Source organism: Cinclus cinclus, chromosome 5 (assembly GCF_963662255.1).
Source record: "Cinclus cinclus chromosome 5, bCinCin1.1, whole genome shotgun sequence".
Lineage (NCBI taxonomy): Eukaryota > Metazoa > Chordata > Aves > Passeriformes > Cinclidae > Cinclus > Cinclus cinclus.
The window spans coordinates 43,149,902-43,294,080 of NC_085050.1; the positions used below are offsets into that span (position 1 = coordinate 43,149,902).

Sequence of the window (144,179 nt, forward strand, 5' to 3'; positions counted from 1 at the left end):
CCAGCCAGGTCTGCTAATTCAGGCTCCACTCCTGTGCATTGCAGAGGATTTCCTCCAGCTGTGCCTGGGGCTGTTTGCCAGGTAGTTTTAAGACAGATGTGCAACCCTTCTCAACCAATGTCCTGTACCCTAGAGCTTGACAGAAGAGCCAGTGATCCAAGGATACCAAACAACTCCACATCTTGCATTCCAGAAACTCAAAATGAAAAGTATTGAATATGTGCTAGAACAATATAACAAATCACACACTTCTGCACTGCATAAAGGCACCCTGGCTTCTTGCAAGCTGGAAAATATGAATACCAGTCTGGATGTTCAGGACATTGGATTCAGCTTTACAATAACTTCAAATAGTCCAAGTATTTTAAGTAATTTGAAACTGCTTGGTTATAAAACCAGGCAGTATCCACACTCAGTCATTAAAATTATCTGCTGATGGTTTGACCAGGTTTTCAGATGTAAGCACTGAGTGCTTTTTGCATTTGAAAGATTCTTCAAAATTACACCTGATACTGGGTTTCATGAATCCTGTGTCCACAGCTGGTGTATTGTTGGCAAGAACCAAACTTGCCCAGATGGCCCTGAGAAAGCCGATTTGAAGGGGTTGTTAAGCAACCCATACCCTCTCTGTAACAAGTGTGCTTTTCATTTGGATTTTCTAAACCATAGCCTGATTACTTACTAATTCTTGGTTTTATCTGCAGTGGAAGGATGAGATGGCCACATTAAATGAATGGAAACCTGTTATTGTTAAGGAAAAATCATATTTAGGGAAGATGATACTTCTGTTTGCCTTTACCTTATCTGAGACCCCAAGCTAAGAAAAGTACAAATATATATGTTTTCCTTCTCATTGAGAACTGAGAGAGAGATGGGGACTACTGACTGGTGATCAGAATCTAAATTTACTGTGAGCTTATATAAGTTCACAGTAAATTTAAACATATAAGCATACGCTTATATACCACTTTAGGAAGGTTAGTAATTTTTTACTACATTGATTGGGTTAAATATCACACAGACAAACTTACACATTTTGCAAAATTTCTACTTGATTAAATCTTTTTCCCTGATGCCAGTCTTGATCCAATATTCTTGCTCTGTTTGTTCTTGCCAAGGCATCTTGGTTATCAAACTGCTTGTGCTAATGAAATCCACAGTACTCTCTGTCCTATCTCCCACATGTCCCCCATTTCTTTCAACTAAAAATATATTCTTAAGTGACTTGTCTATTAATTTTTCTTCACACACTGTGGAATACAAGGAATAATTATGAAAATACATAATATAATGCTTAACACATATAAGCTTATTTTAACTAAATTTCTTATCTATTTACATAGTCCATAAGTCTGTTAGAGGTCAAACAGGTGCTGGTGAGGCTCTTCTTACAGGCATCCCCAGAGGGTGAAATCATGAATCTTCAGTGGTCAATGTCAGGGCTGGATGACAATTAAGTAATTTTTCTTTTCTCTGGGCCTCATTCTTTTGAAGGTGATCAGATGAGCAGGTAACTACTTTGATGACCTGATGGTGATAGAACACATGCATTCCTTCTCCCTAAGTTAGTAAATCAGCTAGGCATTATCATAGGTATCAGCTAGGGATCTTTACGTAGAAACTTAGAAATTGCCTCTACACATGTAAATCTGCAAAGCAGTATCACTTTGCCAGGGATTAAACTTGATTTCATTTAATTTCAAAATTTTTACTATAACTATTGCACTATTTAAATATACTTGAGGGGCCATATTCCCCCTTCTTTTGTTTTTTAACAATATGCATGTCTCTCATTATTGAACAGGAAGGCAACAGAAAAAGCAAAAAAAAAATGTGACAAAACAATAAATTCACACCAAGCAAAAATAAATTAGATAATACATGTGATTAGTAATACACGAAAAAATAGAATAGTGATTTAAAATAAAGCATTATCATTTCCCTAAATACTGTACCATCACCCAGAGTCTGCAGTATCTGGCAAACCTCATTTCAGAGTGAGGGATTGCAAAACCACTCCCAGGGAAGATTTTCCAAGTTCAATCCAAAAAGGGTTCCAGCTATTATAGGTCCAAATTCAGCAAGTCAAAATGACTTAAGTATAATTTTGATGCAGAAAACACCTAGGTTGTTGGCATGCCTCCTGATCAGGTAATGAGTTTTACACAAGTAAGTTTGTTCGGTTAGCGTGTGTTAGTTAAGGTGTTAAGTTAGGGTGTGTAAGACTGATCCTTACATACAGTTACAAAATTAAGGGTTCAGTTTATTCTAAAGAGTAAGCTACTGTTTATTGTATTTGTGGTCCTTCGATATACTTAAAGTGGCAAGGAAGAATAATTACATTTGAATTAATATATAGCTGTACCGAAAGTTTCACAATAAAAAACTTGTTAAAACTATGGAGTCAAAGGCAAGCAACTGGTAATACAAACGGTTTGACTGAGGTGAGGTGTTCCTTGGGGCCATTGATCTGTGTCAAGTGGCTTCTTTGACAGCTAAGGCTGCTTCCCCCAGTGCCTGGGGCACTTCAGTAAGGGCCCATTGTGGGGGCCATTTAGCTTGAGAGATAATGGTAACTCAGCTCTATGTGTCTATGAGACAAGTGGTATCTTTTGTCCTTTCAATGTCAAGGTACATTGGCATGTGGGGCGTTGTTCTGATATGTACCCAGCATATTTGGGGTGTTACGAATACGCTGCCCCGGTGGTTCGAAAACTCCTGTGGGTAGCAAATGAACAGATGAATCAAGTAAGGTTACTGTGTTTGAGGTTGCCAGGTCCAGACCAGCGCTCCCTGGTGTGGTGGGTTGTAAATCTGCAATGGTCCAGCGAAGGCTGCTTGTGGCAGCTGGGCTGGGGCTTGCTCGGTCCACTCTGGTTTGCAAGCCCCACAACTTTCTCAAGCAAACCTTCTAACCCCTTTTTCCACTGAGAATCAAAAATGAGTTTGAGTAAATAGTAATGTGAGATGTTACACAGCGACTCGTGTCATTATGGAAACACATGATGGGATCAATATTAACAAGAATATTGATTCCAAAGTAAACCATGGATGTAAGACATAGGAAAATCTAATAATTTCATTGCATTTGTTTAAATCACTTTGTTGTAAATCATAAACGTTTTTATTATTACTATAATAATGAATTGTATCCACTTTTATGTATAAGGAAAATGTAAATTTGTTTGAACATGAGCAGACATGTCACTACTGTTACCTGCTTGCTAGGAGTGTAACCTGAGAACATGTTTGAGCCTTGTCCAGACTTGGTGGGGGCTTGTAGCCACTGCTGCTTGGGCCCTAGCCAACATGTTCAGGCTTGCTTGGACTTGTACCTCAGCACGGTGGGCATGCTACAGTCCACCAGAGATTGCCTATAAAACGGGCAGTGACCAAAGGTGAGATGGACGTGTTGGTGGAGCGCAGACTCCCCGCATCCCCAGCTGCCTGTTCCTTATCAACGAACTAAAAAATTGCCTTATTGATTGACCTACCCGATTTTGGTGAGTAATTTATAAGATAATTCTCCAGTCCCTTTAAATCATGAGGGGTAATAAGATGAGTTGACAACATAGACCATAAAAAATTAGTAAAGTAGGGAGATCCCAGCCTGTGTTCTGTAGCATGCAGCATGGTTCCTTAATTTCCAAATAAGTGTGGGGCTCCCACTATGGGGTATTTCCCCCGGCGCTGCGAAACATGACTGGTGCAACTATTTTTGCTGCAATATCAAAATCCCTCTCCTTCAGAGCCTTTTTCTTTATTCACACACAGTTTTCATGGAGGCAGGAGGGAATAGGTCAGGCTCAGCAGCTGGATCTATTAGTCCCAGATTGAAGGGGACCTCCTCCTCCTCAGTGCTAGAGCTACATTCAGCAACACAGGCTGCTGAGGACTGTGAGACAGGATACCTTCCCCTCCTTGACTGGGCAGAGAAGGGGTTGATGGCTGTGGCCGCTCTCCAGTATCAGGGGTACCAGTTTCAAGCAGGCAGGGAGAGTCAGAGTGGGGCAGGGGGCCAGTGGCATCCACAGAGGATACAGCCTGAGACTGCTCTTGCTTTTTCAATGTTTCAGAAATTACCCTCCGGGCCGGAAGCATACACACTGCCTGCTCCTGTCCTCTAGTAGCCAGATCATAGAGCTTAACACCAATTTTGTCCCAGTAGTGGAGGGTAAAAATAGAAGAAGGGATGATATTGGGAAACTTGTGAGACACCCAGTGTAAAAGTAACTTGAGGTTGTGCTTTAGGATGGGGGAGCCATGCTTGGCTAGAAAAGCAAGCATGGTTTTATAGTCATCTCTCTCCTCAGACATGTCCTGTCCCATAGTTCTGTTCCCCCAGCTCGCCTGTCACATTGCAGCAAGAGAGGTGGTTGTGGGCCCATATGCAGTTCTTTCCCCAACGTGATCAGTTCCAGGGGCTCACTAATTGCTGCCAGGTAGGCGGGTCCTTCTCCTCACACATGGCACCAATTATCAACAATTGCGAGAGAGGTGGGGATTACTGACTGGTGATCAGAATCTAAATTTACTGTGAGCTTCATACGCTTATACACCACTTTAGGAAGGTCAGTAATTTTTTACTACGTTGATTAGGTTAAACATCACACAGACAAACTTACACATTTTGCAAAATTTCTATTTGATTCAATCTTCTTCCCTGTCACGAGTCCTGATCCAATATTCTTGCTCTGTTTGTTCTTGCCAAGGCATCTTGGTTATCAAACTGCTTATGCTAATTAAGTCCACAGTACTCTCAGTCTTAGCTCCCACACTTCTTGATTTCAAGACATCCAGAATTAATTTTTATGAGGGGAACGCTTTAAAGAATAAAAATCACAATTTTATAAAGATCAGGCAGTGGATTTTGTTCTTTAATAAATTTTTTTTAAATGAACTTTCAGAACAAGCAGTGCCTTCCCTTTCAGTAGTTAGTAAACAAAATTTTTCCGTTAACCAAGTTAAAAAATAGTTGAAGATCTGCTGCTGTGTCTGTAGAAAATTGAGTGAAAGCAACGTTTAGCTTACTTTCTTGGAGCCTATTTTAACCATACGATACTCAATTTTAACCTTACCTCTTTTAAAACAAAGAAAGTAAATTACAGGCATAAAGGAAGTAAATAATGAGCACAAAATAAAAAGATATTTCAAAAATTTTACCCAATGCCGTATCTTTTATTCTGACAAAGAAAAATACTAAGATCTACCTACTGTTGCATTTTCTCTCCTGTTTCCTTATGAACTGACTGTGTGGGAACACCCAAATATTTTATGGACAGCTACTGGACTGCCTCTGCTATCTGGTGGTTTGGCAGTCAGTTGTTACAAACATCATCCAAGGTACTACTTACTCACTGCTTCTAGAATAAGATGCAGATTATTGGTGAGAATTCAAAGTGTTGGACATTTACCTGCCTACAATAATATGCAATTCTGTATTTAATTTTAAAATACTACAGAAAATAACAATTAGTGGAATTCTGGTATGCTAGGAACAATTTTGACTCTTTTTGCACTACAGCAAGGCTTTAAAAACATATTTTATTTTCTCACAGTAAGAATTAGAAGAGATTGATTAATTTAATGGACAGCTCATGCTAGAAAAAACAATCGATATCCTAGAATGATGTTGGGGGTTGGTTCTTTCCCTTTTCCCTCTGTGGAATTTTCCCCATTGTCATGCTATGATACCTGTTGACTGGGCCCTGGTGACAAGGGGGAGGGGAGGGGAGGGAAGAGGGAAACCCCACGAGATTGAGATTCAAACATCCAGAAGAGGAAGCGGAAGGCTGGGCCCATTGCGCCCCGCAGAGTTTGGATGAGAATGACAATCGCCGCCTCTGTTCCACCCCTGCCATCCCAGCACCGGGAGCCATCCTCACTGCTGTCGGACCCTGCCCTGCTGTCTTCTCTCTGTGAACTACCATCATCCAGCACTCTGCTGATCATCAGGACCCACACCGTGAGCGGAGGGGTCTCTCTCCATCTCTCTCTCCCCCTGGAACAGCTCTGCCATCACCCCCAGCCCTCCTGCAGCTCTGCAGGACCTGCCCGCCCCCAGCACCAGGAACTGCAGCTCAGGGAAAAGGTGCCTGCAGCCAGAAAGGACTGGGACTGTTTGTTGTTAATTTCATAGCTGTTGTTGTTTTCGTTTGTATTGTTAGATATATTAGTAAAGAACTGTTATTCCTATCCCCCTATCTTTGCCTGAGAGCTCCCTTAATTCCAAAATTATAGTAATTTGTAGGGAGAAGGGATCACATTTTTCAATTCAAAGGGAGGCTTCTGCCTTTCTTAGCAAATACCTGTCTTTCAAACTAGGACAAAGACATATAAACTACATAGCTGTATATCTAAACAACTGTTCATCATTAAATATTTAAATGAAACAGCTTTTGCTCATACTGCTGATTAACATGTGTAGATAACTATTGTTGTTTAACTTCAGAAACCAGAAAAACTGAAGGGTAAAAGTGAGAAAACTTGGGAGTTCAGATTAAGGCAGCTGAACAGATAAAGTAAAAACTGCTCACAAGCAAAGCAGAAGAAGGAATTAATTCACTGCTTCCCATCAACAAGCAAATGTTTAGCCATTGTCAGGAAACCAGACTCCATGACACAGAACTTTTTACTTGGGAAGGCAAACCTGGTAACATCCTCCTTTGCTCTTTCTTTCCCACAACTTTTAGTGCTGATTAAGTTTTCATGGGTCATGACATTATGTGAGGGACATCCTTTTGGTCAGGTGGGATCAAATGGCCTAGCTGTGTCCCCTCCCAAATTATGATGCACCCCTGCCTGCTCACTGGCAGGACAGCACAAGAAATAGAAAATACTTTGATGCTGTGTTAGCACTGTTGAGCAATAACTAAAAAGCCCATGTTATGGGGACTGTATTGGACGCAAATAAAAACCACTGCACTACAGAAGGAGCTATGAAGAAAATTAGCATTACTATAGCCCAAACTTGTACAACTATTCAGAACAACAGCACAAAAAGTAATTATTGCATAGCAAGTGTTAGAATTTGTAGCAGCCCAGCTCCCTGTTATTGAGACACAGATAAGTGATAGGACAAAGAGGCAAGTGAAACAAATCCAGAAGAGATTCATTGCATATTTATTCCTTAATGTCCCTGTCTAGGACCTTAGAGCTATTTTCAAATTAAACCAAAACATCTGCTGCTGCTCTTCACCAGCAGGCCACTCCAGGTAGGTCTTTGTGTTCATGATCTTCCGCAGCTTGCAGAACCTCTTGGGAATCACATTGCTCTGGATGGGCTCCAGGAGGATGAGAATTGCTGCATCATTGTTCTCATCAAAGAGGCGGAAATGCGAGAAGTCCAGTTCGTATTTGCACCACTCGCTCTGCACAAAGTGCTTGGACAGCACAAAGAGCGTTTTGTGGCTCTTCTCAATGGAATCGATGATGTTGTCCACAATCCACTTCCCAGGCACAAAGTCCCGCTTGTGCAGGCAGAGCCGGAAGGGAGGGCAGGCCTGCTCCAGCTCCCGCACCATAGTGTTCTCCACCCAGTCAGAGTCGTTCTCGCTGTAGGAGACAAAAGCATCGTAGCAGACGTCCTTTGGCGGAGCTCGCCTGGGCTTCCGCTTGGCTTGCAGCCATGCCCACGTCATCCGCAGGTACCAGACCATGTGATACTTGTAGCCAATGGCCACCAGCAGCAGGATGACCAGGAACACCAGGACACAGATCAATGACACCACCAGGGATCTGTGGCACTCCATCATGGAGAGGTGCACAGTGCCAACCTGTGCCCCTCTCACCGCCAGTGGAGAGTCACACACGTACTTGTCTGGCCACCCCGCCAGCACCTGGGCTATCCCAGCCTCATGATGGATGAAGGAGAGGAACTCACAGGAGCAGATGAAGTTGTTGTCACTGGCATCCAGAAGCTCCAATCTCCTGAAGGACTCAAATGCCTCCTTGGAGAAACTGTTCAGCTTGTTTCTTCGGACAGACAAGGCCACTAAGTTTGGAATGGGTGAGGCACCTGGCAGGGTCTTCAGCTGGTTTCTTGCGAGGTACAGCTCTTTCAGAAATGGGAGCTGCAGTCCAAACTCCTTCAGGTTGTTTGCACTAACATCCAAAACTTCCAGTGTTGGAGGAATGCAGGTGGTTACTTTAGGAATCTGAGTGCTGGACAGGTTTAAGTATTTCAGACTTTCTGGCCATTCACACACACTGGGAATCTCACCAAAATTGTTTTGGCTAATGTCTAAAACAATTAGGTTTCCTAGATGAGACAAACTTCTACTTGTCATTTCTAAGTCACTCAGTGAATTCTGACTTAAATTTAGAGTTTGTAGTGACGGCCAACCACCCTGACAGGCTGAATGTTCTAAACTCAGGTCTCCAAGCAAATTTGCACTAAGGTCAAGATATTCTAATAACCGAAGGTTTTGGGAAATTCTGCATGGTACCAAAAAAACCTTGGTGTTTTGAACTGTCACTCTCATAAAAAGAGATAGTAGACCTTCCACAGCCTGAAGATCTGTAAACAAGTAAAATTCTTCTATAGATAATTTCTTTATTGTGAAAACTCTGAGTGTCTTTGATTGCTTTGCTTGAATTTGCATTTTCCATTGTCCAGTTCCCAATAGTCTACAGTCTACCAGCTCTAGCTCCACTAATTTTGGCATGTCTTCTAAAATGCTGGCAATCTCAGGCACGGTAGCATCTGTTAGTAAGGTCTGTCTCAAAGAAATTTTCTTTGCAAAAGATGAAGACATGACTCTCAATACTTGCATTTCTGCAGCAATACTGAATGCTATTCTTCTCACTTCCAGCCAAGTGACAGAGTGCAGAAGGTCCCTAACAATTTCTGAGAATACATTAATATCTCTTATGTTTATGATCATGTGATTTATCTCCTTAATTGATTTCAAACTTCCCTGCTCGTACTGACTGAGATTGCTACCATCAATCCACAATTTGTGCAGAAGCTCAATGCCCTCAAAGTTCCCTTGCCTTATCACAGAGAACCATGGGTTGCCCAGGTGGAGAGAGCTCAGGTTCCTCAGGCTAGAAAAGGGGGAGCTCTTCCCCAGGTCTCTGTAGGAATTGCCTTGAAGATAGAGGTGCTGGAGTGAAAAAAGGTGCTCAAACCACAGAGGGGACAACTGAGCCAAGCTGTTATTTGATAAGTCCAAGAGTTCCAGTTTTGCCAGGGACTTAAATGAGTCCTCGTCTATGGAGCTGATTTTGTTGGACTGCAGCAGCAGGGCTCTCAGGTTCACAGCCTGCTGCAAGTCCTGGGATTGGATGCGCCTTATCCTGTTATGGGCCAGGTTTAACACTGTGATTTTGGCCGTGAGCTCAGGGAGAATGAAGTCCAAGCCCATGGAGGAGCAGTTGCAAAGCTGACTGGCATAGCATGAAGGACAAGCCTGCTTCAGTGCTTGCTGTTTGGAGAGGTTTGCAGCTAAGACCATGTAGATACCCAACATTTGCCAGGTGTGTGTAGTCATCATAATGCCTAAAATATGAAATACAGTCAGAGCAAATATAAGATGCATAGCTTGTTTTGGAGAATATATGTTTTTGGTAAATCTAAAATGTAAGTTTTACTGTTCTGTTTTCTTGAAGGCACTGTTAAAATATTTGGTTTAAACACAGTTCAGAATTTAAACAGATTAGTTACTACTTTGATCCTCCTCCTGTTTAGTAAGTAACCTTTACACTTCAATCTCACCTCAGGTCTTTTTCTTCTGAATCTGTGAATATTATTTTGTATATTCATTTTCTTACTACAGGGAGTCACCTGTATGTGTTTCAAATCCTTTTTACATCAAGAAGAGCCAGCATCTTACAGTAGATAATAACATTCACATTTAGTATTTACTTCAAGCGTATGTCTTATCTCTGTTATGACAATAGGGAGAAAAGGAATGCATTTGTTTCAGTCCATTCTTCATTTTATCTGCCTTTTCCTACTCTGATTTTAAGTGTCCTGTAAGCAGGTGTTGAGGGTTAGTCCTTTCTTTTTTTTTTTTTCCCTCTGTGGAATTTTCCCCATTGTTATGCTAAGATACCTGTTGACTGGGCCCTGGTGACAAGGGAGAGGGGACAGGAGGGAAGAAGCAAGCCCCGCGAAATTCAAACAGCCAGAAGAGGAAGCAGAAGGCTCTGGCTCGGCCCATTTCCCCCACGGAGTTCGGACGAGAAGGACGATCGCCGTCTGTGTCCCATCCCTGCCATCCCAGCCTCGGGAAACCACCATCGGACCCTGCCCGGCTGTCTTCTCGCTGTGAACTACCACCATCCAGCACTCTGCTGAGCACCAGGACCCACACCATGAGCGGAGGGCTCTCTCCATCTCTCTCTCCCCCTGGGACAGCTCTGCCATCACCCCCAGCCCTCCTGCGGCTCTGCGGGACCTGCCCGCCCCCAGCACCGGGAACTGCAGCTCAGGGAAAAGGTGCCTGCAGCCAAAAAACACTGGGACTGAGTTACTGTTCTGTTTGTGAGTAATTTCATAGCTGTTGTTGTTCTTGTTTGTCTTGTTAAATATACTAGTAAAGAACTGTTATTCCTACCCCCATATCTTTGCCTAAAAGCTCTCTTAATTCCAAAATTATAATAATCAAAAGAATCACATTTTCTTTCAATCCAAGGGAAAGCTTCTGCTTTCTTTGGCAAACACCTGTCCTTCAAACCAGGACAGCAGGGAAACAAACACTTGCCTGGATGACTCTCATGTTGCCATCAGTCTGATACTTGCTAATGAAATTTAAGCTTGTAAAACTGACCATTGTTGCCTACTGCCTCAGCTCTTCATTTTTACTGCCACATCATTCTTCTCTGCAAGTTCCTTTTTCTGTTTTGGGAACCTGTGGCAGACAGAAGATCAGGCCAAGCCAGAAGAAGAGCCAGGGGTTCAGATCAGATCAGCTGACAGGACTAGATAGCTTTTTCCAGCTCCACAGTCTCTTTCTGGTCTTCTGGATTGAAATTATTCAAGAGAACCCACACAGATGTGGATCCTGTGTCACTCCACTTTCCTCTCACAGTTATCATAATGATGATTTGTCATGGCTTTTTTTTTGTTGCAGAGCTTCCTGCAATATCCAGCTTGTCTTTGCTCCCAACAGGATGCCTTTAGTTCCTCTATCCTTCTGAGGAGCTGGAAAAACAATTTTTGAAGCCTAAGAGAGGTCTTTTCCCTTTAAAAACTTGACTGCATATTGATCAAAGAGAATATTTAAAATCTAACTTTTCCCAGCATGCCACAAAACCTACCTACCTCAGTAGATATCTTACTGAAGGTGGAAAGAGTGAACAATTCCCAGAGGCCAATCAATGAGTTCACAAAATCATTGTGGGCTCTCTATCAGGTTAATCAGGTTAGATTGGCTCCTTGAGAACTGCTTTCTCCCTCAGTCATCCACCTGAGACTCTGCACAGAAGACCTACTTTAGTCTTAATTCATATTCTGATTTGTTTTACAGTATCTGACCCATGTATACAAGTTAATAGAGAAGTCCCACCCTTCCAGTTGTATTATTTTAAGTCATAACTGCTTAAGATTATCCAGAATTTACAGAGACGGTTTGGGCATATGGGGAGGGGAGGAAAAAGTAATGGATAATTTTTTCCCTCATTCCATCTCTTCCCCCCTGCAGGACTATGAGCATTTTGACCCCTTGTGTTACTTTCACGTCTGTCTCTGATGTAGAGCTTTGGATCTTGAAGGACAAGGCTCTCTTCCCTGTCTTTAGAAGCCCACAGCTGAACTGGTCATACACCATGTCCTCCAAAGTTGACGGAGAGAAAGAACATCTTTTAGGAGCAATTAATATAGCGTGTCTTGGACACCCAGATTAAGATGGGATGACTCCAATAAAAATTATCCCATTGCCTTAAAATGGGGTATCACAGTTTAGATACCTAGATATTTGTCCACATGAATCCCAAGCAAAAAATTGCAGTCTGTAGTTAGACTCACCTGCTATCCAGATGAGACTTTTTTGCAGGGCTTTTTGGTCTCCCAAGAGTAACTGGATAATGCAGTGCTGTAGGCTAAAGGAGTAAATCTAGGAGTAGTGTGAGTTCACTAGCAACAGATTTAGGTGGTATTTTTAAAGTTGTCATCAAAATACTTAATTATAGAAAATGAAACAACCAGGCAACCTGATCAATCAAAAACTGTCCATAGGCAGGTTATTTATAGGTGGAAAATTGGCAGCATACCAGGGAACTGGGCAGGTACTGCACAGGAAAAAAACAGCAGAACCTAATGGCTCTCCATCTTACCAGCCTGAAACCATCCAGGGACTGCAGGACTGAACTGCATTTGGTGATTCAGGATGCTTACTTTCCAGCTTTTTGTTCATCTGTAATCTGAGCAGACACTCAGAGTAATCCCATTCCCACTCTCACTCACTTTCCACCATTTTCTTCCCCTTCCAATTCCTGTCTAATGATTCTGCTTGAGACTCTGACTTTAAAGGCCATTTCAGGCCTCTCCACACCCACCCAGACATATAGCCTCAGTCCATGATATCATTGCCCTACCAAGAAATCACTTCTCCCTTTTGCGCAGGGAACTAAAAAGCCACAGTAGGAAAATTAAACTGAAATACAACTAAAATACATAAACTTGCACAGATGCCCTTATACCATAAGGTGCTGTGATGAACCAGGCATTCAAAATGTTTGTGAGTTATGGAAAAAGGGTACAAGCCATCAGACATGCTCAAGATTATTTTCCCTGTCCCACATGAGTAGAAGTATTTGAGTAAATATGCACACATTCTTAAACAAAACCATGATTGACAACAGAATGAGGTTCTATAAATGCTCACAAATGGGGAAGGTTGGTATAATACCTAAAATAAAGCATGCCAATAGTGTGCAAATTGATTCTAGCCTGAGGAGCACTACCCAGCTATATGCGGGCTGGTAAATTTGAGCAGTGGAGCCTGCAGAGGGAGAGACACTGGTTGGTGAAAAGGTCAAACCGCAAACAGACTGGGGAAAGCTGCTGCTCTCCACCTGGCAGTGTGTGGGTTACTCACGTCCCAGTTCTTACCTCCCAGCACCACCCTAACAGCACATATGCACAGCCACACACGGTCATATGCCTCTGCTTGTTGCCAACACAGAGGATGTACAGTGAGTCAGAGTTAGGTGAGGAGGCAGCTGATGTCCAGAAGCCATTGTTCAGTGAGATCTTTCCTGGTTGAATTCCTGAAACCAAGGCACCCCACCTTCAGCCCCACTTCCCTGGGCAGTCGGTATCTATGGCGTTGTCTAGGGATGTGCTGGAGACAAACACCATGACCCTCTGCGATCCATGTGACCAAAGCTCCCGTACTGTTCTGAACGCTCCTTAAACAGAGGGTTTGGATTTCCTAGGTATACACATGTGATTGGTTACAGTCCCAGTCACTCATTTCCTTGGCCAATGATACATCTACACTTAGGGTTCAATGGATTGGCTGGGATTTTCTGTATTTGTTCAAATCCATACTATCATCATTCATCCAGGTACCTGCCCTTCTCCAGGCTGGTTGAGTTTTAGGTTACAGCTTTTAGACCGGCTGCAATGTGACAGAGATGAACACTCAGGCAAGTCAACATAGAAAGAGGACAAAGCACATACATACAAGGCACACTCCCATGAGGAAATTGAGCAGAAATGGCAGAGTCTGACCCAGTTTGTCTAGTTTTCATGTGCTGCTTTCCTCTCTCCCATTTCCCAGAGGGCATTTGTCTCATCAACATCACAGTTTTCCAGGATAACTTTTTTGCTGCCTGCCTGCTCTGCATCCCTGCTAGATGCCTGTGATTGCACCTTCCTGCTCTACTTCTGCTAGCAGCCAGAAATCCCTGCCCACCCCACACTCCTGCTCAGCAGTCTTCAGCACTCTGAATCCCCCGTGCAGAGGAGGATTGGTGGCAGAGAAGGATTGGTGGCAGAGAATAGGTTGCCTCTTCCCAGGGCTCCCTGTTTGCTTCTTGCTGTGACATTGCAACTCCACTGCATCTCCAGCCTTCACCTACCTCAAAACTCACCTCTGTGCCAAAAAGATTCCCAGAAATGCCACTTGCAGCTCCAGTGCTTGCATGCCAGTTAACCTGTGTTGTGTTTTGTCTCTCTCTTTCTGACCATTCTCTACCCAGCTTCCTCTCCTGCTGCTGTTTCATTTCCACTTCACCTCTCAACCTTGACAATATAAGCAGGGGAATTCCCACCTGAGTGATCTGATTGGCATAAGAGCAGTAGCACTATCAGTCCTTTTAAATGTGCCAACACACAAAAGTCTGGGTCTATGGTAAGAGTGTACTGTGTGAAAACAAGACTTCTCCTACATCTCTCTTTGACCCTCTCTTTGTAATGACTGGCAAGATTTATTTCCCTTCTTACCTCTAGGCACACATTCCTCCTAATTTGTTTTATCAGCACTCAGTGTTTGCTCTTGGATGATTCACTCATCACCTACCTGGAGTTTGGTCTTGATTAAAACATGAGCTATATTTCTCCAAGACAGTTAACAGAAAAATTGCTTTGTAGCAGACTTTGGACTAGCCCTGGAGATAACACTGTAACAGGAAAACAGAACTGAAACTGGTGTTTGCAGGCTGAACCTACAGAAATTATCTCATGTAGACACACGCACACATACACAGGAGTGTATCTAGATACTCATTTATAAAAGCACATACACACATATATATGTAAATAAAGATGTATAAATATAGCACCTGACAATATGCACAAATTTTCCTATTTTTCAAATACTCAGCCCATATGCCAAGGCTTTAGTATTTCAAGACAAAATAATTGCATGTCTAAAATTTAATCAAGATCTAGACTCTCCTGTAATTAAACTCCAGCAAAACAAGCAAAGAGGAACATGAAAACATTGAGTTAGAGAAACAACACATAACTTAGTCGTCTCAGACACAATTTCAGGTTTCCATAAGAATCTCTAAAACACAATAAATCCAAGCACTAACTACCTTAATATAAACATCTGTATCTACCTGCTTGTCTAGACTCCCTTGGTAATCAGTGGAGACCAATATGGTAATTCCAGGAGATACCACACACTGAACTAGAGAGATGAACTGCCTCTTATCCCTGTGATTTTCACTGACTGCAAAGGAAGATAAGTAGAGCTGTAAGAGTTGCATGGCTCAGTGATTATATAAATATGTTTTGCAAAGAAGAGCAAAACTAAGAAATGAGCCAGTCTGCAACATCATCTAGCCCAAACATTAGTCTCACACTGAAAAATAGAAGGTTTCAGCTGTTTCTGCGGGTAGATAGAAAGGAAAGTGGTAGTGATCATTACAAGAAAAACAAGCATTCCCAGGAAGAAATGGACACAGGGGAATACTGACTGAAGTCCATGGCTTTTAATTTCATTTGCAAATTACAATTGCATTGTTAGAAAGAAACTAGTTGAGGAAAGTGGTAACAGGACTAAAAAGTACAGAAATACCCTACACCAGACAAATGTATTTAGAAAAGCATATCCAGTCCAACACAGTTCCCAAATATCATAGTTATTGGGAGGGACTTTTAAAGACCAGAATATCAAATCACTAAAGCAAGACTTTTCCCATTGGTAAAATGACAGTTATCTCTATACACAACAAAGCCAATTGCAGTTACAAAGAACAATAAAAAAGAAAATATTCTTAGCAGTAAGAAATAGTGATAAACAGCCTTTGTGAAGATACGTTGAAATGACTGACTTCTGACTTCTATGACTTCAAGGCTCCTTTCAGGTTTTCCCAAAACATCTGCTGCTGCTCTTCACCAGCAGGCCACTCCAGGTAGGTCTTTGTGTTCATGATCTTCCGCAGCTTGCAGAACCTCTTGGGAATCACATTGCTCTGGATGGGCTCCAGGAGGATGAGAATTGCTGCATCATTGTTCTCATCAAAGAGGCGGAAATGCGAGAAGTCCAGTTCGTATTTGCACCACTCGCTCTGCACAAAGTGCTTGGACAGCACAAAGAGCGTTTTGTGGCTCTTCTCAATGGAATCGATGATGTTGTCCACAATCCACTTCCCAGGCACAAAGTCCCGCTTGTGCAGGCAGAGCCGGAAGGGAGGGCAGGCCTGCTCCAGCTCCCGCACCATAGTGTTCTCCACCCAGTCAGAGTCGTTCTCGCTGTAGGAGACAAAAGCATCGTAGCAGACGTCCTTTGGCGGAGCTCGCCTGGGCTTCCGCTTGGCTTGCAGCCATGCCCACGTCATCCGCAGGTACCAGACCATGTGATACTTGTAGCCAATGGCCACCAGCAGCAGGATGACCAGGAACACCAGGACACAGATCAATGACACCACCAGGGATCTGTGGCACTCCATCATGGAGAGGTGCACAGTGCCAACCTGTGCCCCTCTCACCGCCAGTGGAGAGTCACACACGTACTTGTCTGGCCACCCCGCCAGCACCTGGGCTATCCCAGCCTCATGATGGATGAAGGAGAGGAACTCACAGGAGCAGATGAAGTTGTTGTCACTGGCATCCAGAAGCTCCAATCTCCTGAAGGACTCAAATGCCTCCTTGGAGAAACTGTTCAGCTTGTTTCTTCGGACAGACAAGGCCACTAAGTTTGGAATGGGTGAGGCACCTGGCAGGGTCTTCAGCTGGTTTCTTGCGAGGTACAGCTCTTTCAGAAATGGGAGCTGCAGTCCAAACTCCTTCAGGTTGTTTGCACTAACATCCAAAACTTCCAGTGTTGGAGGAATGCAGGTGGTTACTTTAGGAATCTGAGTGCTGGACAGGTTTAAGTATTTCAGACTTTCTGGCCATTCACACACACTGGGAATCTCACCAAAATTGTTTTGGCTAATGTCAAGATTATTCAGTTTGGGTAGACGAGATGTATACCTTGCAGTCTGTTCCAGAGATTTTAGAGAGTTCTGACTCAGATTTAAAGTTTGCAGTGAAGGCCAGGAACCTTTACAGATTGTCTCATCTAAACGCTTATTTACAAGCAAATTATCATGGAAGTCCAAATACAGAAGTGAGGAAAAATGTCTTGCAAGGTTGCATGGTACCATGAAAACATTAGAACTTGCAATAGTGAGTCTTTTTAATTTGTTTATTTGTGATTCCATACCTTCCAGATCAAAAAACAAATGAAAATTCTGAATAATTATCTGTATTATCTTTACAGTTTCAACAAAACTTTGCCCACTCTTTGCAATTTCTTCAGTGTTCCATATTCCCTTCCCCTCAAGCACACAGTTGATTGCTTCTAACTCTTTTAAGGATGTGATTTCCTTCAGTAACACTATTGCTTGGCTAATAGTTTGATCTGTGAAGAAAGCTTCCTTAAATGTAAGTTTTTGCATCCTAAAAGGATGTGTAGAATTTTGCACCAAGCTTTTTTTTTCAACTGGTAATTTGATTTCTGTCACTTCCAGCCAAGTGACAGAGTGCAGAAGGTCCCTAACAATTTCTGAGAATACATTACTATCTCTTATGTTTATGATCATGTGATTTATCTCCTTAATTGATTTCAAACTTCCCTGCTCGTACTGACTGAGATTGCTACCATCAATCCACAATTTGTGCAGAAGCTCAATGCCCTCAAAGTTCCCTTGCCTTATCACAGAGAACCATGGGTTGCCCAGGTGGAGAGAGCTCAGGTTCCTCAGGCTAGAAAAGGGGGAGCTCTTCCCCAGGTCTCTGTAGGAATTGCCTTGAAGATAGAGGTGCTGGAGTGAAAAAAGGTGCTCAAACCACAGAGGGGACAACTGAGCCAAGCTGTTATTTGATAAGTCCAAGAGTTCCAGTTTTGCCAGGGACTTAAATGAGTCCTCGTCTATGGAGCTGATTTTGTTGGACTGCAGCAGCAGGGCTCTCAGGTTCACAGCCTGCTGCAAGTCCTGGGATTGGATGCGCCTTATCCTGTTATGGGCCAGGTTTAACACTGTGATTTTGGCCGTGAGCTCAGGGAGAATGAAGTCCAAGCCCATGGAGGAGCAGTTGCAAAGCTGACTGGCATAGCATGAAGGACAAGCCTGCTTCAGTGCTTGCTGTTTGGAGAGGTTTGCAGCTAAGACCATGTAGATAGCCAACATTTGCCAGGTGTGTGTAGTTCTTGATTTGTGTTTTGGTTTGATGGACATTTTGCTGTAGGAAACAGGAAGAAGAGAAGGTTAGATGAAATCTTAATTTTGAACAGCAGCTGAAAACTCTTGAAAACCTGTTCCATTTTATTAGCAATCTCAGATTAATTTTTTTAAGTGTTATCCTGTGATGTCAGTCTTCCTCTCCTACTTGAGCTTCTCAGCCTTGCAACCATGGTGTGCTGTACATCCCTGGTGTAGAACCATATCACTCATCAAGAGGCATAAAGGTCCATTCTTAGTGTCCCATGTTTTTATATGCACATTATCTATGGCTCTCACCTCTTTCATCTCTCACATTATGCCTCCTCTCAGCAAAGAAGCTACAGCTGGATGTTTTGGCCTCACATAGGGGAAGATGGTGAGATCATCAATAATTTGGATGAGGGGATTGAGTGCACACTCAGTTTGCAGGCAACACCGAGCTGGGTGGGAGTGTTGATCTGCTGCAGGGTAAGGAGGCTCTACAGAGGGATCTGGATTAGATGGATCCATGGCCTGAGGCCAACTGTATGAGACTCAACAAAATGATGCACCAAGTGCATGTACTGCACTTGGGTTACAACAATCCCATGCAGCTGGGGATCAGAGTGGCTGGAAAGCTGCCCAGCAGAAAAGGATCTGGAGGTCCTGGTGAACAGGCAGCTGAATATGATCTAGCATATGCCAAGGTGGCCAAAAAGGCTGATGGCATCCTGGCCTGTATCAGGAATAGTGTGACCAACAGGGTAAGGGTAGTGATTGTCCCCATGTATTTGGCATTGCTGAAGTCACACCTCAAATCCTGTATTCAGTTTTGGGCCTCTCACTTCAAGAAGGACATTGAGGTGCTGGAGTGCGTGCAGAGCAGGATAACAGAGCTGGGGAAGGGTCTAGAATGTAAGTCTTGAAAGAACCAGCTGAGGGAGCTCAAGGTTTTTAGCCTGGAGAAAAAGGAGGCTCAGACTTTATCACTCTCTACAACTGCTGAAATGAGGCTGTAGTCAGGTGCGGGTCAGTCTCTTCTTCCAGGTAACAAGTGATAGGAAAAGAGAAACTGGCCTCAAGTTGCATCAAGGGAAGTTTAGATTGGATATTAGGAAAAAAAAATCACAGAAAGAGGGGTCAAGCGCTGGCACAGACTGCCCAGGGAAGTGGTGGAGTCACCATCCCTGGATGTATTTAAAAGACACGAAGACATAATGCTTAGGGACATTGTTTAGTGGTAGGCTTGGCAGTATTTGGTTAATGGTTTGGCTCAATGGTCTTTAGTGTCTTTTTAAACGGACGTGATTCTGTGATTTTATGATTACGACCTCTCACAGCCCTTGCAGTGTCAGCCTGCCCATTCTGTATGGCTACATGGCAGGCAGAAGCCTAAAGGGAGCCTGCTCCCCCTTCCAGCCCGGCCACAAACTTTCCCGGAAGAGATCTGGGTGTCCCCTGCACGGAGTCTCACCAGCCTCAAGGCTTCTAAAAGCAGTGCTCCTGCCACACCCTTTTGCACACTGTGTAAGCAATTCACATTCTTTACTGGAAAGGCAGAACAAGCTGATATGCAATGAAGTCTATCAGACTTCTCTGTAAAACAACACCAGTAATAGATGAGAATTGGATGTTACTGTCACCCTATAAACAGTGGATGTAATTAGAGCCATACTGATTTTAATGTAAAGAAGGACTGTGTTTCCTGCCACAGGTGCCAAAGAACACTTCATCAGGTTTGAAGTAAACAGTTCCAGTACTGCAGCTGAACAGCACTCATAGACCCTGAATAAACAGAGATTAAGTACTTACCTTGTGTACTGCATGCTGTGTTTCAGTCCTTGTGTGCTGGTCATGGTCTGAATGGTCACCTCATCCCTGCAAACACAGCAAAAGCTGGAAATTTTTGGCAGGTCTGTTGAGGTGACACTCCCGAAGTGAGAAAATATTTCAACATCAAAATATTGTTCTCTTCAAGCAAAACTTCATGTTCCCAGTTTCCCAGTGTCCTTTAACTACACAGCCAGTGAATCATATCAGTTTGTATTTCTTTTCTCCAGTGGTGGCTCCCCTGAGGAAACCATGGCTTCTGAAGAGTCCAGAACTGTCCCGCATATAAGGCTCACCCTTCAAACTCACATTTCAACCAATTCTACCATTGCAGCTGAGCGGGGACACAAAAATAAGAACAGACTATGGGTGAACTCTCTTCTTTGAAAGACAAAATTTAGTGTCGGTCTCTTCTTTTTGTCAGTCAACTTCCACTGCTGGAAAGGCTGATGCAAGTCATTTTGCGCAAGTCATTCTTGCATAACCACTTCCTCCACTATTAAGTAAAGAAATAGTTCCCAGGCAGAACTGCATTCACATCCCTGTATCACCACTTTTGATAATTTTTGTCTGGTAGGTACTGGGAATTGTTCACTGTGCTGAGAAACAGAACATCTCAGCACAATCAAGTTATGTAAGTTCTGTAAAATATTATCAATATATTGAGTGATGCATATATTAAGTGTTGGAATCAGATTGTTTAGTCAAGGACAGTACTATAGAAACACTCAGCATCCTTTAATTTCCTAGGACACTACCGTCCTATGTTGTCAACAGGAAATTAATAAGAACAGGAATGATATTCTGTCTGAAGCACAAGACACAGTCCTGAAGCAAAGTATCTCTCTGTAAACATCAAAGGCAATTTTGAGAAAGGAGGTTTGATAGTGTTCATTTTAACTTGACTGAAGTAATACAGGTTTGCTCAAAGAGCCAAATATGCTGTTTGCATAAAGGGCCAGGGAGTTGTCCTACCACCTCTGAAAGGGAAGTCCATTAAATTGAAACATTAACATTCCTATTGCAGTTACCATTTTCCTTTGGTGTTCAGAAATTGTCACATTTTGCTGCCCTGTTGCACCAAGAAGTGCCTGCCTGAGAGCAGACAGATGGACTGAATCTGGTCACATCAGAGGGATCACAGCAACATCTGTATGATCAAAGGTGGCAAAGCCCACAGAGAGCCCAAATGCACCTCATAGCAACATTCAGTCCCACTGTACTGACATTAGCATTGTATATTAGGTTAAGAGAAAAAGAAACTGAAATAATGAGATACCCTTGTATTTTCTGTCTACTACAGAGGATAGCTGATAAGCATAACACTGTAAAATAGAGGCAAAGCAGCTGTGGAACAGAGAGAACGGAAATAGTCTTTTAATGAAAAGATGTCATTAACTTTCCCAAACCCACCTCTTCCCTCTAGCACCTCTCAGCTGAAATGGTTCTTGTTCTTCAATAGGCAAGATTTCAGTTTTCAAAATATTAACTCTTGGGTTCAATGAGACTTGTTATTGTATATTTTTGTCTTCAAAAATGCACTTCCCTGGTACAGTAAAAATGTTTAGTTAATTTGTGAAGAGTTTTGGAGTAGAGGACCATGTTCATAATTCAGTGTGAAATGGGCACACTCTTCTATGTGTTACAAGCTTCATCACCATGCATTTGTGGAGCACTGAGGTAGGCACCAGCTGTTTTTTCAGAAGAAACCACTTTGTCCTAACATCCAGGCTCAGCAAGCTCTCATCATGGATGGATCTACACTGGGTCAGGTTTCTTATTTCTCTCAGAAAGAGAAGACTGGTGTGACCATGCCACAGTTCACAAAAGAAACAGTCCATTTCAGCAAGCTGCTTCAAATGCCAAAAAATGGGGGTGATTGTCTGGGTTTATCACGTTATCCAGAGTCAGGAAGGTTTGAGGATGTGTAAAAATGCTCTCCCCAAGCTGCCCCACACACAGACAAGGTACCAGCTGCCTGCCTCCCAGAGCATTAGCTTTTAAATTGAGCTACAGCATGGCTCAAAACAACTTCTTTTGAAATCAAAGACTTCAAAGTAGGAGAAAGCTGCTCTCTTTTAAGATGAGAATACTCTTCAACTGCTGTTTCTCCAGAGTAACTGCATGTGTAGCCTTGAGCAAAGGTGCACCTTGTTGATGCTTTCTCTCCTCTTCGAAATTTAAACTATTATTAACCTTCCTCTTTTATACTGTTTAAAACAAGTCATATGCCTTCAACTACACTACATTTTCCTAAGAGAAGCACATGGATCTGCAGCAAGCCTGTGCTTTTGTAACTGCAGATATTCCAAGCAGACACCACATGAGCCTTTACCAGCAGGTAGATGGGGATAATATAGAGACATGGTCATTAATTTTTAAGTGGTCTTGCTTTAAATGTCCCCCTTTATCCAACAGCAGCAAAAGCAGTACCCAAACTGGGCACGAGGCACTCTTTAAGCACTTCCCGTTCCCAGTCTCACACGGAAGGAGCCTGCAGCCCATCCTCCCACCCCCCAACCCTCCCTCCTTCCCCCCACCACCCCCTCCCGCCCGCCTTCCTCCTCTATGTCAGTGTCACTGAGAACTGCTTGTTGCTTTTCTGCTGAGAAGGGACAAGTGAGCAGTGCAGAAGGTTCCCAACTCGGGCAATACCCTGCCCTAGATCTCTGCCTCAGAGAAAAAGCAGAAGTAGTAGAAAAGGGAGGGAGGCATGAATCCATTAGACCAGCCTGGGATACAAGCAGAAAGCGCACTTTCCAAATCTTTGTAAACAACACAAAACTGCTTCCTCATTACTTACCACTGGTAACCAGGATGTGACAGCATGTCAGCTTGGTCGCAGCAGTGCCAGAAGACTGAACCCGGGATGCCGTTACTCTAAATGCCCCCAGAAAAGGATGGCAAGGAAAAGCCAAAAGTCAAATGTGTCCTTGCAGTCTTTGGAGCAGGAGGTATAATACTCATGTAGTTGAAAGCAGGATGGCTTGGCATCCTTTCATGGTCCTGGGAACAGATTCTTTGCGTGCACTGCTGGTGCCTGTGCTTTAACGTGTCTTGCAGGGCTTCTGATATTCATCTTCAAGATACAACAAAAAAGTACATGATAACAAAAAGTAAACCATCTTAACTTTGTTGTGTGCCATATCAGGCTTACCCTCCCAGCTACTCAATCCCTTGGTTAGATCTTCAGACTGGAAGTATAAATGCAAAGGACCTGATAACCTTTGTTTTCCTTCTGGGCAATCCTCATCCCTGCAGTTGTGGCAGAGCACCATAATGATTTATAACTGGTTAGTCATTCAGCAGCCAGCCTATAGCACTGCCTCTCCCGAGAGTTGTGTACTTAGCTTTGTCATATCCTTTCTGAAATCATTCAGTCAGAAAAACACAACACTGATTTGCTACCTTAACTGAGGAGCATCTTGCAGGAAAGTTCACAGGCTAATACACCAATGCTTATCTTAATGATATCAAAGTTTCATTTTTCTAAAACAGTTGTATAAGCATAACTCAAGAAGAGAAAACATGTATTTTCTGCCAAAGTATTTCTGATGAGTTCTTCACTCCCAAGGAAACTGCATCAACAGGAAATGGCCTACATGCAAGGCAAAGCTGGATAACACAGTTCCTTTCCTTCTTTGCCCTTTAGGTACAGTGAAAACCTTGTATCTTACAGGAATACTAGGATACACAGTAAATACATATTTTCCAGTAGTATGAAGTGGGAAAAAAGGCAAGTTTTGACACCCTATTCTGACATTGTGACAAACACAAAATCCTGCTAGCACCACACTGATTTGTTACTCCAAAATGAGAACTCTGAGACAACTCACATAGTACTAGGAACTCTGAGTTCAGCCCAAATGTACTTGGGCAGATAGGCCCTCAGCTTGCTTCTGCTGGGGATCCATCCCCTAAAAACAGACAATCTGGAAATCTTATTTTATTTTAAAATATTTTCTGCAGTTTTCATACTGTTGATTGGTACAACATTATCAATGTACAAAGCTGGTTCTTAGGTTTTTTTAGAGTTCTTCAGGAAATACTTCTGTGTAGCTTTCTCAAGTACCACTCACACAGTATTTTGAACTACTTTTTTTCTTTGCTCTACATGTATCTCACTCTTTTGTGTTGTTCAGTTTGCTTTGCTGTCTCCTAGACTGTATGACAAAGGTTATCTAATATGGGCTGCCCAGAATGGTACTTGGACACCTAAGCCATATACCTAGCTTTTTTTAAAAAAGAAGAGATGCCTTTTTTTTTTTTTTTCCAAAGAGATGCAAAATCTTCCAAATAAAGATTTTGCAGGATTTTAGACAAAACCACAAACACTTATGGCTATGGGCTCCCAACACAGGCTCCCAACACAGGCTGCACTTCTGGGAGGAAGGGTTGGGAAGAGAGAGGAATGGGATCTCTTATGCTTGCTGTTTGGGTAACTTTTGCTTAATTTCATATCACCAGAAGAGAAAATACCCTGTCACAGCCCACCAGGTGCAAGTCATCACTGGCAGGCTGTTGTGAGGAAGTTAGGGTTCAACATCCTGGCACCAGAATTTCCCATAGGGAGGAAGAAAACTTCACTCAGCTCCAAGTAAAAGCTCTTTCAAGAGATGCTGTGCAAAGGGACATGCATGTTGGTGCATTCCTGTATGGGAAGGTCCAGCAAACCTTGTCTTGCCTCATTCAGAGGAATGCATGGACATATTTTGTGCTTAATCCAATCTAGTGCCAATAGGCTGAAAAAGTGGGAGTTTTTATTGGTTTGTTTTCGGGTTTTTGTTTCATGGTTTTGTTTGTTTGTTTGTTTGTTTTTTGTTGTTTTGTTTTGTTTTGTTTTTTTATTGGAAGGGAAACATTCCTGGGAATAGGACCAAGTCATTGCAGAAACAGCTAGAATTTGTTTTCTGTAGCGAGGTAGAAAGTACTTTACTGGGATGCAGAGATACATATTTAACTGTTTGCTATACAATAGAAAAACAATTATGCTTAAAGTTGGGCAAGAATCTGAGCAGGAAATGAAGCAGATCATTATCATGTACCATAAAAATGTAAATAGTTTTGTATTTTTTCCAAAAAGATAATGTATTTTGCACAGATAGTTCAGGCATGACAGTGCATTTCAGAAAGAGAAAACTAGTCAGATCTTTTTATCTCAGCTATTCAAGACCTCAGAAGTTCTTTCTTCAGTGTAGTTACTCTTCTGGATTTCTAGCCTATCAATACACCACAATATATTTTTTAAAAATACAAAAATATCTAAGGTACTAGGGTTTCCTAGGGTTTTTTTTGATTCACTGGAAAAACAAAATATTTTGTGAGTCTCTTGCAGGGATGCTTCTATTGACTTCTTTTGCAATTGTATAATTTAAAAAAAAACTTTTTAGAAGCTTGACTTCAATCAAGTTGTAAACATGCATGAAAACATAATTTTTACTGAAAATTAAAAGCCTGATCATAAAAAGATTTCAGTAAGTATTTTAAATGTGTGTGTAGTTTCTGATAGGGCCACCAAACTGATGACTGGAAAGGCTGACCTGGAACAGAGTATAGACAGAGCAAAAGGAATAAAATAGGTGTTTATTGAAAGGATACACTTTGGGCAGTGCAAGAGCCCAGCTGGGGCTACACCTAAGTCAAATCCAAACTAGAACCCGGCCACGAGATTTTACTTACAAAATTTTATAAGTTTCGGTTCATCATTGGGGTCAATTGTCCAACCACAGTCTCAGCCCCCAGCTTGCCCCTTTCCCTTTGCTGTTGTTTGTGCTTTTTGGGTACCAGTTGCCCTTGATTCTCTAGCTAGAAAAGGATTGTTTTGTCTAACTACCCTGTGAAGAAGTACACCTAATATGAAGTTTCAGAATTACACAGCAAGCAGCAGATTCTGGAAAATATAAAAGCTAAAACCCAAGGCATCAAAACCATCTTCAAATAGTAAGTTATTTCCAATATTGGACCATTCTCTGACTTTCTGAATTTGAACATGATTGAAAACAGACAGTCCAAGCTGATTTTCAAGCACACACTCAGCTGTTTTAATAATTCCCTCTAAATTATCCTCAGATTGTATTTCTTGCTTTTCTTGAGATGTTTTCTTGACTGTAATAGGTCCAGCTTAGTAATGACTGATTCAGAAAAGACCATGTAACTTGTGACTGTGCTGACAGATGCCTTTTTGTCTTTATCACAGTATGTATAGAAAGAAACACCATACCAGATGATCAGCCTCAAAACCAAGGCATTTTCTACCTATATTTACAAACTTTGAGCTGAATATCTCTCTAACATCCCAAGTAAGTTACATTGATATGACAGGAAGAGCAGGACAGCGCCTTGGCAATGCAAGAGAGGGTGGTAGCAATGCCGAAAAGACTTGTGTATATCTCAGCAAGTACAGAAAGCATGGTAATTCATGCTTTCAAGTAATTTGCTCTACATTTCACAGCTTGTGGACAGCAAAGTTGTCAAAGGAACAGGAATCAAACAAAAAAACAGCAAACAACAACGAAATTCCATCTCCATAGCTGAAACTACATAGCTCCATAGCTAGATCTCCACAGCTCCAAACTACAGAACCAGAATAAGTTGGTTGAGAGATATTCATAAGGTAATAGAATTTGTCTGCCTTACATCTGCTCTACCATGGGAAAGAACATCAAATTAGATGCACTGTCCTACCTTGTATCAATTCCAGTGATAGTCCTTTAACACTTAACTCACTGTGGAGTTCACACATGTGGGCACAAGATCTTTTTTGCTTTGGGTCTTATTATTCAATGTCTAGCCAAGAGACTGGCCACCTGGTTTGTTTTCATCTTATAATTTATACTAGTGTCAGCATAAATATTATTTTCTATTTATAGAAATTATGTTACATTTACACTTCTTTCATGTGCTATTTTTATGACATCATTTAAAATTTGAAATTAATTTCCTGAATGTTCCATGATTAGTAGTGTCAACAAATTTCTCTAAAATCTGTTCTTTGGAGTACTTTATTTCTCTGGGGTTCATTCCTCAAACTCTTTGTTCCCAGCTCACATCTGGAACCAAAAGGCCAGGCAGAACATACTGACATGTACAACCCTCTGCTGACAGGCATCTTTCTTGGTGATGTCTCTGGTGTCTCCATGTTTGCCTGTCAGTGTCCTTTCTGATATTTGTAAAGCCTACCAGCTGAACAGAATTTTTCAAGAGTAACTAATAAAAATGCAATGAGTAATGGGTGAAGGGATGTATAAAGTACAGGTTGGCTGGATGCTTCTCCCTACTGTTCAGTTGTCTAAACTTTTCTGTAAAATAAGTATTTCTCACACTTCTCATGATGAAGCAGAGCCTGTGAATGAGTTTGGCTTGTTCCCTGTTTCTGCAGGTGGAGAAATCTTACCTCCAGGCTGGGCTGCCTTTTCCTTTTCAGGGGGAACTCAGCAAGGAGCTGGCAAGCTGGTTTGCTGGACAAGAAATCTGTGAGCTCATAACTTCTCACTGAGTAACAGGACAACATTGATACCAGTAACTCAGTCAGGGTAAATCAACTGCAACTGGATTAAGGGAGAAGGGAATATTTCCATCCATTTTGACAAAACAGCCTGCCATCTGTGAAGGAATGGCTTTGTGCTCCCCTCTGCTGTTTTCTCCTTGCAGGAAGACTCTAAAACTATAAATGCCCCATCCCCCAGGAATGCCACCAATCATAAAACAATCCCTCTCCAATTGCTCTCCCTAACTCTGCTGGCACAATGACAACTGCACACTCTGCCAGAGTTAACAAACAGGCACGTTAATCCTCCCTCCTGCTAGAGAGTCTTTCCAGACCTGCTTCAGCTTTCTGTCAGTCACTGTGCATGGAGGCGCATTTGTTCCAGGATGATTCCTTGCAAGCGTATTTGCAGGAGAATGCCAAATGTGCACCTAATCTGAAACGACTGAAGCCCTTGGAGGCATGGGACCAGCTCTGCTGTGTGGCTGGTTCTTTCATTTGCAATTTTTCATTTGTGTGGTTTACTTTTGCTGCTTGTCTTTGATAAACATAGTACAACACCGAAACCAGGAAATACCCAAAATACAAAAAGATAAATAGACAATGATTAATAGATCTAGTTTTGTCTTACCAAGGATCTGCCTTATTAAGGGCCAGACTCTTGCCATCCAAAGAGGAGTAAAACCTCCCTAGGAACCTATGAGGAGTGAAGGACACCTCTAGCAGGGAAGGAAGGGATGGGAAGCTACTGTTCTCATGCAACCATGCTAGGACTGGCTCAGCAAGCCTTTGGAAATCACAGGCAGAACAAGAGCCTGACCCAGCTGCCCAGGAGGCTGGGGAAGTGGGAAGCCCACCATGGTGCCTCAGAGCTGTTTTTTCCTAAAAAGCTTGTGCTTCCTACTCCAGAGGTCAGTCAGGGGTTTTCGTTCCCCTCCAACCTTTGCTTTTCCCCTATGACTTCTGGTGTGCAAGAAAGCAACTTTGTAGATAAAGCCACACCTTTAGCAGTGCAGGTACTATGCAATTAGATTAACCTCTAATGCATTTTAAAGGGAAAATCAGATAATGAATGTACTGAGGCACTGCAGGGCCGCCTGACTGGGAGCACAGCTTAATTGCTCCCTCTCTTCCAGGGTGGAAAGTCAGAAGAGCAACAATATCCTCTAACTTCCAGTCCCCACCAGTGGGGAAGCAGCTGAGGGCTGGGTCCCCACAATTGCATATTTCCAGTCTATCTTATACATTTGCAGGCAGCAGGACAAGACTGCTCCTGCACACAGTGGGACTGGCTTTGCCTGTCTCTGGGAAGCCATAACCTTCTGTTCAAGAGGCCTGTGGCAGGAGGAAATCACTGAGACAAGCTGTCACCACTGCTCCTTTTCCTGCAATAAGCAGGACAATAAGGAAATTCAGGGAAGGTATACCATGAATGCTCCAGTTTCAGAGCAGAGAGAGGGAATTTTATAGGCTCCCTAAACCTCTGCAAATGTTGCCAGAACTGAAACACAGAACAAAATGAGGTGCTTCTTCTGGACAAGCTTTCTGAAGAATCCAGGTGATTAGGACCTGGATTAAGCCTTGCAGAAAATGTGGGTGAAGAAGATACGAATGAGCGCTTAACCACAGGATACTGTCAGAGATGGATGATACTGTAAGAGCACCAGCTGTGCTGAGACATCCTGAGCATACTCAGAAGCAGACACAGAAATCCAACAGGATTAGGGTATCCAAATTCCAGGGTGTCCAGATACAAGTGTCAGTTGAATATGGGACATCCAAGAACTAAATGCTAAACACTTACGCGTCTAAAGAGGCAGCAGGATCCCAAATTTTGCCCAAGTCTCTCTCTTGCTTTCCACTGTGGTAGGACTGTTTTTTTAATTCTAAAATCTCTGCACAAATGCCACTAACTGTGACTTGCTACTTGATAGCTACTCTACCTACCAAAAGAGAGCTGAAATTCTTTCCTTCTCTCTTTATTTCATGAGTTAAAGCCTAATGGGTAAGATGAAATTCAAGGAAAAAAAATCCCTCCTACACACTTTTTGCATAATTTTTTAGGTGACATTGATATTCAGCTTCATACCTAGAGTTTCAAAAAACTCAACTCCAGGCTGTTTTGATGGGGAATGCAGGAGACAGGTACCATTATCAGATCCAGAGATTTCTCAAGTGTGCTTATATTTCCATCTCCACTGCCAAAACCATGCTTTTCAATCAAGCTAAGTAAAAGGTTAGATTTTTTAAAAACACCCATTCATGTAACACACAAATCAGGGAAACAAAAGAGAAGCCTATGTCCAGGGAAGACAAGTTTCAGTAAAGTAAAAGGGACCAAGAATCCTGGCACACACAGCAGCGTTTTCCTCCCCTGGCATGGGGTTTGGTTCTCAGACCACAGCAGCAAGGCACCAGGGAGAGAGAGAGAGACTGTAAAACAGTGTGCAGTGTTTGTAGAAAGCAGAAGCAGCTGTTGTGCAGATAAATTAATCAAAGTCAGCATCTTGCACAAGGGCAAGCATTAACTCAACTGCAACTCCACACTGTGGATTCCAAAACGTTTATTCCAGCTTGTGATAGATGGCCTCCTCTGCCATCAAAATAAATTGTACAACTGGAAAACAGTTTTCAGAAGAAATTGTACTGCCGAGACCAGTTTTTGGAGTTTGCAGCAGCTGGCACACAGTGTTTCCACCTGCTGCTAAGCAGTGTTGCAGTTCCAGTGGGCTCAGTCATCTTAGACATCATACATACAACATGTCTGAGAGACTGTGCTGCAGTGCAGAACCTGCTTGTGCAAATCTATGTTGGGTGGGCATGCTATGGACTGTCTTCTCCCTGTATTTTTCCAGGAATTAATACAGATACTCATGAGTAAGCAGACTGATCTAAACAGCAGTAGATGCTGACACTTAAGGGGACCTGGGAGGCTCTAGAGGCTTCCTACTCCTTCCTCTCAGGAAATGCTTCCTTACCAGGCTCTCTCAGATCCCAGATTTGCAGACTTCTCTTAAAACCTGCAGCATGTTTGAGGCAACACTGGGTCCACAGTAGTAGTAATAAAAATAATAATAAAATAACCTCAACCAGAGGAGTCATTAGGCCTTATTCACTGCAGAAGTACAGGGGGGAATTTGAAATTGGCAAGTCAGCCTGATTACAGTAAGGATACATTTGGTCTGTCATCTATTAGAACACATGGCTGTGTATAACTGGTGAGTGCTTTAAAGATGTTGTTTTGATCTTTGCTAAGATCAAACTGTAGGCATTTGAGAACATTAGTTACTGGACTAGTTAAAAACCACTTAACCACTTGGAATTGATGACATCTGTTTCCTATTTTTATTCATAGAAATCAATGCTCATTTTTTTTGAGGATTTCTCTAACAAACTCTCTATATGAAACATGAGTGATGCTGTGGCCAAGACAGCTGAACTTCTGCTTGACAGGTACACTGATGGGGCTGTTCAACTGACATAGGACTGCTCAGCCAAGAGGAAGCAAGAAGGACAGAACAAAGGCCATGTCCTTTAACTCATCCCACAGATCAGCTCTTCAGAAAGAGTAATACTGTCTTGGCTAGATTTCAGGTTTCTCTATTACAGGAAATGGCATTTGCAACCAAAATCAAATGTGCAGTTTACTGAGCATCGGTCATGTCAGCCATTCTGGAAGATGCACCTAAGCTTACATTTTACTAAGGAAACTAACAAAAAATATTTTATATTCACTTAAGGATTGTGAAGCAGTTGTATAAGCCATTATTTGATCCTCAACTAATTGTAATTTATCAATACTTCAACAGAATTGATATTAAAAACTTTTCAAGTAAATAGAATGGTTACTTTCTTTAAAAAAATCCATACAAACCCTCCACCAAACAGTGAATATGCAGGTCACCTATAAAAGGTACAAAGATATCTCTCCTTAATGCTACTGTGAATTGAATGCAATCACAAGTTGCACATTGCTGTAGGGTATCAAATTGGGTCATGAAGTTCAGCTCCCACAAGAGAAACTCATAATCTCACCAGTGAACTTCATTTGGAAGGCAGAAGTACTTACAGACAGGAAAAGTTTGTGTCACTGTGAGCTCATCAGGCTGTCCACCCCTGGGCATTTCCATCAGGCCTCTGTGTCCCGAGTTTCTACTCGCCATCAGGAGCATCCCACCCTGCAAGCCACAGATGGCTCAGGCCAGGCCACGCTGAGCTGTGATGTTCCAGACTGCAATCAAAAGCAAAAGCAAACCCTGCAAGCAGGAAGAGGGAGACCAGCTGCACTTGCTGTGATCTGTGTGTGGTAAAAGTGACAGCAAAGTGTCAGGAGAAAATTGCTCAGCCACATCTGTGATCACCAGAGGGCCAGTGTGGGAAAATTAGACAACTGAACTTTGATGAAGCAAAAGACACCTATGGTCTGATTTCTAGCAGCCCTGGAAAGTGCAGTGCATGCCAAGGATATACAGATGGGAAAAGGTGAAACTTGGTATGATAAGTCATTTGGCGAATGCACAAACAGTGCTAACAGGGAGAGCCTGAAATCAAACACAGTGAATGTGCCATGTCCTTAGCCAAGACAAGGGAATGGAAGGTGCCTAACTGAAGGCTAATAACCGACCAAGGAAGACAATCTGGGATTAAGCAGATGCTTTTACCAACAGAAGTAGACCTGGCATCTCCTCTGGTTAACAGCTGCTTGCTTGTCTGCCGAGGGACTGATCAGCCTGCAGGCAGCTCTGGAAAGTGCTGATCAATACAAAACTGCCACTGAGCTGCAGATGCCATCCACGCCATAGACTGTGGGTTGCATGGCTGAGAAGCATGAGGGAAGAGGAGGAGCAAGGGCTTCCCAATCTGGTTTGGAAACAGGGCAGCAATGAGGTGTTGGGGGTTGGTTCTTTTCCTTTTCCCTCTGTGGAATTTTCCCCATTGTCATGCTAAGATACCTGTTGACTGGGCCCTGGTGAAAAGGGGGAAGAGAGAGAGAGAGGAGGGAAACCCCACGAGATTCAAACAGCCAGAAGAGGAAGCGGAAGGCTGGGCCTTGGCCCATTTCCCCCACGGAGTTCAGAGGAGAAGGACGATCGCTGCCTCAGCCACATCCCTGCCATCCCAGTGCTGGCAGCCATCCTCACTGCTGTCGGACCCTGCCCTGCTGCCTTCTCATTGTTACCTGCCCTCATCCAGCACTCTGCTGAGCATTAGAACCGACACCGTGAGCGGAGGGCTCTCTCCATCTCTCTCTCTCTCCCACCTGGGACAGCGCTTCCATCACCCCCAGCCCTCCTGAAGCTCTGCGGGACCTGCCCACCCCCAGAACCAGGAACTGCAGCACAGGGAAAAGGTGCCTGCAGCCAGAAAGGACTGGGACTGAGTTACTGTTCTGTTTGTGGGTAATTTCATAGCTGTTGTTGTTCTTGTTTGTCTTGTTAGATATACTAGTAAGGAACTGTTATTCCTATCCCCCATATCTTTGCCTGAGAGCTCCCTTAATTTCAAAATCATAATAATCTGCAGGAAGGAAGGATCACATTTTTTCAGTTCAAAGGGAGGCTTCTGCTTTCCTCAGCAAACACCTGTCTTTCAAACCAGGACAGATTTTGGCCGCCCAACGTGAGGCCTGAGGGCATTGAGAGAAAGGGTGAAAAAGGAATAATAGTTCTTAAGTTACCTCAGTTTTGTGTTAGGTGGCATCAGGTTGTCCAGCTTATCGTGGTTTGGGCTCCATGTGGCCACAGCTTTATCTCTCCCATTTGCAATCCCTTACTTGAACATGGGTCCTATAACTCAGGCTGCTTTAACTATTATCCAGTTCCTTTTGTGGGCTGATAACGTGAGAAATTCATGGATTTTTAACTTCCTCTGGAAGGTGGGCACATGGACCCAGAGCTATCACACTCTAACTGTATGTTTTTGGGGTTACTTTAATAATGGTACATACTGTGAGGATATGACACCAGGAAAAATTTTGTCCCAACCCCTTACACAGTTTTTTGGGTCTGCTCCACCAGCTTTTGAGGGGTTCAAATCTCTTCTAAGTAGTAATGATATCATACAGTGGCTGACATTGCTAATAGGCCTTGTAAACCTGTTCTATTTAACATTCCGAGATGAGGGGAGATTGACTTGGATGACAACCCTGATACGTCCCCCAAGAAATAGGGATTCTGCCCCAGAGCCTGACCCTGCCCCAGAGACTAAGGATTCTGCCCCAGAGGTTAAGGATGTCGCCCCTGAGCCTGACTCTGCCCCAGAGCTCACCTCAGAAAGGAACCATCCAGAGTGGGTGGAGTTTCTAGTGAAGGAGATGGGCCAAATGCTGAAGGACTACCTTTCCCCAGCTCTTGAGAAACTCTCCCCCTGCCTTAAAGAGGGAGAACCTGATGGTGCAGCAGTGGAACCCACAAATGTTACATCTCTCCAGGCTCCAGCTGAACTGCAAGGGCACTCACAGCCAGTAGCAGTTGCCCCCGTGGAAACTAGAAAGTCTAAGGTGAAAACAAAGCACCTAGATAATAATGATCAGAAAGCAGGGCCCTCACAACCAGCAGGGGAGCCAGAGGTTGAGATCGTCACAGAGTCCCTGTCGTACGAGAGTCTCCGTAATCTGTGTAAAGATGTTGTACGAAGGGGCCGTGAGGCTTTTACAACGTGGTTACTGCGGGTCTGGGACCTTATGGGTACAGGTGTGCAGCTGGATGGTACTGAGGCAAGGAATTTGGGACCCCTGACCCAGGACTCAGGTGTGGATCACATATTCGTAAGGGAACCAGGCCCCCTTTCCCTCTGGGAGCGGCTTTTAATGAGTGTAAGAGAGAGGTTTGTCCATAGAGAGAGAATGCAGGAGCACCACCATAGAATGTGCTGGAAGACCACTGAGGAGGGGATCCAACAGCTGAGAGAAGTAGCAATACTGGAAGTATTTTTGGGAGGAGTAGACAACATGACAATGACCCCGACAAGATCAGGTGCACAGGGCAGATGTTGTGGAACCTGGCACACCTGGGGCCATCTCAATACACCACATTCATTGCAGCCATTAATGCTGACACCAACCACGAGACAGTGGGTTCTGTTACCAATAAGCTCAGAAATTTTGAGAGTATGATCAATGGACCAATGCAGGCTCAGGTCTCTGCCGTGATTAGGGAACTCAAAGAGGAGTTTAAGGAGGAGATAAGAGGGCTGAGGGAGGAGATGAGGAAGGTCAATGCAGCACCAGTGCGAGTCACAGATCCCAGAGTTCGAGCCCAGCGTCCCACAGCTAGGGATAGAGGATACACCCCACGAGCTGACCTGTGGTTCTTTCTGCGTGACCATGGGGAAGACATGAGGAGGTGGGATGGGAAACCCACTTCTGCCCTGGCAGCGCGGGTACGTCAACTCAGGGAGGGAAACACTAACCAAAAGAGCTCCACTAAAGTGAAGGTAGCCTCAACTTCCCATAACCAAGGTGCAGGGTATTACAAAAGGGAGGATGATTTGTCAGATCCCCTTGAGGGAACCTCCAACATGTATGCCCAGGAAGGAAATAATAACCAGGGCTAGAGGAGCCCTGCCTCCAGACAGGGAGAGGCACGGGAAAACCGGATCTTTTGGATGGTGTGGATCCAATGGCCTGGCACATCAGAGCCACAGAAACATAGGGCATTAGTTGACACTGGTTCACAGGTCACCCTAATACCATCAGAACATGTGGGGGAGGAGCCTGTTTCTATTGCTGTGGTGACAGGGGGATCACAGGAATTGACTTTGCTGGAGGCTGAGGTGAGCCTGACTGGGAAGGAGTGGCAGAAGCATCCAATTGTGACTGGCCCAGAGGCACCGTGTATTCTAGGCATAGACTTCCTCAGGAATGGCTATTACAAAGACCCAAAGGGACTCAGGTGGGCTTTTGGAATAGCTGCTGTAGAGGCAGAAGGCATTAAGCAATTGAACACCTTGCTTGGACTGTCAGAGAACCCATCTGTAGTGGGACTCCTGAAGGTGAAGGAGCAGCAAGTGCCAATTGCCACCTCGACAGTGCACCACCGGCAGTACAGGACAAATCAAGATGCCGTGATCCCCATCCACAAGATGATCCGTGAGCTGGAGGGCCAAGGGGTGGTCAGCAAAACCCACTCACCCTTCAACAGCCCCATCTGGCCTGTGCGCAAGTCTGATGGAGAATGGAGATTGACTGTGGACTATCGTGCATTGAATGAAGTGACTCCACCGCTGAGCGCTGCCGTGCCGGACATGCTGGAACTCCAGTACAAGCTGGAGTCCAAGGCAGCAAAGTGGTACGCCACCCCTGACATTGCCAATGCATTTTTCTCCATTCCTCTGGCAGCAGAGTGCAGGCCTCAGTTTGCTTTCACTTGGAGGGGCATGCAGTACACCTGGAACCGACTGCCCCAGGGGTGGAAACACAGCCCCACCATCTGCCATGGACTGATCCAGGCTGCACTGGAAAAGGGTGAAGCTCCAGAACATCTGCAATATATTGATGACACCATTGTGTGGGGAACACGGCAATGGAAGTATTTGAGAAAGGAGACAAGATCATCCAGATTCTGCTGGGAGCTGGTTTTGCCATCAAGAGGAGCAAAGTCAAAGGTCCTGCCCGAGAGATCCAGTTCCTGGGAGTAAAGTGGCAAGACGGGCGGCACCAAATCCCCACTGAGGTCATCAATAAGATCACCGTGATGTGTCCACCAACCAACAAGAAGGAAACACAAGCTTTCCTAGGTGCCATAGGCTTTTGGAGAATGCACATTCCTGAGTACAGCCAGATCGTGAGCCCTCTCTACCTGGTCACCCGCAAGAAGAACAAATTCCACTGGGGCCCTGAGCAGCAGCAAGCCTTTGCCCAGATCAAGCAGGAGATTGCTCATGCTGTAGCCCTCGGCCCAGTCAGGACGGGACCAGAGGTGAAGAATGTGCTCTACTCTGCAGCCGGGAACAAGGGCTTGTCCTGGAGCCTTTGGCAGAAGGTACCTGGTGAGACCCGAAGCCAACCTCTGGGATTCTGGAGCCCAAGTTACAGAGGGTCTGAAGCCAATTACACCCCAACAGAGAAGGAGATCTTGGCTGCTTATGAAGGAGTTCAAGCTGCCTCAGAGGTGATTGGCACAGAAGCACAGCTCCTCCTGGCACCCCGACTACCAGTGCTGGGGTGGATGTTTAAAGGGAAGGTCCCCTCTACCCACCATGCCCCCGATGCCACATGGAGCAAGTGGATAGCCCTCATCACACAGCACGCCCGTATCAGAAACCCTAATCACCCTGGGATTTTGGAAATAATTACAAACGGGCAGAAGGTGAAAATTTTGATCTTGCCAATGAAGAGGAGCAAGAACAAATGACCCGGGCTGATGAAGCCCCGCCATACAACCAACTGCCAGCAGATGAAACTCGCTACGCTCTTTTCACTGACGGTTCCTGTCGCATCGTGGGAATGAACCGGAAGTGGAAAGCAGCCGTATGGAGCCCCACACGACAAGTTGCACAAGCTACTGAAGGAGAAGGTGGAGCAAGTCAACTTGCTGAACTCAAAGCCGTTCAGCTGGCCCTGGACATTGCTGAAAGAGAGAAGTGGCCAAAGCTTTACCTTTACACTGATTCATGGATGGTAGCCAATGCTCTGTGGGGCTGGCTGGAAAGATGGAAAAAAGCTAACTGGCAACGTTGGGGAAAACCAATCTGGGCTGCTGATGAGTGGAAAGACATTGCCAGTCAGGTAGAGAATCTACCCGTAAAAGTCCATCAAGTAGATGCCCATGTTCCCAAGAGTCAGGCTAATGAGGAACACCGACACAATGAGCAAGTAGATCAGGTTGCAAGGATAGATGTGTCACAGATAGAATTAGACTGGCAACACAAGGGAGAGTTGTTCCTGGCTCGATGGGCCCACGATGCCTCAGGTCATCAAGGCAGAGATACTACCTATAAGTGGGCACGAGACCGAGGGGTGGATCTCACCATGGACAGCATTTCCCAGGTTATCCATGACTGTGAGACGTGTGCTGCCATCAAGCAAGCCAAGCGAGTGAAGCCCCTCTGGTATGGGGGGCAGTTGTCCAAATATAACTACGGGGAGGCCTGGCAGATTGACTACATCACACTGCCTCAGACACGCCAAGGCAAGCGCTACGTGCTGACCATGGTGGAAGCCACCACTGGATGGTTGGAGACCTACCCTGTGCCTCATGCCACTGCCCGCAACACCATCCTGGGCCTGGAAAAGCAAGTCCTTTGGAGACATGGTACCCCTGAGAGAATTGAGGCAGACAATGGGACTCATTTCAAGAACAGCTTCATAAGCACCTGGGCCAGAGAACACGGCATCGAGTGGGTGTACCACTTTCCTCATCAAGCACCAGCAGCTGGGAAAGTGGAACGGTGCAATGGACTGCTTAAAACCACCTTGAAGGCACTGGGTGGGGGGACTTTCAAGAACTGGGAGATTAATCTACCAAAGGCCACATGGTTAGTGAACACCCGAGGTTCCACTAATCGAGCAGGCCCTGCCCAGTCTGAGCCCTTGAGAACACCAGATGGGGACAAGGTTCCAGTGGTGCATATGAGAGGTATGCTAGGAAAAACTGTTAGGGTGAACTCTGCCTCCAGCAAAGACAATCCAATTCATGGGGTGGTTTTCGCTCAAGGACCAGGTTGTACCTGATAGGTGATGCAAAGGGATGGAGAGACCCGATGCATACCCCAAGGAGACCTTGTTTTAGGGTGAACTACCTATGATACTGTGCCTGTATCTGTAACTGTATGGATGTCTATAATTTGAAGATTTTAATTTGATGTAGCATGATGGTGGGGGAAAATTCGGGGTGGATAATGTTGGGGGTTGGTTTCTTTCCCTTTTCCCTCTGTGGAATTTTCCCCATTGTCATGCTAAGATACCTGTTGACTGGGCCCTGGTGACAAGGGGGAAGAGAGAGAGAGAGGAGGGAAACCCCACGAGATTCAAACAGCCAGAAGAGGAAGCAGAAGGCTGGGCCTTGGCCCATTTCCCCCGTGGAGTTCAGAGGAGAAGCACGATGGCCGCCTCTGCCGCATCCCTGCCATCCAGCACCAGGAGCCATCCTCACTGCTGTCGGACCCTGCCCTGCTGCCTTCTCGCTTTAACCTGCCACCATCCAGCACTCTGCTGAGCACTGGAACCCACACCGTGAGCGGAGGGGTGTCCCCATCTCTCTCTCTCTCCCCCTGGGACAGCTCTGCCATCACCCCCAGCCCTCCTGCAGCTCTGTGGGACCTGCCCACCCCCAGCACCGGGAACTGCAGCTCAGGGAAAAGGTGCCTGCAGCCAAAAAACACTGGGACTGAGTTACTGTTCTGTTTGTGGGTAATTTCATAGCTGTTGTTGTTCTTGTTTGTCTTGTTAGATATACTAGTAAAGAACTGTTATTCCTATCCCCATATCTTTGCCTGAGAGCTCCCTTAATTTCAGAATCATAATAATCTGTAGGAAGGAAGGATCACATTTTTCAGTTCAAAGGGAGGCTTCTGCTTTCCTCAGCAAACACCTGTCTTTGAAACCAGGACATGAGGTAATTTTCATTCCCTCACAAGTGCCATGTGCCCTGTCCAGGACATACATGTGCTGTTGTAAGATGGGCTGGAGGCAGAAGGACCCAGCCTAGGTGCAAGTAGCTGGAGGAACACTGCTGGTATGCTGCCTTTCTCATACAAGTGCAGCTGATAAGATAACAATATGCTCCACTGTCTCACAGGTCTGAGGAGTGTGATAGGAATGGTACAGCCTTAACTGGCATTTCTGCAAGCTTCCCCTATCATCTTCAACATCTGGTTTGCATTGTCCAACATTTCCTGCACCACATTGCAAATCACCTTTCATCTAACAAGTCTGTGTTCAGCGAATGAAGTGAAACATTTTTCTCACTACATCAGAACTAGCCATGGTAGCAAGTTCTTGTAAGGCACTGATGGACAAGTACACTGGTGCAGCATCCCAGCATTGCATGAGAAGGAGGTAATTTCCAATTTTGAAATAGCCCTGCACTGTTATTGAATATTATTCTTAATACTGAAATAGCACCTGCTGACGTCTGGCCTAGGGAAGGCAACCCACCTTCCATGTTGCTGTCTCTGAGAGCTGAAGTAAGGTCCAGACATAGGCTCCCCACACATCTGTGCTAACAATGATGTGTGAAAGCATTAGCTTCCCTTCAAAAATTGTACATCGAGTCAAAATTAAAACCAAATGGCTCCTAGCAAACAGAGCATTTTCCCAGAGTGGTTGGAGAAGAGGTCTGGCACAGCCTGTCAGCCCATGGGTACAGCAGTCATAACCAAGAGCATGGCAGGGATAGTCATGGCTATCATCTGTTGCCTTCTCAAACTCCATGCACAAGAGCTCATTTTGAGCTGATTTGAAGAGGATGGAGCCTTTTTGGTCACTCATGAGGGTGACATTGTCCTTTTAAGAGATGTGTACACTTGCACTCAGTTGCAAGCCAAGCCTGGCTGCTGGCAATTTAGCTGACAGTGACTAAATCACCATCTCATGCTAGAGAAGCTAGTCCACAACAGCCAGAGAAGTTAATCTGGCACTAGTTTGTACACTGAGCAGATCCTGCATTCCAAGTCAGCATGGTCCCTGTGTGTTCAGGTTGCTGGGAGCCTCCAAGCAATAAAATCTGCAGAGAGATGCAGGGGGTCGTGTGGAATCATGCTAAAACCCCAAACAGCTCAGGGAGTAACTCCCACATACACCCAGGGGAAAAATCCTTCAGAGCAACCCCAGGGGTAGAAGAGGTTTGAGGGATTGTGCTGCTGTTGTTGCTGAAGAACTCAGTAGGCAATTAAATACAGCAGAGAAGAAAAAGCGAGCTGCACAGTGTGTGGCCCACAATTACAAAGGAGGTGTTTTTGTCAAGCTGGCATAGACAGACATTTGCAGGGAAACCCGCTCTAGAGATGGAGGGAGGAACAGCAAGATTCAGCTTGCAGCAGGCTGGGAGTGCCTATGTCCACACATGAGTAATGAGCTGCAGAGGTGGGTGCAAGCCCCCAGGATCTCAGTTGCAATACCACCTTGTAGGACTGGGACAACAAATCCTTTCTCCCTGCTCTGTTCTGTCACTTGCTCACAAAGGGGCAGAGCACAGCTCACCCACTGTCTTCCATTCCTTTACATCCCTCTTTGTTTGCATCCTTCCACTCCTTACATCCCTCTACATTGCAGAGACAGGAAGCATTGCTGGAACTTGGCCAGCAAAGCCTCTTCCAGGGCAGGACGAGGCAGCTGCCCCAAAGAAACACCAGGGACCTCCTTCTCCCACTGGGACAACCTCTGTCAGAAAGGCAGGGTGAGTGTTGCATGCCCATAAGGACAGAGTAGAGCCAGACAGAACATCAGTCCGGGGGAAACAGTGAGCCTTCAATCCACCCAAGCGTGTTGCAGAAGAGGATGTGATAAGCCCTGCCCTGAACCTTTTTCTCCACAGTAGTCAGAGAGACGGCACAACAGGGGGCAACTAAAGGCAGAAGTAAAACACGCCCACGGCGACAGGGAAGTGCCACTTTGCACTTTTTCCAGTAATTGCTGAAAACAAAGCAAGTATGTGAAAAGGGCATAAACCTATGGACCTGACTCAGTGACTCAGAAAAATAAACAATGGGTGTTTCACAAGGATGAAAGGGAAGAAAACAAATGCCATAAAGCAACACCCAACCTACCACTGTAAATACCAGCCAGGAGTTCACCTGGCAGGACGGCTCTGAAGGAACTGTGGTGCTGCAAAGGCCATGACTTCCCAAAAATCACTGAAGCTTCTCCAGAGCAAGAAAGAAGTAGAGTGGTGGAGCTGCAGGCACTGCCAATCCTAGTGTAGGTGGCAGAAACCTCCCTTGCTTCCTCCCCTTCTGCTCTCTTCAGAATACTAAGTTAAGTCTCCAATGAACTCATCTGCCCCCCAGGCAATCAGATCTCTCACCTGCCCTCAGAGCTTTTAGGCTCATTCTGCTTCTGCCAGCTTATTGCTTGCTGGTCATTGCTTCTTCGAGCAGCTGCAACAGTCGTGCATGCCCAGGTCCAGCTGCAGGAGCTGTAGGACAGATCTGCCAATTGCCACCATACTTGGGACAAAACACAGGTGAGCAAGTAATGACAGCGCTCCCCATCTGAGCCTGCCTTGGGGACAGCACTGTCCTCGCAGCTCTGACCCCCGCAGTTGGTACTTGCAGCTTGGCCTAGCCCATCTGCTGCTCCCATGGAATTCAAACCAGGCTCCCAGGCCAGACTGGTGGCAGTCAGGCTGCTGGGCTCTCCAAATTCCTCCCTGCAGCAGCAAACTCAACCCTGTACCAGCTCCACTTATCAACAAACAGGGCTCCAACACAGCATTACCCCTCTCCTACAGGGAAGCTGTGTTGGATCTCCCCTTCCCGTAGTACTACAGTGTATTGCTGTGAGGGGCTTGCTGCAGCCTGGCAAGGCTAGGGCAGCATACCCTGCCACATATTCTGGCTTTGTCCAAGTGTTGTCTCCCAGTATCAACAAACCTCCAGGAAATGTGCCAGGAATATTCTCTGGCTCCATATAATGGAAATACTGGCTCAACCACGCAGGCTTGGCCAGTTATACCCTGTGAAAATCAAGGACAGTGATAATGTCGTATCCCCAGTTCTCAGTACACATGTAAGAAGCCATAAACCTGCTGGGAGCAGAAAACAGTTCTCTTCTTGGGAAAACAGTCAATGCCTGGAGACTATGTAGTGCTTACAGTGACAGGAGTTAATGCTGAATGCTTGGAACTGCACCCACAAGGATTTCCCCCCCCCACTCTGTCATCAGCCCTACTAGTGAATTGTGCAAGCTACTGCTCTTTTATACTCCTATTTTCGGTCTTCCCTTTCAAATTTTAAGCATTTCTTTGGTTAAACAATAACTTTTGCTTTAGTCTCTTAAAATGGTACCAGTTTCAGAGAGATCAATGAAGCTCTCAATGCTGCTACAGGCACAAGGCAAGAAGTTAGAAATTACTTCGCTCATGACAATAAGAGGTCTTCAGAGCAGCCTCTCCAGTTCACTCCAGCAGAATTATAATCACTTCGGTACAAAGCAATTATTTATTTCATCTTTCCCTTTACTGTAGGAGGAATGATTTTTAACTGAGCCCAAACCCACTTGCATTCAAGAGGATTGCTAATTAAGCTACAAATGTCTCCTGATGGCAGAAATCATATCTAGTAACCTTAACGAGCTTGTTACATTCTTTCATAATTGTTATGAAAAGTTACATGGAAAACTTTGCCGAATACGCTCCGGGGGAAATGACTTCTTAATCTGTTCTGGTTTGATTAAAGGGAATGATTATTTCCTTTCTTAGCAGTCTTTCTCAAGCTCTTTGTGGCTCATTCCCCTTGTCTTTCCTTAGCACTTTTAACAAGTCTGACAGATTTTTTCACACAGGTCTTCTTTTCCAAACATTTCTATCTGGTTTTGCTCTCCCTGAATTCTCCAGTGCCTTTTCTTGGTTTATTGCATACTTTTCCCTCTCTTTTCCAGTGACTGACTGTTTAAAATACACTTGACTTACAACAGGAACTCAGTGCCCATCAGAACTCCTCAGGGTTTTGAGGTTGTTGTTACAATTTGTTGCAGATATAAGAAATCCATGTCCTTACACAGAAATTTGAGGAAAAGCCTCCCTTCAGTGCACAGAAAATAAGGATCTCCTTGAAATACTGAATGGAATTAACAGAATAAACTCAGTAGGACAGCTAAACCCAGCTTTCCATGTCCTCTCCTCCCTCCTGTGCCTTTTTATCTAAAATCCATGCATGCAATGTTATCCAGGGAATAAAGAACTTCATTCCATTTCAAACCAAAGGATCACTTTTTAAAAAAATCTGTATTTATTCTGTTTATACTCCCACTCTATTCCTCCTGAAGTCTCCTACCAATAGGCAAGAGGTGCACAGAAAGCATGTCAGCAGTTACGACTACTTCTCATGGCTCAGTATCATTTTCAGGAGCATCAAAGCTTATAGGAATATGTGAACTTTGCTTCAGAATCTCAAGCATGTACGATTAAACTTGAGTCAAACAGACTCCTTCCCAGCACAACACATCATGGAAAGCAGCTGTAGACTCCAGGTGCTAATTCCTGGTTAAGCAATTACAACACCACAGTTCAGAGAAGCATTCAGTGGCAATCCCATTTTTCTGACATTGAAACCAAAGGAAGGCTTTGGAGCACCTTCCACATGAGCAATTAGAGAAGGTAAATGTAGCAGCTTTTGAGTTTCCCAACCAGTCCCTGACCACCTTCTGAGCTAACCCAAACACACGTGGAACCATAGCTGTACAGGTTCATGGATGCTCTTAAGAACTAATACTGTCCTTAATCATGATAAAACATTTTAATTTTAAATTTAGAGCCTTCACCTGACAATAACAGCATCCTGAATATGCTGTGCTTTTTAAAATGCACTGAATGCTCAGACTTCAGTAAAAAAGCTTTATTTTCAATACAAAAGTGCCAAAATATTCACCAACATTGTAATCTATTCAGAAACCAGCTTACTCTAGTAATCAAAACTGCAAGTATCTTTATTCACATTTTTAAATCAAATTCCTTTCACACGTTTCCACAATAACCCGAGTCCCTTGAAAGTGGGAAATTTGCATTTCGATTGGCTGCTGTAGTCCATATGTCCAAGTTCATGTAGGCACGGAAAGGGTTAAACCTCGGATAGTATTCCTGCTTACACATAACTGCCTGGTTCTCCACATGGGTTGAATGTTGAGTCGTGGCACTGACGGGGCAACAGCTTTCATAAGCATCACTCTGAGGTGCCCAGATGGAACCAAAAAGTCCAGACATTGGAGACAAGCTTCGGGTGCTTGAGAGGTAGGGCTGCAGAGCAAGATAAAACCAGCATGGGAAACTGCAACATGGACCATTTGCCAAAGAAAATCTGGAAAAGCTAAGTACTAAATGGGAAGGAGGAAGCAGCATTTATGCAGAAACTTAAGAAATGCACACGTAGAAAATTACACAGGAGTTTACAAAGAAATATGTCTGCCAAAAATATTACATCAGCATTAATTAGTGTGTGTGTGTGTGTGTTTAAAGGCCCTTCACTGAATGAAGCCACATGAGCTCCTGCCTGCATGGCACAGATAATTCTCTAACAACAATATACTACTCAGTTCTGGTTGGACTGTTGAGGAAAATAGAGGAGAAATAGAAGACACATAAAGATCACCATGCATACTTTGAGAGTTAAAATTAAAACAGAAGGACACCTAGAAATTACAAGGAAAGGGCTGAAGCATGTCTCAGTCCAGAAAGACTGGACTTTCTGCTGGGAGCAGAAAGGGATATTCAGTGTGAAAAATAAGACTATAATTGGGAGCTAGGGAATTTAGTTAGAAAATTCTGAAAGCTTATAAAGCACCTCCTGGAGGGCAAGATGTGTTAGTGTGCAAGGAAGTCTCTCAGCGAAGGTCATGGAAGTCTTGGGACTTTTAAAACTGAACGAAACATTGAAATGTATTGTGGAGAGAAGTTCACCAGGGAAATGAACTGAATTATCTAATGCATTTCCCAATCTCTACCTCCTGTATTTTCTGGCATTCCTGAATAAAATATGAAATAAAGCTATGTTTATTTTAGGAAAAAGTCTTCTACCAGTTTTGCCACTTTTTAGCACATAAGAATTTTCGTTTTTACAGTTGAAAATGTTTCTTGCTTCATTTGTTTAGTTTTATTCAAAATGAACCTACAGTAAATGAAAAAAAAAATCAAAATTCTAAAATAGAGGATTTTGAAACAGGAGCAGAAGAGAACACAGTTAAAATTAAACACCACCTTGAACTGAAGTTACTACACTGCACTATAGGATGACAAAAACATGGCTAGTCTGCAGTATAACAGGTAAAATTCAGGATTCTGCAATCTGCACAAATCCATCTTAAATCACTCGGATTTCCTACAAAAAAAACCAAAACTCTGTCAAAATCACTGAGAGCAGCTGTCCATTCAGCTCTTCAATTTTCAAATCTCTCTGGGTTTTGCTGTCAGCACTTTTTGGGTTTTACCCTCAACTGGACACACTGATTTTGATAGAAAAAACATCTCAGTAGACTACATAAGCCCAAAATATGTTTCCGTATGTAAAATGATTTTAGTCAATTTTCAGGCAAAAGAATCATCTTAAAACTTTGCAGACAAGGTCAGTAACATCCCTGTCAAACAGCTGGGAAAATCCTGGGCTACCAATGGCAGCATTAAACACATACATCAGGCTACTTAGAAGATTCATGAAGAATATGCAAGCAACAGGTAGGGAAAAGACAGGAACACAGTAGGAAGGCTTTCAAGGAGCATGCAAAACCAGTGCCTCACAGTGATAATACTCACTGTAGAGTTGACATAACTGGTAGGCTCCCAGGCAGGTGGCATATTGGGAGGAACATTCCAGGTGGAGGGACAGTTCTGGTCAATGAAGGCTGTATTCTGCAATGCTGCTGGGAAGCCACTGGGGTAGTTCATGTTTTCTGCAATTTATAAAATCAGGAAGACAAACTGAGGCTTTTGCAACATAAAACACTACAACATTTCAGGGAGGAATGCTGAATCTTCTTGAGAGTGAGCCAGTCTGGGACTGACCTAGTCCTTCAATGACTTCATGGAGCATCAGGGTAGCACAGCATCGAAGTGTATAAATTTCTGTCAACAGGACTACCACTCTGTATTAGAGACCCTCTAACAAACTGTTATCAGGAAGACAGAATAAAAGCTTGGCAATCCGTCTGCTGGAGAGCAGAGTCTTTATTAGACAGAATGAGCATGGTAGAACCTCCCCAGGACTCACCGCCAACATGTCTCAGCTCTAAGCACTCAAGGGATCAGCCTGGGATACTACAGTCTGACCTTTCATTATTACTTAGGTAGGTAATGCTACAGAATTCTAGAATGCTGCCAGTGTGCTTCCTTAGCCAAGAAACTAGCCTGGAAAGATTGGTCACAAGAGGCTTTGTATTTCACACACTGTAAGACAGAAGCCTGCCAGAGGGGAAACAAATAAGATTGTGCAAAAAGACGTGTAATACTGTAGGAACAAGCATTTCTCTCTATTCCCTCTGAGAGTACTGCATACTGCCTTTTCAGGCTTAATAACTCTTTACAAAGGCCAATCTTGTCATCCACCACATGCAGTCATTGTTTATTACTACAGAGCACTCAGCTGGAAAACATAAAGTCCACTTAAGTAATGAACACCTGTGTGTGTGTGTAGACCAGCTCAGCCCTTTGTTCCATAAAAGGAGAGAGGAAAATAACCATACTCTGTGATAATTAAGCTTTATTCTATCTTACCTTCTGGGAAAGCACCATATTCATTCATCTCTAGTGGACAATACATATTGGAAAACTGGCTGTCACAAGCTGCATTCCAGTCAATGAAGCTGTCTCAAGAAAAATCTTTAGTCAGAAACAATTTGCAGAATTTCTGAAAGTTATTTAGAAATACTTATTTAATGTAAAGCTGTTGGATGAAAAATGCCTGTAACTGATCATGAGGCTTTTCACATTCCACTTGTCAATTTTGCCAGTATCTACTCTGTGCCACTACATAATCACAGCAATTTCTCTCACAGAGCTCTTTTCCCTCTGAGAAAATGAACTTGTAATAATGCTACCAGGATCCTACAATGCCTAGCAGGGTTCAGCTTTCTTCCCTATAACAAGAAAATAACTGTACTTCTTCCCCACAATCATGGATAACGTGATTTGAGGTAGCAGAAGACACAATACATTTGAATACTTGAGAATAGCAATTAAAACAGAGACTTCTATTTTCCCAACCAAATGTGCTGAAGTCCTGTGAAACAGTGCATTTTCTAAGCTACATTAGATTTCTAGGGGTAATACTTCTTTAATTGAAATTATTTCAGAATTTCAAGATTTTTTCAGAAGTAATTCCTGAAGACATGTCAGTAGTAAAACAAGCCTGCTATGCAGCAAGTTCGAAGTAGTCTGACTCTTAATCCAGTCTGCACAAGAAGGGCATATAAAAAGATCTCACATGAAGCTGCCCTACTTTAATTTTACTACTCACACAAGCAGCTATATTAAGTACTAAACATCAATAAATAATTGTATGGATGTGCAGGCATTTTTGCATGTGAAGTCCAAATCAAGATAGGTGTATGAAAGCAGTCACAGAATGGGCAAGGCTGGAAGGGACCACAGCGGGTCATCTGGTCCAGCCCCCCCCGCTTAAGGAGGGCCATCCCAGAGTACGTGGCACAGGATTGTGTCCAGACAGTTCTTGAATATCTTCAGTGAGTGAGACTCCACAACCTCTCTGGACCATCTATTCTGGTGCATTGTCACCTGCATAGTAAAGAAGTTCTTCCTCATATTCAGGTACAATTCCCTGTGCATCAGTTTCTGCCTACTGCCTCTTGTCCTATTGCTTAGCACCACTGAGCAGAGCCTGGCTCCATCCTCTTGACACCCTCCCTGCAGATACTGACAGACATTGATGAAGTCGCCTCTCAGCCTTTTCTTCTTGAGGCTGAACAGGCCCAGCTCCTTCAGCCTTTCCTTGTAAGAGATGTTCCAAACCGTTAAACAACTTTGTAGCTCTTTGCTGGAAGTGCTCCAGGAGCTCCCTATCTCTGTTGCACTGACTGTGGAGTCCAGAACTGGACACAGCGCTCCAGACGTGTCTCACCAGGGCGAAGCAGAGGAACAGCATCACCTCCCTTGCCATGCTGGCATTGTGGTACCCCAGGATACCACAGACCTTCGTGGCCACGAGGACACTGCTGGCTCAGAGACACCTTGTTGTGCACCAGGACGCCCAGGTCTTTCTCCCATTATTTTGGATGATAGGATACAACTTGAAGAACTGGCCATATTTCACTGCTATGTGGTGGCAGAGTATTTCTGCTCACTAGTTTGTGCACATCTTTCATTACTAAAATTTGCTGTGTGAGCAGTGTAAAATACAAGAATGAATCAAGTTCATTACTACAGGAAGATCAACCCAAATATACACAGAGCTTGAAACATACCAACTTGTATCCCTAAACCACCTTTATACTGGAGTATTTGTCTTTATAAAAATGTCTGTTCTTGCCATTTAACACAAGTACACACTGCATAACACACCATGTGGCATACACAAGCTATGCATTTAGCAAGAGGGCAACAGATTTCAAAGCCAGGCCCTCTGCCTGCAAAAGAAGTAAAAGGAATTAATAGCTTTCCAAAAAGTATTTAAATAAACTTGAAAAAAGTTCTAGAATATCTATACATGAACAGAGACAGCAGTGCATTTGTCTTAGCAAAATTAATCATGATATACTCATGGAAGAGTATTAACAACTAGAACTAAGATTCAAGTGGCAGAAAGACTTATTTTAACTATCATCTGCCTTTACAAGTATTCTGAGCCAAGTACAGTCCTCTGCATTATAGAAGCCTGAACAAAGCATTGTCTGTACTTTTTACACAAAACATAACTTGCCTGTTGTGGACAGAGGGGGTTTCTTGGATCATGCATGGTATATTATTCTCAAGATTGTAGTTCAAACTGTTTGTCATGCAGACTGGCTGGGCAGGCCACACGTCTCCTGCTGGGTAAAGACCTAAAAAAAGGAAAGGGGAGTGAAATGCAAACAGCAAGGAGACTGCAGATTCTGTCACACTGACACTTTATTCTCAAATCCCAAATAAGGACTGTCTACTAGAGGAAAACAAAATCAAAGTTACTAAGCAAGTTTTTTTGTGATGAGGGCCTGTCTTTAAAATGCATCTCAACATTTCTATTTTTTAAAAAGGATATATATATAAGACTTGAACTGAGAAACTGGAATTCAACAAAAAGGGGCAAGAAATTCCTACTGAGGGTCCTTAAGTGTTCAGCTGCCAGTGCCAAGGTGGCACACTTCCACAGAGCAGGACAGATAGCAGGGATGCAATCCCCACTGGCCTCCTTGTCCCCACCCCTCAGTCAGTAACCATCTCTGAAATCCAACTATACAAATACAGCAGGAACAGGATCAGGTTTCTAACAGACTGGAGCCATTCCCAACCAGACAATTTGTGAACTCATTAAATACTGTATTTAGCCTCTAGGCCAGATACTCATTGTGCTGCTCTTCATGGACTGATTGTCCTCACTGCCCACAGATACTTGGTTCCTATCAACTATATGAGAACTGGCCGCTGGAGAAAAGAAAAAGTTCAAATTATCAATGTCCATGAGAGAATAGTTGCAAAGTTAGCTCTATTTCATAATTTCACATGATACATATTAATACCATGTAAGAAGGTTAATCAGCATTTGTATCCTATCAGCAGAAGGGAAGGGAATGCCGCTGCCCAAAGAACCATGTGTTCTGACCAGCTTTCAAACTCCACCTCACTATGCAGTATGATGACTTTTATGAATTCCACTCAAAAACCTACTATTACTTCCCTCTGAGATACAAACAACGAAAGAAAAAATTTAACAGTGCTATTTGTTGGGTTCCTGGGGTAATTTTTTTCTCATACCTTATATTTACATATATACGTACACAAACAATGGGATGGGACTGCTGGAGCAGCTGTCTCAAAGCTTTATTCCATCACAACCATCAGCCTCATTTTACAGAGCCAATCAAGGGAGAGGGAAACAGCTTCAGCTGCTTACAACAGCAGACGAAGTTCTCTTTGTTACAAAGTCTTTTAACAACTTTCTAGCCAACAGCATAATATTAAAAACTGACAAGCATTTGCATAGGCCAATTAATAAAGCTGCACATACATCTTGCTTTGAAAAATGCTTGCTTGTAATAGCTTAAATAAATTGTTAAGCTTAAATACTTCTACTATCTTACTTATTTTCCTAACGCCTATCTCTACACAGCTCATAGTCCTATTGTTTCTTGTCCTTGCATCGTCAGCATTCTTGCATTTCTCCATCCTGAGATTTGCTTTCACAGAGTTTTCTGAGAATCTTGTACCTTTTATATTTCCCACAGCTACACAACCTCACTCGTTACTTTCAAAGAGAGCAAGTCCCAACTGTAGAAATTTAGAGAGAAAAACAGTTATGTTTGATTTGATGTCAAGCTTCACTTTAACACAGCAAGCAGTGCTCTTGATCTCCTCAGCTGCATTGCTTCTGGACATTAATCTGCGCAAAGCATGAAGATGAAAAAAAGAAAGAATACCTAGAACATGAGTTTAAAGCTAAATGTTACCTTTACACAGAGAAGGTGCAGCAAAAATCATCAAGGTTATAAGCAAAAACTGTCAAGGTTTTAAGCCTTCATTTGCTAACTTTGCATCTAACTTGCTTAGAATCAAGTTAAGTTTTAGTAATAATGTGTCTATCAAGTTGGCACATGCACATTATTAGGAACATCACTAAAACTGCTTGACAAAGTGTGAAGAAAAACAGCTTCAGTTGTTAATACTGACCTTTATTTTTGTCAGGATCTGCAGTTATGTCAGTGAAATTGGGACATAAGGTTTCAGGATACTGGGGGATGCTGTTTATGTCTCTGCTGAATGAAAAGAAATTTTAATTTATTAAGTCTCGTAATCCAAGCTATTTCAAAGGAAATATATAGGGATGGAAAAAATATTCTATTGACTATCATGATTGCTATTGCTTTCCCACTGTCTTGGTTTTTCCTATTTCTGAATTATCACTGTGCATTTTTTTAAAGTTTTTTTTTCCAAATAAAAGCCAGCTAATTATCACACATGCAAAATGAATAAAATTAATACATCTTAATTAGCCCATTTTTATTATCCAAGTATCAACCTATTGCAAATCAATTCAACAGCTCTTCTCTAAAACTGGAAAACAAGCTATAGTTCATGAAGATCAGTAGGACATCTTATTACGTTTAAACAACTTTCAGGTAAATTTACTTTTATGTCTAGAAGACACAGACCCACATAAGCATGAATCTGATATTCATCAAAACTCATTCAAGAAACTAGTCAAAATTAATAAAAGGAAACATTTTCAAGCATCAGAATCCCAAAGGAAAATGATTGGATTATTTCTCCTAGTGAAACAGAGTGATGAATGAGAACTGAAATGAGGATTCATAGTAATAAAAATGGTAGATGCTATCTCTACTGCAATAAAGAGGGAGAAAAGAATGTGGGGGAGGGAGGAATCAATTTTCATGCCATATATACTAGGAGAACACTATTCCCATCAAAAGAATAACATCAACTTGAAAGTCTTATTCCCACCTTTTTCAAAAACCACAACTACTTCAACACAACTAAGCAGGAATGGAAATGTAGTAAGTTGCTGGGATCTGGAAGAAGTGAAAATGGAAAACCAATTTCCATTTTTTTTTTCCATTTGGAAGCTTTTGTTCTGCTTCTGCAGCACAATCAATTTTGCTTATATCTTTTTATGTACTGAAGAACATTCTTCTTCCAACTAGTAAGTACAATGAGGTGATCATAAAAAATTACAAGATAACAGGTAGGTATTATTTATCAAACTGAGACAAGACTTCAAGTTGGTGTTTTCTTTAATGACTTATGGCTGTAAATTCAAATGTTACCTGGTATTGCAGATGTTATGAGACAGATTTAGAGTGACAGGAGTTTCAGATGGAAAATCATTTTGTGAAACGTTCTCTCCTAAAGAAAAGAGTGACTGTGAAAATCAAAGATCCTTAAAAAAAGAAGACTGTACAGAATATACATACACATGAATAGAATCATCAGTGGTGTTTTCTCTCACAATGGATTGTCACTAACTGCATCAATTTCAAGGCATGCTACCTAGGTCCACCGTCTTAACATGTATTTTATGATTTAGAAGCGATTACCACAGTCTTAATGGAGAGTTTACTACCAAATTAAGTCTGAATTTAAAATTACTCATTTTGTGTTTTGTAAGAGGCATTATAATTTGAACAAACAGGAAAGCCATATACACATGATTTGTTATCTATTAGATCACAGGTTCAGACAGATCACACACTATCTTCCAGTAATGTAAAGTTTTATACATACACAAATACACATGGAAGTTTCTGCATATTTTTAAGTAATTCAAAACATCTTTTTGCAGGTACCCAAAGCTGGTTTTGCTGGGGTCACTTCAGCACTTTCAAATTTACTTCTTGGGCTACATCACTCTAGATAATTATGGCAGTGACTTTCAACTGCTTCAGTGATATTCAGGTATTCAAGAATTGCAGTAATGAACCACAGCTCCCATTTCTCATATTAGTCAAGTGGCTCAGGTGTTCTGGCTACTTATGCCTCAAATACACCTATCCGAACCCAGCATCCTGAGATCTGAACTGCTTTCACACATTCCTCATTTGTGCACTACTTAGTTTTAATGTTTAAAAACAACAAATAATGTAATGAAACAAATTCAAAGGCAGAAATTGCTTTGTCGACTGACTCTCAGTTTTCCCATCTTTCCATGACAACTAACTGTGCATATTGCTCATTGAGGAGCCCGAAAGTCATCTTCATCTCCACGAAACGTGTGGTATTTCTTGTCAAATACAAAGTTCCTTACATCTCTCCTTGTGTATCTAAAAGGTGCTCTAAAAAAGACAAGTTACGTGTCCCACAACTTGGCAGGCCTTTCCATTCAGCAGGAAGGCTAAAACTCTGTCCACTGCTGTGAAGAGGTGCTGTTTGCAAAACTTACTGGATGGAAGAAAATGCCTGGTAGTTATCATTGGCTTTTTATCTCCATCTGAACTGCTGGTACTGCTCCAGCTACCCCAGCTCCCACGACTTGCACGAACACTTCCTGACGAACTTCCACAATCTGAGCTTGAATCAGAACAAAACTTCTCCAAACACTTCTTTCTGGACCGCTGATAAAAGTTCTCTAAAGAAGCTGGGAAAAACAAAAAAACAACACAACATTTAAGAAAGTTTTGTCAGGGAAAAGTAATCTAAATCACGAATTTATATGGATTGTCTGAATTTACTGATGAGTGAGACAATAATATTTACTGATAGCTTCAGTAACTAAATCAGCCCCTAACACAAGGAGCTTCCAACCCACATGATATCCCAGTAAAATGAATGCAAGTGAGGATACAGTGCTGCTACAGGTAATAGGTTGAAAGAGGAAGTGCACACTGTCCTTTGAAATACATACTTACTACTCCAAACACATCCTGTCTGTAGGCCAGGATACAACATGCATATTAAGAGAAAGGAGAAAATGTTGCAAGTAATTAATTCGTAAGTGATAGATTCTCTTTTCTTATTATCTCATGAGAGATACAAAGGACAATCCTATAGAGATTGATATACTTCTTCAAATCTCCTCTTCCCTGAAGTCAGGGAGAACAGATGATTAAAATCCTGATGGAAAGGAAGGAAACAGGTACCCAAGCTAGTGGTGTTTTTTAAAAGTCATACAGTTGCTTTAGTTAATACTGACTTTCTTTTATAAACAAAAGCAGACTATCAGTCTGTCTTTTCTTCACCAAGAACTGATGGATCATTGTTTCAGACTGATTAATTTTCTGGTTTGCACCACCAGCCAACCCAATAGAGAAATATGCAGAGCCCTTCAGAAGTGAGCAGCTATTATTTCAGGCACTGCATCATACAAGTCCTGTCACCTTTGCATCACGGTTCAAAATGGAGAAAAGTGCAGATCTCTCAAGTAAGGAGTACTCTACTGCCACAAAATCCACATTGTGTTTCTTTCCCTATTTTAAGACAATTAAGATTGCATACCTGTTTCTCCCTGTATGGACAAGCTCCCAGCTTTTTGGTCTGCTTTACAATTTTCCCCGTTACTTTGCGCACACCAGGCTCTCATTCCAATACTCGCTCTCAGATCCGGCCTTTCAAATTCACTGCTCATGTGCTTCAACTCACTCTGCTCAGGGACCCTAACAGAACCACACCCCAAAAAACATGTTTGCATTTTACATTTCATCTGCGTTTTTCCTTTTCAGGCATCAAACACTTCAACTCACACAGCTATTGAGGAAAACTGCAGGGGAAGCAACAGGTTTGGGAATCTTATTCCCCAACTTTACAGAAACCTAAAAAAACCTTCCCCAGAATGCAATATCCTACCACACAGACTACTAATTCTTAGGGGGAGAGGCAAAATGACATGCATATTTAACTCCATTCTCTAATGCACTTGGCAGAAGGCAATCAGATGTTACAGTGATAAGCACAGTCAAGCAGTATACAAAGATCTAGATATACAGAAAAAGGTGCCCTGGGTTCATTTCACTGGCATAAATATAACTACAGTAAAATCACATCCAAAGCAATCTTAAATTTTTGCTAGTAAAAGTGAAATTAATGTCTGCATCCAATATCATAATCAGAGTATTAAGGAAAAATTATTAAAAGTCAGCTATCAAATTTCTGCAGAAACGGAATGATTCCGTCTTAACTCAGAAAGTAGCAACTGTTGAATTGGTTCAAGGAACAGACACTGAATTTCAGTACTTCACTGCTTGTTTTTTATCCTTCCTACCTACAAAGGTGGGCATCCAGCGAAGATTTGCACATGTACTGACTTCCCACAAAATGAACAGAAATTTGTGTACAATGAGTTGTAACAGCCCTTTGGGATTTACAATCTCCTTTTAAAATCCACTGACCTCAACAGAAGCACTTGCAATAAAAATTAAGTCTGTGAACTCTTTGCAGGATTGTGACCTTATTTCAAAGGGCTGGAGAAGGAGTAGGATTCTCTCCTCAGAAGTGTTTCTATTCTAATAGCAGTTTGTAACTAGTATTTTTCAATAATCCAAACAACTTAAATCTAAAATGTATCAAAAATATTTAAAAGTAATTTACAACTGACTTTAAAATGCATTAAAACAATTCTCAGGGGAAAAAAAGTAACTTTCCAGAGTGCTCACTCAATAATCTTTTTGAATCTAATGCTGCTCTAGTTTTTTTAATCATTACAGCAAAAATGCAAGCTGCTCATTTCTACACAAGTAGGCTGCAAGTCTCATTTCTACACATTTCTCTTCCAAAATTAGTAGAGCACAACATTTCCCCAGTTACTCAATATAGCAGATGACTCTCCTGAAGGTGGAATCAATTCAAGAATTTAATTTTCCTTTTTTCATTGAAGAGAATATACGACTAGAACTTCTCCACACAACAGACAAGGGGAAGGAAGCTAGCCATCTGAACTTCAGAGACAGCACAATCCAGTCTCTAACAGAGTTACCACTGCTATGCATAATAGGCTACATCTATATACATGCAGATTTCAAATGGAATATTTTAAAATTTTTTGCTTTGCTGGTGACACTTAGTACTGCACATTCCTAAAAATAAATGCTCGGGCCAGAATTAAAGTGTGTTTATTTAAATAGATAAAGCAATCCTGCCTAATGTACTACGTAAAACCTGCAGAAACATTACAGCAACTCCGGGTTTCTTCATGATTTGGTGAGGTAATACATACCTTGTAGATATATTTACATTCTTCTTCTTATTTTTTCTAGATGTTCTATTTCTATTCCAATTCGTATTTGGCACATTTCCTTCCTTTTGCTCCTGAGGTTTCTTCTTCCTATATGCATCTTCTTGCTAAAGGCAAAAATACAAGCTGAGACAATATATACATTATAAAATGAACTTAACTTAGTCAATGAACTCCATTAGATTTTTCTAATTAAATTTCTCTGGACAAAATTACCTGACTCAAATGCATAGTTACTTCATGATTTTTGTCCTTTCCACAGCACATCCTCTTTCCAGCACCATCAATTAAACCAGCCTTTCCAAGACTCTGTCCACAATGACAGCAAGAGATGGTGAGAGAGAACTTTTTGAATTCCCCAACTTAGCATTTTCCCTGTCCAGCATCTAGCTGTTGACTTTCAGGGAAATTAAAAAATGGAGGGAGAAAAAGTTAAAGCAGTCAATTAGATTCCCAGTGTGCTAAAAACAAAAAACATCTGCCAGATTTATGATCATGTGGTGTGCAAGCTCAGTCCAATAAATCCACCCTTTCCTCAGCAGCTGGAGAGTGTGGGAGAAGGAATTAATTTGAATTACAGCTGAGGAAATTATGGAGTAAGTTACCAACAAATACTAGTCATTTCCAAAACTGCAAGAAAAAAACTGAGCACCATAAGCCACACATGGAAAGAAGTTTTTAACAGTTCCCAGAGCACAGACCATGTATTTTCTGACATATTCTCCAAGCAATGTAAGCAATTCTTATTACATCATTTTGCCATGGGATTTCTATCCAGTAGACAGAATACAAACACAATCCAGATTCTTAGGTTTACTAATTGTCTGATTAAGTTCTTTTAGTGTTTTATGCTGCCTGCAACAAATGTACAGTCTGATGTGTTTATCATACTCAGAAACCAGGGGTGAAGAATGATCCTTCTCAGCAACTTCACAATCTGCTGAAGCACTTCTGACCTGCTGTACTCTCAAATACAAGTTTCTGATGCAAAGCCCCAGGAGATCAGGCCTGCAAACGAAGGCTGATATGCCCACCTCCCCTCCAGAGAATATTCCCACATCATTAGTGTGGCTGACAGTTGGCATTAGATTCCACTACACTTGTGCCTGCTCTGACAGTAACAATCTCTGGCTGTGATACAGCTGATTTGATTTTTACCAAAACTGTTCACCATTTCAAAAAGCAGCATTAATACACAACGGATGTGGGACAGCACATCTGCATACCTCCTCATTCACTCATACTGTACTGATTTACAGTATTTCAGATCTGTGACTCTACATAGCACTCCCTACATGGGTATATATACATACATAAACTATAAAAATATAATTTTAAATTCAAAAAGCAGAAAGATCACAATACAAACCTCAGAAGAAATAATCTCTTTTGCACAGCATGGAGTCTCCTCCTTAGGTCCCATATTAATCTTTTTCTCTGTGGAAGGCTTTAAGTTGATCTGCTTTTTTAAAGTCTCACAGTTTTCTGTTTCATTCCCGAGAGGCACTTGCTGGCTATTCCCTACAATTAAACAATAACACTACTTTGCATGGGAAGAGAAGAGGCTCCCAGTCATAACCATATAACTTTCTTTAAAAACAGCCTTGTGCTGCTTTCCAAAACACTAGAAGACTAACATCTAGGCTCATGATACTGAAAATTTCAAAATCAAAAGCTAATACTGTGTAAAAATTCTTACAGCAGTTACAAAAAGTAGCTTTGTGTTGGTTCATGGTCATGAGCACACCACACTCCGTGCATGCACAGATTACCCAAGTCCTGCTCATCTCATCTGAATTTGAGCTACATGGGGTTCAGCCATGGGTCTGTAAGGTAGAGTCTGAAGCTAGAGAATACTGGGCTAAAAAACAGAAAAAACCCCTGCAAGCTGAGTGGGGAGAAAAAAACCAGCCTTTACTTGGTGCTTGACACCTATGTTCTCTGCATTCACTATGAAGACAAAGGGAAGTCATCCTTTCTTTAGCATGGGTTCCACATTAAAAATGCTTTTACTTGAGAGGTATCTAAGGAAGAATTATTTTGCTATAAGAGTCCAAAAGATGAAAGCTTCAAGAAGAAGCCTGCCTCAACAACTAGCTGAGTTCCTCAGCTGAGTCACATTCCTCTGTCTGGGCCAGGACCGGACACCACAGAATTAACTTTGCCTCTGATGGGTTCCAGGTATCTTGGAGATCTGCACTATATCCACAGTGATCCGTTGCCGAGGCTCTCAGCTGCTCTGCATGAGAAATGTCATCACTTACTGAACTGAACTGGCCTTAACAACTGGGAAGGGCACACCCAAACACTTTTACAGTTACCTACCAACCAACTACAATATCCCAGCTCTGAGACAGACACAATCTCCCCTCTGGATCAGGCAGCCATAAGGACTGCAAAAGGAGCACGTGTGAATGAAACAGAGCTCTCAAGAATGATCTGTAGCTCTCCAGCATGCAAACATGTGAGTACCCAAGGTTGTGAACTCCGTTTGCACAAAACCAGGCCTGTAACTATAATCAATATACAAACACTGCAACATGGTACTTTTTAGACTTAATAAATTCTACTAAACGTCTTGAAACACAGAAATACTCACATGCCTGATAGTGCAGAAAACTACAACTGCTAATAGACAACAAGGGAGAGATTACCTTTAGTGCTTTACCACTGAGTTTACTGAATGATCTAATTCAAAGCAAAGAATAAGGAACAGTGCATTTTAGGAGCATATGAAGAACTCAAAATACCTTGTAAGAATGAGTAAAACCATCTTGCCTTCACCTGACATAGCACACTTGTACCTGATATAGCTCACTGATAATAAAACAAGAAGCAACGAACCCGTGGTAACAACTCCACAAGACAGCAAGGCCTGAAATCCCTCTCTGATGACGCACTCCCTAAATAAACTGCCACAGCTACAGCAAATACCAGTTTTCACCATTCAATTACTTTGCCTAGTGTCTCAGTAAAGCCAAGCTTCCAGAGGGATACATTCTCCTACCCTGCATTTGATTTCTCCCAGGTGTTCTTCTGCTGTTCTTAAAATTTTGAATTGTGAAGCTAAGAGGTAAGACCTCCCAGGCAGCTTAGCCCCACAGTTTCAAAAGAAGATAAAAAATACAGCTATGCAATTACTAAGGAAACAACTGATTTGCAGATTCCTACACAATAAAAGTTCACATTATCCTGATGTTAAGTTTTTGTTATTTTGTGTGGCTTTATCAAAGGAGTTCTGAATGTCTGCTTCTGAATGTGCTTGCTTAGTAATTCAAGCAAGTGATGTACCATATTTTCAGTGGACATGAAAACAGCAAACTGGGATCCTTCTGAATATCTGACAAGTGTAATTTGTGTCTTATTAAGCAGATCTATGACATCAATTATTTTAACAGTTAAAATGCTACGGTACCAAGCTTGAAGTCAAGCAAATTTATGATTTATGAAACAACTTCAAATGTAAGCTGCTACCTCAGGAATGTAAACAGACAAATCACAGTGAATGCATAAGAAATACCACACTCCTTTGTCCCATGCAAACGACAAAATCCCAATCACAGTGAACTCATCAGAAGATTTCTCTTAGTAATTCAGACTGATAGAATTTGAGAAAAAATTACCACAAATTTTCCTAGAAACTCCTTGAAGTTCTGGCTTTTGTTGGAGTGAATTTCTGGACAAGTGACTTTCAGGTAGCTTCTTGGACATCTTCACAGAACAGAACTCTTGTTCTTTGAGCTCAGCTAGATTTTCTGAAGCTTTAAGGTTAGTTTCCTTAGGAAACATACATGTTTGAAGATTTTCCTTCAGATCACATTCTGAAGAAGTATTTTTAATGAGAACTGCATTTTTCAGTGTACTTTCTTCCTTACCCACAAAGTCTTCTGGAAGAGTTAAATTACTGTTAACATGTATGCCATTTGCATATTTCAGAGTTACCCAGTTCTCACTGACATTATCAGTGCAAATGTCCTCCTTTGGTGCTGAGATCTGGTTCTCTGCAACCTGATTCTGTTTCTCATCAGCAGCTACAGTGGCACTGCCAGATGCTGTGCTTGGTTTCTGCTTACTGTAGTAAACAGAACATTTGTGTTTCTTCTGAGAGTGGCTGTAGGTCGCAGGACTTCTCTTTGCCGCACTCTGACTTCGGCTGGAAGAAGTGCCTACAGACAGGAAGCCCTTCCCTTTACCTTTATCTGAGGAACTATAGGAATCTATAAATGTCTTGCAGCTTCCCCTGGAGGAAAAAAAAAAGGGATTTTTTTTTCTTTACAAAGCCATTATGAATTGTTTTTTGAGGTACTGTTGTAAGAAAAGAAAGAGGGGCATATTCACAAGCCATGAAATTGCTTTAAGTCATCATCTCATCATACCAGCTAAGCACATTCTGATTTCAGTGAGAACTGAGCAAGACTTCTTAAGTACTTGCTCAGACTTCCCAACACACTTACATGTTCCAGTAAGTGCCTAACTGACCACTCAAGAGGGTCAGATTGAGAACCATCAATGTATTTTTCATTCTTTCCATGGCTGACATACGTCATGTATCCTTTATTTTCATCACACAATTTTTATCTTATGCATTACTGGCAATATTCAAGATTAATAAACCCATGAGTTCCTCCTTTCCTCCTGGACTGAGGTGGAAGTTTTCTAAAAGAGGCTGCTTAGAACACTGTCTCCTTTAAATCAACCCACAGCAATATCAGAATACAGACAGAAAGCATCATTCCACAATAAACAGGGCAGAAAAGAAGAAGAAAAAAAGTATTTTTACTTGTAGGAATCAGAGCTGATTATGTCAACGGAGTTGCTGTTCTGCTGCAGTGAAGCACTAGGATTTGGTCTCTGTCTTGATTTCATGAACTCTGCTAGAATATACTGGGCTTGCTGGAAGGCTATAAGAATCACTCCAAGCAGGGACAAACTGCCAAAGAAAACAACAGATACCAGTGTCTACAACTTTCAGGAATATTCAGTGAGTTTAAAAAGAGTTAAAAAGCTTCTAACAAGATACACTTTTCAAATATTTTGTTAGTAAATTCTAAGTAAAAAGACAAGAAATTAAAATACAGTTTTAAAAGTGATATTTGTAATAGTATTTTCTTTTGCTTTTGTTCGTTATAGCCCTTACTAGTTATTAGCTCCAGAAAATAATTCAGTCATGAACTTTACTAAGAAAAAAAAATAGAAAAAGTTCATTCTGAAAGAGATAATCCTCAATTTGAAGATAATTTAGAAGTAACTGTGTTGTAGTGAGTCTTACCTCATATCATAATATGATACCTATCAGCCTGCCATTCATTCATGATAGTCACTGTCATTAATTTGGTATGGATTAAATACTGTCTCTTTCTTTTCCTAGAGAAAATGCTGGCATAAAATGAACTACAAATGCCATCACACTTCTGAACTAAAAATGTAGATGCAAAATATCCTGTCTCCATAGTGTATTAATTGCATCAAACATACATGGATCAAAGCAAAAATCTTTCTAATTCATCAAACCACCTTCTCAATAATACAGCGTAAATTTTGTTAACAGGACAATAGAATGAAAAATTCCTGTCTTTTCAGATACCTGTAGTCTTTTTCTGTTGTATCGAGAACCAGGCAAAGTGGTCACCACTGCTGCTTCATTTGTGCCCTGTTTTCACGTGTCCAAACCACGCAAGCAGCAGCACAGTGTACATGGAGATTTCAGTCAGGGATGCATCAACACATGTGTGTTTTCACCATGACATTTACATACACTGCATCTTGCAGAAACTCTGGGGTGCTGTGAGGAAAGTCTTACCTTACAAAGAGGACAGTGAGCCTCCAGAAAGACACTTCCCAGCTGGGTCCTGGCAGCACATCTGCACACAGTGGTAACAGATGGTGAGGGAGAGTCACGTTGAGCGTGAAGTGGAACTCCAAATCGGCAGCAGTCACTAGTGTGAGCTCACGAATTACCCATGAAGATGTAAAGTCAGGAGTGAATCTGTCACAAAAAACATAGATGGTGTTACTTTTTCACTGTTGGGCTGAATTTTATTTTCCGAAGTCACACTGGTACAAAAAATACAAATATTATGATGACAACAACAATAATAAGTATGAAAACTAATTTAATAATATTTACCAATAATTTAACAGTATTATTAAAATTACTAAAATATTGCAACATTATTAGTATGAATAATTAATTTATTCATCTAATAATAGCACTTCAGTTACATGAAATAATATGATTAATATTTTTTAAACCACAGTAAAATAAAGTGTCTGCTGTCTGCTTACACTGTGCAGGTGGCACTGTTAGGTCATCCTAAATTGGCCAAGTGTGTGGGTTTGTTGTGACTCTTCACAATACTTTTATTACTGTACATTTTCCTTTTATCAAGGAAATGGCACATGATCAACTCAGGTTAATCAACAAAAGCACAGCTGTCCAGCATGATTTCAGAAAGTGACAGGTACTAAGGCACAAAGCTGGAAATATGCAGAAAGCAGAAGAAACACCTGATCTGTCTTTTCTTCCACTTCCCTGACCCATCTCATTATTCTACTTGATTTCTATAAGGTATATCTTGCCTTTCCAATCAGGAGAGGTGAAATTTATTGTATGGGAAAACACAGTTACTTTAATACAGTAACATTAGCTTTACTTTGTTTAAGTCACAGTATCTTTCACTCAATAAGAGTGTAAAAAGAATCCGTTTTAGACAATGTGCAATGTTGGGAAAACATGGCTAGATTGTGATCAGGCTACTTGAAACAAGCTTAGAGAATAACAAGCAAATAAAAAATTGTGGCAAGTCTTTTGTTTTAATTTATTACTTCCTTACGCACTAATACAATCATGTATGCTGCTTTTAAAAATAACGGGTCATATAAAGAATCAGTATTATATTATCTGTTTATTAATGTTATCCTGAGGGAAACACTTAACTAAATTTCTAGTCAAAATTTTGTGTGTAGTATGCTATTGGAGTGCCTGTTTCTGAAATTAATTATTTCAAATTTCCACTTCAGTTATTTTGTCAACAAATTTGTCAGTGCTTACACAATGCTGATTTCTCGTGATGAATTCTGAGCCAGGAAAAATTCCTGACAGTCTAACACTTCAAATCCATATCCTTGGCAACTGTAACCATTGATTTTCATTGATGAAATTGTTATAGGAAGAGGCCCAATATTCTCTACTTTGAAGTTCTTCGTAATGGATAGAATTTTCTTGCTGTCTTTAAGTTCTTAAAAGAAAAAAAAAAAGAGAGCAATTATTTTACAGTTCATAAAATTATTTTATTACATTAAAAAATAAATTGCAATTTTTACTTACAATTGAATTTTTAAAAAAAGTGACCAAGATTTAATACAGATTGTGCTGCAGTAGCGTATTTGTAAAACTTTTAACTATTTTCAGTCAGAATTTTGACAAAACAGAATCTACACTTCACATGGCCACGCTCTTCAGCTTCTACCATTCTGTTTATGTAACATTATTGTTCTGTACCAGTACCAGTGCAGAGCAAAGCAGCCAGCTGCACAATGAGAGACCTGCATCTCCTTACTCACGTCGTCTGCAGTCCATTAATGTAGCTTCTGGCACCTTAAATCGAAGGGATCCTCCTGCACCAGGAAGTCTTCCCCCTACTTTCAGCAATTCTTTGGCTCCAAAGCCTTCTACATTGACTGCATCCAGGATGGTTAGGTTGTTTCTGCCATAATATAGAAATCAAGCAATCAGCCACTAGAGCATAAACTAAGTTTGCAAAATTATGGCTTTGCTCTCCAGGTGCTAAACCAAGACAAGTGTTTCAGTAACAGAATCAGTGGCCAAACCTGGACAGGTTTCCCCTAAACAGAAACAAGGTAATTCCAGAACCAGCCACTAGTGAATTTCACACAGTGAAGAAGCAAGTTTAATGACTAGTTCCACTAGGTAACAACTGTGCCACCTAGTCAAAATGGTTGCTTCTTCAATAAACTCCCTTTTCCTACACAGGTAACCAATGTTTGGCTGCATAAAAGACTCATTGGATCCATAACTCCTACCATTATGAAGTCAGGCTGAAAATAGCAAAGCCACGCAATGTGTTTCTCTCTTAACTCAATACTGCCTCAGTACAGTCACATGTATTTTATACCACTCTGACCACTTATCAAGAAAATTAATGACTGAGACATAGGCACAAACACACTTTAAGCAATTTGTATTAAACCAGAGGTATTCTGATTTTCAAATTTTGACCATTTGTCCATGGGCCAGGACTTCGCATATTCATTTTTACATTGAGTTGCTTGATTCTCAGTTACAACTAAAACTTGGATTACCTGATTAAAATAAGAGAAGAAACTCTTTTGTAGTCAAGAGGTGTAAAAATTACACCAACTTTTCTAGTTTCCAGGGGCTGTAAACTTAACCAAAGCATCTCAGAACTGCATTTCTTGCTGATGAGGTCCTCTTGATGTGCATTCTGCTAAACAAAAAATGCACTTCTTAATCACAGAAAAGATGTGTTTAAAGATGTAAATAAAGAATGCACTGTATCACTACTTAGCAACACCTAGAATATTTTTGGCAAGGTGAAGAAACTGCTAACTAACTTGTTATACCAAAGTCTTTCCCTTTGACAACATAAAACATCTAATAAGATTGTTTATTTGAGCAAAAGTTCATTACTACTGCACTTATTATGAGGAATGTATTACTTCATTATTTAAAACAGCTTTTATTTGCTCCGATGGTAAAGAAATAGTTTCTTTCATATTCAAGGAATCCTGAAACACTTCACAACACAAGAACTGACAATGTACTGCTTGCATAGGGAAATGTGGCAATCATTATACCCTCAGCATATGACGTACAACTTCATTGAAGTGAGAAAGGGACTGCTGGAAAATATGCTGATCATTTGAGTCACTGGAAAGAAGCCAAAGAGCATTCTCTACTATATTAACTGAAAACCAGAATTACCAGAAGTTCACTTGGTCTGGAAATAACATTTAAAAAAAAATACTGTTGCTTATTCTTCCTGCCTTTGAAAAATGAAAATAGCCCCATAACTTGCTCTTCCAGAACTGAGGGTCCCCTCTTAGAAAGGGATGATCAGATACCTATAGCAGTCAAAAAGCCCATGAATATTCCAAAATAGGCTCTCACTTGGTTGTTTCTCAGCTTATGGGTGTTATACTAACAGCTTTTCTCATCTTTTTCAGTTCAAAATGCTTTTATTTTTAGTCTATTTTATGAAAAACAGTACAGAAAAACTACAAGAACTTGCACAAAACTTGCATTTAATAGTCAGTATTTATTAAAAGCAAGCCATGAATGACATTTGAAAACTTCCCCACGTCATTCCCTACAAAGATGAGCCCAACAATTCACATATAAACTGGCTAGAGAAATTATGACAAAAATTTATGCAAAAATTTAAATATTAACAACTATTGTTATTAACAATTATTGTTAACAACTAATATTAACAACTACTGATTTGGTTAACAAGGCAAGATCCCTCTCATATGTGCTGAAAATCTATCTAACCATACACATTCCCCATATCTCTTCAAATCTAATGAAAAACATGTATTGCACACACTGATGTGAAGATCTACAGCTATTTTTTCATTTGGCCAAGAGTATGGTGTGTGGGAGTGTGGAAGCTCACTCCTATCCCTATGCTACCTTTTTCAAAGTGCCTACAGGCTAGGATTTATGAACTGCTGTCTTGTCTCTTTTGCAACAACTCTTACAACTGTTGCCAGAAAGGAAAGGTCAGCTTTGATTAGCACAGCAAACATACTATTTTCTTTTTAAAAGGTACAAATATTTCATTAAGGTCTTAAAGCATATGTGCAGAAATATGTATCTACACAAGACATCTAAGATTAAGCTGCAGCATGACCAAAGAGCAAGGTAAATACATTAACTCTGGGCTTTTCCACAAACAAGAAGTCGTAAGAAGAAATTCTCTGGGTATTCTGGATAGTACTCTGGTCACAAGAATATGCCAGCATCCCAGATACAGCATTTTCTCTGTCATCCACGACGCAACACCTCAGGGTTTAAGCACAGCTCAGCACTGGTGTGCCGCAGTCAAGTGTTACCATACTCATGCAAAAATTAGGCAATGGGAACTGGAGAGAACCATGACATTCCAAACCCGAATCCAGAAGTTGCAATGTCTGAAGCTGAGATGTAGAAATCCTGGCTCCTCCTCCCTTGAGCTACCCAACACTACTTCCCTCTACTGAGAAGATAACCAGCCAGCTCCTGGCATCATCAACTCCACAGCCTAACATTTCGTTGTCAGTCTGGAGCCAAGGGTGAAGTCACAACAACACGTCCACATGCTTGCAGGAAGGCATGCATGCACTTCCTCTCTACAACTGTATTCAAAACTGACCCAAAGCCTAAAAATATTTAACTGCAAAGATACAAACCTGATGAAGAATCAAGAAAACACTGTGAAAATGCTTTAAAATGCACTTGTGAGGAACCCAGAAGTAGCATAGCTAGGAAAAAAGGAAAAAAGAAGAGGGAAAAAACAAAACAAAACAAAAACTTTCTCTAGTGTGTCACACCACTACTACCAAAATTAGCCATCTTACCCTGTGAGAACATTCATCCATTAGCCTGAATTCAGTGGTTGTGAAATTAATAGCTTGCACATTTATGCCAAACCTAAATAAACAAAAACAAAAAGTTAGCCCAGCCTTGTCAGAACTGTATTGACTTATTTTCATATTCTGGCATCTGTTCTTAAATAAAGACTACTTTTACAAATTTCACAATGTGAAATATGGCAGAAATGTTTGTATTTCAACAGAATACACTGCAAATCAGTTTTATGTGGATTATGCACATTTGGAAAACAGGAAAATGGCTGGGCATTTTAGGCCTGTCAGTGTAGAATATTGAAAAAGATCACAGTCAAGAAATAGAATTCCCCAACGCCACATAAATACCAATTCCCCAAAGCTCTTCCTGCTCACATAACTGTTAATAAATAATAATTATTAAATCTCATAATTTACTCAAATATCCCTCTTTCTGCTCATGATTTTTTGGGATAAATTCCTGTTTTTCATCGCATAATTTTCAAATTAAATTCACTTAAAGTAACTGATTTTTGTTTTGCTCAAATGTAAATTGTAAGCATTTGACATTAGGTATTAAAAACTGACATAAGAAAACCAGTATGCAAAACATATATTATAGAGGACAAACGGACCTCCAGCCACTGAACTGAAAATTAATTTGTCACAACTGTCTATGACATTATCTTTAAAAGAATCAGATAATGGATGTGGTTTGTGGTGAACTTAGAAGATCTGCAAAAATCAAAGTGTGCAAATACAGAGAAAATGTAATTGAAAACCTCTAGAAAGATTCTATGTAGAAATCATATTTAGTATGCAAACAGATGCCATTATTAATGTGCATATATATACAGACATATTATATGCACATGCATGTACCTATGTAAAGAAATGAGGTTAAGGAAGCAATTACACAGGGATTTGGACCCCAAATAACAAATTACACCTAAGCACAGGAGTAATCCCACTGTCTCTAACCACACAGTCCTACTAACTGTGAAATTTTTTCAAAGGTAAATGTGGCAGGTGTAAGTTATTTTGGTGAATTTCAGCTCACTCACCAGGTACCGTTATTAATCATCTAACTCTTCTCTAGACTTCTCATTAGATCATCTCAATTCTAAAACAGAGAGTCTAAAAAACGCAGAAACATTTACTTAGCTGACCCTAAACATTTATGTTGAGGTTGCTCCCTCTGGACCTGCATTTTTCTTCCTGCTTCCTGTTTCCTCTTCAAACAGGTTATTACTTATGGAAAGGCTGAGATGAAAACTTTTGCTGGTGGGATGGTTCAGATACCTTCCTTTCACTGATCTCTCTACAGACTCCATAGATACTAACTAGCACTGGGAGATGCATAATCTCAACTCTGTAAGTTGTTCACCTCACTTTGGCAGCTTGCACTAAGCCTCAGATCCTAGAAGATGACCAACTATAATTTATATCTGGCAGACACAAACTTGCTTAAAACATATTCAATTTGTGTTTTATCAACGATGAGGTACATTACAAAGGCATGCACCATATACAGGAAGCTGCCCCGAACATGGCTGTATTTTCCAAAACGGGTAAGAACATAATCCCCACCAAAGTCACACTCTGAGAAACTAAATAAAACCCAGTAAGTAACAATCATAAGGCATAGAAAATAAGATCTTTTCAAAGCAAAAACAGTATCCTGAGGTAATTATTACCATTTGTTCAGCAGACTCAGTGAAGCTTGGGGATCAGGGTAATAAGAAAGAGGCAGAAGCTGCAACATAACTGGGAAGGATGAAGGGTTTCTTAGTACGAAATATCTTACCTAAATAGTTTGGAGGGGAAAAGAAAGAGTTAAAAACTACATAATTGAGAAATGGTTGGTAAAATATTCAGCACTAGCAATATAATCTGCATTTTCAAGGGAATTCAACCTGGCTTCTGTCTCAATGCAGTGTTAATCATACATGTGCAACCGCATGTAACAGCGGGAAAAGTCTCCACAATGTCATAATTTGCAAGATCAGCTATGAGTGCATTTTTAACCACGTATACAAAAATACTGTCCCACTCCCCAAAGAACCTTTTCATTTGGATTTTGATTTATGCAAGTAGATGTGAACCAAGCTCTTGCACAGAAGAAAGTGAAGTTAGTGAGGTGCCACCTTTTCTTAGAGAAGTCTGAATGCAAGCAGGTTATAAAAATTTCTGTAATGACTAACAATTAATTTGGACAAATGAAATATTAAGGTAATTCACAATATGTGCATATGAAAACAATTTCCATATGACTGCTTCTGGCCTAGGCTACGTTAGTAGAGACGTAGAGACAAACAAGAAATAAACAATTGCCAGTGTGACTGAAAGATACATTGCTCCGCAAGTGTATTATCTGTCATAAATGTTTTACACACTTCTGCTACAAAATGCAGTGGCATGAGGAAGGGCATGCTGTATGGCTTTGCATGCCTCACCAATGACAACACACCCTATCCCTAGTCCTATGTTCAATTATTTTACCACAAGCACGTAACTTACACAATGAACACAGGAAAGCTTTAACAATTACAAAAAATAGTTGGTTAAAACCTACACTGCTTTACTCCTCTCCTAGAACTGAAGTATTACAACTAAGAAGCTATAAAACTTATCAAAGAGCCAAAGGGATATAAATTTAGTATCCTAACTGAAATCAAAACACCAGCGCATAAAACAGTATGAAAAGGCTAAGCAGCACCAAATATTAACCACAGACTGTTATTTAAACAAGCTAAATATATATCAACTCAGAAAAAAACATAGTAACAACCATCCTCACCATACTACTTTTAACAGCTGTGGCACTAAAATTGAGTGCAAGGCCAGGCTCTGTAGTCAACCGTGGCAAGAAAAAGGCAAATGATTCCTCTTCAGAATTCTTCTGCTGAGTAAAGCGAGCCAGTGCTAAAATACTTCTCCTGTTTTATCAGCAAAGGCAGAAAACTTCGTTAGTTTCTTTTTTCTTCTTTCAAACAAACAAACAACAACAAGATGATTTGCCAGGATCTATAATTGCATGAACTTATCTTTTCTTGAAAATGGTCTCTACAAAATAAAGTCCATAAAGCTGTAGCCTAGTAGCAGAGAGTCAGCATAACTTCTGTGTATGTAGGCCATGGACTGAAAATTTCGAAAGCCATTCAAAGACCCTGAGAAAACTGCTATGCAACCTGTTGATGAAGGACTCATGCAACTCCAGAGATGAGCTGGTAAAACCTGCTTGGACTGCTTTCAGGTCAGGCAGCCCTGGTGAGATAACTATAGTCAGAATATTATTAACATTCTAGGCTGAAAAGCTTACTTGCGGCTGGCAGTGCCTTGAAATGAAAGCTGGGGGTGTCTGGGGTGGTCTGAGACTCCACATGCTTCAAGAGAACTAAACTGAGTGTAGAAAAATGGACCAAAATGCTTTGTTCTAATTAAGAATACCTCAGAATAAAAACGTTCTTTCTTACAACCCTGTATTGGCTTGAATTAAGAACAGATTCTGTACAGACCTGCATGCTTCCCCATGTCTTATTTTTTGCCATCTTTCATACAGGTCACTTGCAAGCTCGGAATCCACATCCCAGGCAGAATGGTCCAGCGAGAGACTCTTCTGCCAAAGCAGATTTGCTAAAAGGATAATAGATTTTTCAGATTTTACAGAGGTAATATTTGCTCCTTTCATCTATCTACTTCTGAACGCGAGTACTCGGTATCAGAAAAGCATCCATACCTAAAACAAAAAAGGCAACCTATTTTTCCCCTTCAAAGTGAGAATATGCAAGGGTATATATATTATTTTCCATATCAGATTTGCGTAACAGAATACATCTGCAAAAACAAAGTAACCCTATGTCCAAACAAGAGAATGGGTATTGCATAGGCTGTGTATGCTCAAGTAAGCCCTTTTTACTGCTGATATTTCTAATGGATGCCACTGAAGAGTAACCATGTTATCAGTAGTCTACATAGTACTCTGTACTGTTAGTAGTAAAGTATCAAGATAATATACTACACAGTGGTACAAAAATATAGTAGCATAGCACAGCAGGGAACAAAACAATTCCCAGAGTTTGGCAACAGTCTTTTAATATTAGCTTCTTTTTTAGATGCTGATATTTTTCACAAATTCTTCTTAAGATAAACAGCAAAGCTTTACACCAGTCTAAAGATCAGTGCATTTTAGAAAGTTACACTCATATTGGTTCAAGCATTTTCATACAGTAGAAAGTAGTTAGAAAAACAAACTTCTTCAGAAAGAAAACAAAAATTACTTATTTTTAAAGTGTACATACGTCATTTAACAATCCTTAATGTTTAAAGTAATTAACTGAGACTGGTGATTACTGGAATAATCCAATTACAATTTCTTTAGGTCAGTATTTTCAGGCTCATGCATTAATAATTTCTGTTTAACAAAGACTAGTATCCTACAGCAGAAGGCAGAATACCTGTAAGTACAGATCTCATGTGTATTATTAGAATGAAAATAAAGTAAGCAAAAAGGATTCGGTTGTATCAGCCATATTCCTTCACTGAGATTTTTAAAGAAAAGAACTAAACAAAAACCCACAAACATTTGCTTCTGAGATATGTACCTTGGCATGTAAATGTCTCAGTAACTGTTCAAGTCACATGTTTCTGTATGACACCTTAATTCTCCTTTTCACATCTGACTGATGACTACTGCCTTCCTCATATCCTCACACAAAAATACATGTTAGGAAACATCATCTTGAAAACACCTCCAGGAGAGCAGTCAAACATTTAAAGCCTATGATACCGGTCACCTTCTGAAACTCCTTAATGCACAGAGAATAAAAACTACTGTTCTGAATTAGCTTTTATTAAGTTCAACATTCTTTAGGTGGTATCATGCCATGTAATACCTATCGCTGTATTTAAATGCCTGCCAGGTACTTAAAACAGCTCCCAGCACTACAGTATCTGGAGATAGATTCCCCAGTTCCAGAAAAATGGACCTCTTCTTTCTGTTTCATATGATACAATGTTAAGGATGCTGTTTTATAAGCCTGACAAACCATATTTCGCTGAAATCTATGGCATTATTGCTGTGGAAAAGAGAGAAAGAAAAGGCCTTCAGATTTATCTCTGGATACAGGCAAATATTGGTCAACATTTTTTTGCTGTTTTTCATCAAAGAATTCCCAGTATCTGGGCCCAGGTTATGCACATTTTCTAATAACTTTGAGTTGGTGGACAGTTTTACCATTCTACCACAACATCTCTCATGAAAATGTGTATGAAGAAAGAAAAGGGCAATATATCACCAATGAGAACTTAGAGGAGAGTCTTAAATACTAAAACAAAAACAAAATGTTTCAAGACAGAACAACAGCTGAGCAAGTCCTATGGAATTAGATGTCTGAAATACTGCACCAAGTACTCAGAACCCTCAGCTGCTTATATACTCCCAGAAAAGTAGATTTTTTTTAAAAAATGTAAAACTAAGTACTTGCATGAACAATCTCAATATTCTCATTACAAGTCCAGCTATACAAAATGAATTTGCTACAATAAAACTACAGTCAGATGCCAAAAAATACTTAGATGATACTACCTGAATCAGACTGTCCCAAGTAGCACTGAATATCACAGTGGGCAACTGCTTCAAAATTAAGATCTCCCTGCTGGAAAAACAAAACAAAAATATGACAAAACAAGAGAACAAATCTCAGTTTCTCAGTGCATAATTTCAGAGAGTCAAATAAGAGAATTAAAGCCTTGAATTAAGACAATTAAATACCAAGAGAACTGTAAGTCCATCGCTGTTCAATTCTGGGGACTTAACTTCTCATGCTACAGAATGGGTCATCAGAGTGGTCTGGAACAGCGCTTTTCTTTCAGGATTAAGAACAAATTTCTGGCCTGACAGAGACACTGCTGTAGCTGGGTTTGCAGTGCCTAACAATAATTCAACACACACAATTGAACACAATACCTTGGACACACTCGAATATATCTGCAGAGGTATTTCAAACATCACTCCCACATTTGTGTACAACCAAATACTGGAGAGCACATTCGTTGCAGTGTCTTTCACACTGAGTTTCAAAGAAAATACATTCCAGCAGCCAGGAGGTAGAGTCAAGGGTTCAGCAAAGTTCAGGATCTGAAAAGAATCAAATGACAGCTGAATTCAAATTGGTACAGCATTTTCTGATGCAGGTGGTACCTTGAAAAATGCAAACTTTCTCATCCTTTGTGTTTTTGCTGATCCATACTGTGCACTTATGCAAACCTCAATATCAAAACATAAAATGAGCCATTTAGATGCCAACATCATGTGCTTATTCACAAATCAGATTTGCCTCATTTGAACCAAGCAGTTGTACCAGTAAATTATCAGCTTTTCAGCTCATCTATGTACTAAAGGCTTCCACTATGAAGCAATGCTAAATCCTAGAGAGCAAAAACACACACATTCAACAATTCTGAGAACAGAGCAGTGGTCTGTAATTTGATGCATCTGTAGCTGCAACCCAATGAAAGAACAGTTGTCAATAAAACAATACAAAAGTAAGCTGGACAGTGTATAATGCCTCTTAAGACAGTAACCTAATCACTACAGATGTACATAAACCTTTATTTTCAACTGATTCCAACCAGCTCTAAGAATACTGAGTTCTTCAAAGAACTTATTTTGTATGTCAAAAGTCCATATCTTTAAATCAAAGACAAAACATCGTACAAAAAGAATACAAAGCTTACCTTCACTATGTTCTTTGTTTCTCTGGCTACAAAGACTTCATTCAATTCAATGCTGAAGTAAAAATTGTTTGTAAACCATACGGACCAATACCCTGAAGTATTATGATGTGGTTCTATATGAAACAATGTTGCAGAAGGATCTACATCAAAATAACTGTAAGATACAGAAAAGATATACAGAAAAAAATATAAATACACCTGCTACTGTCCATGAGTACACAACAAGTAGTGTATACAAGAGAAGATGTCATAGCACACTTGTATGATGAGGCTCTTCTAAGCTTTCCCAAAGAAGAACAAAATTATTTACTTGGGAATAATTAATTATGAGAGTTAAAATTCACAAGAACCATGTAAAAGACAGGCAAAATACCGTCTTGTTATGCTATAGCACAACACTGCATATCAGAACATGAAATTGCAAAAAAGATACAGGATGAAATTGCAAAAGATGACTGAAGTAAGAAAAGACTATTCTGCTTCTGTGTTGCATTAACAAGGGTGCTGGAAACTTTATCATAGACCAAGCAAAATTTATATGATCTGAGCTGCTAAGGCACATCTTTTTACTGGCTCCTAAAATTCTTCTTGGGATAAAATACAGAATTATTGCTTTAAATGTGACAGGTCCACTTTGGCAAATGACATAGCAACAATAGGAAGAAACCTCTTCACTGACTTTGGAATCATAGAGTGACAAAGGAAGTAAACTTCATCTCTTAAAAGTAAGGTACAGTATTTTCATTATAGTATCAGTGAACATTAACAAACAAACAAAAATCCACTGTCAACCTACCCTTCCATCACAGGACAAAAAAGACAGGCTTTGAGTGTTTTCATGCCTTTCAAAAGACTGTTCTTCCTCTTGTCTGAATAAAGACTTTCACTGTCACAGGATGCAGCTGGGAAAGAGCAGACACTGAATACATCAGCTAGAAGCATATTCAAAATTATTTTCATGTGAAAATTTGCAAGAACACTAAAAAAGGGAACCTTTGCTGATGCAATCCTCACACAGGTGAGCAAAGCATCTAACTGAGTTCTAAGACTCAATATTTTCAGAGGTTTCAAACCTTGCCTTAAGAAGTATCCATGAATGCTAAACACCTTCAACAAATACACACGCAACAAGGCTGTGAAGAGCAACCCGACCAATTTTAACCACACGTCATTGGCACAGCATTCTTACTTATCAGAGCACACTGCCTCCTTTTAGTAAGTGGAAAACTGCTCTGAGAAAGAGAATCACTTAACAGTCCCCTCTTTCTTCTTATCCATCCAGGCTTTCCCTAAGAAAAACATGTCTCAATGTCATTATGAAAGCAGCCTGTTTTCATTAAAGCTTAAAGTCTGTATGCTGCAGTCTAGTGGTCAGAATAAGAAATGGACTGGAGTCAAGAATGCTTAAATGCCAATCTCTGCCCTTCCACAAACATGTCTTGTTTCAGGGAAACCTCTTCAATAGCCCAGCCAAGAAATGTCATAGAAAATGACCACCTAAGCACAATAGCCTTTTAGAAAACATTCAGAGCATAAAAAACACCATAAACTATGAAAGAATGTTGAAAAAGCATATTCAATAATTATGCTTATTGTAAAATCACCTAACATTTTAACAACTGGTTTTTTCCCCTTTTTCAAGCATGTATTGCTTAGAGCCTTCAACCACCATAAGAGGAGCCATATATACACAAAAAGGTATTAGCAAAAATAATTCATCCTGCTTTTCCATGAAGTCTAGACAAGTTGATTTTGAGATCTTTCAGAGTCTCTGCTAAAAAAACCTATGCCTTTATTAGCAATCAAATCCTATTTAATCCTATTATCTCTAAATATGCGCATCCTATACCTTTACAAGAAATAGAAGCAACTTTTGTGAAGTTAGTAGATGATGAGGATAGCAGTACTGGCTCAAACTCCACAGCTGATGTGTCTTTTTGTGACAACTGCTGTATTTCCTGCATGAAGACAAGACAAATGATTTTTATAGCAGTACTACCATTATTAGTGTTGCAGCTCTTCGTCAAATTTGCATGCCACCATCTGCCATTTTCTCGTATCTTCTAAATCAACACACAAATTTTTATTCAAGTCAACAGCTCTTACATATTATAAAAAAAATTCCATCACTGAACTACAACATGTCATCTCAAAGAGCTATCAGACATTTGGACACACTTAAAAAGCTTAGAAATGTGACATCTGCCACCAGCAAAATCAATCTGCTCTTAGAGAAAACTAATTCCCTAATCAAATTCACCACCCTAAATTATGACTTCCGGAAGCCCACGATTACCTGTATATGCACAAGGCTGTTTCCAGAATGCATGATATACACATCTACTGATGAATGACCTGTCCAAAAGAATAAACACCAGGGTTAAGTTCTCCAAGGACAGAAACACTGGCTTTGTCAGACGCTCACAGGAGAAGCAATCCTAATTTAAATTTTAAAAACTTTGTGTAACAGATACCCTTGTAAAAAGGAGGAACTATTAGCATCTTGAGCTGGCAAACATTTGAGAGAGGAGTAAAAATCCACTCAACAAGATTTTTAGCCACAAACATGCAGGCAAGCTTCAATAGGGAATAGTCATTATCCCTTAAACCATGTATCGAACACAACTTCCCCCACCTAGGGGCAGGGAGATAGGAGTTAGCAGCAGAAGAACAGCTGCTGATGAAGTAACTTTCTAAGGGCCAGTCTACCAAAATAGCAGGTGAGAGTCCAGTAAAAACTGTTCTGTACCACACACAGCTGAACAATATCCTGGCTCACCTGCTTTAAAATGCAACCATTCCCAGGAAATAATACTAAACCAGATTCAGCACACAGGACCATTCCTGATTTGAGCCCAATCATCTGGTAGGTAGCAAACGACTGCCTAAAGCAACAGCAGACAGGGTAACAGCTTTCACCTGCTGGTAAGATGGTACAGCTATGTTGGGGAACCACACTTGGTCACTGGCAAAGCTATGTTCCCATCCACAGGACAGTAGGAAAACGTAGAGGATCAAAAGAAGGGCAGCAGGATAGAAGAAGAGATGACCATACTACAGTCCTTCCACAAGGAAGATAACTTGAGTATTTTCTCTTGCTTATGCTTGTATTAAATCTGGCATGAAAGGACGTTCCCCACCTGACCAGCCACAATTTCTAACAATGTGTACGGTTTGCTCAGCTGCATGAAAGCAAGACTGCAAGTGCCAGCTTCCAAAAGAGAGTTAAGGAATTGATTATGAGCTCCACATACCCCATAGCTATTTACAGCACTTACTCTTCAGCCTTTCTAGCTGGTTAGTTCCCCCCTGCAGACACTGCCTACCTGTTGTCTCACTCTAGGTGCTAACTTCCCACCAACAGCTAAATTCAAAAGGCTTATAGGACCAACCTCTAGCACAGGCAGGACTTATAATTGCACTATATTTAACAGAGAACAGTCCTAAAACATAATTCCAGTACTTTAACTATCAAAAGTGTTAACAGTGAGCACCCTTGACAGAACAGATGGGAACAATTTTCTACCAGCATCAGAATAAATGTACATCCACAATTCAGCATTAATAAGCCCTGGCATCTCACTGGCAGCGAACCACATTTACAGTGGGTATTTCAGTTTCAGGTCTGTGAAATACCATATCACAGAACAGGCACAAGGTAAACAGCACATATTGTGGATTTTGTTTTGTGTATATTGCATCTACTGTTTTGTGACAAGATTTTGAAATGTATTTCTCAAAAGATAAAAAGATCATGTTCCTTTTCAACAAGTATGCTAAAAAATATTATTTTAATCTGGATTCTTAAGCAGTTTCTTCTTCAATCGAAAAGGAAAACCAGCAGAAATGCTAAAGAAAGCTACTTTAATAGACTGCAAGACTCTATAAATCATTTTAAATCCCCCAGATCTGTAGGATTTGCAGCATAAAGAAACTGCAAGGAGTTGATTGTTTTGCCTGTGGAACTCTAGCTTACAAGAAGAAATGGTGTGCACATCTGTATTACCTTATTACTCGACTTTTCATAATGGCCACTATCCCAAGTACTGTATAAACCACTCTGTCTTCACTGTCCCCTTATGGTCAATTTAATTAATGAGAAACTAGAAATTCAGTTGGAGAATTCAAAGGACCATGTTATCTTTTCATACTATTTAAGCAGATGCATTAGCATGGGGGACTAAAGAAAGAAAGAGATATAGTTTACAACTTTACAATTGCTACCTTTATGAAGAAAATTCTTTACAATAACTCTGCCCAACACAAATTGTCTGTAAGCTGTGTTAAACTGAACTTATCTGGCTTCCCTTACTTGTGAAATTAGCTGTCACTGAATTTGATTCAAATTAGGATGTCAAGTTACAAATTATGTATAAAACCAAGCTGAATTACATTTAACAGGCAGATTTAGGACTTACCTGAGGCCTTTGTTCTTTCCATTACTACATAAACCATAAAAAGATTCTCCAGTAAGTATTGTCTGTGCTCCACAAAATCTTGCTGGGCATTTTCCACTCTTACTGTTAAGCTCATTTCTAGCAGCATTGGGTCATCAGACATAAAACAGCAACTCTGGAGCAAGACAAAGGGATATGGTGTGTGTGTGTGTGTGTGTGTGTGAGATGGGGGACACAACAGAAGAAAATCATTACACTAAGGAACTCTGAGAAATTAATCAAAGGTATTATCTAAGAGACAAGGTTTCCAGTACCAAAGTGCTGGCAAAACAAGTAATTGGGACCTTTACTAAAGTCTCAGCAGAAACCAAACACAGTACAGGTGCAGAGAGCACAGCAAAAGCAAAGACAAAAACAACTAAAAATTACACTGAACCTTGAGAGAATGCAAATTTATAAACTGTCTTAGTCAGCCTCACCTCAGGGACTGTAAAACAGTTGCCTTTGTTAAATCCTCTGCCTTCAATAAAATGTGCCATAAACAGACTGATGCATGTGTCTTAATGGTAGGAAGACAGTTCATGTTCACTGGTCTGTTTATAATTAATTTTTCCAAATCCTGTGTTTTTGTCTCCATTTCTCACTGAAGTAATTTTAAAAAAACAAACATACATGTACAATTCTTAATAGAAAACACCGCTTTCTGGCTAGAATACTTCAGAAAAATACAAACAGGATCTTCTTTCCATCTCTAAGTAGTGGCTGTGGTTAACACAGCTAAGTTATAGCAACTACAAAGACACAAACACCATTTTGAAAAAAAAATTAAGGCCAACAAAGCAAAATATAACTAAACAATAAACAGTGAATAACATAAATTAGTCCTGCATCAAACCACAAAGGTCACCAAATTCAGGCTCTGATGCCCTACCAGGACTGATTTGCTCAAGATGGAGGATGAGGAGAAGACTGGCTCTTAGAAATGCAGCAAAACACTTCCAGCTAATCTCAACTGGCACAAGCAAGTACAGGAGTGGGGAAATGCCTGAGCATGGAATGCCATCGCAGCTCACAAAGCATCAGAGACCCTCAACACTTGAAATGGCTGCCAATTGAAATGCTGTATGGTCCTAGATAAGGATTTGTTAGCCCCTACTCAATGCTATTGTCATTAAAGAGGAGGCTGCCACGGAGACTGGAGCACAGGTATGGCATGCCCTTGGGAAGCTCAGACCACAGGACAGACAGAGGCATTCCAGGCAGCCTCCAATGCTCGGGGGCACCTCAAGCACCTCAATGCACTGTGCACTGCAAGAACCAAACGGGGAAGTGAAGCAGCACAGGAACGCTGCCATGTATTCAGTACAGGAATACAGCTATGGAGCCTGGGCCTCATAATTCCTGGAGAAAGAGGTGCTGCCGCCACAGCACAGGTCTGTGCCTCACCCAGCAGCACACCCACGGCTGATCGGCTGATCACCGAGTGTAATCATTCAGTGATCACTGAGCAGCACCCACCTACTGTGTAAGAACACTTGAGAAGAAATGGGAAGAGGATTCAGGAGGCACTGCCCAGGACAAGGAGATAACCTACTGTCCTGAAGCCTCAGTGCTTTTGAAGGGACATCTCTGCTAACAGACTTGCCCCTCCTCAGGTCTGTCCAGCACCATGGTGGCCCTCATGCCCTGCTGAGAAACAGCCCAGGCAGCCCAGGTTTCAGCCTCTCAGCTCACTGAACACTTCTCATTGCAAACCTGACACTCGTGAAAAGTTTCCAGAAAGAAAAAATTACAGAAATCTAATAATGTTGTGCCCCACATCAGTAGTACAACACCTACACATCAGAATGCTTGGCCTGCTGGACTGGTTGTGATTTTTTGGGAGGTTTATGGGGTGGTATCTATTTTCATCTCCTTCTCTCACGAAGATTTTACCGTGCTATGACATTTAATCTATGTCAAAGTATACAATTTTATAAAAGCAAAATTCCCCTTTAAACTGAGACACTGAAAACTGCATTTTTGCTAAAACTTCTAGAGCTGTGGAAAGTGTCCCTCTAAGTTTGGCTTAAAATAAGAAGACTTACATAGATATAAAATAGTAATAAAACATACCTTAACTATCTGATGCGTGTCATTAGGTAAACAGCATTCAAGACGAACCTGTAATACAGTAGCATTCATAGTTTTTGTCTGTAAGAAAGAAAGGTGAAGAAAACATCAAACACATTGCTTCAAATGTTATATAAATCAATTTCACATACTCTAATTTATAAAGACAATAGGACTGCTTCCTCATATACGTAACACAGCAATGTGAGGAATTTTAAAAATTAATACAATTACTCTGTACAGTAGTCCAGTAATCCATCTCTGAATCTCAGAACTCCAGCAATATCTACCTACTTATTAAACTATTATTACAGATGATTACTAAATATTTATACAGCACCAGCATGAGAACTATTACAAACTTTCTTATGCCAAAAAAAAACGGTATTCAACAGGGCCTTTTTGTGCAATATAAAAGCTTATTTCCTTGTTTTCTGTGTATTTCCTTTGCTGATTGGACACTGAAATACAGTATGTAGGCCAAGAAATAATTGGTCTTGGACATGGTCTGATACATGGTCTGGCTCCATGCCAAAATGGATAGGCGTAAAATACTTGTTTTGCCTCTTTATCGACTACAATGAAAACGAAAACAAAAAAAGAAAGGGAAAGGACGACATTGACTGTGCCAGCTTGTGAAGCACTCGTAAATCTGATAAAGTCAAGTATAGTTCCTGAAACCTGTTAATCTGGAAATCTGCACTGCCAAATTACTGGCACAAACTGCACAGCCAGTATATCTCAATTCTGAATTACATTTTAAAAACAAAAACAAACAAACAAAAACAAACAAAAAAGCCAGAATCAGAACAGCAGACCTGTCACTTTGTCAGTGCCTTTCTTACAGCCATATTTTATGCTAATTTTGAGGCTGATCTGGAACCCCCACCCTCTGTTTCTCTTGTGGTAGTGAAATACTTGAGTAGGGTATCTGCAGGTTCAGGTTTTTGAAGGTGTTGATGAAACTGACTTTAAACAATTCCAATAATTTGATGCTGAAAAGCAAAACTGAAGAAACTTTTTAATGTATATAGCACCCTATTTCATACCTTTTTATGACAAGAAAAAGGGCCAGGCAGGGGCACGGGAATAGACAGATTTAGCACGTGTAGCATTTCATGGGGTCTAGTTTTATAGAAGCAGTGCCAAAAGGAAGCCAATATTTGCATTTCCAATTCAACAGGACTTCATACCAAAATGACTGAGGCTTCACACAAGAGGGCAATGTAGCCCCTGCAAAGGTGGTTAGTGGCACTCAGACACCGACCCCAACACAGCTTTCTGGGGGACTCAAACCCCTGCTAAGTCCTTTTTTTTTTTTTTACAGATGATTTGTCCATACCAAATTTTAGAGCAGAAAAAAAAACCCACATGGCTGCTACCGGAGTTTTAACAAGGCAGTCAACTTTGGAGGTCATTTTCTGATCTGATAAAACTTGATGCTTAGAACTTCCCTTCTCAGTACTTCTTGAAAGAACACTACTGCTTTCATGGTGCTAACTAAGGATTTGTTAGCCCTTACTCAATGCCATTGTCATTTAAGGTAATGCAAGACTCCACACCCCCATTAAAAAAAATTCAGCTACATCATATTTTTCCAGCCTTTGTTTTTCTTGACCAGGTATAGAACTAACATGGGAAGTGCTGTCACCTTAAAACTGAAAATTCTAATGTACACAGGGGAAAAAATGCTACTGGGGTGTATTTGCTGTTGATCTGTTTTCTAGGGGAAATTTTTATTTCTTTGTGAAGCTATCTTCAGAACAGGAAACGGGTTCGCATTTCTCTAAGGCAGGCAGTAACGCCTAAGTGTCATACTAAATACCTTGCAGCACCGGCAGGATGGCTCTAAGTTAACGCTAAGGAGAAGATAATGCATCTGAGAAGAAAACACTGTCTGAGGCAGAGTTTCTAACCAGACAAATCCAGGACCATTATCCCAGCAGCACAACAAGCACTCCTGTAAATATCACTGCTAATCAATCGGAGCAGAAAGCTGAGTTATGCAGCCAAAGTTTGTACCATAGGCAAATCGAAAAGGAGAGGCACACCAGGGAAATCTCAGAAACAGCTCTGCAAAACACTGCCACTTCATTACCTGGTGCCTCTGTTTTGTATTAGGTATTCAGGCATACATACTTGAATGTACACACACACACTCAGCACCCACAAATCCTATATGAACTGAACAAAACCAATTGATAGAAGACACACAAATTAAATTCTTGACAGCTTTGGTAAGCTTTATCAAGTTTAAATTTTAAAGAAATAGAGGCATCTTTCAATAAAACCCTAAAAACCTGAATCATCATCCCATTTGCAAGGAGCCCCACTCGTGACAAAGAGCTAGGATTCTCGTTGGGGACAGTAGAGTAGGCAATTATTTAGAAAACAATTCATCCCACAGTGAGGTCTCAATCACACGTGACTCTCTAAAAAGATTTTCAGATGGCTCTCTAAAAGATTTTTCAAAAGATATATTATTGCAACATTACCAGGACTGTAGAGTTCAAATCACTTACTGGAGTTTGACTATTAAAAAAAAAAAAAACAGAATTAAAAAATAACAACACTGAACAATCCCCCTTTTCTTCCTGTAGGTTGATCCCTCAGAGTTCCTGTCCTGGATGGCCCTTGGCCCTAAGGTGGTATTTCCACTCTGAATGGTGTTAGTAAGCTGTCCCTGTGATAATGATTCTGAGAGTTTCATCGGTTTTTTGCTGGCAGTTATCAGGATAGTAGACCAAGAAAGTTCTACTGCCTTCCTTCCTTCCCTCCCTCTCCACACCAAAGCACCACACTTGGACCTGTTTGCTTCCCTGATCCTCTGCCCACCAGTGCAAAACATAGCTTAAGGACTGTTACATTCCTGCCAGTACTTGCAGTATTTCCTAAGTGGTTGGTTCATAAATTTTGAACTCCTCTGGGAAGCTAGCAAGGTGTTATCTGTGTCTCCTATGGTAAGACTCTCCACCCTGCATGCCACTCCTCCACTGACATTGCCACCATCCCAAACAGAGCAAGGCAGTGATGTAGCTGCCCTCTTAGTGCTGTCCAAATACTAAACAATGCCAAAAACCAGGCAACTATAGCAAAGATTACACCCAGAAGCTGTGTAAACAAAGATGAGCTATATGGGCTCCACCATCTGTTAGGGCATAGTGGTAACTAGCCGCTGCTGAGTGGCCACATGGACATACTACAGATTGATTGTGTGAGACACAGCTCTCCTTTCCTCCCAACGAGTGAGCTATGAGCCCAGATACCCTGGGATCCAGGACCACAGGTAGAGCATGCCAATCCCAACCCCTCAAAAGATGAAATGTTGAAAAGGGTAACAGAAAGATGGAGACATTCAACAGTAAGAAAAGCAAGTTTGCCTTTTTCATTTCTTATTAAGCACAAAAGTTTCTGCTTAAAAACATGCAGGAATGAAGGAGGAAGAAGAAAGGCCTTTGCGCTTAGCCCATTAAAAGATAAAAACAACACACAAAATCCACAGGAGTTAATTTTCCTCAAAAAATTTGAACACAAAACTGTTGCACATTGTACTTGCAATGGAAACTACTGTACATTTCCATCTATAATCTCCAGGTGTATGCTATATTTCCAACACAAATAACCTACAGTGTCACAATTTTACCCATACCCCTATTTACAATTCTGGCCTTGACCTTCAAAATAAATTCTTGCAAAATGAAGAAGCTACAAAAGGGGTGGTAAATTTGGTGAAGAAATAGACAGCCCATTACCAGATACTACAGAGCATGGACTCTTCAGCTTGGCAAAGTGAAAGTTCTGATGCCACCTACAAATGACTCTGATTATAAGCATCAGAAGCAGGAAGAGTTATATAAATTAAATGTGAATTTCAATATATAAAATGGCCACAAAGCAATTTAAATTGGAAGTCAGGTGTAAGTTTCCAACTATCAAAGTAGTAAGAGTAAGTATTTGGAGTAACAAGACCTCCAGCAATTCTGGTAACACCTAATAATACCTAATACCTAGCACATGATGGGACTAAATAATGTCAAAGCTGTTTTGGCCTTGTTGACCGTGTCAGTATTACTGAACAATTTAAACACAACTTTAAAACAGAAGGCAAAAAATAGACACACAGCATGCAGCTGTCTGTCTGAGATTTCCAAGTAGTCCCAGTGAACTTCAGAGGTAAAGCCACCTTTTTTGTTTCCAACTAAATGCTGTCACCCAGAGTTAGAACTCAATCATCCCAAGGTGAAAAGGGATGTGCAAATGAGGCTTATGCTATCCTGAATTTATTAAAACAGGTCTTTTATGTCAGTTAAAAATAAACAGGGGAAAAGAAATGTGCTAAGTGAGCTAAGTGAGTATGACTGGTTTGTTTTAAATGTTTCTTCACTACAAGACTCCATTTAATAGTTATGTTATGTATACTTCCGTTTGCCCATGTGTAGTCACTTACTCAAACCTCATCAACCTCTCTTCCTTCTACATCTTCTGACCTTAAAATATAAACTGGACAAAACAGAATGATACAATTTTTTTAAATGAGATCTGGATCAGAACATAAGGAAGATGAATCGAAGAAGGCCCTTTGGGAGAGGACAGCTAGCTGGAGAGAAACGTTTTTCTGAGAGGAACCCAAACTCAAATCATAAACTCCTCTCCAGTATTTAGATCTTGTCTATCATCTTCAACAGCTGAGGAGCCCATCCCACTGTTGCAGCATTTCTGCTCAAACTGAACACATGCAGTGTTTCAATTACAGCCCAGCAAAGCAAAATTACACCCAGAGCTTGGAGAATTTAGTCAACACTCTCTCCCACCTCATGTCCTACAAGATTAGTGCCAGGTGGTACCATGCTGCACTGCTAAATATGACCTCAAACTTGTACTCCATACAAGCATAGGATAATGGTTGCCATGCTACAGTGAGGAAAATGTCAAATGTTCCCCAAAGTTTCTCCACTCAAGAATTCAGACTGAACTGTAAAAAAGCATGTATGCAACTTTCAGGTACTACCTGACAACAACCCATTCAGCTAGATGTAAAGATGTAAAAATAAACAGCATCAAAAAAACTCTGCTCAGTTCTACCTCTAGCACCCCAAACTACAAAACCTGAAGATTTTTGCTTTCTTTCCAAGAGTCTGCTTTAGTATGTCCACAAGCAAGTGGAACCATGTGACTACAGGGAAGAGATTAGTATGGAGGAAAAGAAAGGGAGAGAAGGAAATTGTGCATTAATGTTGGACAGAGGTAAGACTGACCTAACATATGCATAGCAGACTGAAACATACAATTTATTTGTATTGCTGGTATTTTTTCTCATGTAGAACAGAAGGCATCACAAAGGCAATTAACACAGCTCACATTTAGATCAAGTATTAAATTTTGTTACGTGCTAAGGTATTCTAAATATGCTTTTGGAAAAACAATGTGTATAATATAACAGGAAATCTCAAAGTTCAATTTTTAAAATTAGTTATGCACTTGAGAGGTTCTATACAGACTAGAAGACTATGAAATTATCTGAGAAATTATCAATGAAATCATCAATTATTTGGTTGCAACTGCAACCAAATGACAGAAATCATTAAACTTGTTTCAACTCAAATATTTACACCTCATAAATTCAGCTTGCTGTGTTCTCCAAAGCTCATTGTGAAGATGAGGTAAGCAAAGCTGTTATCTTCAGCACTGACAGGTGCAGGAGGGTATACTGCAGCCTGACTCACAGCTCCCATTCTCATCCATGCAGCATGCCATGCTTTTTAACTTGGCTAACTGTTGGTGCAGCCCTGCTGTAAACTTGCACAGGGAACTGGCCAGAAGTAAAAAACAGAATAAACCAATACAGCTTCTGCCCTTCTTAGTTTTATGGTATAAAGTTTATTTTTTTTGTTTAGGGCAGACTGATTCTCCAGTTCAGTCAGAGCAGACCCTCACAAATAGTTTTGCCAGCACAATTTAGAGGGCACCCCACCACAGGGGCGCAAAGAACAAGTGTGAATAAATGCCAACATCTCATAAAAGCAGCTAATCACAGTAATACTGTATCTTGCAATCTCTCTTCTGCAGTCTCCGGTACTCGGATTTTTTGCTAATGTTTCTTGCATCCCAACAACCTGAAGTCAAAAATCTTTTGTGGTTAAATGGACTTAGGTTTCTCCTCTTGAAATGCATACTGTACCAGTGTGTGTGATGTCTGGATGTTCTGAATGTGTGGAAGCAGTAAGTAGGCATCTGCCAGCTGCACTTTAGATTCTTCTGGAGAAGACATCAGAGTTCCTGTTCCAAAAACCTGATATTAAAAAAAAAAAGTCATTACATCAATATTTAGAATTTCAGTTATAACAGCAACTTCCAAAACTATATTGCTAATAACAACAATCATCCCAAAAACAGATCAGTTTTTCATGTTGAATTCTTTTAAAAGACAAAAAACATACAATTCCAATGCAGAAAGTTATCATAGACATAAATAACACTGAAGAATCATCCCTCATTCAGGCATTATTACAAGGACAAAACACTCACCAGCAGAGCATCATGTTATCTCAAAAATAATCTACATTCTCCTACTATTCTCCAGGTGATTACAATACATGTATCACCATTTGAGAGTGCAGTAATTTCTGAGAAAACTGTAAGAACACTGTAAGATTCACAATTTGGATGGCTCTACTGCATTTATATTTTGCTCCACCATTGGTTTAATTTTGCTCCAAGATTAGTTTATGACAGTGAGATGCACAATAACTGGGAGGTGTGGAGCCAGGATGGATCAAGGAGGCAGGGGTTCATTAGAGGCTAACTAAAATTACTTTGGACTTTTCACTTGTATGCAACTATTTATTGTTTCTTAATAGGAAAAATCCACATATTTTTAAGCAAGTTAACAAAATGCATTCTGTCTTCACTGAAGATCTCTGACTACAGATAGAAAATACCAGAAGAAAGGGAATATGCCCTTTTTTTAAATGCAGGTAGTTATAAAGTACATTCCAATACAGTGGTACCTTGTATCCATTTGGGTGATTTTTCTGCATATACTCCTGCATAAATGCATTAGAAACATCAAATGTTTCAAGGCTTTCATGCTCTCAAGAGCACTGTAACTGTGCACTAAACACTGAAGTCATGCCTCCTTTTGAAACTCTTAAACCTAATGTGAGCTGAAAACACAGACAACTACTTCCTCTGTCTCAGATGGCTGGTGAAAATGCCCATGAAAACCAGTCTGCTATTGATTTTGCAGGAGTCAGTCCAACAGGAAACAAAACCATTTTGAGGTGGCACTGACAACTGCTTCCCTGCAACTTGTTGATAAAAGGCTGAGTTGACTGGGCACTAAATGAAGGGTGCAGGGAGGGGTGAGATGTCAAAAAGACAAGGTCAATCACTTTATAATGCACTTTTTCCTCATCTTTGATGAAATGTTCCTGCCATATTTAGCTCTAATAAATACTAGATAAATGCAACATTTGTATTAAAATCCCATGTATTTAAATTGTTACATAAGCTTTTATTTAAGAAGCTTTGTTTTTCAGCACAAGATCAAAGGAATGAAATAGCTTGATGACTGATTACAACTGTCACTCTTTTAAAATCACTTTTAAAATTCAGAGTTAAAGAGTTTTCTTCATCAAAATAAAAGCCAAGAATTTGGAGTATAGAGTGTCCCTTATAAAAATTTTTAAAAGCTAAAGATCTGCTTAAATTCATCAGTTAATCAGAAAATAGGCAGCTTTAAGGCACAACCATTATTTCAACTTGTATGTTTAAGGGCCTAAACCTCTCACCCTGTGCTACATCCCAAATGAGTTTACATAAAACCCTGCAGAGCAGCTGAAAACCACCTAAAAATATTTCCTAGTGGGTTTTTCCCAACAAATGCATTCCAGCACAGTGCAGTCTAGACTACACTAATACTTGAAACTAATTAGACCATCATCTTTTAAGTACACACATACAAATACACTTGGTTTTACCACTACAACTAGCCCCACTAACAGCAGTAATTTTAACCATAGACATGTATGTGATCATGACACTAGCACAATCTGATAAAAGGGATGAATTGGTAACATTACACCACCTGATCAGAATTCAGTGAACTTCTGAAATCCCTAAAATTATGAAAATCAATTTTTAAAACATAAGTAAATTCAAAACCCAAGTTAAAAATAAGAGTATTTCCCTGATATGGAAAGTAAGAGCAGTTACCTGATATGAAAGCACTCCATGAGATGAGGTATTTATAAATAATGAGCTTTCAATACTGCCTTCTTCTGTGGGCAGGAAGAGTACTCTGAAACCCATCTTTCCCATTGCTGGAATCACCTGCAGAGACCACGAAGAAACCTGTCTGCTTGATGCCAGCAATCACACACTCAGCACTCAGTCACAGAGCCCAAAGGACACTTCCACACGTACATCCCTATCTGTAAATCCTACTAAGCAGAATCTCAGTGCTAAGAAGTTTCATCTGTGCACAACTCTCAACTCTTAGTTCAAAGAATTGAGATCCCACATCAGTTTGTTGAGTTATGGCTGGAGTTTCTCAGCCAGCATGGGGCCTCACCAGTCAAGGCTTCTTTTTGCATAAGATCTTAACCATGCAGCACCAACAGCTTGTGACTGCTCAGAAACACTTCCCCACACAGAAAGAGATGGCTACTGCAAAATGAATCAGTGCCCCCCTGCTACACAGGCAAATCAGCCAAGCTGAACTTAGGCAATGCTCTTAGTAACTAGACAGTCTGACTGGAAGAACAATGACATTTATGTCTGCATAGTAATACCCATTCAGCTATAGTAAAAGCAAAAATCAGAGGAAAATGTAGTAAAACACCTTTGCACATCAGCAGAGGATAAAACCTGGGTTTCATCCAACTGAGATCACAGCAATTCATTCTTAACATGCATTATACTGTTATACATTGTTTACAAAAATCAGAGTTAAAATAATCAGTTAGATCATAAAGTCAATTATGCCAATTATTACAATACAAAATACATTTCATTGCATGATTTTTCAACAAATATGGAAGACCATTCAAGAGACTGAAAATTCATGGCTGAAGAACATTCACATGCCTGCGTATTACTACATAATGCTGTTTAAAGCAGAATGATATTCAAACAGCCTAACACTGAAAAATTCTTCTCTTTCTCTGTTACTGTCAAACATATTTCCTACTGTAGGTTTTGGATGGCATCTCCAAAACTAGTCTAAGTAGAAGTGAACAAAAAAAAATAGTAAAACAGAAAAAGAGTTGGAGGTCCTACAAAAAAAGCACAAAAACACAGATAGAAAAGCTTATGCCAAAGGAAGCAAGACAGCTTGGCACTTGGCCATTACGTAGCTTCCAAATGTACATCAACACTCACCTGGCCACAAGCAGGAGACACATGAAACTGTCTAGTAGCTGTAAACACTGAATTGACTACAACATCTCTATCTCTACTAGGGTTGTAGACATGCAGTATTTTAGCTCTGGGTAACCCCAGTAACCTAAAGTGAGGGGGGGAAAAAAAGAGAAATAAATTATTCACTTTATAAGCACAGGCAATGCACAAAAGAAGCAACACAAATCACCCTAAAACCTGCTGATCTGCAACAATTACCTAGTTGCAATTAATCTTTGGAAATACACCAACCAAATATTGCCTTTAGTATACAAAGGCAAATATGTAACACTGTGATGTGAGGCACACTTACCCAAATCTTGTTGGAGTAACTAGGAGTTAAAACAAGAACTCTAACAAAGCACAGAATTTTGGATGAAAAGGCTTAAATAACTGAAGCCTTGTTTTGTCAACTAAAGCAATTACTCTCTTGAGGCTTTTGCTTTAGCTAGTACATCCTAAATCCCAACATCTTAGACATCCCTCTGAAATACTCCTTTAACTCACAAGGAGACCGTGTTTCTTTCTGGTTACTGAGAGATCAAAGGCTGATTATAACTTAAGAACAATTTTTAAAGTTTTGTTAAAAGAGAACTAAGAAAAGAAATCTCATTTGTTCTACCAGTACGTTTTTCTTCGGACTCTCTGGATTTTGTCATCAGAATTTAAAGGAAACAAGAAGCTCTTCCTCCACTAGAAAGGCAATCTTTCAAAAAATGACCAACCAGCATGCAGACATCCATGCAGAATCACCTGAAATGTACACCCAGGATGCATTATATTGCCTATTAGCTTTTCCTCCTTCTCAGAACTGTGTTGATTATAACTTAAAAAACATTACAAGGCAAGAAATGCACTTCCAGCTCTGTGGAAGTTACTTACTACTTCTCTCTTTTTCACATGATGGCATGATCCCAGCTAATGCTTTTTACTCAAATGGAGCCCACTATAGCTGCTCCTCCACACTTCATTATTAACCAAAATAATGATAATATAAGATACTCACTGCATTCCAAAATGCAGAACTGATGGGTGAAAATGTAAGGCCTTCCCATTTGGAGGCATCTTTGCTGACAAGCTGAAAAGAAAAGAAGCGACAATTAATATTTAGTGGGCATGATGTAGGGAAGGAAGATACATTAGAGGCCCTTTTCTATTCTGAACCTCCCTTCCTTGCACAGGTCTCTACAGTCATGCTGGCCCATCTGTTTATGGGGCAGTGCAATGGACTACAGAGGGAAAACAACTGGGAAGAGTCATGAGGAATGAAAATGACATCAGGATGGAGCAGATCCCCAGTCTTGCCAATTAGATATCTATGCAAGCACTGGTATGAGCACACCTGAGGGATGCAGAGGTAGAGGAGTAAACAGCAGCTTGGGCAAAAGCAGAGATCAAAAGAATTGCTTGTATAGTTGTGGCTTTAATGCAAATGCCAGCTTCATTTCTTCTATGCAGAAGAGAATAAGAAATACTGTGAAGCACATACATCATCTTTCATTTGCTCTACAAAAAATCACAATAAAGTCCTAACAGTTCTATTACATTTTTACCTTATTCCAACATTACTCAATACTCTGTAACATAGAAATTCCATGATATCGTCACCATTTTGTCAATTACAACTTGTCCCCCACAAGTCCCAAAAACCACAGCAGTAAAAAACAAGCCCAGCATTTGTTTACTTTACCTGCATATTTTACCAGTGATACTCTGTTAAAAGCTTCCCTATAAGCAGTGTGCACGTTAGCCAAACAGCCAAAACAATCTTAATCTTTACTGGATGATGCTAACAAGCATCCTAGCTAGGATGAGTCTGAGAAGGGAAGGATGGACTGTGGTCTCATTAGTTATCCATCTGCTTTACATAATTTGTGGTTGTACAGTCAATTGGTTCCAAATTTTAAAATAGAGTTCTGTGACATTACACCTTTAATATCTCTTAGTGTGTACATAATTCTGCTGTTATATTCCAAAGCAGCAGGCATCATAATTTATTACCAGTCAGGAAAAATAATGCTGATTATTATGAAAACCCACAACTTTTATGAAAACATAGAATCATAGAAGGGAGAGAACTCTCTCTCTACTGTAGCAGGTGGAATGCAATATATGCAGATAGCATTCCTGAGGAGCTGCTAGTGAGAGTCTCATTCCAACCACCTTGTCTCTTCAGCAGCCAGCTCTTACTCCATTCCTAGAAACATTGCACCAGCTCTTTCTCCCCCTTGCAAAAGTCAGCCTCAGGTATATACTTACAAGTTAAGTCTGAGTACTGTCTTAATCACATACAAATTAAAATTATTACTACAGTAAAAGCCACAGATATTTGAGGAAGACTTGTTTCTTAAAGCTCTCAGATCCTTTTATTGTACGAATACACATAAACAGCAGAATAAAAGTCACTGGTTAATGCACTACAGTATGACCTTGAATCTCACCTCTGCTTAAGTTTCTAGCATCTTACAGGTACTGCTGAAATACCTTTTCTCACCAGAAAAATCTTTGCTGACAACAGCAAGAAGCTGAGTGCCTCTCTCTACCAATTCATGTAATTGGCCGTAGCTCTCCAAGAGGTACCCTCCTTCTGAGGAATTCTAGCAGCATCAGCTCTTTTCCTCTTAATTCTCACTCTTTGCAATAGGTAGCAAATGCACCAGCTAGGTGAAAATCCAGCAGTGGGTGTAGGAGACGGCATTTAATTTGGTCTAGGTGAACATGGCCATGCTGTAGCTCTGGCTCTTAAAAATGCACTGTATTGCTGTTCAGCCAACCCTGTATCAGTCAAAAAAAGGGAAAATCCTTATGTCTTGGGTGCATTGCAGGCTGCATCCAAAAGTATGTATTCTATCTGTTGAAACCAGGTGGGACAGTGATCTTTATCTCCAGGGAGGTATCTTCTGTTACTGGGCCATCAAGTCTCACTGCATAATGGATAAAATTACATCATCCCACTTTGAGATGCTCCACCCAGGGGGAGGAGCCAAGCATTTCCTACTAGATAAAATATGAGATTTGGAACATCAGAGCAGCCTTTTTCCACTGGATTCCAGAGGAAAACCAGACCTTTCCACATCATCACTGGACCTTCAGAGGAAAACTGCACCCTTCTACAGGACCACTGCTTCAACAGACCCACATCTGTCACTCCAGGACTGCACCACCATTTAATTGGATAGCTACCAACAACCTGACTGATGGGGTATCAGGTTCTTTTCTGACTCTATCAGTAATTTTTTTGTTTATTTGTTTTTGGTTTTATTACCATATTTTTATTTAAATTTTCCTAGTAAAGAACTGTTATTCCTATATTTTTGCTAGAGAGCTCTTTAATTTCAAATTTATAATAATTTAGGGGGAAGGGATTTACCATGTCCATTTCAAGAGAGGTTCCTGCCTTCCTTAGCATACATCTGTCTTTCAAATCAAAACAGTGGTAGGTAAGTCTAGCCTGTGTAAAGCAGAAACCATTCTGTTACTTCCACTTGGTCCCTCATGCATTGCTCTCCTGCAGCAACCTCCTTGCTCTTGTACTCTAGCCCTGCTCTGTCCATAGTCACAGCCTGCCTTCCTGGGCAACCTCGCCTCTCACTGCCCGAGTCCCTTTTCCTACCAAGTTCCACAATAGCATTTACAACAATTATTTGCACAGCATCTACCTAAGCCATCAGTGCTTCAGTTTTATTCATTACAAAACAACAACAAAATTGCAATGATCAAACTTAAGAGTATCTCACCCTATAGGCCTTAAAGCCACATGTTTCAATGGGGCTTAAATGGAAGGACACAGATTAGAAAAAACAGTATTTGCTCTCTACCCTGATAACCAACTCTAAAGAAGTTAAATGCAGACCACAATAACAATGAGATTAAGACTTGTAAAGAAATCTAGGGGAGATGATAATCAGTGAGGGACAAAATGCTATAGTGAACATCTTGGTGAAAAGAAAAGGCTTTCTTTCCCAGCTGTGCCTGTGGTTTGCATTTTAGTAGCAGGAACAGCACAATAAAGCATGTTTAAGAGCAAAATGAAATTACTCCCTCACATAAATCCTTCCCCAACCTCTGAAATAACTGAAATCTGTAGTAAATTAAGATATGAATTCACAGAGACCTGAACTGATTTGAAATTTATTTTCTGAAACCTCTTCTTTGAAATCCTTTACTCACTGGCACTCTCTAGAGATGCTCCAGGGGGACCGTGTATATTTTAGGTATCTTGGACAGACAGTAACTAAGTTACTTGTTTTGGATGACTGTACAGGGCCCACTAGTTCAAAATGCACATCAAACACATTTTCCCAAGTACCCTGCCAGACAGAACACCTACCTTGATTTTACATTTGGCTTCATATAATTCAACAACTGCCTTTACATTTTGCAATATTTCATGAAGTAAACTATGATAACTGCTCCCCAAAAAGAACTTTAGCTTGCCTTTCTCTTTCTTAAGCTTCTTTACAATTTATCTTTTTCCAAGAAATCAGCAATCTTCCATTAAAATAAAAATTGCAGAAACAATACAATTCACTCTCTTCTTTAAGTTCTTCCCCAAACAAATTAAAAGAGTCACTTGCCGAATAGAAACACACAGTTTTGGCTCCATCAGGAACCTTGGTATTCTTGACGTTTTGTCTTTACCAGGTCCTGGACTTGTGGGGTTTTTAGAAAATACTGCATTTCATGTCTCTTTGAAGACTGCTTCTAGCCCATGAGTTTGCAAAATAAAACCAAAAATCATGCAGGCAGCTCATGCTATTTTTCTTTCATTTTTAAACCTCAAAATCTTTTAGCCAAATTCACTTTTTTACATAATTAGCTTACTCTCTACTTACCAAGCCCGCAAGGAAAACCCCAAAGAACATTTAAACTGCCTACATAACACAGGTTTGTTCTTCAAAAACTGCCACGAAGATCACAAATAATTGCTGAGATGTTAATTTTGCCTTGCTCGATTAATTAGAATGAATAAAGGCAGTCAAACCTGAAGTACCCTATTTAATATATGTACAGAAAATGGCTCCTTTGTGAAGAATGCTGCTTAAGTCTCACGACTTGAAACCCCTACAAGAGAAGCTTTGAGTCTCCACACCTCTGAAAGACTGGGTCCTCCAGCTACACTCCTGCCCAGCATCTCTGAACCAAAAAGAAAACATTTTCAAGTGAGACATGCTGCTCACAGCCTTTTCCAGGTACTTTGAAAACACAAACCCTAGAGAAAGGGTACACGGAGAAATACTGAGAGAAAAGGCTTCCACAGTATCACCATGCATCAGAATCTGGCTCCCACCTCAAGAAAAGCAGGATGTATTGACAGGAAGCACTGTGGGGCTGCAAAGCTCACAGCAATAGGAAGTTACAGTCGTGTCAAATTTCCCTGCACCCAACAGTTTTCTTTTTCTACATCAGGCACAGCCAAAATTTTTATCTTGACAGAAACCCTTTTAAGTTACAGCAAAATGCATGAAAGAGCTCTGTGGTCACTGGTAAGCTTGACCTGCTTAATAGTTAAGCATGATAATCTTCTTACAGTAATTAAGAGTGATAATCTTCCTATGGGAGCTGCCTTTTGCTGTTTCTACATTAATCCAAGCCTTTTAGTTTATTTTTATAATGAAAGAATACAGGCCTGTAGGACAGCATGTATTTGCCTGCTGGTGCTCGAAAGACCATATGACACCTTGACACTGAACTCATTAAGTGCCAAAAATCCCACTATCCTTCCCTGTGCCTTGCCCTCACCAGGAAAATAAAAGAATGCTAACTAAAAAGGAAACTAAGCAAATAAAAGAAAACTCAGACCTAGGACTTTAAAAAGTACTAACTTCTGGTTTTAATTTATTCCCCTTGATCTGGACAGTGTACCTGATACCAGTTTCCTTGAAAAGAAGTTATGGAAGAGTCACTAAGATCACATCTCAAAGCTACAGAAAACACCCAGTAGTAGAAAACATCAATCTGGACTTCACATTTTTTCCTCTTTTTGTGAATTTCAGGCCTAATTTTTTAAAGCCAAGTATAATCTTTGAGCATCAACCTTTAAAAATAGTAATTTACCCATGAGTATTCAATACCATGCCTTGTTTAAGCCAATGTATGAAGACAGACAATGAAAATGAGCTCAGTATGGAAAACTGTACAAGTTATTTCCACAGCACTTTAACAGGAAGCCTCAAATGCTACAAATGGAAGAAAAACCCAAACACTCCAATAAAGTTTCACTGCATTGGCAGTAATTTATTTTACAAACTGATAAGATGCTGGGGAAGTACCTCAAAAACTTAAAACCATGCACCACTTGCAAAATCCTTTTACCAAACATTTGCTTGAGTAATAGATCAAGACCAGCTTTCTCAGGGCTATGTTTCAGTTACGTAAGGACAAAAGTTATTGCTACTATTTTTCACCAAATTTATTAAAAACTTAAATTATCTCCTCTAGCAGATGAAACTTCATCATACAAGACTTTGTGAAGCATCTCCAAATGCTTCAAATTTGCTACCACAAATTTAAAAACTACCTAAGTTTTCTAAAAAATACATAGCTTTTTATGCAATTGAAAAGCATTTTCACAAATTGTACTATATGAATGTGAATATATGATGTAAATAAAAATATAAGGAGAAGCAGCAAGGCTACACTTAAAAGTCCTCTAGGCAGTGCTGCATGGGGAAGCTGCAGTCACACAGTCATCCTACACACAGTAGGGAAACTAAGCTGCTCCCCCACACACCAGGGGCCACTACAAATCTTCAGGATGAAAAGTTAAAGTCACGAGCCAAATACCAACAGTGAAAAAGTAGCTTTAACCCCAAACCACCACCACTATCTCACAGGAGCATCATTCTCTTGTTCTTGTTTTCAAGAACAGCTGGGATGTATTATATCCTCTTTGCGCCCTCTCCAAATGTTTTCGCATCATTTGACAAAGCTTTCTGTTCTGGTGCACTGATTCATTAAATCTATACCGTATGTGATGTGTGATTTTTTTTTTTTAGACAGGACACAAAATACAGAACCTTATGAAGAACCTCTTAAAAATATCAATTAAAAAAAATTTCAGACTATTTTTACTGTTCACTGGCATTTTGTTAACTGACAGCACTGTGCATTTTCATCATCATCTCTGTGCTTCAATACCACAGTCATATAAACCAACTTTCAAACAAAGAGCTTTTCTCTTCTAGCTTCCCATACAAAACCCTGGTTATACTTACTTCAAAGTACATCCCGTCCTGCAGTCAGAAAAACAAAGGGGAATCCTCCACAGTGTCAGATCCTTTCAACTTCTTCACCCAAAGCTAGTAAACCCTCATGGTGACAGGATACCACCACAGACAGCCTGCAAAATTTCCCTGGCTGCCCCTTTAGAACAGTGCAGCTTGCTGAGCTTTCTTGTCTTTTGTCACTTTTCACTCTGGGTTGTGGTGTGCAAAATGGAAAGACAGCTCCATGACTTAGTGCTATTAATAAAAACAAGCATACTTACTGTGTGTTTGTGTCCAACTCCTAATTACTGCTGTGTATAGTTCACTAGATTACCTTGTCAAAGGAAACATGCAAATATGAAAAAATTTATACCAGAAAATTCAAACTGGCAAAAAACCAAAAAAAATTGGCATTACCAGGATCAGTAGTTGCAACACCACAGAAACCACCAGGCCCTTACAAAACATCTGGGATCTGTTGAAGCCAATGCATAGCATATGCTCTCAGCCAATTTCTTCTGATGGATAAATGCAACAGCGTTCTGCTATTATACAATGCAGAACCATATGAAACACACCCTAATTTCACATTAACAAAATGTCTACCACCGAAGAAATCTCAGGTATGTTATGGCTTTGAATTCCAGCAAGGAATTTAGTCTACAAGTTAGCATTTGTTTCCTTCAGAAGTAGGATAACTGTGAGGAAAGGAAAAGGAGGAAAATTAGCTAAAAAAAAAACAGCAGGAAGTCAGCTTTTGATTATTTTATATCCAGTTAAAAAAGCACTTGCAATCAAGTAAAATATTAAAACTCCACCTCCCCTACATTCTTGCATTTCCTCCTTTATTTCAAAGCTAGGAAGCTAATCAGAGTTCACTAACTGGAAATGTTCACCTGTGAAACTAAAGGCAAAGCATCACTAAGGCTACTTTTAGTTTCTTGACAAGCCTCTAACCAGACATCTGCTTCCACTGCAATAAAGGATGCACTTTGCTTCTGTATGTCCTACATGGAATTTCTCAAGCTGCCCATGAGAGGAAAAGCTCCTCCAGACACAGTAAAGATCCCTCTGCAGCCCAAAGGTGTATTTAACCAGTCTTGGCCATACATCTCTCAATACTTCTTGCTCTTTAAGATAAGCAAATTAATGTCATGGTCTCACGTGGGAACTCATACAAAGGCCCCACTGAAGCCAGAGGGGCTTCTCATAGGCAGAGGGGCAGCTGAGGTAGACTGAGGAACAGGACTGACACACACCACTTTGTCCCTCCTTATTTTGGGTATTTGGGTACATGGATGGACATGCATCTGAAATAAGAGCAAGACATAGAGCTTGGCAAATTGCATCCAGCCTCTGAAGAGGCTTCTGTCACTCCATGGCAATAATTTACACTAAAAAGGAGCAACATGGCTTTGTGAGGCAGATTTTAAATCACGTCAAAATGGAAGATGTGGCATGTGGCAGGAATATGGCAAAAACACAGAGGGAATAAACAAACTTAAAGTGCTGCCCCAAACTATGGCCAGCAGTAGGTAATGTGGATTTGCAGTTACCACAAAGTCACATTTTCGACACCTGATCTTACCTTTCCACAGCTTGCAAGCTTTCAGTACAAAAAGGGAAAACAAGAAGATCTGAGTGTTCAAACAAAGTGTCATTGTCCCCAATCCAGTACATGCGCCCAGAACGACTTAACTGCCAAGGCAGGCAGCATGGGAAAGTCATGGATGACATGAGACAACCTGAAGTTTTCCAAGTCATAAACAAGCTTCCTCAGCTTGGGGACAAAGGCAAAGGTTCTCATCTTAAAATGTGGAAGCATATGCTCTATATACTAATGTTTCAGTAATTGTTTCAGGAACAACAAAACACAGCCCATCACTTCAATGACCAGAAAGCATAAATAATTGTTTTAATTTACAAGGAGAGGAAAAAAAAAATCCAAGCAAGACTGAAACACCAGGGCAGGGGTGTGTGTTTGTTTTAAAGCGACTACCGCATCTGCACGATCAACCACATTACCCCAGCAACACTGAGAATGCTCACAAAGGCCAGAAATGTCCCCTTTTCAAAAGGGCAGTTTAAACACTGCAGAAACTGGGTCAGCAACAGGCCACAGAAATGCCTAAGCAGGCAGCAAGCACCTCAAAAGGTGCAGGTAGCAGGCTTGCAGCAAAGGCTTCAAATAAAAGACGGAAACACACCAATACAAAAATCAGACAGTAACTACTGAAGAAAGGCAGTTAATAGGAACAAAGCATGTAATGCATGAGTCAAGGAGTCGGTCAAGTACAGGTCCTTCAGCTCTCTACCCTCCTTCAGTTGCCATAAATCAAGATTTAGACTCAAACTAGACATGTACATGGCCTACAGCATCAACAGGCAGGCACAAAAACGGAGCAGGCCTGTTAAACACACAACAAAGTAAGGAACTGCAAAACTTATTCTACAATATGACAGGCTGCTCAGTTGCTGAGGGCAGCGCAGTGCCTCTTTTTAAAAAACAAAACAGGAATTACACAATTTTTGTTTATATGTGGTTAGTGTATTTATCATCTCTGTGTTCAGGTCTTTGCTGTTACGCATTTATTGATGCGCAAACAGCCTTTACTTCAAAATGCTAAATCACAACTGCAGTCAATAGGACAATGTAATTCAGCACAAAACATGTAGGCAAAATTTAAGAGGTGACCTACAAAGTCACTAGTGAGGTCTGACTTGCTGACTGCGTAATAGCTAACACCAAATGAATATGCAGCAGGACTGTTGCACACATCTGCCAACCACAGTCAAGAGACTTGATTGTATTCTACACAGACACTTAAAATAATTTGAAATGAATCTAGGTGGTGGTTACCCAAGGTGCAAGCAGTTATGAATCTGTCACTCCCTCCTTTCTCTCATTTCACTTCCTTTTGTTATTGTGTATCTTTCCCTTCATTGTTAAGATTGAAATCTGCTGCTGTCCCTTATCAGTTTTGCCAATCACTTGAAATGAGCAAGCTCTCATTTGCTCCCTACCTACCAGTATCTTTGTTCACTTGATGTTTTTATCAGAGCATGGCTTTTTCCCTTTCTTTGTTCTGTTCACAATCTTTAGCGTTTTTTCACTTGTTACCATACTTTTGCCTCTGCCTTTGCCTTTCCGGAAATTACACCCTGTCCTTCCCCCTGTGAAATTCTAGCCCAGACGTTCAGCATCCCATCCAAGCAGTTTCCAGTGCCATATGCAACTTGCTGGGTGCCCAGCCTCTCTCCCCACAGCCAGTCAACCATGCATGGATGGTGGCATCCTGTTTCAGCTGAGTTTTGCCCTTACCCAACACACTGCTCTAAGCTTTGGTAAGAAGCATCAATCTAAAGATGAGATCCCTGTGCACCAGAGCAGACGTGATCTGTAAGCAGCACTCCCAGAGGAAGATCTGGTGGTCGCAGAGTGCCCTTTGTTTCTGCAGCAGACAGTCCAGTGGGAGTAAAGGTGCAGCAACAGCCTCTGCCCCAAAAGAACACAAATTGATGAGCCTAGCGGGGATGAAAAGGGGAACAAACTGCACTCAGTGCAACCTCACAGTGTAGTGTGCTGCGGAACAAACAATGATGGGCACCTAGTCAGTGGGAACTTAATGAGGGGAAACAAAACCACCTCTCTCCTCTTGCCACATCCCACAGCAAAACCCTACTGCCCCTCCACTCAGAGACTTAACATCAAGACACCAATGCAACCATCACACTGGGCAGCACTCAAGTACAGTGATAGCATCACTGCTTCAAAATGCTCAGGATTTGTGGCTATTGTGTGGTGCAGGAGCTGACCTGCTACGGTATTACTTCAGCCAGGATCTAGTGCTTGATGCCCAGACTGCAGAAAAACCGTGACTGTCCAGTTCTGTGCAAAATGACAGTCACTTGTCAATAACTTCAGTAGAGTTCTAAGGTAAAAAGACAAACATTTTATATTTCAATTTTGAACCCTTCTAATAACCCTTGTTAGACTGAGAGCAAACAACTTCACAAAATAATTTCTGCATGAACTACTGCAAAGGCAACCAAATCTTTCAGGATGACACCTAGTACCTACAACTGTGACGTTTCACGCAGTGCACATCTTCATACTCCAAGCAGTAGTCAAGTAATTACTTTAAAATTTAAAATCACAGCTTTTATTTTCTACCAAATGTAACCAACTGTTTTTTTAATTAATCACTGTGATTTATCCTCCAAGAAAATGAAACAACTGTATTGTCAGATAATTCAGTAGAATTCAACTAGTTAAGCTTTTTGCCATACAACTCTCCCAGGACTCAGCTATGTTGTGCAATGACAAGAGCTAACACTAAACTGTAAGTGAATATGATGGGTTTCAAAGGAGGGAAATGTCCCCATAGACCACATCTGTTTATAAAACAGCCAGCCTGGAACAGAGGAGTAATTGACATATTCCCTCATAGTGACATATTTTACATATTCCCACCCAGAAAAGCCTTGAGAACATGATGCACTTTGGCACACTGGCACAAGCAGCAAGGAAGTCCAAGAGCCTAAAAAACCCAGTGCATGTGCGATTTCAATTGCTTGTATAAACTGCACCTCTTGTCCAAGTGTGGTACAGCCATGGAGCTAAAAGGCAGCACAACATGCAGGAACCTCAAGACCTTGGAAGCCATTCAAAGGATCCTCCTCACAAATAATAAAATAACAAGCATGTATCTGTTTTTATTCTCTCCGGTGCTAAACACATCATACTGAGACTGCTGGCTCAGACTCAAAGAAGTCTCCAAAGTCCCACTTTGTTCCCATTGTATTCCCAATGGCAGCGCAACACACTGCTCCAACAAATGCCAGGAGATAGCATTAAAGTGCATACACATATATGAGCCAAATTTTGGTGTGAACCTGTTTCTATCCTCACTGATAAGAAATAAATACCTGCAGCTGAAGGCCTGCAAAGAGTTGCCTCATGCCACCAACCCCACATGCTGCCCATGGAAGAACTCTTTGGAAACATTAACCAGAAAAATAGTACCAGCAGGAAGCAGGAAACCAGACGATATTTTCTTTTCAATTTTATTTTGATAATAACCAGAAATCACAGAAATAATTGAAGCAGCTTCATAAGAAAGGTCAGACCTCAGTGCACCAACAAACTTTTAAAAGTGTTAAGTATTAACATTTGGATATATTGCTTAACAGCCACTGTCAGCTCTGAAAGAGGTGCGCCAGAGTCAACAGCAACACTCTCAGTGACTCAAAGCCAGTCCCTAGAACTCCTAGAAATCTGAGTCTCTATAGCAATTCCCTTTTGGATCCTCTCCTGGGACCCACAAAAGCTTTTCAATCAAGCCCTCCCATTAATTCAGGAGGTGAAAAAGGCTGCAAGAACATGGCAGAACTCAGGGGTCAAGAAGTGCAACAAAGAACAGTAAAAAAAGAGATTATTAACTTTCTATTAGATCAGATATCAGCATTCACATGATTAAAAAAACTGGGAAAATCTCCTCAGGAGATAAATGTAAATGTGCTACCAAACAGGCAGATAGTCATCATTTATCTCTATCTACTTTGTAAAGCTGAGACTGCCTATTTTTCAGAAGGTCGGAAGGATTAGCCTGAGATTAACAGACATCTGAAATCCATTACTAGTGTATTAAAACGTAAAAGTAGAAGCATAAGAAGAAAGTTCCTATTCTGAACTAGTTATATTGCAGAAGCAGCAAGTACAGGCTAGGGAGACACAAAATTTACAAATTACCACGGACAAACATGCCATTGCAGCAGTTTACTTTTGCTTTTCTTTGGTTTTTTTTCCCTCTTCTCTAAACACACAAATGTGTGTTATATCCCCTTTTTCAAAACAAGGCAGGTTAAGTTTAACAAGAAAAATGCTGTGTTCCCAAGCAGACTTGCACAGCCTTCACAGCATGCGACTGGCCTGGCATTAAAAGCCATGTGTTTGCTGAATGACCACACCAACAGGCTGTGCCACAAGATCTGTCTCTGCTCTCACACAGCTCTGCAGCCAGTACTGAACAAAACACAATGGGAAATAAGACATCACATGCCCTTATTCCACCTGGCGAGACCAGGGCTGTCCTAACTCTAAAGGGCATGCATTCTGGGTGGGCTATGCACAGGCTATGGAGAGATTACCAAGTGCCAAAAAAAAAAAAAAAAAAAAAAAAAAAAAAACAAAACAAAAACAAAACAACACAACAAAAACAAAAAACCACACAACAAATCATGCACACATGTGTGCACCAGCTCGCAACTGTCCACACAGTGGCAGCACTGTGTGATTCACCACACCACCCACACAAAACCCATGAGCTGTCCCCCAGGCTATCCATTATCCCAGTGCAAATGCTTTAACCCACTCTCATCCCACAGCCACAGACTCGAAGACATTACTCCTAACATACAAGACACTGTCCGTCTCAGCCCCACACTGACCTGCTCATCTATCTCACCAACAGTGAGCAGAACAGCAGATCTGGCTGGACTCCTCCCCAGCTCCTCCTGCACTGCAGATAAGGAGCAGGGTCAGCCCTGGCACAGTACCGCCACACAACAACCCACTCCCACAGCAGGCCAAAAGGCAGGTGCAGGAAGAGGCCAGTCTGTAGAAGTGAGGAAAGAGCAAAAAAGATGCCACAAGGTCCAGAGCAGTGCCACACCAGCATGGGTGTGGCTCCCTGGGAACAATTTGAGACAAGCAGAACAAAGATGACATCCTACAGGTGACACAGGGCACCCCGTCCCACACAACAGGCTGTAGACATTGAGTGAGAACTTCTGTGTACATTTTCAGCTGATGCTACCAGAGAGCAACAGGGAAACCAAAAAGAGAACGATCGCAAGTAAATGTCAACCTGTCAATAGAACAAGTTCTTCTAATCCAGAGAACTTGCAGAGCTGCACAAGGCAGGGGATAGCACCAGGCAACAGAGTGCAAGACAGCCTCTTCCTCTGGCTGTACAGAAACTACAATCACTTCAGGCATGGCCCAGACAGAAGCTAAAAAAAAAGTAGAGATGCCGTAAAACAATATGCAAGAGATCTGCAGATGATACAGAGAACAGAAAGTGAAGAAATTATTAACACAGGAAGACAAAGAAAGAACTGTATAGGGCACCAAAATGTAAAGCACAGTTTATTTGTCCTTTTGAAACAGGTCATTACATGTGAGAAAGTTTCCTCCAGTAGCATATATCCACAAACACAATTTCTCCATACACAATAATCCCTGTGCAAACAATGACCTCACAGGCCCAGCCTGTTATTTTTACCAGTACAGAAACTGGTGTTTCCATAGAAGCCTGTGACTTTTCAAGGCATCATGAGCCATATGAATGCAGAAGTGGCAATTTGCAACTACCATACCAAGGCTGCCTTCATTTCTCAAAGTCAAGCTGTCACCCACAGATGAGAAAGTCCAGTTTAGGTAACACGTGAGCTGACAGATCAAAAAATCTCTGGTCCAACCATGAGCATCCTCCAGCCCAGTGAGTGCACAAAACTGAAATATACACATTCCAACAGAGTTTGTTCAATGCAAACAGACAAGATTTTGATGATGAGTGGGACTGCAACAGCAAGTCTAAGAGTAATTAAATATGGCCACACATCACCTTTAAAGTATTTCCGTCAAGGTCAAGTAGGACCTACCCTAAGGACAGAAGTTTGACAACTCTTTGTTAACAAGTGCAAGACTGTAATTTACCATTATCTCATGATCATAGAAAGCCACAGGGTCACCTCCTCAGTTTTGTGCGAAACACTGTACAGCTGGCCTGGGCAACTTCTCTCATTTATGAAATTACTGAAAACAATTTAGAAATAAAGAAACAAACAATAGTTGAAACCTTTGTTAGCACACAGCACTGCCATGCAATGACCCAGGGAAAAAAAAATCAAAACACATTTTTTACTCCCTGTATCATCAGGCAAGCCATGTAATTTTGTAAAAGGACTGGTATTTTGTAAGAACCTATGCACCCAGAGGAAGAGCTGTCCCTAGCCAATTGTCTAATACCAATTTCAGCAAGGCAAAGTTCATCCATGAATCAACTGCCACATAAAAGAAGAGAAACAATTAAAGCAGCAGGAGAGTTCAGCTTGCCACCCTAGCTGTGCCTGGCAGAAGCAAAAGAAGGAGAGGAAGAGCAACACTGATTATTTTGGAAGGAACTGTGTGTTTCTTCATCTACAAGAGAACTTGTAGATGTCAATTTCATTGACCTCTTGCAACTCTTTTCAGTCAGCTGCTTTTAGTCCAGTTTCACAATATCCTGTGCTCCCTACAGGTGTTCCCTTACAGATTTTCACCCAAGTTCAATTTCAAGTCCATTTCAATTCTCCTCCTTTATTTCTAAGGATTATGTAAAGTAAATTTAATTTATTTAGACATCCAATAAAACTTAAAATTAGCAGTCCCTTGGTAATCTAGACAAAGTGGAAGTGGGGCACAACAGCTGCAACTTATCAATTAAAAACAAAAGTTAGGCAATATTGAAGAAGGTTTTAGTGCTAACCCCTAAAAACATGCATTCTGTGCATACGGGAGAAATTGCTACCTTATGCAAGTACAGTAATGGGACTAAAAAGCTTTTTCCCAAGAAACTCAGGTTGTCTCTTTTTTTCATACACATGGATTTTTGCTTCTTTTGTAAAAGAAAATGTTTAAAAACCACTAAATACTTAATAAAAGCAGCTTTCACTATTACAAGTTAATACCAAGCATATATTCCAGGAAAAGTCTTCATGCAGTTAGACTTAGAGTTACTTTTGGCATAAGTTTAATGACAATCTAAGTGATCAGTGGTACTCCATACAAGCTTAGGTAGAAAATATTAAGATGGTTCCTTTCAGACAGCTTAAGCACTCACTGGCACTCTCAGAACCACTTTTCAGCTTTTCATTTTGAAACACCTTCTAAATGGATATTTACATTGATTTTAATAAAACTTATTTTAAAAATTAATACAACAAACTTTTTTTAATATCCAGACATTTCTGCTCACACAAAACCAATTGTTATTCATTTCAGTAAGCAAAACCAAAAGAAAAAAGCAGAAGGAAAAATAAAATCTGGTTGATCCTAACCTATTTTTCAATCTTTTTTTTCCTGCCTTAGTCAGTACCCAAGCTAGTTATCTGGTGCACAGGCATACAAGTCCCACGGCACTACTTTCTAACTGGACTGTCAAAAATTATGACGCTAAGACCACAGGCTTTTTGGAAGGGTGAGTCACCTCTTAAGTGTCTTAATACTCCATCTACAGCACCTGACCCCATTTGCTCCTCTTGACTAGAGTCAAAGCTGTCACCAGGGAGAAATTGCAGTGTACAGCCTCGCAATGCAAAGCAGGCTCATTCTCCCACTGCCACTCTGGATTCCCCCTGAAGAAAACGTTGTAACTACATCTCTTAAGTATTCCCTAAACCCTCTAGTAATTCTACAGTCTGTGCACTTCACTGCTTTGCTCTCTCTCAGGCAGCTAGTAAGCTGCCTTGCTTACTCTATCTTACTATCTTACTGCTTATCTATCTTACTGCCCTTGCTACCTCTATCTTCAATTTCTCCTCCACATCTGTAGCACTATTTCAGAGACACAGCAAAAACAACAGGATTAGAAGTAATTCCACCAAGCAGTCAGGAGAAGTCAAAGTCCTGGGCATCAGCTGTCACTCCTAGGCTGCACTGACACTAGCAGGAGAGCACTAGGAGCCGATACCATCTACTGCCCCAAGCAGCTCCAGTCCACAAGGTCAAATGCTCTCCAGTGATCAAAGGCAAAGGGTCAACAGAAATAACTGACTGAGCCAACGGCATTACATTTGGTTTTTTCTTGGTAGTTGATACCTAGCTACTCAAAGCAAAATATGCCCTGACAGAGAAAAAAGGCTGGAAAATGTCCTCTTCCTGGCTAATTTCATTCCATATTTCTAGTATATTATGGATTTCCCTTCTCATAGACAATCATTGTGCATAACATATTAAGAATACATGCTTCACATATTGAGTACAGCAGTTTATTCTGGTGCAAATGTTCCTTAATGTGCCAGCTGCAAAACTGCATCCTCAAAGACCTTTCCACAGAAGTCCTCAAAACCCAAGTACTAACAATGTCATTGTCCTGGTTTAGGATAAATCTGTGAGAAAACATCTGAATGGGGTCCCTCTAGGAAACAGATTCAAGTTGTCCCTCCCCCAACTGGTTCAGGGAAAATATTTGTTTGGAGAAAAGTTTGGAAAAATCTGTTTATTTAGCAGACAAAACACACCCCAGAGCAAAAATGAGCAATACTAAATAAAAAACCTCTTGCCACTCTGAATAGATGAAAAACTTGTGAGTTGCAGCCCAGCTCACTCAGTCTGTTCCCAGTCCCTCCAGCACTGGGAAATGCTGTGGCCCAGGCCAGGCCCGACAAGTCACAGGGGCGCGCTCTGGGTGTTCTTCTGGGCTTTTAGTCCAGAGCAGATTCAAACAATTCCAAGAAAAAGGAAAAAAAATCCACAGCCAGGGAACTTCTCTGCCTCAGCTAGCCAAAAACTAACTAAGAGCAAAGGAGAGCTCTCTCCTGCTGTCCACTGCAGACACCACACTGTGTGTGAAGGATGAGGGGGAGCAAGTGCAGTCTCTGATAACAAACTCTGCATCTCTTCCCTCCCCCTTCACTCCTGGAACCAGCCTTAAAGCTGCAGAACTCAATATCCAGCACCAACAGAACAGACGACTGGGGATACAAGCATCATAAAGTCACCCCAGGACAGTCATACACATAAAATTACGTTTTTTTGTAGTCCAATGACTACTTCCTTGAAGCAGAAAGTTCAAAATTTTGATAGCATCATTTGTGCACACCACCTGACTGTACTGTCTCTTTATTTATGCCAGATTTCTGCATTTCACAGAATCACAGAATATATCGAGTTGGAAGGGACCCACAAGGATCATCAAGTCCAACTCCTGGCCCTGCACAGAACCATCTCCAAAAGTCACACCATATGCCCTGAGAGCATTGTCCAAGCGCTTCTTGAACTCTATCAGGCTGGTGCTGTGACCACTTCCCTGGGAAGCTGTTCCAGTGCCCAACAAGAAAAGGTAAAAAATATTTTTTCTAATATCCAACCTACACCTCCCAACACAACTTCAGGCCATTCCCTTCGATCCTGGCTCATTATGCTGCTTTAGCAAGCACCTAAGCCTTCAAAATTTGCTACTGCCAGTTGTGGTAACCAAAGTCACCAGGATGAAGGGGTGAGAGTACAACCCCCACCCCTGCCCAAAACAACAACAACAAAAAACCCTCCAAACACAACAACAAAACCTTTCCTTGTCAACACCTGTAATTGACTGTTATGAAAGGCATCTTTTTACTCCTGACTTTCAAATGTAAGAAAAGCTGGAAAGAAGAACTGGAAAGAAACTGGAAGCTTTTTAATAGGGTAATCCAAATACAAATGACTTTAATTCTGTCAAAGTCTATGGCCTGAAGCAGTACTTAAGTGTCTACTGTGATGCATTTCCTATTTCAGAATCTGATCCAGAGAGACAAAAACCAGCATGAAGTAACCTGGAAGCATCCAGTGGAAGCATCCAAACAATTAGAATAGCAGGAGTCACAGGGTGGAAATTAATGAGTTGATAATTATCTTCTCCTCACTCTTGGGCAGCTCCAAATCCATGGACCTACAAATCAACCATTTCTCATTCACCTCTGAAATAACTCTTCACAAAATTGCTACTTTGACAGCGTCTTTTACCTCATTCAAATTTCTCTATTTGTTAAAGCAAAATCTAAGCCAGAAACTATAAGACCATATCCATCTCCCTTGTACATGTCCCACAAGAACAGCAAACCAAGAAGACCACCGCAAAAGGAAGACTTTATTATGCACAGGAGATCCATTAAAAGACTGTTAATACTTTACTGATTTTGTTGTGTTTGTTTTTTTTCAAAGTAGGCTAGCAAGCTCCCAGGGAACCCACTAACCTAGAATTAAAAACTGAATAAAACAATGTTTTGGAAAGAGACTTTCTCCTTCATGCCCCAAGAAGATGAACGCTATACTTCCCTCATTTCTGGGGAAATTTCTGATTCCTCTACTTCCTTTAACTTCTGCTAATACCCCTACAATAAGGTGCTTTGCTTCTAGGGGCTTCACATCAAATTACAGTAGCTTCAGTTGATTTCCCCAGGGCATGCAGTCAGACAATGAGATGAAGATGCTGCAAGCTTCAGGTTTTGCTGCTACAGGAAAAGGAAATCCCCATGATTTCACCATATAGTAATGTAAGCCAAGGGAATGAAAATTAATCCAGAAATAAACTTATAAATTCTAATCTTTCCAATGTACTTTTACTGGCTCTTCTTCATGAAATCTATACTATAAAATTCCTTCAATATATAGAGCACACACAGGACTATGTACGTGTTTACATACAGCAGCAAACCAAAACATTTTAGAAGATGCACACAAGCCAGGATCTGTTTAAGCAAGTTTTCTGAAGCATTTCAGTATGACAATAGAAGGATGTTTCCACCATGCAAGTGAACCGCTACAAACTTTACTCCCAAAAAGCAACTTTGTTTTTGAAAACGAATAATTAATAGAAAAATTTTTAAGCATCTGAATGACCTAAAAAAACCTCCAGTCAAATCACTTTTTCCTCTTTGAGTCTCAAGAATTAGTTATTTTCAATAATATTTTTATTATTGCCATAGTAGCCAATTACCCCATCCACCTCCAGAGAAAAATGGGCAACCACCTAAATTAGATCTCTCTGCCTACTAAGAAGACAATCTTAAGCATAGCATTAGCGACTGATGCCTTTTCACTACCTCTCTCCACTACAATAAAGAAAACATAGAGGTAATAAAGTTACACAGTAAAAATTTTGCATCCAAAATGTAATAGCTCCCAGATGACAAAAATCAGAAACTTCTCTATTTGCGCTGGGAAATGCAGCTTTCACTAGTTTACCCTTCTTTTCACAAGAGCAGGCAGCAAAAAAAATCCCCTCTGCAGGTAGAAATTGGGGCCCTTAGGCAAGCACAAGCAATCAGCACCAGCTGTCAGCAGCCGCAGTAATTCTCACATCCTGTTTCCAAAGCATCTTTGTAATTCCCACGGAGATGAGGCACAGGAACCTTAATGTGATTCTGGGTTCAGATGAAAAGGCTCCCAGTGGGTCAGAAAAGGGAAACGTCACGTGAAGAAGTGTTGCAGTGCAGGACAGACCCATCATAACCATCTCGTTCCCACTCCCCAGACTTACTCCCTCTGCGAGCTCCCAGCAAAGCTTGTGTTTTATCATAACTATTTGCTCTCAAACCTAGGTTAAGGGTAAAGACTGGAGATAAATGAGAAAAGCATTTGTGGCTAACTGCTGCCATCAGAAAACAGTGCTGTTATACACACCATGTTTATTTTAAGTCTTGTGATCTTTGAAAGCTGTAACCATATTAACACATACCAAAGGAAAGAAGTGTTTCACTGGTAGATATCCAAGCATTTTAACCTGGACACTCAGAGGAAACAAGATGTGCATTTAAAAAATAATCTGTGATGCTATTTACCCAACCCTTCAAAACAAAGAAGGCCTGATACTAACATAAACAGCAGAGTTGTGGATACTGTTTTGAAGAGGTTTATTACTTATCTTATTTCAAGACATAAGGTCAGAGTATTTATTGTTCCACAACAACACATTAATAAACCTTTGGCTTTAAATCTCCTTCACCTCTTTCCTTGCTTTGGTGCAAATTAACATTCCAAAACTACTTATATTTACAAATGTTGTAATGGAAAACTGTCTCCTGCCTTCAAGAAATAAATTATAAAATATACAACAAAAACAATTAATAAACATTTATTTTTTTGTGTGAAAGCAATGAGAAGCAAATTCATCTTAGAGACAGGATTAGGAGAAAGAGATGAAAAAAGGTATTTTTTGCTTGCATACACTGAGCACAGGTTTTTTTACATTTGCTAATAAATCAATATTAAGTTGAGAAAATTGTAAGCCACAAGTAATAAAAAAACTATTTAACATGCAGGAGAAAAAAGTAATATTTTAGTAGTCTGCCCAATTACACTTTGGTATTTCCTAAAGCAACAACCAAACTGAAGTTCAATACTCTTGCTTCCATTTGAGTTTAGCTTACCTTTGCTCTTGCAGATGCTCTTCCACATCCTCCTCTGTATCAGCCTGACAAACAGACAAAAATACCGTGTAAGAATCTCAGAACTGCAACATGCTACATTGGACATATGTACCACTTTTAACTCCATCATAGATGGATTTTCATGTGACTTATTTACAAAACAAATTCAGAAATCCAAGATTACTACAACTCCTTTATGAGTCAACTAAGGTGGTTGCTGGACATCCCATTTGAGGTTTCAGCTCATCTTGCAAAAGATAAACAGTGACTTAACTTGGCTACTCTGCTGCTTCTTCCCAAATGCTGACTGAACAGACCCATTTTCCATTTATGCAAATGCCTCTATACAAAATCCATTCACACACACAATTTCAATCTAAAGCCATCAATTGCCCTCAAACTACAGGAAGACTACTCCTTCTACTTTCAAATTTTCTGCCCCATCAGGAAATTTCAATAGCCAGTAGGAAATAGGATGATGAGTAACTTGAAATGCAAATCACCTGTCAATGCCAAAAAAAAAAGGCCAAGCACCACATTGCAACTGGCATGGTGAGGTCCCAAACCCAGACCTCATCACTGATTAGCACTACAGAAAGCAGAGAGAGCAGAACCTCTGGATACATCATCTTAGCTCAGTTGCTGCACACAGGTAATTTTCAAGACATGCAGCTGAACTGTGTCAGCTTGCAGTTCACCACAAACCACTCTGAGCTGTCTATAGTATGAACTCAAGTGTTGGTTCAGTGAGCTCCCTGCAGGAAATCCACTTAAAAAAGGAGATAGCTACTCTGAACTGGCCAAAATCCCCAGGAAAGCTTTAGGTACAACTCAAAATGAAGTGTGTTCCAGCCACTCAACCCCTGCTGACAAAACTAGGGACAACTTTAGGGAGATCTACATTTTTCAGGAGGCGGTCACAGTCATCCTGCAAGGAAGAGCTGGTGAGTTTTCCCAACTTCTGCTGCTGCAGGGGATGGTTCTACAAGACACAAAGTATAGACCTGAGCAATGAAAAGATTACAGGGGGAAAAATATTTTAAAATGAAAAGACTGTATTTTCCACCACCACTCCAACACGTTTCCCACGCAAGCCTATCACGGAACAGGCCCTAAGCCACCATCTTTGACTTTACCTCCTATTTTCACTACATATTGGAAAAAAATCACCTGTAAATACTAAACATATTTCTACAGGCTTCAGTTGCTTAAGATCAGGCAGCCCTACCTGCCTACTGAATGGGACAGGCAGCAGGATTTCCAAGGACCTGAGTTTCAAGAAGAGAGGAAAAATTACAACCACACTACGGCAGCAAATATGGTTAATGTTAACATTAACACTAATAATTAACATTATTGTGCCTAAAACAATGACCTTCTGGCTAATATTAATACAGATCTTGCCAATAACTACAAGATGCATCTGAACTTCAACCTTTTGTCACAAGCACCTCACACAAGAGAAGCAGCACAGCCTCCACCATAACACAACCAAATCTGGAACAAGACTGACAGGCAAGTATAAGTTAAATTGAGGACTTGATAATCTTTCTGTACTCCTGCCCAGAGGTTGAAGACACTATGCTAATCCAGAATCTGCAGTACACCACAAAGCTCTTTAGCACAGATCTACTTAAGAGGTCCCAGCACCTGGCCCCCACAATGACCCAGCCATCCTCTCTAGAGACTTTGCTAAGCCTTGCTGTTAGACTCCACCAGGATGGCATGATGTAAACCTATCATGTTTTCCAGCTTCTCCAAGCTCCTTTTGTACTTCTAGGACCACAGTACAATATCAAGCAGATCAAGAGAACTTCATATCCACCTTCTCCAGAAACAGCTCCTTTGCCACAGCCAGATAGCAAGCTATCCTCATTTTAAATGGCTTAGCTCCTCCTTTAAATGGCTTGGAATCTGCCTGGCATCAGAAACCTGGATCTGTGTCATTACACTGTGTTCACCCTTAAAATTAGCCACCTTACAATTTCTCCACTTTTCCCCAAGCAACAATGAAGCAAACTTCCCAATCTACAGTGCAGCCACAGCACATCTGAACTGTGCAAGGGGAAAAAAAAATTAAAAATCACCCTCAACTCTGATCACACACAGACCCCAATGTCCAGCTTTCTCCTACCTTCACTCCTCTGTGCGCTCCAGGCTACATATGCATGTAAGTTTACACTGAGGCTTTACAAAAAAAAAAAAAAAAGGAAAAAAAGAAAAAACTAACATTCTCGAACTACAGGACTACGGGGGGGAAGGAAAGGAACACATCCTGAAAGTCAAAATGCAGTTCCCAGCAATCTACCTATGAAAAAAAGATTCCCTTCTTCCAAACCTTATCTCAAATATGGGGCAGGTGCTTATCTTGTGTTGGAAAGCCCTTGAAAGTACACCTCATGTCACTCAAGTCTCAACAGCCTGAGCTGACAGCTACTGCATAATCTCCATGGCCAACCAGCCCCAAGTCCTATCAGCACCATCCAGAAGCTCAGCTGGGAGTCTGAAGATGCCTTTTAAAAGCCCAAAGAGGAACACAAGTTCCACCCCAAGTCTGTCTCAGACTTTCACACAAATTGTGTGTCTTCAGACAAACCCTGCTTTGAATTATGTGACTCTGTACATTTAATTTATGCACAGCTGATGGGATCATTAATGACACTGCAGTGCCACGTATCTCTGATGAATATATGTAAGGTCAATGTCTTCAACAGCTCTTAAAGCCGGTAGAACTATTAACCTTATTAGCCCCTGAGCTGCACTGAAGAACAGAAACTGAAGACAAGCTGCTACTACTTGGGAGAAGAAAAAAAAAAAATCTTTCAGACCCAAGCAGAGCCTTGTAAGTGAAAACTCAGGCAGCATCTCTGTATTTGTCCAGTGTCTATAACGACCATGATACAGTAAATTCTATGGTATCTTTCTCAAAAATTCAAGCACATGAAACACTGTCACAGTAAAGTGAAACAAGAACTTATTGTAATCTCCTTAGTATCTGTAAGAAAACTGAAGCATTCATAAGGTGCTCCCCCAATGAAACATCTCACTCATCTTCTACTTGTGACACATATCAAGAGTAGAAAACTCATCCCATCAAACACTGCACTGTCACCAAAATAAAATTTGGTATACACTGACTTTGATGACTTACTATCATTTTCAGTCATGATAACAAGAACTACATTAAAACTTCATTATGTTATTTTAAGGTAGTTCCTCCCTCCAAACTGAAGGGGCTGAAGGGAAAGCACTCTGGAGGTACCCAACCTGCCTAGCCCTGCCTTCAGATGCTCCCAGTAACTTGGCTGGCTTCTGACAGATGGAAACACACAACTGTGACTCTCTGATACCTATTTTAAGTGGTGTAGGCCATGAACAACAACCTGTGCTTCTTTCATACGCTTGTGGAAAACAGCTGGCCTGATACCCTTACTGTACTTTTCCTTGTCCTCTTTCCTCTCCTTTTCAGCAAACATAAAACATAACTAGCTGCCTTTCAGCTTTGCACTGAAGTGCTACAACCTGGCTGTCAATATTTGGAGCCTTTTCAGCCTTTACTGGTGAACGGCTTGGGAGTACATAAAGGAGCTTTTCTCCCAAGCATTTTACTTAAGTAAGTATTAATAAGTTGCAAACAAACATGCAAAACCACAAAATTATAAGGGGTCTATATAAAGCACAACTGCTCTAATCAAGTCTCTCACGCTCAAGATTTTCCATGTCAAAATCCCACTGGTTTTTAAAGAAAAATCCACCTGCCCATCCCACATACATCTGCTATAAAAGGGAGGTTAAGAGTAAGGAAAAGCAGAGTAAGGTCAGTGGATGCTCCACGGTTACCCCACACTTCACACCACCTTCAACAAGAAAGAAGAAACAGGCACAATGGAATATGACTACCACATCAGACTGGGAAAACCAGCTGGTCTCAGAGCAAAAAAGGGAATCCAGGAAGAAACACTGAAATGCTGGAGAAAGCGGCCGACCAGGGGAAGACAGACAGCAGGTTAGATACAGCCAGCTCCCCCTCAGCCCCTGCACACAAGCGCACACACACCCTCACCAACTGCAGCGCTCCAGACACCCTCCAGGTTCAGCTGTGGATCAAAAGCAGTAGGTGAGCCATGCCCAAACAGTCCTGCAGGCTTCAGAGGAAGCTGGAATCAAAAGCTCACAAGTGCTAGGGCAGTGGAAAAAAGGAAAAGCACAAATATGTATAAGAGGGAAGCTGGGAAAGGGGCACACGAGAAACAGACAATGAAAGGGAAGCAAGAAAAAACAGAAGATAGAACAACCAAGCACGGTGGAGGCGTGGGGGCCCTGGACGGCTGTGCTCCAGCATGCAAATTCATGCAGTTCACATAGACTAAGATATACTGTGAAAGGCCTAGAAAGCAACTACAAATATTAAAACACTTTGTTTCCTCTCTCCCACCCCTTAAGGTGATGTCTTTATTCACTACATGCTCCTGGAACAAAAAGCATGTGCAGACAACCGGATGGCTGAACGGGTGACCAATCCATTCAACTTTCATCCTCAAATTCTGCAGGCAGCAAGGAATGCTCAAAACCGTTCTGTCACAGGCAGGCAGTTGATGATGCATGGAAAATAAGATAATAGTGTAAAGCCATGACAGAAAAACATCTATCAGACAGCATTGGTAACCTGCCAGAAAAAGGCTAAAGGGCTGGCAGACAGGGCAACCTAATCCATCTTACTGCTGAGAGCAGTGGGAGGGAGGTGCATTGGCAGAGGAATATATGCAGTTCCTTCCCTAGATTTTTCACTTCTGCAAGTGAAATTCTCATTGGTGCCACACTCCCTCCAAAAAGAAGTAGGAAAAACAAAATCAAGGTGTCAGAACTAGCCTATTCCCAAAGTCTTCATCAAGAACCATCTTCAAACACGGGAATGAAGCACCTCTTGGATATTCCATACCAACAACATTTCCAACATACCAACAACACCTCCACTCAAAAGCAAGGAAGTTACTGTTACAACACCTACTACTGTTACTACACCTTCACCATCACATTACTACTGCTGTGATACATGCACACTGGGCAACAACCCTCATCAAGGGTTTAACCGAGAAAGTCTATTATGGAAAGAAAAAGAACATGGAAAACCTTTTTGCAGCAGCAGTAGACCAGACCATTTTTTTTTTAAGTGAAGTGTGATCAACAAGGAATAAACCTCTTCCAAGTTTGAGCATCTCTCTAACAAAATGCTAACATATGCTAACAGATGTAGTGATTTTCCAGAACTCGGGAACTGATGCTGGTGTCTCCACTGATGCCCCTCACCAAGCCAGCAGCCACTCAGGAGGGCAACAATGCTGACGTGCCTTCAGGACCTCACAAACATCGCAAGGGATCATGGATCAACCCTTGACTCTTTGGGCATCCAGGGAAGAGCCATGACCAGCCACTGCAGACCACTGCCACCACTCCATAGAAGAGGTGCTGAAAGGGTCCCTCACCATATCCGCAGGAACTTGGGGAAGCCTCTTTTCCTCCTCACCACAACAAATGGAAAAGATGTTTTCAAATGTGGTCACAGGGCCCAAGCTCAACAGGGGCTAGGTAAAGCCCAAGTCCACATGGAAACAAAACAGAAAGCATCAGGGTAAGGCCTGTAACCAAATTTTGGTCTTAAAATGTGTTTGAGGAACTCAGGTCCTTCTGTTCAGCTTGAGTAGTCGCTGATACATCAGATGCTGCTGCAGTCCTCAAGAAAAGGAGAGAGCAGAGCAGAGAAAACCGTGCAAACCAGTCAATGTACCACTAGTACTCAGAGACCAGCTCATGACTTTTAACCTCTTAAATCAGTAAGCCTATTGTGATTTACTTCTTACTCTGTCACAGCTGAAGCCAGACCTCTTTCTTTCCTGCATATCTAGCATAGTCTTTACAGAAATGATGGAGGAACAGCAGTCTCAGCTTTGTCTTCACTGCTGCAAGAACTGAGCAAGACCATATGCTCAACTATGCCAAATTCACAGGTCATTCATGCCTGGTTTTTCTTTAGCCAAGCTAAAGCTTGTTTTTATGAGGATGCTCAAGAACAAAGTGTTTTCCTAGAGGACCTAATCTCCTAAGGAAGTAAACATCACATCATCACCATCACTTAATTGCAGCTTTACTATGAGAAGCAACTATAAATGACTACATTACACAGTTCTACATCAAATGCTACGTAATATCTTCAATGTAAAGAACCCAAACACACAAGGCTGAGCTCCCCAAGCATCTCTGCACAACAACTCTACACCTTCCGTTAGCTACTGCGACATCTGCAACAGGCAAAATCTCAATAGCACAACAAATGTATATTACAAAATTATTTGGACATACAATAGATTAATACTTTCATAACACTGAAATACAAAATGCTGGGTCCTGGTAAGCAGCATCAATTATTAGCTAGCTAAGAAACAGCACTTTGCTATTTTTCCTTACACTGATGTGTGTCAATGGCTGAGAACTACGAAGAGAATGACTTAAGCATGGGCTTAAGACAAATAAATTACCTACTTTTGCCCCTCATATAAGATGATGTCCCTAAAGACCGCTTATTCCCGTTTATGAGCCTGGTGCCTTGAAGTCTAGAATGCCTAGCTCAACACATGGCAGAATCCATCAGTGCAAGTTAAATGATTGCCTCAAATGCCATAAACTCCAGACCCTGCTTCCAGCACCCCTCCTCGCTCACAAGCCCCGCCAGGCATTGATTGCACCATATTGGTTCCTCTCACCAACACAGAATTTATCAAATCTTGTTACTGCCCAACGAAAGCAGCTAAGCAAGAAAAAAAAATGCGCTTGAACGAGAGGAACGGCACCATAAATGATGTGTCATTTGAGGGGAGAAAAATGGCTGAGAGATATATATCTCAGGCCTGCTCCTCACCTGAGCAGGCCTGAAATATAAATACATGCATATTCACGACAGGCACGTCTAGTGCGTTCCGAACATAAATGCACTCGTTTAAAAATTTTTTTTAAAATTAAAAAGGGGGGGAGGGGCGCCGGGGGAGCCCCAAAAAGAAAATAAAGAAGCCGAACAACCACGCCGCTGACGCAGGCTGAGGGGGCCGCGGATGGGGCTGCGCCCTGACAGCAGCGGGCGAGGCCACCCCCGCGCCTGACCCCGGGCCCCAACGGCCGACACCCGCACACTCACGCAAAGGCCGTGGGCCCTCAGTCTTCCCCAGCCCCCCCGCCCCCTCACCTGGGCAGGCAGCAGGAGCTCCCCCTCCTCGGCTTGCCACAGCTCCACCACGCCGGGAATGGGCTCGATGGCTGCGGGGACAGAGACAGAAGAAAGCGCGGATGGGTAGGGGGAGGACAGCCAGAGCCCGCAGGCGGCGGCCTGGGGCTCCCCCCGCCGGGGCGGGCCGGCAGAGACGCGTGGCCCGGTAGGTACCGCGGGGCCGGGAGGAAGGGAACTGAAGTGGGGCGGAGAGGTGAACCGTGTCCCGGCTCCCTTTGTGTCCCCGGGCTGCCGCCGCGGCAGCCACTTGAGGGATGGCGGCGGGAACGGTGGCTCCGCTCTCAAGCCCAGAGCAGACAGTGCCGGTAGCCCCACCTCACCCCGCCGGTGCCCTTACCTTGTCCCTGTGCCTGCCCGGGGCGAAAGAAGGGCAGGAGGACGTGGAAGACGCCAAGCAAGAGGTTCATAGCCGCGGCCACACGGCCGCCGTGATGCGGGAACCGCAGCCCCGCCATACCGAGCCGCGCCGAGCTGCGGCTGGGGCGGGGCGGGCGGTGGCGGCTCCGCGGGCACCAGGCACCGCCCCCGCTCGCAGCGCGGCTGCGCCCGCCCCGCGCCGCCGTGCACATGGCCGGGCAGCAGCGCTACCGCCCCGCCGATCCCGGAGGCGCCTGAGGCAAGTCCGCTGCAAAGCAAGAGGGAGGCACGGGAGGCGTTGTGGAAAAGACAAATCGTTTTTGTTACCTCGGCCGTGCCGTCGGACACCGAGATGTCCTACACCCCACCCGCCCTTCCACCCGTGTGGGATGTCACCGTGCCGGGGCCCAGGGCTTCCCGAGGGCTTCCCGGTGATTTTTTTAAAATAAAAAAAGCATGGAAAATGCGAAGGGAAGAACCCAGCATGCCGCGCGAAGCGGGAGGGGAGAGCGAGGAAGGCGGGGGCGCGTGATGGGGGGGAACGCAATCAAAGTCCCCCCGATCTGGTGTGGGGGACTATTGGAAATCACACAGAATCGTTAGGGCCGGAAGGGATCTCCGGACATCATCGAGTCCAGCCACCTGCCAAGGCAGGGTCATGTGGAGCAGGTGACACAGGAACTCCTCCAGATGGGTTTTGAAGGTATCTACAGAGAGAGGGGACTCCCCGATCTCCCTGGGCGGCCTCTTCCAGTGCCACCAATCTGGTTCATTTCCCTCAGTATTCCTCGGCTGCTTGGCAGCGCTGTATGTTTCTGTCTTAAACAACTCTTCAGGTGTCTGTTGGATCTCTCAGGGAATTACACGTTGTTTGTAAAACAGAAGTGTAGAACAGAGCCCAGAGATAGTTGTGAGGGCCACACGGTTTTAACATGTATCTCACATAACCTTCTAATTGCACTTCAAAGTGCTTTTTTAAAAGTCCCTTGTGCTAAAGAAAAAAACAAACCTAAAATGTTTAATTTACAGGAAAAGACAGTTGTTAAACTTGTCGTGCAAACCTTGAGGAGAAAAATAAAGCAAATAACTCTGCTGAAAAGTTTGCACAGCTCCCAAATTGTATCTGGTTCTCCCTTTACCAATTGCACATGGTAATTCACACAAACACTGGCAGCATGGGACTTGGTCAGCAAAGGCTCATAAATAAAGCCAAAGAAATGGCAAATAACATTTTTAGCCCTGAACTGAGACAACACATGAGGACATTTGAGACTTTGGTCTCCACCAGCAGTGGGTCACCTGCACAATGCCCATTCTTGCTTAGTACTTGGAGAAGCTTTTCCCATCCAGAGGCCATCCAGGTTTGACAGGAGATGCAGGTGAGTCTCCACAAAAGAAGTGGTGACTCCCTTTCTAAAGAAGACTTCGGCATTTGATGTTGCACAACTACCAATGTATAGCTGGCAATGCAGCCTTGTCTCCTTCTCACATCTTCCTCTTTCTGTCTTCACTCTTTTCCTGCTTCCTAATGGTTAAACAGGTCTTTTGTTTTCCACGATGTCCCCCTATGTCTTTAATCTCATTGCCTGGGCTTTCCCACACATGGGCAGAGGAACACTGTGGCACCCTCCATCTGTGCCTCATTGCACTCCAGGGCTTGCAGGGAAGACACAGCCTTTCAAAATAGGAATGGTTGGATGTTTCTCTGTCGCCAAACATGTGCCTATGCTTGGACAGGTTCTTGAATACCTGCTTTAGAAAAAAAGAGATTTATAATGGCATAACCTTTATATAAAGACCCCACCCAGGTGCTGCATGATGCACCATGAACATGCTGTACATTGAGTAGGGAACAGTTCCCATTACTTCTGCAACTGGTTCCACTTGGAGTACCAGTTAGAGCTGTAGACTAATATTATTTTAACTTACTAGCTTTTTCTTGATGAATTTTTAAAACATTGTGCCAGCATGAACTGATGATTTTTTGCCTGTCTGAAAGTCAACTCCAGTGCCTGCACGAAGGGGTCTGGCTGGATATAGGTAGGGGTTTAGAGGGAAACTCCTAGCAAGTTTTGTTTTAATGAAGCTGGTTAAAAATGTTAGGCGAGAGAGTTGGCCTGAGCTGCAGTCCAGGCTGGGACCAGACTCATCTTGGAAATGCTTCCCCCTTCCTCTGTGCAAATCGCAGCTTTGGAAAGGGCTGGGGAGCAGGGGAAGTAAGGCTTTCTACAGTTGGGGTAGAGCCATTTCTACCAAACAGCACAGCTGAACACTTCTCTTTCTGAAGGCTTTTTCAGATGCAATGGGCAGGACTGGGAGGAAATCAGGACTGCGATGCAGATGTTGGGATCACATGGGGAGATACATGTTGTGTAACAGACATCAGATGGGAGCAGGCAGCCTAATTACATTGCTGCTCTTGTGCCTCTAAGTATCCCTTTACCAGCAAAATATGCCTGGGACTGTTCCTTATGTGTGAGAGATGAGATGAGATGAGATGAGATGAGATGAGATGAGATGAGATGAGATGAGATGAGATGAGATGAGATGAGATGAGATGAGATGAGATGTACATGGAAGTGCTCCTCAGGCAGTCCTGGAAACGTCACCAACCACTGAGAGCACAGGGGAGGACAGGGTAAGGCAGAGTAGGTGGGCAGAGTAGGAAGGAAGCAGAGGGGGAAGATTTTCCTCCCAGTTAAAGCTTCAAGTGACTTCCAAAGTCATGAGAAGGGATATTTGGGCTTAGGGATTTTGAGGACTAGGCTGGAAACATCTGCATCTCTTGGCCTCAGTTGTTCAGCAGGATACTCAAGAGCTCCGTGTCTCACAGCACCCATTGCCCATTCTTCTCTTGGCCAGCTTGGCAGGTACCAGTCCCAACCCGCCCAGGGAGGGTTTGTCTCGCTTTGCAGCCTGGCAGGGGCTGCTCTGCTCCTCTTCGCCCACAGCACTGCCTGCAGTGAGCAGGCATGTGACATGCAACCCTGCTCCCTAGGCAGCTTGGGCATCCCTGACACTACATCCCTCACCGTCTGGTTGTGTGCACATTGGCACCACCAGCAGCAGCTTTCCAACTGCATCTGACCTACATTTAACACCTTCTTGCTGCCACAGTTCTATTTTATTCAGAGCAAAGTTGCTCTAAATTGCTCCTCTAGCCTGCTGTGAGAAGGAGCTCAGTGTGAAAAGGGAAAATAGAGACTGCAGGCCCTCTTTGATGGGCAACTAGGGTAGTTTTCTGTTCTCAGAAATTGCTGACTAATCTGGAGCTAATGGTTTCACCCCACTCACAGCGCAAAGCATACAACTGCTAAAATATTTGGATGGAGAACTTGTTGAATGATGCACTGGGAGGGCATGGTCCAGTTTGTCAACCTGGCGTGGTGGTACAGCACCCTGTGCTATATGCAAATGTGACTGTGCTCTTCAGAGCTCACAGATCTACTGATGATGCTGTTTTCCACCTAGAGAAGATTGTTTTTGAGACTGTAGACATACTTAGTATTCATGCAAAACAAATCCCTACTCTGTCATACTTTAAAATCTCTGACTTGTTTTTTCAGTAGGATGTGCTGCTGAAATATTTATTTTTACTGTTTGCCTTGTTCTTGAACTACAAGGAAAAGGAGCTGAGTTTTACCTACAGCAGTCTGGAAATATTGCTGTAAACTTCTGCAAATCATAAAGCACACAGAAATTAATCCAGCCCTAAATTCCATTACAAATCCCCATTACTTGCAGTATGGGAGTAACTACTTGCCTTTCAAAAAAAGATGTGAGATTTTACAGAAACACTAGGCAAAATTAATTTCGGGGGGAACTGAGCCCAGAAATCTTTATAGTATGCAATCATATCACTTGCAGCCACGTATTACACCATATACAGTCAGTGTTCAACATAAGTTGAGTGAATTAGGTATTCCCATTAGGTACAGTTTGAGAGACAGTATGCACTGAAGGTGACGACTTTTGTTTTTTGTTTTGTTTTTTTTAAAGCTACAGGAAAGTGGTCAACTCACTCTGGAGTGTTACCTTCACCTTGCCATTCCCAGCGAGGAAATTGGCAGTCACAAGCCCCACTGGCATGAGCTGCTATGCCCATCCTAGGGTCTGTGTCAGGCTCTAGTGGAGCTCAGGGCCTCTCCTCACACTCCCCAGTGGCCTCCCTCCCTTGCCAAGTTCCTCTTTATCAATTCCATGGCTATACATCCCCACACCCGCTCCACACGCCCAGGGCCAGTCCTATCAGCAAGTGCAGCTCTTCTGGGCAGTCCCCCCGATAAGGCTACAAATCCCAAAGATAGATTGAGAAGTGATAACGCCTTGCCTTGGGTCATCTCCTCCTCATTTCTCCCCAAAGGGGCAGCCTTTCCCCAAACACCCACTGCTGGGCGACCAAACAGTTCACCAAGAGCTCATTCCCACACAATGAAAGCCAGGTCCTTCAAACCTGTGCCGTGGGACTGTGTGCTCCCCAAAGAACCAGCTCACGGGTGAATGCACAGGGAGGAGCAAAAAAACTAGAGAGAGAGGACGTGGTAGGGTACAGCCATAAATATCTGCTCAGTTGCCCGCGTGACAGCTGAAGATAAGCAGCCCTCCCTTTTCTCCCTGCCATTCGCCCTGCTGCCTTGCTTAGCCAGCCAGCGTTCTGGGAGCAGGCACTTTCCCTCCATCTCAATGTTTGCGTAACTCCCAGTAGAGCGGGGCTGCTATCTCCGCCGGGGCCCCTCTGCATTATTAAAGCTACAGGAAAGTGGTCAACTCACTCTGGAGTGTTACCTTCACCTTGCCATTCCCAGCGAGGAAATTGGCAGTCACAAGCCCCACTGGCATGAGCTGATATGTCCATCCTAGGTTTTGTATCAGGCTCCAGGGGAGCTCAGGGCCTCTCCTCACACTCCCCAGTGGCCTCCCTGGGGAGTAATAATAAAACAGTAGGGAAACAGGAGAGGAGAGTTTCTCTCTTCCTTCTGGTGACAATTACTGTAATGTACTCCACCACTCTAGCTCCCAACTCCCCCCCCCAATCCTAGCAAAGATTCTTAGCGAAGATGGTGAGTGCAGCTCAGCTGGGCTGAGCCTAACTCATTTAAAGACTAATTCAGCCTGATAAGAGTGTTTGGGACAAAGCCTGCCCTGACAGCGTAATTAAAGAAGTACAAATTGTTTCTAAAACCACACGCTGGCAGAATTTTTACAATTAATGACCAGTTGTCGCTGCTGGGACTTGTCAAGGAGGAGTCGCTCTCCTCTTGTGCCCCCGATCTGGGTCAGCAGCCCATCCATCGCCTCTTTGAGGATAGAAAAGTGATAGGCAGCGCACTGCCCTAATAAGCTGTTAATGACATCGCGGTCATTACTGCGGATAACAAACATCTTGTTTCTAAGTAGAGTTTTTGCCAGCTTGCTTTGACTTTCTAGGCTGTGATTAAAACCCGGCAGAAAAATAGGGTGCTTACCTTGCCTATTTGTTTTTCATTTTCCCTCTTCTCATGCATTTTTGATTGAAAAAAATCTGCATGGTAAAACAAGCATTTATATGATCACACAGAAGGCTTGATGAACACAGGACAATATTAAGTTATTTTAGTGGAGCAACTTCTGAAATAGTGACGAGAAGAGTAGTATGAGGTTAAAAGGTTAAGTGATCTATTAAAAAATGCCGATTGCTCAGGAATCTCAAGTATCCACACACACACACACACACACACACACACACACACACACACACATATATATACCCCAAACTCCTCTGTGTACTGAAGAAGAAAGGATAGTAGATATATTTATATTAAAAAGCAATGTTACCATTGTGGTATCAGTCAAATGCTAGGTAATTAAAAAATATGCTGACATGCTCTGTCCTTTCCTTGCCCTGCTTGGCCTACATTTTTTAGCACATCCACTGCATCCACTTGAAAGCATGGTGGATCCTTGCACACAGCAGGATTTTGCAGTCTCCTGCAGGACCCACCATATCATAATGGCATTTAAAGCTTTATAAGCTTCATGTAGTTTCAACAAGCCTGTTGGAGCATTGTCTGTGCTTAAAGAGGCATTTTAAACTAAAGCACTTAGAAAGCTTCAGAGGCAATGATGCTGGACTCCCTAAAACCATGAGTTCACTGCACGGTTTGAAGTGATAGCATCATGTAGAAAATATGACACGCTGCTCTGAAAGCCTGGCAGTGCCTAGGCACAGAAGAGGAGAGGGAACAGAAAATCTGGGGCGCACATTGAGTTTCTACCACTGAAGGTCACACCTGGATGAAAGGGAAGAAAAGCATTCTAATTTTTTTTCTGCTTTTGAGATTTGTACCAATGCATTTTTATTCTCTCATTCTGGAATGGTTTCGAAGCCATTGCTATGTGTGTTTCTAAGCTGTTATAAATAAAAGAAAACAACAGCCAGACCACACACAATAAAAACAAGGGAGGATGCAGCAGCTATGCTTCCATGAGATGTCCAGCTTTTGGTCTAAGTGGTTTTGCACATCCCTGGACTGTGCAAAAGGCAGCATTTAATGCAGAACCACACTACCTACAAGCTAAGGGAAAGAGCAATAAAACAGGCATTAGTAAAACTGGGTTTCCTGAACAGGCACTCATTTTTCAATGTACAACCCTGCTTGTCACCATTTCTAGGCAAGGGCATGCAATTTGTATAACCACAGTGAGAAACTGCATTGGTAACATCTCAAGGTGAGAGGAAAAGATCTTCCTGAATCCCAAAAATAAGCATCCACCCTACCCATGCCACCTTGCTCAAGTGGTTACAGGTATTCTTGGGCTGCAGTGGCATGAAGTTCCTGCCTTGTCAGGCTTCCCTGGCAAAAACCCTGGTGTTCTTGATCACCAGGGGAAATGACATGGAGAGGAAGACCCTCACAAAAATAGCAATGATCCATGTTAAAACAGCACCTTGTGGATCAAGTCAGGTACAGGATGCCTGTAAGTAAATTGAAAGGGCAGTCTGTAGCAAACAGGTGTAATACATATCAGCTTTGTAAAAAAGCCATGGTGCCTGAGCAGGTTTAGAAATAAAACAGTAAAATAGGGTTTCACAGCATGACAAATGCTGTTCAGTAATAGCTGGACACACCTCAGCAGCCCTCAGAGAGCCATGATCTCACAGGCTATGTCTCATTCCTAAGACCACAGTATTTCATTGGGGCACATCTGCAGGCAAAGCTTGATGGGCTAGAAAACGACATGGCATGAACCACGTCAGAGTTACCATGTATTTAATTTTCAATTTCAATAGCTGTAGAAGGTTTTAATGGGGGTAAAATGTAGTCTTATTTAACCTCAGTCCTCAGCCCAGTGGAGCCATTTTTCACTGCAATTGAAAATATGAACATAAACTAGTTGGAGGCAGATAATGGGCATGGGAAATTTGAGCTCAAAGGGTAGAAGTCTGGACAAAGTGTAAAGCAAGCAGAATCAGTTTAGTACCACAGTATGTCAGAAAAAAAGCATAGCTGTCAAGAATGCAGCACTTCCACATGTGTACAGATGCTCTTGAGGGAGGGAGATGCACTTTCGACATTGGAAAAACATAGCGCAGAAGTAAAACACGTTTCAAAATACAACCAAATTGGTAACAGTACTGTTAGAAGCTTACTAAAACACAGTAAAAAATTGCTGTGCTCTTTTTTAAACTCCTGAAGTGCTACTATAACAAAAATCAACATGCTGATGAAATATAAGAGAACAGCAACGCCAAACTCCTGAAGTGAATGTCAAATTTGCCAGAGCTGTGTTGCCAAAAATGGCAGCACAGCCCAGGATCCAATGTTAATGGGTCACAGACATTCTCCTTGTACAAGAAGAAGCTGAATGCATTTATTCTTTGATGGTACCAGCCGGAGGGCAGTTAGGGGAGCAATTGGAAATGTGTGAGTTGCAGTTACTTGATTGAATAATATGAAAAAAAGATGTTGCTGTGCAAATTACCCTCCCCCCTCCACCACCTCCCTGCCAGTTTTGACAGCACATATGAGTTTCACTTTCAACCAAAACTGAGAGGGAAATTTAGGTAACCCAGAACAATGTAATATGCATAGTCTGTGAAGTACCAGGTATTTTTCATACCACAGTTCTAAGGCCACCCTTTTTTATTATATGCCCAAATAATCCAGGGGTCTGGTTGCTGCCCAGCTAAGTGCCAGGACATCATGATGCACACACAGGTCAGTCAGGCTCTCCAACTGGAGCTAGGTTCCCTGCCTGCTGTGTGAGAGTTGCCATGAGGAGAGATCACCTCTGGGCATGGCCTGACGTCTCAGCTCACCTATCTCCAGAAAGCTTGTGTGGCTGCAGCCACCAGTTTATCACCAAGTGCCCTCCCCCAGCACCTAGCTCTTTCCTCCTTTAAGGAAAAGAAAAGCTAAGGTATAACAAAGGAGAAAATAAATCGCTCCCTGAGGACAAGGGGTGCTATTACAAAGCCTTCCTGACCACCCCAAAGCATTTGCACTTAACAGCATTCGTGTCAGGGCTGGTTTTAATGTGGGATAAGGAAAAGCACTGCCTTGCACCCAGGCTGCATGGGCAGCAGTGGTGTGGGTGACAGGGTACTTAGAACAGTACAACTCAAACAACATGAGGAGAAGAAAGCTGATGGTTCCCATACTCAATTCAGAGCATGAAAAGTGTTTTCTGGATACCTACACCGCAGAGCAGTAAAATCCTAGGGAGGAGTTGAGTATCTCATGGCAGTTCTGCAGTACAGAGTACTGAAATCTTCTCCAGGGGCCCAGCTCCATCACCACTGAAGTCAAATATGTGTAAATGTGGGATTCTTCTTTGGGGTTGGCAGGCATGGGTGTGCAGTTACAGACAAGCTTTCCTCCAAGGCACAAACCATACATGAACTCCCACCCTGCTGACCTGGAACTGAGTGGTAACCACAGACAGCTCAGCAAAGGATGGGCAGGCCTGGGACAGGAGCCACATGACTCCCCCACCTGAAATGCTTTGGTTGCTGAAGGAGTCCCTGCAGAAGCCCTTGTCACATGGCAGACCCCAGAGCACCCTGGGGAGAAGAGAGGCCCAGGCTGTCCTGGGAAGAGCTGAAAGAGTAATTTTAGTAATTTTTTTCTCTTATTCCTATAGCCTGGAATCAGCACAGATATTTACAACTTTCTAATCCACTTTCAAATGCTGCCTAGCAAAACACTTCAGAAAAATCAGGTGATCTGGACATTTTGAAGATTTATTTTATTTCCCAGAGAGCAATTTTAGACTTGTTAATTTCTTTTCACAGAACAGCTGCAATTCCTTGCAACTGTAATTTCTATCATTGTCTTTCGAAAATGACACTTGTACAGCCTCCTTCCAAATAACTGCAGGAATGTTCTGTTCATTAGGGGAATATATTTTCAATGGGTCTTCACCTCACAGCACCTCTGCCCTTTCCCCAGGGATGTGCAAGCATTCAGCTGCTGTACTGACATGCCAAGGGCTGTGGCCGTTTGCTCACCAGCTACTCCAGCATGGCACTCATAGCTGGACAGGAAGCAGTACAGCTCAAGCACAGTCTGGATGAGAAGCCATGCACATCCTCAGCCACAGGAACTGGATGCCTCATTCTCTTCCTGCTGTGCCAAAAATGTATTCTGCCAGGTGCCTGAGGCCATGCAGGGTTGCTTTTCCAAACCTATTGTATATACTGAGTGACATTCAAATGAAATGCAACTATGGTGCTCCTCTGCAGGTCTTGATAAAACATCAGACCTCTGAAAACACATCTGCCCTAGGAAGTACATTTTGTTTTTTGTAATGAACTACATTTGTATGTCCAAAATCTGTTTAGTTTCCAGCAAGAAATCAGAAGGTGGCTAACATGAAGTATTTCCTTAGATTCTGCCATAACAGCTATCTGGCAGCTGGATAAGTGCACAAGGATATGGATTTTCTTTAGGACACTGAAGACAGCCCAACAAAGAGGTTACCAATAATAAGTTGTGTTTCTATGTAAAACTTTTAGCCTTTTAACATTCAGAACTCCAGATTTGCTCTCAGCTTTCTGAAGCATTATTCCTTATGCTGCTGACTGCACACTTGCACTTTCACGCTTATTTTTTGGCTCAGTGGAGCAAGCAGTCAGCTTTTCCATCATTCCTGAGGGATATCAGGTTACAACGAATGTTGTTCTGCTATTATATACTTACTCAGTGGTGTGTTAAAAATACGTGTTTTCCATTTGATTTTTCTCCTTGCCAGAGTCAGGTTTAAGGCCACTTTTCTTCTCCCACTTGCTAGGTACTGTTAAGCTACTAGCTTATTCCCAGATGTAAAAAGGCAGGCAACAATACATACCCTGTTTAACCCCACCTGGGGATATAGTCCTTGCAGTTCATTTAAACTAAGAGAATTTACAGTACATCCCTGCAGCTAAACTGCTTTTGAGTGTATTCATTTTTGGAGAAGTAGGAGAAAGTACATATGGAGGCTTCCTGGGGATGGGCCAGCCTCCTGCAGCTGCGTGCACTCCTGCCCTGCCAATGCATGGCACACACTCCCACTGCAGGTCCCAGAGGGTGTCAAGTCCTTACTGGTGGGTGCCATGTCCTCCTCAACCCTGCCCCTGGGGTATGTGGGAGCAAGATGGCAAGTGAGAGGCCATGGATGAGCACTGCTGCTGAAGGTCAGAGGTACCTTGAGGAACCTGTCACTTGCAGATTTGTTCCAACTTTGAGATCCATTCAGTCATTAAAATTGAGCAGCAAATTCAAAGTAAATACATGCAGAAATACAGTGCGGGTTTGTTAGAGCAGTGTGCTGGAACCTGTGGGACAGGCAATTTCCTCACCCACCATTAAGAATGCTCAGTTCAGCAGTTTCATCTAAGTCCCAGAAGAATAAATCCAGGATAGAATCCCATTGGATGGTTTGACTCCCCACAGGCATTATCCAGCACTGCTCCAGCAGCCTGCACCACCACTTAGAGCCCCCTGTCTGACATGAGAAGCCCCAACAGTGCCACAGTGCCAACATCTGCCCATGTTTTCCTTTCAGGTGCTTCCTGCTATGGAGGGGTGGTTCATCAACCAAACATTTCCAGGTCAAGGTACTGCAAACACATGGGGTAACCCTGGTACCTTGTTCTCAGTCTTCAAGCTCTTAATGTCCAGGAGCACATATGTGTACACACATCAGTACAATAAAAATGCCAAAAACCTTACCAACTGACTTTTTTTCCTGGTTCACAATTAGGTTAAAGACTTTTAACAATTAACTAGTACTGATGCTAAGTATATTCTTTTACAGATATACTAGAAATTGGTAGTATAGGAATCTCAAGAGGCAATTTAATAGCTGTCATGATTCTCTGAACACCAAAAAGAAGGATGCAACTGTTTTTCCTACAGCAAAAAAAGAGTGAAAGGTTCAGCCTGAAAATACGTCTGTAATTGCCATGTGTAAAGAGCATGAACTAGAAGACTACAGAGACAGAGAGGAACAGTAAATCATATAGATGCAAAAGCATGTTACCACTCAAGCTAGAAATACTCCTTAAAGGAACTATGTTGTCTGTTGGCATATTTTATTTGCTCTTAATTGAGCATATCAAGAAACAGATCACTACTCAATGTAGACTTCTGATTTGGTGCCTCACTGCTTGGATTTGTCTGTGGCTGTATAATTATGGATGATCAAAGTCAATTAAATGCATTCATAAAGTAAGCACTTTAGCAACAGAAAAAAAAACCACCCAAATAAAGTCATAGGAGAAAATGTTCTGAATGTATATATTTATATTCTAATATGACATACAATAGCAAGGAGGACTGGCTGATATTTCTAAAAGGTCAATTTTTTGTGCAAGTAACCAGAAAAACATGAAGTAAAAAGCCAGAATGTTATATTCCCCACAATTCATAGTCCTAAAAACCAGAGGTTAGGAGTTTGCTTGGACATACTCAACCCACAGAAGGACTCATCCAGGTGTTTTGCCAACTCATCAGTCTTCAGCTGGAGAGCTAGGCTATCTTCTTTAGCTTTATCCAAATCTAAGCATCCAATGCTACCCATTTGGGAAAAACAAAAAATATTTTCTTTATTATACTTAGCATGACAAACATGTAAAAACAGAGGATGATTGATAAAACTTTCTTAAGGAAAAGAATGCAAACTCACCTCTAAGATTCCTGGGAAACACTCCCATTCCAATCAAGAAAACATGGGGAAAAGCATAATGGATTAAACTTGAAATCTGGTTTATTTCAATTTCTGCTTGTTGGGGGTTGGTTCTTTCCCTTTTCCCTCTGTGGAATTTTCCCCATTGTCATGCTAAGATACCTGTTGACTGGGCCCTGGTGACAAGGGGGAGGGGAGGGAAGAGGGAAACACCCCGTGAGATTCAAAGATCCAGAAGAGGAAGCAGAAGTCTGGGCCTCGGCCCCATTTCCCCCGCGGAGTTTGGAGGAGAAGGACGATCGATGCCTCTGCCCAATCCCTGCCATCCCAGCGTCGGGAGCCATCCTCACTGCTGTCGGACTCTCGCCTTAACCTGCCACCATCCAGCACTCTGCTGAGCACCAGGACCCACACCGTGAGCAGAGGGCTCTCTCTCCATCTCTCTCTCCCCCTGGGACAGCTCTGCCATCACCCCCAGCCCTCCTGCAGCTCTGCGGGACCCGCCCGCCCCCAGCACCGGGAACTGCAGCTCAGGGAAAAGGTGCCTGCAGCCAAAAAACACTGGGACTGAGTTACTGTTCTGTTTGTGGGTAATTTCATAGCTGTTGTTGTTCTTGTTTGTCTTGTTAAATATACTAGTAAAGAACTGTTATTCCTATCCCCATATCTTTGCCTGAGAGCTCCCTTAATTTCAAAATCATAATAATCTGTAGGAAGGAAGGAAGGATCACATTTTTCAGTTCAAAGGGAGGCTTCCGCTTTCCTTAGCAAACACCTGTCTTTCAAACCAGGACACTGCTTTACTTAGTTGAAGGTTATGCATACAACTTTCAAAAGTATTAAATGTGGATGAGTCAGATTCTCAAACTGGAAAAGGAGATGAGACTACTGTCAACTCCAAAAACACTTATTCTTAAAAAAAACAAACCCAAATCTACTGCTGTTGAGACATCTAATCCTGTCCAATGTATTATGGGTTTTAGAAACAGTAGTAAACAAAATGACATTAATCTAGATTGCATATTCCTGCTGTATTCAGAACCAGGCTCAATTGCTCCTGCAGTAAAGGATGATTTACAATCCTGCTGTCCTTAACAACAGAAAAAGGGAAAAATAAAACCAAACAAACCCTCACAAAATCTCCCTTATCTACTTTAATCCATCTGTTAGGGAAGAAACCTGAGACTAACACAGTTTTTTAGGCTCCCAGTGATTTCAGTAGAACTTGGCCTCCTAAAAAGCTCTGAAGAGACAGAGATGCCCAAATGGCTTGCATGGCATTTAGCACAGATATACTCTGAACCCCCAGGGATGTCTAGGCAGATGCTGAAAAACACTCAGTAACCTGCTTAGGGCTCCGGGACCAAAAGATGTTGTGTTGTGCTTAAAGTATTCCAGGAAAACTTCAGTTGAGAAACTGTACTGAGGGGTAAGACCTTTCCCTAAGTTTGCAGGTTAGAGGTGTAAGTAAAATGTAATTAATTTCAAGAAATTAGCAAGACTTGTTTATAGTGCTCATGGAAAGATATGCTCAGGCTGGTCCCTTCCATAGACCAGTCTGCATTGCAACTGTATTTTATGTGACATTTGACTGAAGCACATTTTCCAGAAAAGGTATTCAGTCTTGAAGCCACCTGATGCTGTAAGAGACGCTAAGGCTGCCTCTTGCATCTCGTTTTGACACTGACAGATGCTTCTACAGCAAGACATTACAACACATGCAGAGCTCAAGGCTTGTTTGCAGAGTCTCTGCATGACTGATCTCTGAGCAGTCATAGGTTTTCCTCAAGAGAAGCTCCACACTCTACCACATATCACTGAACTCTGCCTTGGCATGCAGTGCTCTGGCTGAAAGGCATCCTGAGGCCAAGCTGCAAAAACAAGTCAGCAACAAAAAAGCAAAGCAGCATCCTGTATTACACAGCCTCCCAGACCTGCTGTGGAAAGCAGACCAGTAAAGTTATTCTATTTTCATATAAATCAGGTGCAATTCAAGAAATTTTAGCCAGAAGGCTAAGACAGAAGATACATGCCAAGGAACTGTGGAGCACAAAGATCAGAGATTTTTATCTCTGAAGCAAAAAGTAATGATTTAAACTCAAAAGGCAGAACTGAGTGGAAGAAGGAAATTGAAGGAGTAAAACCTTGAGCATACTTGGTAGAGGTGAATGGAGATAAGAATCCTGATTCCTTAGAGTCAAACAGGGTTCAAGCAAAAAAGGAATTTTACTGAGCAGAGGCTGCCTAAAAAGGAAATTATTTTCCTCCTTTTCATTGACAGAAAGATTGTTCCAGTGACAGAGTTACCATGGAAACCAATTTTGAGAATAACAAGAAAGCATTTATGGTACAAAGCTTATTTTAAAGGATCATCAGCATCCCATTACCCTAAATGAACTGATAACCTGACCAGATGACCCACAGAACTAAAAGAAAACAGTTTAAAGTGGCATGGAATGGCAGTACTAAATAAAATAGTCACAGCTTCCTATTGCTATGCTTTTAAGACCTTCAAAGCTATGGATAGCTATGGATATGGTGATCAAAAGCTTCTCCCAGGACACAGCTTGAGCCAGGCTGACTGGCACCCCATCTCTCAGCATGTGAAAGCCAGAGACAGGCGAGGACCTCTGCTCAAGTTACTTAATATAGGCTGTCATTTTCTTCTGTGTCATTCAACTCTACTATGAAAGAGGTATTTTTTTCCCTGTCTGAAAATTCAATTGTCAAATGCAAGGGCACATGGGACTTGCCAAATCTAGGAGGGCAGCACTCCTGGTGCCTTTTCAAAATATTTACACAGATTTTGCTTATTCCTGTGGCTGTTGCACAGATAGGACGAACTGAGAAATGCTTGCTATCCAAGGCAGTGGAGGGAGGAGGGAACCCTAGGGTCTCTCCCAACACCTTGTTAAAATGTTGACTATGGAGGAGAAGTCATGAGGTTTCTTTCTTCCACTCATCTTCAGTCTTTGGTCTGCTTTACATTTACTTTCTATTTTACTTTTATTGCTTCTCCTTGCACGATGAAGGCTGAGTGATGGGAGGCTGGACACAGTCTTGAATAGAGCTCTAAAATAAAGGGAATAAGGTCCTACTGGCACTCCCACAAATATTTTTCATGCAAGGCTATCAAGAGCTTTCTAGCTTCCCAGATAGGAGGCTGTACTCTGCACACAGCAGCCAAGGAGCAACATCTATGCTCGCAGCCACCCACAGCACTGGAGAACAACCTCGCTGCCCTGACTCCCGGGCCACCCTCTAACGGATCAAGCCCAAGATACAATGACAGCTGTCAGGTGGAGCAAAGACAAGAGGCAAACCCCAGACTTGAGGAGAAAATATATTCACTTAATCAGATCTAGGTTCTTTTTTAAGTACTCAGAAATCAAGCAAGCTGTAAGAATGTTGTTGTAGAAATGTTTCTTTTTCAAGAAGACAGGACCTTTTGAGTAGAATCATTCTCTACTGCCTTCTTGGCAAAACTTCATTCGGTAAAAGCTAAGGCCGCATGTCCCACTATCACTGCTATTGTTTGTACAAGACATTACACACTGTCCAATTAGCATGGGCATGGTGTATGAAACTAAGACCTCTGAAATACATTACCTTGAAAAAAATTACACGATAAAATAGCTTGACATCAAAGGATTTCTCTCAGTAACTCCATAATACACCTGCAAGCCAGGCCCTCTGATTTTTTCTAAAATTAAATTGTAAATTATTGTTTACACTATTGCATACTAGTTTATGATGCAAAAGCACCTGTATTAGAGTATGACTATTCATCACTCACTTGCCAAGACAAGCATTTGTAAACGGGTACATCTGTCAAAGATAAAGCTGTCTAGACGAGTAGAAAGGGGAACTGCCATCAAAGGTGGATCCAAGCACAGATCTTACTTGTGCTTTTTCAGCAGTGAACCCTCCTCCCTCTGGCCTTACCTTAGGATGGAGACATGCTAGGCAATAACTGTAATAGCAAAAAGCCAAAAAACCTTTGCAAAATCTCCTCCCTATCAAAAGCTGGATGATGCAGCTGAGGAGTTGGTATAGAAAAATCAAGAAATCAAATAAGGAATCAATGCTTTTCATTTATGGTTTTCTGTTTTGGGAAGTTAGTTCAAACCAGAAGTCAGACAATGCCTCTGTTGGTTCAAGACTGATGAGGCAAAAGTATAAAAGAACCAAAAAAATTGACATTAAATTCCTTTTTTTTCATTTCCCCATGTTCCTATCCAGTTATCAGTCAAATCTGCATAGTAGTAAAGGCTATTTCACAGAAAATTCTCCCAGTTCCAGTGACTAGCATAAGCATGGAAGAAATAAGAAGGAAAACACACAACACCAAAATGCAGATTTTAGATCATGCCTACTTAAAAGAGTGAAGACATATGTGCTACCCAGACATACATGGTTCTCCTATGTTTGAACAATTTTCTAATGATTTAAACAGTTTATGACAAGGAAAGGGCTCCTGGACATTTTTTGTTGTTGAACAAAAAGACAGGTTCAACAATGTGATATCCAGTTTTGAACATAACATTTTAAATTTTGAAGTTTTGATTGTGAATCTCTTTCCATTTTTACCACCTCCAAGTAAGGTCACTTCTATAAACACCTTGAAAGTACCAGGAAAAGTTGATGGATTATAAAGATGGATTTGAAGCTGCTTTGATCAATGCTTTGTTTAAAAAAAAAAAAAAAAACTTCATTTGCTGAAGCTCTGGATGGTAGTTACACCAAAAATGGAACACATTGTCCAGGCCTTTCACCAGATGATACAGAAACTGTTGTTCGGGAGTATGTGGTATAACTTTCTTCAATCTTTTTACATATCCTTTTCAGACAGGTACAGCATCAATGGCCACAGGAATAACAAACAGGTCTGCTGCAGAGCCTTGATTTTTAATTACTGATCTCAGGAGCTGACTGACTTTTAAAAACCTAGTGAAGAGCATATTGCCTAGAATAGATTTCAGGGGGGGAAAAAAAGCCCACAGAAGACTACAGTTTATTATGATGTTTAATTTATGTCCATGCAAAAAAAAAAAAAAAAAAAAAAAAAAAAAAAAAAAAAAAAAAAAAGCATTCCTGCAACTGGGAGTATGTCTTTGACCACATACAGCATAGCAAGGAAAAAACCAATTGGATTCAACAGATAATTATTTTTTCTGAGAAACTGAAAACAAAGTATGAAAATTTGACTTTTATCTTCCTTGAAAAATCCTCCAGAATGCTAGGATCAGCCAGAAGCATTATTTTGCATGGCTAGTAATGATAATGTAAGAAAGCATGTGATTGATTTTTTACTCCCCTTTTTTTTTCTTAGCAGGAAGGGAAAGAGAGAAAACATGATCATTTTTCCCGCTGTAGACTGCAAAAATGGGAAAATTTTTTTGCCTCCCAACACAGAAGTCCCATCTCCAAAATGCCAGTGAGGTGCAGCCTAAAGGAAGGTGACATGACCAAAGGTGTCCAGGTAAAGAGTGGGATCCCTCTAAGACATGGATTACAGTATGCAGATGTTAACTCAGGCTGTTTTCAATTCAAACACAACATATTCCATCATTGCCTTTCTCTACAAGTTGTAGTTTGAACAGCTTTTCCTTTTGAACCTCTGCAGCACCACAGCTGAAGTTCATCATCTCACTTCAAACAACATATCCCTTGGACAGGTCATACTTTAGACTGGTTACCAGACCAGTCAGGTTTTCTTGAAACAAAAGTATGGAGTATTATTTTAAAATTCAGTTTTTCATGTGGAAAGGTTGATTCTTTCTCAGACTAACTTGGTGTCCTGGATTGAAAGACAGGTGTTTGCTAAGGAAATGATCCTTCCTTCCTACAGATTATTATGATTTTGAAATTAAGAGAGCTCTCAGGCAAAGATATGGGGGTATGAATAACAGTTCTTTACTAGTATATCTAACAAGACAAACAAGAACAACAACAGCTATGAAATTACCCACAAACAGAACAGTAACTCAGTCCCAGTGTTTTTTGGCTGCAGGCACCTTTTCCCTGAGCTGCAGTTCCCGGTGCTGGGGGCGGGCAGGTCCCGCAGAGCCGCAGGAGGGCTGGGGGTGATGGCAGCGCTGTCCCAGGGGGAGAGAGAGAGAGATGGAGAGAGAGCCCTCCGCTCACGGTGTGGGTCCTGGTGATCAGCAGAGTGCTGGATGATAGCAGGTTAAAGCGAGAAGGCAGCAGTGCAGGGTCCGACAGCAGTGAGGATGGCTCCTGGCGCTCAGGAGCAGAGGCAGCCATCGTCCTTCTCATCCGAATTCCGCGGGGCAAAAACAGGGGTGAGGCCCAGCCTTCCATTTCCTCTTCTGGATTTTAGAATCTCGCGGGGTTTCCTTCTTCCCTCCCCTCCCCATTGCTATCTGGGCCTAGTCAACAGGTATCTTAGCATGACAATGGGGAAAATTCCACAGAGGGAAAAGGGAAAGAAACAACCCCCAACATTATCCACCCCGAATTTTCCCCTACCATCATGCTAAATCAAATTAAAATCTGTAATTATAGACATCCATACAGTTACAGATACAGGCACAGTATCATAGGTAGTTCACCCTAAAACAAGGTCTCCTTGGGGTATGCATCGGGTCTTTCCATCCCTTTGCATGATCCACCAGGTACAATCTGGTCCTTGAGCGAAAACCACCCCACAAATTGGATTGTCTTTGCTGGAGGCAGAGTTCACCCAAACAGTTTTTCCTAGCATACATCTCATGTGCACCACTAAAAACTTGTCCCCATCTGGTGTTCTCAAGGGCTCAGACTGGGCAGGGCCTGCTCGATTAGTGGAACCTCGGGTGTTCACTAACCATGTGGCCTTTGGTAGATTAATCTCCCAGTTCTTGAAAGTCGCCCCACCCAGTGCCTTCAAGGTGGTTTTAAGCAGCCCATTGCACCGTTCCACTTTCCCAGCCGCTGGTGCGTGATAAGGAATGTGGTACACCCACTCGATGCCGTATTCTCTGGCCCAGGTGCTTATGAGGCTGTTCTTGAAATGAGTCCCATTGTCTGACTCAATTCTCTCAGGGGTACCATGTCTCCAAAGGACTTGCTTTTCCAGGCCCAGGATGGTGTTGCGGGCAGTGGTGTGAGGCACAGGGTAGGTCTCCAACCATCCAGTGGTGGCTTCCACCATGGTCAGCACGTAGCGCTTGCCTTGGCGTGTCTGAGACAGTGTGATGTAGTCAATCTGCCAGGCCTCCCCATACTTATATTTGGACCACCACCCCCCATACCAGAGGGGCTTCACTCGCTTGGCTTGCTTGATGGCAGCACACGTCTCACAGTCATGGATAACCTGGGAAATGCTGTCCATGGTGAGATCCACCCCTCGGTCTCATGCCCACTTATAGGTAGCATCTCTACCTTGGTGACCTGAGGCACCGTGGGCCCATTGAGCCAGGAACATTTCTCCCTTGTGTTGCCAGTCTAATTCTATCTGTGACACCTCTATCCTTGCAGCCTGATCTACTTGCTCATTGTGTCAGTGCTCCTTATTAGCCCGACTCTTGGGGACATGGGCATGTACATGACATACTTTTATGGATATCTTCTCGACCTGAGTGGCAATGTCTTTCCACTCATCAGCAGCCCAGATTGGCCTTCCCCTACATTGCCAGTTAGCTTTTTTCCATCTTTCCAGCCAACCCCAGAGAGCACTGGCTACCATCCATGAATCTGTGTAAAGGTAAAGCTTTGGACACTTCTCTCTTTCAGCAATGTCCAGGGCCAGCTGAATGGCTTTCAGTTCAGCAAGTTGACTTGATCCACCTTCTCCTTCAGGAGCTTGTCCAACCTTTCGTGTGGGGCTCCATACGGCTGCTTTCCACTACCGGTTCATGCCCATGATGCAACAGGAACCGTCAGTGAAAAGAGCGTAGCGAGTTTCATCTGCTGGCAGTTGGTTGTATGGCGGGGCTTCATCAGCCCGGGTCATTTGTTCTTGCTCCTCTTCATTGGCAAGACCAAAATTTTCACCTTCTGGCCAGTCTGTAATTATTTCCAAAATCCCAGGGCGATTAGGGTTTCCGATACGGGCACGCTGTGTGATGAGGGCAATCCACTTGCTCCATGTGGCATTGGTGGCGTGGTGGGTAGAGGGGACCTTCCCTTTAAACATCCACCCCAGCACTGGTAGTCGGGGTGCCAGGAGGAGCTGTGCTTCTGTGCCAATCACCTCTGAGGCAGCTTGAACTCCTTCATAAGCAGCCAAGATCTCCTTCTCTGTTGAGGTGTAGTTGGCTTCAGACCCTCTGTAACTTCAGCTCCAGAATCCCAGAGGTCGGCCTTGGGTCTCACCAGGTACCTTCTGCCAAAGGCTCCAGGACAAGCCCTTGTTCCTGGCTGCAGAGTAGAGCACATTCTTCACCTCTGGTCCTGTCATGACTGGGCCGGGGGCTACAGCATGAGCGATCTCCTGCTTGATCTGGGCAAAGGCTTGCTGCTGCTCAGGGCCCCAGTGGAATTCGTTCTTCTTGCGGGTGACCAGGTAGAGAGGGCTCACGATCAGGCTGTACTCAGGAATGTGCATTCTCCAAAAGCCTATGGCACCTAGGAAAGCTTGTGTTTCCTTCTTGTTGGTTGGTGGACACATCACGGTGATCTTATTGATGACCTCAGTGGGGATTTGGCGCCGCCCGTCTTGCCACTTTACTCCCAGGAACTGGATCGCTCGGGCAGGACCTTTGACTTTGCTCCTCTTGATGGCAAAACCAGCTCCCAGCAAAATCTGGATGATCTTCTCTCCTTTCTCAAATGCTTCCATTGCCGTGTTCCCCCACACAATGATGTCATCAATGTATTGCAGATGTTCTGGAGCTTCACCCTTTTCCAGTGCAGCCTGGATCAGTCCATGGCAGATGGTGGGGCTGTGTTTCCACCCCTGGGGCAGTCGGTTCCAGGTGTACTGCACGCCCCTCCAGGTGAAAGCAAACTGAGGCCTGCACTCTGCTGCCAGAGGAATGGAGAAAAATGCACTGGCAATGTCAATGGTGGCGTACCACTTTGCTGCCTTGGACTCCAGCTCGTACTGGAGTTCCAGCATGTCCGGCACGGCAGCGCTCAGTGGTGGAGTCACTTCATTCAATGCATGATAGTCCACAGTCAATCTCCATTCTCCATCAGACTTACGCACAGGCCAGATGGGGCTGTTGAAGGGTGAGTGGGTTTTGCTGACCACCCCTTGGCCCGCCAGCTCACGGATCATCTTGTGGATGGGGATCACGGCATCTCGATTTGTCCTGTACTGCCAGTGGTGCACTCTGGAGGTGGCAAGTGGCACTTGCTGCTCCTTCACCTTCAGGAGTCCCACTGCAGATGGGTTCTCTGACAGTCCAAGCAAGGTGTTCAATTGCTTAATGTTTTCTGCCTCTACAGCAGCTATTCCAAAAGCCCACCTGGGTCCCTTTGGGTCTTTGTAATAGCCATTCCTGAGGAAGTCTATGCCTAGAATACACGGTGCCTCTGGGCCAGTCACAATTGGATGCTTCTGCCACTCCTTCCCAGTCAGGCTCACCTCAGCCTCCAGCAAAGTCAATTCCTGTGATCCCCCTGTCACCCCAGCAATAGAAACAGGTTCTTCCCCCACATGTTCTGATGGTATTAGGGTGACCTGTGAACCAGTATCAACTAATGCCCTATGTTTTTGTGGCTCCGATGTGCCAGGCCATCGGATCCACACCGTCCAAAAGACCCGGTTTTCCCGTGCCTCTCCCTGGCTGGAAGCAGGGCCCCTCTAGCCCTGGTTATTATTTCTTTCCTGGGCATACATGTTGGAGGTTCCCTCAAGGGGATCTGACAAATCATCCTCCCTTTTGTAATACCCTGCATCTTGGTTATGGGAAGTTGAGGCTACCTTCACTTTAGTGGAGCTCCCTTGGTTAGTGTTTCCCTCCCTGACTTGATGCACCCATGCTGCCAGGGCAGAAGTGGGTTTCCCATCCCACCTTCTCATGTCTTCCCCATGGTCACGCAGAAAGAACCACAGGTCAGCTCGTGGGGTGTATCCTCTCTCCTTAGCTGGGGGACGTTGGGCTCTAACTCTGGCATCTGTGACTCGCACTGGTGCTGCACTGACCTTCTTCATCTCCTCCCTCATCTCTCTCATCTCCTCTTTGAGTTCCCTAATCAGAGCAGAGACCTGAGCCTGCACTGGGCCGTTCATTATACTCTCAAAATTTCTGAGCTTACTGGCAACAGAACCCATTGTCTCGTGGTTGGTGTCAGCATTAATGGCTGCAATGAATGTGGTATATTTAGGGGGCCCCAGGTGTGCCAGGTTCCACAACATCTGCCCTGTGCACCTGACCTTGTCGGGGTCATTGTCATGTTGTCCACCCCTCCCAAAGAGTATCTCCAGTACTGCCACTTCTCTCAGTGTTGGATCCCCTCCTCAGCGGTCTTCCAGTGTATTCTATGGTGGTGCTCCTGCATTCTCTCTCTATGGACAAACCTCTCTCTTACACTCATTAAAAGCCGCTCCCAGAGGGAAAGGGGGCCTGGTTCCCTTACGAATATGTGATCCACACCTGAGTCCTCAGTCAGGGGTCCCAAATTCCTTGCCTCAGTACCATCCAGCTACACACCTGTACCCATAAGGTCCCAGATCCGCAGTAACCATGTTGTAAAAGCCTCACGGCCCCGTCATACAACATCGTTACCCAGATTACGGAGACTTTCATATGACAGGGACTCCGTGATGATTTCAACCTCTGGCTCCCCTGCTGGTTGTGAGGGCCCTGCTTTCTGATTCTTTTTATCCAGGTGCTTTGTTTTCACCTTAGACTTTCTAGTTTCCATGGGGGTGACTTCTGCTGGCTGTGAGTGCCCTTGCAGTTCAGCTGGAACCTGGACAGATATTTGTGGGTTCCACTGCTGCACCATCAGGCTCTCCCTCTTTAAGGCAGGGGGAGAGTTTCTCAAGAGCTGGGGAAAGGTACTCCTTCAGCAACTGGCCTATCTCCTTCACTAGAAACCCCACCCACTCTGGATGGTTCCTTTTTGAGGTGGGCTCTGGGGCAGTGTCAGACTCAGGGGCAGCATCCTTAGTTTCTGGGGCAGGGTCAGGCTCTGGGGCAGAATCCCTCTTTCCTGGGGTAGGTATCAGGTTTGTCATCCAAGTCAATCTCCCCTCATCTCTGAATTTTAAATAGAACAGGTTTACAAGGCCTATTAGCAGTGCCAGCTGCTGTATGATATTATTACTAGAAGAGATTTGAACCCCTCAAAAGCTGGTGGAGCAGACTCAAAAAACTGTGTAAGGGGTTGGGACAAAATTTCTCCTTGTGTCATATCCTCACAGTATGTACCATTATTAAAGTAACCCCAAAAACATACAGTTAGTGTGTGATAGCCTTGAATTCATGTGCCCACCTTCTAGAGGAAGTTAAAAATTCATGAATTTCTCACATTATCATCCCACAAAATGAAGTGGATAATAGTTACAGCAGCCTGAGTTACAGGACCCATGTTCAACGGATTGCAAATGGGAGAGATAAAGCTGTGGTCACACGGAGCCCAAACCACGATAAGCTGGACAACATGATGCCACCTAACACAAAACTGAGGTAACTCAAGAACTGTTATTCCTTTTTCACCCTTTCCTCTCAATGCCCTCGGGCCTCACATTGGGCAACCAAAATCTGTCCTGGTTTGAAAGACAGGTGTTTGCTAAAGAAATGATCCTTCCTTCCTACAGATTATTATGATTTTGAAATTAAGAGAGCTAGCAGGCAAAGATATGGGGGTAGGAATAACAGTTCTTTACTAGTATATCTAACAAGACAAACAAGAACAACAGCAGCTATGAAATTACCCACAAACGGAACAGTAACTCAGTCCCAGTGCTTTTTGGCTGCAGGCACCTTTTCCCTGAGCTGCAGTTCCCAGTGATGGGGGCGGGCAGGTCCTGCAGAGCTGCAGGAGGGCTGGGGGTGATGGCAGCGCTGTCCCAGGGGGAGAGAGAGAGATGAAGAGACCCCTCCACTCATGGTGTCAGTCCCAGTGCTCAGCAGAGTGCTGGATGGTGGCAGGTTAAGGCGATAGTTCGACAGCAGTGAGGATGGCTCCCGGCGCTGGGATGGCAGGGATGGGGCTGAGGCAGCCATCGTCCTTCTCATTCGAAATCCGTCGGGGAAAAATGGGGTGAGGTCCAGCCTGCTGTTTCTTCTTCTGGATGTTTGAATCTTGCTGTGTTTCCCTTTTCTCTCTCCTCCCCCTTGTCACCAGGGCCCAGTCAACAGGTATCTTAGCATGACAATGGGGAAAATTCCACAGAGGGAAAAGGGAAAGAACCAACCCCCAACACTTGGGTTTTCATCAGATTCTGGAAATAGAAAATTGCCCAGCAGGTTTCGCTTAAAAACTGTTCTTCTTGAATACTTCAGCAGGAACTTTTTTTGTAAGGAATTTTTTTCTAACTAGGTTAGGTATGACCACCACATAGTAAAAAATTGTTAATTCATTTGTGAGGCGTTACAGAAGAGTCTGAAGTGACGTTGTGAAGTTCAGTGGTGCTTGTGTTGGTGCTCACAAATCTTTTTGCTCCCTGGTCTTCTTGACATGCAATCTGCTGTGCCTACAGTCTAAAGGGACAAATCCAACACAGAGACAGATGCTCCCCCTCCTGTATGTCTGTACACTGGAAGGTGTGTGTGCTTACAGCAGTGTCAGCAGGAGAAGGTGTATGACAGACAACCATCTATACAGACTGCAGTGCTTCACTTGTTCAGCCTAGTGGTTTCTACAGGCAGATCTAAAAGGGAAATGACAGTGGAGGGGTGGAAAACACAAATGGGATAAGGAGAAAAAGAAGCTGAAGAGAAAGGCTATCCTTGCTGTGAAGGCAGACTCCTTATGCACAAGAATATTCACACAGGAACTGTCTAGATGGCAGTTAACTGCTCCCATCATGGAACAATGTGACACCAAAGCATTAGTCAAGGACTTCATTTGGTGAAGTCACCTGTTCCCCTCCCACTGAAAGGATGCACACAGCATCCCATCTCAGCCAGACCCTCATATAATATCCCATCACCATCTTTCCTTCCTCCTCCCACCCTCAGCATGCTCTACCCTTTCTCAGGTCCCAAAAGTGGTAGGCGGAAAAGAGAGAGCCTATATTTATCAGGCAGGCAGCCAAATAGAACAGATAAATTGCGAGCTTGTACCAGGGCCCCTAGGAGTAAATTTAGCTGAAATCACTGGGTAATTTAAGAACAGTGGAAGGGAAAAGGAGAAGATAAATGACTGAAAAATATGATCATACAAACCTCACCTCTAAAGGAAACAATGTTAACATAAGCACCAACCAGATCACCTGACTGGTGGAAATATGCCTGGATGACAGAGGGTCTCTCTAAGGAGCTCATGCATTGAAGCTCTTAGTCATCATCATAAACTGGGTTTCTTTTCCCCTCAGTCTCCCATGAAGTTTTGGTTCCACCTCTGTCACGTGATTACAGCATCACTGCGCCATCTGCATCAGATCTTGTATTTTCCCTTTTAAAACACCCCCAAACAGCAATGATATTTTACAAAATGCCTTAATGAAAGGCTTAGCACTTGACTTGTGTCAAAACCTAAACCTGTTAACATTTAACATTAACATTTAAGACTGTTAACATTTAACACTCTGCAAGTACCATAAAGAGAGTCCTACAGCTGGTGCTTGGTGTTGTACAGAGTATGCAGATGGCAAGTTAAAAGACAAGGAAGAACGGGATGTTTAAGGGTAGATACTTAAAGAAAGTTGGTGATTATAAATAAGGTTTCCTAGTAGATCAGGTAGACATAGGTATTTTCTCCTGCATCTATATTGCTTCACAGTGGGCAATCAACATCAGTCCCAAAGACCAGGCCTATCCAACACCTCAGCCTAGTACTGT

General features: G+C 42.0%; 3 protein-coding genes across 13 annotated transcripts; all 3 read right to left on the reverse strand.

Annotated features, from left to right (window-relative positions):
* Nucleotides 1-7,142: 7,142 nt before the first annotated feature.
* On the reverse strand, nt 7,143-9,494 carry TLR2 (toll like receptor 2). Its single transcript, XM_062493729.1, has one exon. The coding sequence runs from the start codon at nt 9,492-9,494 to the stop codon at nt 7,143-7,145; it is 2,352 nt and encodes a 783-aa protein (XP_062349713.1).
* Nucleotides 9,495-15,422: 5,928 nt separating this feature from the next.
* On the reverse strand, nt 15,423-20,285 carry LOC134044494 (toll-like receptor 2 type-1). Its single transcript, XM_062493730.1, has 2 exons — nt 19,900-20,285; nt 15,423-18,127 (listed from the first exon to the last, which is right to left on the reverse strand). The coding sequence occupies exons 1-2, from the start codon at nt 19,941-19,943 to the stop codon at nt 15,742-15,744; spliced, it is 2,430 nt and encodes an 809-aa protein (XP_062349714.1). The 5' UTR covers nt 19,944-20,285; the 3' UTR covers nt 15,423-15,741.
* A 23,597-nt stretch (nt 20,286-43,882) lies between these two features.
* On the reverse strand, nt 43,883-118,572 carry TMEM131L (transmembrane 131 like). 11 transcript variants are annotated; one of them, XM_062492885.1, is made up of 36 exons: nt 118,106-118,312; nt 117,727-117,797; nt 110,493-110,536; nt 90,119-90,190; nt 89,095-89,218; nt 87,928-88,044; nt 85,892-86,002; nt 79,717-79,794; nt 77,623-77,776; nt 75,501-75,559; nt 75,054-75,162; nt 74,001-74,106; nt 73,205-73,358; nt 72,435-72,605; nt 72,054-72,123; nt 69,985-70,102; nt 69,267-69,405; nt 68,164-68,273; nt 66,479-66,551; nt 64,199-64,344; nt 63,440-63,582; nt 62,928-63,114; nt 61,677-61,862; nt 60,657-60,806; nt 59,500-60,116; nt 57,246-57,397; nt 56,093-56,185; nt 55,859-55,983; nt 54,145-54,302; nt 53,093-53,287; nt 51,981-52,059; nt 50,866-50,948; nt 48,923-49,043; nt 46,762-46,850; nt 45,805-45,941; nt 43,883-44,295 (listed from the first exon to the last, which is right to left on the reverse strand). In XM_062492885.1, the coding sequence occupies exons 1-36, from the start codon at nt 118,221-118,223 to the stop codon at nt 44,017-44,019; spliced, it is 4,938 nt and encodes a 1,645-aa protein (XP_062348869.1). In that variant the 5' UTR covers nt 118,224-118,312; the 3' UTR covers nt 43,883-44,016. The 11 variants fall into 11 exon arrangements, with proteins under 11 accessions (XP_062348869.1, XP_062348867.1, XP_062348866.1 ...); XM_062492883.1 differs by having other exon boundaries at nt 50,866-50,951; nt 64,199-64,341; nt 118,106-118,310; XM_062492882.1 differs by having other exon boundaries at nt 50,866-50,951; nt 118,106-118,310.
* Nucleotides 118,573-144,179: the final 25,607 nt, after the last annotated feature.

Excerpts from the sequence above, each read along its gene's own strand:
- TLR2 (XM_062493729.1), bottom strand. The coding sequence starts at position 9,494 with ATGACTACACACACCTGGCAAATGTTGGGTATCTACATGGTCTTAGCT.
- LOC134044494 (XM_062493730.1), bottom strand. The coding sequence starts at position 19,943 with ATGACCAGCACACAAGGACTGAAACACAGCATGCAGTACACAAG. Across the intron at positions 18,128-19,899 it reads CACAGCATGCAGTACACAAG|CAAAATGTCCATCAAACCAA; the intron begins GTAAGTACTTAA and ends TGTTTCCTACAG.
- TMEM131L (XM_062492882.1), bottom strand. The coding sequence starts at position 118,223 with ATGGCGGGGCTGCGGTTCCCGCATCACGGCGGCCGTGTGGCCGCGGCT. Across the intron at positions 73,359-74,000 it reads TTTTGTCCTGTGATGGAAGG|TTATTTTGATGTAGATCCTT; the intron begins GTAGGTTGACAG and ends TGTATCTTACAG. Across the intron at positions 57,398-59,499 it reads AGTTTCTAGGAAAATTTGTG|GGAATAGCCAGCAAGTGCCT; the intron begins GTAATTTTTTCT and ends GTTTAATTGTAG.